The 144,179-nt window shown below is 30.9% G+C and overlaps 1 protein-coding gene across 1 annotated transcript; it reads right to left on the bottom strand.

The window, feature by feature from the left end:
• Window positions 1–26,463: 26,463 nt before the first annotated feature.
• Window positions 26,464–133,207, bottom strand: LOC132924311 (homeotic protein distal-less-like). The gene is made up of 5 exons (XM_060988540.1): window positions 132,135–133,207; window positions 112,922–113,109; window positions 51,875–52,067; window positions 47,710–48,067; window positions 26,464–27,151 (listed from the first exon to the last, which is right to left on the bottom strand). Exons 1-5 carry the CDS (start codon window positions 132,613–132,615, stop codon window positions 27,133–27,135), a joined length of 1,239 nt encoding a protein of 412 aa, XP_060844523.1. The 5' UTR covers window positions 132,616–133,207; the 3' UTR covers window positions 26,464–27,132.
• Between the last annotated feature and the right edge of the window lie 10,972 nt (window positions 133,208–144,179).

Here is a 144,179-nt window from a genome sequence, read left to right as displayed (position 1 = left end):
GTGACTACATATCGGCTAAGTAGCAAACCAATAATTAAATCAGCCATTGTTATCATAGAAAACAATATATTGCAAAAATGAATACAAACATTGATATAAACTTTAATTACCTGATCAAAATAAATCTTTCAAATGTTCAAAAATAGTTTAAACTATTATATTATGTATGAAAAATATTATATAGCTATACTTTTTCGTGTAAGATTTTTTTTGGTTTATAATTATAGATACGTATTTATATTGAATCAAAGAACGCAAAGAAATCCTCTACTCTATTCCAGTAGTACTCACTTTCAAGGCTTAAAATAGTCCTCAAGACCTCAGCTCACATACTTTCGTTACAACCTAACAACTCGTATTCTTAAAAAGTAGCCAATATCTATAAATAATATAATTAATAATATAATCGATCATTTTTGATTTTAAGCCCATTTCTGTACATTTTTTTATATTATATCATTATGCACTAGCCGTGGCTGACGAAAATGCATATTATTTAATAGAATTCGGTTTTATAATATTTTACTGTAGATGTATTAAATATATACATTTTTTTTGTACACCAAATGATTTGAACATTATTTAATAGCAAATGCTTTAAACCAGCGGTTCTCAACCCATGGGCCGCTGCCCACTTGTGGGCCGCGAGCCTTCCTAATAACTATATATACATGTATATATGTATATATTGTATATTATAATTTTATGAAAACGTATATGTATGCTATGGGTGGGCCTCAAATATTTTTTTACAAAATTAGTGGTCCGCGAAACTAAAAAGGTTGGGAACCGCTGCTTTAAACAATAATCGGCAAATATTTTTAAAAATTATTATAAATGTAATTTAATTAAACATTTATATATATTGAGCAATGAATATGACAAAGATTATAAAATGAATATTTATGTAAATGCTAAAAATGTTTTGTTGTTGGAACATTAATAATTTACACTTTTAGTACTATTATAAAATTATATTAAAGTAGATATAGTGGAAATATGAAATTTAACAACGAGCGAAGTAATTTCCTTTTTAAAAGGTATCTAATATTATAATGAAGTATTTAAGTTACGCAAAAATAGATGTATTTTTTTTATTATCTTCAAGTGTTAAAATACTTAGTTTTAGCCACGATCTTGTGGGATTTCATAATACTTTAATAAAAACAATGATGTGTAAACCTTGAAAAATAAATAAATTAGTTTTTTTTGTACATATTATAAAGACATTAGTTAATAATATTATGACGGTGGACCACTTTTATGGAATAAGTATTTTTTGGGCCTACACACATTAAAATTAGTTTATCTATGTAAAAAAAAAAAGCTATTTATTCAATGTACGATATTTACGAAAGTATTTTGATTATCAAATTTAAAAAAACGTATGACGAGATAATTAAGAACGTTTATCAAAAACCACTAATCACTGCGGTAAGTCTTATAATTTAAGATTATTTATTTTTTTTTATTCAATGTGTCAATGTGTCATTGTATAATGCTTTAAACCACATGAAAATATTTTTTTCTAAAAACTTTTCTCAATGAAGTGTAACACAATCATGTGAACGGTGTGAATGTATATACGCCCAGCGTATATGTAATAAGTTATAACATATATATATATATATATATACCTACATTTATGATGTCGAAAAACTGGTGAAAAAATAAAATCACATCTGCACGCGAGGTCCGATTCGCATGCACATAGAGATTGGTTATAATATATTGTGTACCTATATTATGTATTATGAATATAATATGATCCGAAATCCGGGTCGACGTCTCTAGAAAAAACTGCCACCGCGTCTTGTATTATATAATATATATAATAAATATACATACATATATATATATATATCGAAAGAGTATATAGAGTGGCATCATATAGAGCCAATGCTCCGTCGTGTATATATAATAATATTAATAATATATTAATATAGTATAATAATACCGATTCGATGTAGAGAAAAAAATCCTATTCCGCTTGCCGTGTATATACCTATTATAAGCGCGCTGCGGTATAAAAAAAATGGTTTCGATGGGATACGGTCGAGTGCGTATTTTACTGTTCCTGTACACACGCACGTACACTCACTTACACACGTATATAGTCCAAGTCAGGGACGGGCAAACTTTTTTCAATCGCGATCCCGGTACTATAGTTCTAAACAAAATAAATAACTTACGCAAAATGTTTAGCATCCATCATCTAGGCAAATATTTTTTCTTTTACGAAATAATAGTATATTATCTGTTATAAAGTTGTAATTTTTAATAAGAATCCTTTTGCATTTTTTTTCAACCTACCCATTTCATATTTTTTATATAGTATGGTTAATTTTAAATTTGCATTTGCAGATTTCCACCGATCCGATTCAACGAATAAAAGTAAACTCGCGTATAGTCTAAAAAATGTCTGGACAATATTTTTTAGTATTACGTTCAGTTAAGTCTCATCTAGATCCGTGGACCATAGTTTGCCCATCCCTGGTTTAAGTCGTCGTCGTAGGCACCATCGCCGAAGTCTCGTTCGTTCTTTTTGGCAAACAATTTTTCAACATGTGGTGCGGTTGTTATACAATTTGAAAACAATAAAATGAGAAAAAAATGACAATGCCACTCGCCCTACTGCCGCCACCGACTCGAGTGACAAGTGTATCCCCCTCGTCGCGCCATCGACGTACATAATATATATATATATACGGCGGCGACGCGTATACAATATCAGAATATTACTATTGTGTTAAAAGTCTGTCGCCTGCTCCGTCGTGTAATTGTAATATGTTACGTGCTTGAAATTAAAACGAAACGCGAAAAGAGAGGAAATAATAATAGTAATAAGCGTTTAATATACAAGAGTAGAGAAAAAATATGACATTTTCACCTAAATAATCGTTGTTCGTTTCGTAAATTAGTTGAAATCGACGACTCAAACCTACAGCTATCACGTCGATACAACACATTAATAGCTAACAGTAAAACGATTTATACCTTTCCTGAATCGGAAACACCGTCGCGCGTGAACGAACAAAATACAAATAACAGTGTTTTTAGTCGCCCACATAATATTCTATGTTTTTTGTTTATTCTCTAAATTGTTTTAAAACGTTATTGTTTAATTATTTTTAATATGTTAAATATTATTGTAATTATTATCATTTAATAGTAAATTTTCCAAGTTGGATAGGAAAAAAAATTATTTATAACTTTTGTGCGCAATGTTGTATACCTAATAATATATATTTGCAACAAATTAAAAATGATGGTTTTTACAAAAAACTTTGAAGTCCAATATTTTTACTAATTGTTTGTCTCAAATGTTACTATAAGTAATATTAGTCTTTATGATTTAGATTGCTGAAAAAAATAACATGCATTGAAGGGTTAAAAAATCATCAAGGCGTAATAATTAATATGCATGGTCGCATTTGTGGAGGCGATAGAAATTGAAATTAACACTGGTTAACATAATTTATTAGGAGACTTAATTTTATTTTTGGTGGTGGCAAAATCGAGTTTTTTTATCCATATAGATAATTATGTACGATATACATTACACCAGACATTATTAAAAAATACAGTGTATTTTATTACAATTATTAAGTATTCTATAATTAATAATATAGGTAATCAAAACAAAATATAAACATTGACTTAAAAGTTTATTCTGTTGTTTTAACTGAATTAATTTTGACGTAGGTATAATAACGACTATAACATAAATTATAGAATTGTCATAAATTGTCAAATAATAAAGATTATTTGTACAATAATACAAACACATTTATTATTAAGCATATATATATAAATCCAAAAACGCTGTTAGTATTGAACTAAATCAAAAGTTTGAATTTTGTATTAGATTAAGATAATATTTTACAATATTATCTATTATCTATGACTATTCTATAATTTGTATGCACCTATAATACACGACCATTAATATAAAATATATCTTTTAGTCACGTTCTGTGATCTATGCATTAACGGACATTTTTAGAATTCTATAGCATTTTTATAATAAGTATTATAATTTTGTTACCTTTTTGGAAGAGCGCTCAAATCGAGGTGAGTTTTTCGAAATGGCCATGTATGAGACCGAAAAACAATTTTTTCACAACGACGACCGAATAAAATCTATTTAAATAATAAATATACGCACCGTATGGCTACGTATGTATTTTTAATGAGCACGAACCGATTTCTCAGAAAAATAACTCACGCATCTCGTGCAGAAATCGTCATTATAATTATAAATAGTTTTCGGAATCGTTCAATTATGCATAAATGACTTAAAAAATACAAATAACCGATTGTCGGGGCTAAACAAATTGTTAATAACATTAAAATCAATGGGTATTTTAAATTCGCGTTTTATAATAATACAATAATATGTATGTAGAACGGCAACACGTTCACTATTATACAATTGTACTATATAGGTACCTAATAAAATATACATAATATACAATAAAACATTAATTAATAAACCTAAAAAACCACTAGGTTTTGTATTTAGAAATTTTTCATGGGCTAAGATTGAGATAATATAATATATAAGAAAAATGTCACTCAATGCGTATAGTAATAGTATTCTGGTTGGAGATTTGTACTTTAAATGTTTATAAAAAAAAAAAAACGTGCTTATGTATCATTATTATTTTTAAATACCTCTTACAACAAGTAAGACTCCGAAGGAACTTTGTACTTAATTTTTCACAAAAAAAAAAAGAAAACGTAAGACGAAATACCATTCAAAATTATTAATACAAGTACATCGGTTAAGACCATCATTCATAAACACGAATTTTCCACAATTTAAATAGTATAGGCATACTCGCGTACTTATTGAGTAGGTATTGGCGTATTGCATATAGGTAATATAGGCATACTCAATAGATATCGCCCGTCGATAAAAATAAATAATTCACATCGTAACAAAACCCGTCAGATTACCATAACAATGAGCCTACTGCAGATATAGTGATTTGTTGAAAATTCTAAATTGAACGATATATACACCGTATTGTAACGCACATTTTTGTAAGTATAAGTAAAATAGATATTATTTGTACTCAAATGATCGTGAAGAGAACGTCATGACCAGGGCTCGGATTGTATAGCATTTGCTAATTATTATAGGATACAGATAAAACTAGCAGAGTGAGCTATAAATTAGTTTTATGCATCAGGGACTCCAAATATGAAAGTTTATTATAAAGCTATTTTTTGCATATTTGAAGTATTTTAGGTTATTTTTCAAGTTTTAGTGTTTTTTTTTGTTGCTAATTTACATAATATAACGTTTTATTTTGTATTTTCATAAATCTAGTTTATATTATGTGGTATGAAAATTATAAAAATGTTGTCATTTATTTTTATTATTTTTTTTTTGAATGCATATGAAAAATACTCACATTTTCGTTCATAGTAAAGTCTATTTTTAAATAGTCCGGCGTATTGGCCTATCGAACAGTTAATATAACAATATAAGTGTTTTTTAATTATGAACAGAATACATTTTTATTATTTTTATTTTTCGTGTTTTTTGATCATATTATAGCGCATATTTCATTTATTTTTAGTGCTATAAAATCCGAGCCCTGGTCATGACGATGACAATACAATTATTATTGTATTTATAAGTACTCGGTTATTATATAACATTATGTCCACGCCAATCTTCGCTTAACACTTTTATTGAAAAGTAGATATTTAAAATTTACACATTAGTCATAATTAGGGCTGGGATTGTGATGCAAAGGCATCTTTTTTTCTGATGTTTTGAAACGTTGATCCGTAAGTATAAAATGTGTTTTGGGTGATACTGATTATTTTTAAGTATTTTTTATTTTGCATTTTTTTGCATTTTTTGACAAAATTAACCTTAAATGCATTTTTAGGACATTTTTTTACGTATTTTATACAGCGTTTGTTTCGGTCGAAGGTATACATTTTTTTTTGTTTTTTGTACTGCTTCAAAATAAAAATAATATCCCGCACTGAATCAAAAGTAATGAGCACGCACAATTAATAGGTGTCGCGAGACCAACAAGTAAAAAGTAAATTTTATACTGCACGTATTTAAAGGCTTAAAGCCGTGTGCAGTACCTCGGAATAAATATAATTACTGAATGAAAATTAAAAATGATGTTTTTAAAGAAAATACAAAAAAAAATAAATAGAGGTTATGTATAACCGAGTACTTACGAGTAATTAAATTTTTTGAGTAGACCATAATTGTAATTTATGTCATGACGAGGATTCCATCTGCATATTATACAATACATATCTCCGGTTCGACAATGGACTTGAGAGTTAAATTTTAGTAGGTATACGTAGTCACTATAGTCAGTCGTCATACATAAGTAATATGTATATTGTATAATATATAGGTATTGTGGAGAGGCCAGCTCGGCTTCCGTTTAATTTAACACCTACTCGCACTTAACTCGTTAGAATGTGTGTACGGAATACGTGCATATTATTATATTGTATAGCATGTTATAGGTGGGTACTTAGACGCGGTATAGGTATCCGAGTATTTATTATATGTATAATAATATGTATATGTGTCATGTGTAGAGGTTTTGGTCCTAAGAACTTTTTTTTAGCTACAGGTGTTCTCATCTTCGTCGATAATGCGTTTTATCATACAAAAGCGCAGTGAAACCGCCGCGCGTAATTGTCGTACTCATATAGGTTAGGATTTTAAGATTATAATCACTATATTGACTTGCAAGACTTGGAATTACGAGTTAAAAATAAACACTAAGTTAAAACGTTAATTTAATATTTACTAAGTTAATAAGTTAGTTAACTTATAGTAACTTGTAATTTTTTTATTCGGAACTATTTTTTTAAATGTATTTAGTTATATTTGTAACATAATATGTACCTACCTAATGTGTTAACTTCGAATTAATATTTTGTACAGAAATATTAAAATTAAGTTAAGGTTTTATATCGACCAATACATTTCTATTCGAGTTTTAGAAGTATATATATTAGATATTCAATTTTTTTTCGTGGTACCGCAAATATACGAAGAAACTACTTTCACATTACTGATTTCGGATATAAATTAGATTTTAGATATAATCATAGAAATGTCTAAGACTATACAGGAAATGATTAAAATAGAAAAATGTATAATCATTACCAGTTTGACTTAAACATAATTTGCATGTCAGTGGTTTTCGGTTTTTTTTTTTTTTATTAATAGTCGGTATAAAATTAAATATTATATAGTATAATATCTATATAATATTATGAATATAAGATTTTGTATAGGTAATAGGTTTAATATGTATGTAAGTATATACCTATTACCTAATGAGTTTCTTATGTCTAAATTATTGCTGACACCATAGAATACACAATATCTATATAAAAAAACAACAATTTAAATGATAATAAATAATTATTTTTAAGTGAATATTCACTTAAATTTTGTATGGCATTTTAAAGAAATTTCTTTAAAAATTCATCGAAAAATCTGTCAATAAACATGTTTAATATTAAATAAACGCTCGATTGGTGATAATTAATTATAAATATTATATAAACGTATGTGTTTAATGTTATATGTGATATCGATATGTCTATGGATAAGTTTATTATTTATATATATATAATAATTTATATAATATATATATATATATATATTTATTGTTTTATACAATTACCATATTATTATATAGTACAAGTAGTACAAAATTTTTATATAACTTACTCGTATTATAAAGTTAAAAATAAGTGGTCGCTTAACTCTAAAGAATCTTGATACACCTTCTTTGATGCATGAGGGTAAATTTTTCTAGATTCAGTTAACCCCTCCGCAAATAATAAATAATTTCTATATTGTCACATATCTCTGAACTTGAAAATTTGTTCTAATTTATCTATTTTTAAGGTATGCTACTTTTCTTGTCGATTAAGAAGTAAAAATTTTATTTTTTAATTAAGTTAATGTTTATATAGATTGATTTGTAACGTTACGAAGTTATAAAAAACGTATATTATATTAACATTTAACTTAACAACATACTTTTTATTATGGTAATAACCTAATTAAACAAATTCGTTAGTTTATCTAGCTTTGCTATTGACTATTAAATGATATACAAACAAATATATAATCACATAAATCATATAAATATAATTTATTATAATATAATATATTCTTGTACAATAAAATCTATAAAGGTATATAATATATTAAATCTTGATGCTTAATTTTGTTGTTTGAATTAAACACAAAAAAGTGAAAAAAAAATAAAGATTATTATTCAACACGACACATATAAAAATTAATCAATTGAAAATAATCTTTGTAGTTGGTAAAAAAAAATTAACTCATAAAGCTTAAATTCAAACGGTAATATACTATAGCCCTATAAGTATACTAAACTTGAAAATACTTTAAAGTTTATAATTTTATACATAATTAATTAAAATTAATGTAAATTTCGAGCTCGACAGTACCTACACAGTTTTTCAAAATAAGTTGAAAATAATTTTGAAAACGTTTATAAAATTGACTTGATATTGAAAAATAATTTATAGTTACGCTATCTTTATTTAAGCTTAATACAGCATTATAATTTTTTTTTACTTCTACTAAAATAACTATTGATTTATATTATATATAAGTAGATTAACTGGTCAGTTAGGGTACATAAATTGATAAAGCTATGCATAATGCATAAATAATCGAAATTATTGAGAAATTGAAAAAAATTATATTAATTAATACATATAAATATCTAATCAGTAATAATGATTAGTTCAAATAAGTTGAATCTTTTGTTCCTATAAGTAGTTATTTATTTTGGAAAAAATTAATTTTTTTAAAGTATTTATTATTTTGATAAATTTAAAATTCGTGCTATTCTGATATTTTATTCTTGAATTATTGCTTAAATATATAGTTTTTTCGATAATCTGGTAGTTAGTACCATAGTCCCACATGTGTTGGATTAACACGACTCTACTAGCTGTATACGTTATGCGTAATATTTTTTATTTTGGGTTAAATTTTATCCTGCGACCGTTAGTTGTAGTAATGCCGTTTTCATAATATAGTTCTTAACAGAGGATTATTTTTAATTATGTCGATTGAAAACGTATCTCACTCTCACACTTTACTTGGTAAGTATAGTAACCTTGATAAGACCTAGGAGAAAATAACAAAATGGTAAATGTCCGAAATATTTTGAATTGTTATCGTAAAATATAAAACATGTGTGTACCATAATAAATGGCTATTCCATCAATAGGGCTAAATCGTTAACGCGTCTGCAGTATAAAATGATTATTTGTACATAATACACTGTATTGCTATCATCACACACCGACTAGACACTTGATATTTTAACTGCAGTAAAATAATGACTGGATTCTTTTATTCGTTGACCAGATTGCTCGTAATGACTAAAAGGCTGCAACGAGTCACGAGATAATACTATAATAAACAAGACAATACTATAGAATATGATAAAAAAACCACAATAGTCTTTAATAGTCTATACGTCTGCATGTCTATACATTCAACTGATAAACTATTTAAATTATGAAAAAAACATTATTTTTTTATGTGTTTAAACGACAATTCAAATGTTAAATATGTAAACAGAGTAATTTAACAAGCATGTTTTTTCTCTTCGATGGAAATATAGTTATATTCAAAATCTGATTATTGATATTTAGAAAGTTCTATGCTATTACGAAATGTTCTGTGGAAATATAACTTCTATTTTTCAAACTACAATCCCTCCCCTTATTATACAGTAAATTATGTAGGTAGTGAATAATTTTCCTGAAAATGTTGATGTATTAAAATCAAAATTCTAATGAGTAGTTTTTGAGTTCTTTTAATTTTGTATATTTACTAATAATAATTTGTGTTCGGAAGATATGGTGGCTATGGTTATTTGAAAACTGTAATATTTAATATTTCTATATAAATCTACCAATATCTATAATTTATAAAAATAATCCAAGTATAATAATTTCTAGATCTTATAGCTGGTATATTCAGTCTAAATAAAAAAATCACTCAATCGAATTTTTAATTAAGTCCATCAAAATTTTTAAAAAAAATTATCCACTAAATAATTTACAGTAAAAAAGGGATTCATTTAAAAAACAAAAGCTATAAGTTGTTATAACAATTAATACATTTTTTTGGAAATTACATTAATTTATCCCTCTTATATTGTTTTTTTATTTCTAAAAAAAAATATTTAAGGATTTATTTGTGCCTCATCAGCTATATAGAGTATAGACACAATAAAAAAAAAAAAAAAGTAAAGCTCTGTTGTTCTGCCATAGACCTATATCATCTTGTACGAAATTAATTTTATCTTATAAATGTAAATTGTGTCAAATTTGTAGATATTCAACAAGCAATAATATATGACTATGTTTTAGATAAAGTGGGAAAAATAAATTTTGATTAATTTTTAAATTGTATAAATCGATTAAATATATATTTAATATTTATTCAATAAAAGTTTATCATAATTAAGCATGTTGACAAACTATTTTGCGTAATTATTCAATGAAAACAAAGACGGTTCATTTTTCTTTATAAGTAAGGCTACGAGGTAGGTAGGTAAAAGGTTACTATATAATAGTATTAAATTCCGTTGCTTTCTCAATTATAGAAATGATTATAAACTACACAAATGCACAGCACACCAGCTTATTAATAGTTGAATATACAGGATATTTGAATATTTAAATATATTTATAAACTAATATTTAAAGTAACTTACATGTGAACCCACGTCGATACCATTGTTGGTTGTTGTATAATAGTAAGTAGGTACAGCTATGACATTATTGTTTTGAAAAAATCATTTCGCCTAGGAAAAAACCAGAAAATGGTGCTGATACAGTTATTTTAAACAAGAAATGACGCATGTTCACTAGAATAACTTGACCGTGCAAAAGGATTTTTCTTTTTTCGATGTCAGTTAAACGAAAGAAGTTATTCAAGTTTGAAAAGCATAGCATTTATGGATTTTAAACAATAAAACCGTTTTCGTATATTTTGCCATTGCGAACAAACTAAAAACGATATGGCACGGTCAAAAGCCAACAAAACAGTTGTTATCGGTAATATTATAATTTTCTACTTACGTTGGATAATATAACGGTACTGTATTATTATATAAGGTACAAGTCGTGTAGGCGTCGTACGATGATTTTGCGGGTCGTGTATAATATATATTATTATTAGGTAGGTATAAACGAAACAAGCGCACTATACAGCTACGTCTTGTGACCGCGGCGCGTGTTACCTACACATCATTGTTATTATAAATTAATATTACGTGTACACTTGTCTTGTACGTTGTACAAATACGCGTACACACAAATGCGCGCGTTTTTAGATTAGGAAGTCCAATTGTGAACAATAAAAAACATAATTGATACTAAACACCACCGCCTACTCGTCGTGTTTTTCACGGTGTTTGCTAAATATTTACCGACGTCTACGTCTGCGTGGTTTCAAGCAATTAAATCGGATCGTCTTTCGCGTAACTATTCGAACACGTCCGCGCGATCAAATATACCGCAATAGTATTGCTACTTAATACGCGTAGGTGGCTATATGCGTATAATATGTTGCAAGTGGCGTGTGTGTATGTTCTATACAACACGGTCAGGCGCGTAATCGTTACTCTGCATGTATTGATGTAGCCAGTTAATAATAATGGACTTCAGGAGGTGTTAACTAAATAAATATAATGTCACCAAAAATCTGACTGTGCGATTGGGTTTATTAATTTTGTGACCTTCCGCCGAGTATAGTGAGTACGCTACTGCCGCAGAGGTCTGTAGTAGAATGTATTAATTGAGCTTTATTGACTCAAACATAGCGATAAGTCGAAAACATTGATAATTTTAAAAATATAATATTGTTAGGTATATATTGTTCTTTTATAGTTATGACTTTATTCAAAATTAAGAGGGCATATATATTTTTTTTTTTATTTGAAATAAACAATTTATACATAATAAATGCACAATAAGCTTAAACATAGGCACTAAACGTAGGTAAGATATTAGATGTGCAGGTTAAGGAGTCACCCATCGGCAACACTTATTTTAATTAATTATTTATATTATATAATATATGTGTATAAATAATTTTTTTTCCTAAATTTATTTTGTTAGGATTGAAATTATTATATTTGTAAGAGCTTATGAAACCACTTCTTTTTAAACCTTCGTCAAGGATTTGTCGGTAGTTTTAAGATTGAGAAATTCTCTATAAGAGGACTGCGTTGAATTTTAAGTCGCTTATAAAAGTGCGTCAAAGAAGCATGTCATTCCTTCATCAATAGTGTTCATATTGAAATCATTATGCGGAGTTAGGTTGGAGATATATGTATATGGTGGAGTATTGGAGAACCATCTAAATGTTACATAATTGTAGAACGCTTGAATTTTATTTATAATAATTTTTTTGATGTGACTCAAAGTTGTTGTAGTCTATAAATCGAAATAAGCTTAAAGAGAGTTTTAAAAATATATAATTCAGTTATTAATTATTAAGTATAGGTATATAAATTATTTTTATTATTAATACAAATTACATAAACAAAAATTATTATTTACGAATTTTATTTTATGAACAATATTTTACAAATTGTTTTTAACCAACTGTCCTAAATCCGTTTCGCATCATATAAGATCATGCATAGCTCATCTCTGCTACTGATTAAGTACTGCGGGTCACTGATGAATTTAATTGTCAAGTTATTTTGTCCATGGCCTACGTTTTATAGTTGTTAAACCGTATAACCGTATTGCCTATCTATAAACAAGAATTAGCTTTATGCCTCATAAAACAAATCGTTTTAGAAAAATAATTCGATAAAAATTGTATACTTATGAAGAAAAACAATTACTCTTTATTTTACGTGTTTATTATATTTTTGTATATTGTGTATACAGTTGTTGTAAACGCACGGTGTACCTGGTGTTCATTAGACAATTAAAATTAAAATAAATATTTTATTAACATATTATATGTTAATAATAAATGAGAAAAATAATATTTTAATGACTGACTATTTTATTATATTTTGATTTGTCAAATATATATTTAGAAATCAATAAAATCAAGCAGCTGTTTCTTATAAATTATAAGAAGTGAAATAAAATAATTTGAAAACTTTACTGAAAAATTCAACTTTATACTATATATAAATACCTACTTAATAATTTAGCGTTAACGAAAAAGAAAGTGCACTTTCCCATGGGACTGAAATTTTACTCAACTACTCACAACTGAGTTGAGAGAAGTTTAGAAAACTGAGTATACGGTATTATACATTTATATACGACTGTCGAAAATCTGCTTTATTCTTTTGATTTTTTTATCAACGCACCTAGAGGCTTGAATAAATAATTAATTAATTCAAATGTAACTATAATTTGTATATATATATATGTGTATTCTATTCGGACAAATGTGACGCAATATATATCTTAATTAATATTAACAAGGCTCTAAAAAATAATACATATATAATATATGCATATTGCATATATTATAGTTTTTTTATTTTTTACGCCTTCACGATCATAATAATTTGTGTGCCAATGATAAATTGAAAAAAAAAATCAAAAATCGATGAAAGAGAATTCGGTATATAGATGGAATCGAACCGAAGAAGATAATTACGACTATAAAATACGACTACTGATACAGTTGCATTGTTGTAACCAACTAATAAACTAGCTGATTGGCGATGAGTAAAATTTGAGGTTAATGTGCTATACAAATGTGTTAAAGTACATAAAATGATGCACTTAAAAAATATATATAAATTTACCATTAAAACCAAACAATATCACTTATTATTTTTAATCTACAATTTAAATTATTTTATTTTACATTGAAAATCATAGAAAGCTTATTTTTACTTATACATATTATTATATATGTATATGATTATTTACCCTTCACATGAAATAAATTATAAATACGCAGCATTATAAAATGAAAACGGAGAATGAATTATTAATTATTAAAAATATTGTTGGTCATAAACTAATTAACGATGACACGGTCACAAGATTAAAATGTAAAATGAATATCTTAATTTTTAATCGGCATACTACTATTATAAACATATAGTATATTATTGTAATTTTTTCTCCAAATATGTGTTATTTGTGTTATATGTGTATAATATGCACCTTGACCTCTATGTGTATAAGTTTCCTTGGCTTAAGCCACAGTATAATAAAACATGCTAAATTTTATATTATGTATATTAATGCATGTAGATGTAATTAATATACAGCTGTAAAAAATATTACAGCTTAATGAATATAATTTAAGCAGAAAATGTTATTAATGGAATTTTATAAATAAATAAATTTACTACTTTTTCTATTCTTGCATCTTTTTTTCAATGAACATGTAGTAGGTAATAGGTAGGTATATTAATAAATTATAAATTTTGTGATTTTGAGGTATTGTTAATCTTAAAAAAAATTGTATTAATCTTCTACGCGAACTAAAAAATTATTTTTCTACATTACCTATTTGGCTGCTATTTATAATAAAAAAACTGATTATATTAAGCAATTTAATATTTATTTATGTACTAATTTTAGGTATATACCTATTACCTATGCCATAAACCACCTACCTATGAAATTATATTTACTCATTTTACTAATTATAAAATATATCAGGGTAATCAGGTCATATATCTTCCAATGACTTTTTATTAAATATTTTTATTATTATGATATGTATACATCATTATAATATTATTTAAATTACTGCTGATAAACATTTTGAAATGTATTGACTGATTTGAGCAAATACGGTTTACTTAATTTATTTTGTGGGGTACACAAATATAATTAAAAATTTATTTATAAGTATAGACCACGTTACATTCGTATAAAAAGGCTGTACTTGTCATAGCCCAAAGGTAGGTCGGTCGGGGAAACAATGATATTATCATACCAATATGGATAAAAATGTCACTGTCGGATTACCGCCAGCTGGATTGTTATATTATTAATTATTATAATAATTAATAATATCACGACAGCGTACACAAACGAAAGACTATAGGCACGCCGTAAAACGAAAAAAACACAATTAATAGATATAATTAAAATAATATATAATTTAGTGATCACGTTAACTTGTCGCTTTCGAAGTTCCGCAGCATACATAATTATATAACCGCCTACACGTCATATGTTATGCCACACGCGGGCGCCAGCTATAAAATACGAATTATTATCATTCTGCGACGCTAAATACTTTCGCGGCGACTGAGTACAATATACGCACATATACCCATATAAGTCACGTATACCCACAGGGGTTGTGCAGCCACACCCACCAAACTCCATTTTGCAAGTAAAATTATATGCAAAAATGAAAAATTGTATACACATGTACGTGTAGGCGCACACACTGGAGATAAATCATGACTTTATCGAAAAGTGGTTCGACAGATTTATTCAAAGAGCAGGTGAAGGAGGTTTAATATAAAATAATATATTATACCTATTTGAATGGTATGTCTAGTTACATTATGAGGTCGAATAGGTAAGCGGTATTGGTATTCTTTTTTAAAAAAAAATAATAAATAAGGCACTCGTCGTTGTAGTTCCAAAGATAATTATAATATAACATTATCTGTTCGTTTACAGACTTACTTCAATATTATTCTATATATCATTTCTTGGATGATTTTTAAATTTCAATTTCAATAAATATTATGTCGTTGTAAGTTGTGATATTGTGTTCTCTTGAATATTTGTCGAAACATAATTCAAGTTGAAACGTATGATATTTTTATTCTATAACACACGGTTATTGTTATATTAAATTAATTGTCACGCTACAGTGTATACTCTGTACTTACAAAAGAGTCTAGGTAATAATACACATAAAACATGGATGATAGGTTAAAATTATTAATTTTAATGAATGCGCTACACCATTCAAAAAATAGGTATATTATTGTTATTCACTAATTTTAATAATTTTTTCTTTAGATCATTTTTTTGCCTGCATATTTTTGTACGTAGAAATTTATTCCGAAATATTTTTACTGACTTACGTACAATTTAAATATTACATTATAGGTACCTGCACATTGAATACAATTTACTCAACATAATAAAATTAACTAAAAATTCTGATAAAAGATCAGTTGAGTTCCACCTACCTATATCCTTAAACTACTATATTTTATCCATTTTATACTATTTTTTATGATTTAAAATTAATGTAATGAATAATACTAACGCACTAAGTCAGAAAAATTAAACACGCTTCACATAATTTAATGCATGTACGTGTATGACTATTAAACGTTTAAATTTATTAAAATGTTGATATTCGTAGATCATGAATCATAATAAAACTCTTTCGGCTTACATGATTCAAAATAATATTTTGGAAAATAAATTATTTTCCGAAAAACGACACATAACCACTTACGGTATACGATATTTATGTCGAAAAGGTTCAATTTAACTTAAGGTCTATACAAAGTTTTATATAATGGTCACTATAACACTCAAAATTATATATAAAATAAGATATCACTTGATAAAACTGTTTGAATAATAATTTTGAACCATTAACAAATTTACTAGGTTTTTTCGAAATGGTACATTTAATTTTTAATTAAAAAATCAACAAATATAATAATGGCATTTAATATTTTAGTTATTTTCGTATTATAAGATATTTAAATATAGGAACTTATAATTTGGAATACTGTAATTTTATCAAAGTTTATATATATATACTTAAGCATTATACATTGTATAATATACTACTTAATAAGAATGAGTGCAAAATGAAAAACCAAACTCAATCCAACAAAAAGTACAGCATTTCTTTTCACATTATATATAGATCCAAAAGTTATATCAACCTAAAACTTAACGGCAACAGTATTGCATGGTCTCCTCATCTAAAATATTATCTAATTGGATAAAATCTAACCTGTAATCTTCACATAGTTATTTTCAAAATTACAGCAAGGTTACTAAGGTTTGAAAATATTATATTATCCACTAATTAGTCGTCAAACTTCGCTGAGTTGGAAATGTGCATTATTATTACATCAACAAATGATTCGACTACAACCACTTTACGTTGCGGGCAGTCCCTGTCTGGAAGCAATGTATCTCAACTGACATAAACAAAATACAAATCGAAAGGCAAAAGTCCAACATGTGAATTAAAATGCCACCCGGTTTGTTTGAAACGTCGTTCATATATTTAAACACTTCAACAATTCAAAATTATATTAAAGAACTTTTGTTCAACTTCAGTCATCTGTCTACAAAACTATAGGTTGAATGTCTCCACAATTACATAGATTAACTCATTACTAATATTTTTTTATTTTAACCATTGTATAATTAAAGAAATAGAATATATTGCATATATTATATTATAATATAAATAATGTAAACATTTTAGTTTTTGAATCATTAGCTTTTTTGTAAATATAAAAATTTTAAATATCCAATAATCTAAATGCTCAACCATACCTATAACGCTCATATTTATAGACAACGTTAAAAATTGTAAATTTATATACTTAAGTTAAGCTGATTTTGTTATGAAAATGTAAAAAATAAATAATAACCACTTTTTATTCATAATAACAAATAAAAAAAACCCCAATATGGTCTAATAATAAGAAATTTAAAATGTCCAAGTAAATGGAGTTCTGTTTTGGCTAAAGAGAAAATGTAACGTCAATTTAAAAAAAAAAAACAAAAATCTATACTCGTTTTAACTTTTACCGTGGGATATATTATTTATACATATAATGATTAAATTTCTGTTTTAAGAAATATTTAGTTTTGCACAAAGCACAATCGACGGATAATGCCGTTATCCAACTGAAAACTGTGCTGTAATGTATATTATAATATATGATATTATATTGTGTGATATAGTGCATTGTACTATATACGGCTGTAATAATATTATTAAAGTATTATGCATGTTATATATTGTGTGTGTCCTACGGGCACAATATTTCATGAAAAAAAAACTGTAATACACTCCTACGTTAAAGCAATGTGTTGTCCTGTTGGCTGTTATATTATTATAGCAAAAAATATATACTACATAGGTATAGTTATAATTTAGTTGATTTAGTTTTTAGATATTTTCAATAAAAAATACACTCTAAAAGTATATAGATCCAAGCGTATAGGTACACTATATATGTACCTAACGGCTAACGTACCCCAATTTTAAACACACTAACATAGATAAGTTACAAATTTACAATAAGTGACAGGTTTTGAAAAATGTCAACAAATTCATCCTTTTGAAAATAATCTGTTCTATAATAACGGTCTACTGGCGATGAATGTTACAAAAAGTAAATATAATAAAAATCATATTTTAAAAAACAGAGTGAAATTTTGAAATATACTATTTCTATTTTACACTTTTTCTGGAAGTACGATTTTCTATTCTAAATTATATTAGAAAATAATAACAATATTTTAAATTTTAATCAAAATATTGTAACAATATATTTATCAAGAGAATAAAAAATTTAAAAACTTAATGTATAACTTTATAAATATCATGGCATTTAAACAATTTACTTATGTTTAATACAACTATATAAACACATATTATATTATGTAGTACCGAATTTAGCGGGTATACAGTAAGTGCAATGTACTGGGACCTGAATTGGTTTTACGGGTTTCACGTTGAAAATTTAAATCTTAGATTTTTCCAGTTGATATTATAAAGTGATAAATTACTAAGTATATTGAATAAAGGTCAAGAAAAAAGTAATTTAAAAAATGTACTCACAAACACCCGTTATTGTTATTACTAATAAGTACTCCTATATTTATGACTTGATTTAAAGGAACACATGAGTGACAAAGTACCTATACCTAATTGAAATGTTTTCTTTTTTAAATCTATATTATTGACTTTTATCAAGAACGTAAGAACTATATATAATTAATGCATCAAACTATTTATAATAATAGCAATTTTTAAGAGGCCTCCATATTAGTAGTTGTGCTCCGGTTTTCATTGACTTAGATCTGGTACTGCATTTATAATCTTAGATAATAAAAAGTTTTAGGTAATTATTGTTATGTGTTTGAATATAATTAAATGTGTTGAGTAACGATAGTATTGATAAATTGAAAAATACACAGGATTGATGGATAGAAGAAATAAAATAAAATATAATAACTGTCACTGCAAGCATACCTACATTATAATTACTATAATCCATTGATCTTTGTAATATATTATAGTTATAATCATTGAACAATGCTTAATATTTACTAGTATTTATAGTCAACAATTGCAAGTTTTTTTAAAAGTTTTAAGTAATAATCTTATTAATTACTTTGATTTTTTTAGATATTTATTATAAATTATAATAGAAGGGATTATACTATTGTAAACAATTTTTTTTTAAAATTAAAACCACCAAAATTTGAATTTTTTCCGTACTAAATAAAGTAATACATTTCCATTAAGAATAATGCAAATAGCAAAACTCCATGGCCATTATGTATTTAAAATTTATTGCTAGTGTTTGTCCAAAGAATTTTGAATTTTATAATTAAATTCTATTTCTAATCGATTTATTTAGTATTTTTAATAACAAATATGATATGATCACGTTTTTATAATTTTATTTAAATGTAAAGAACATTTGTGTATAAAACCTCGAGTATTAAATTCTATAGAGCTGAAAATAATTTTATTTCAGGGTATTTTTTAAGAAAATGAAACTGTGATTTAAAAATTGAGTTTCAGAATGTCCTACGAAATCAAATATTTATACAAAATTAAAGTATGATCATTCTAAGTAGAAATACGCCAGTATTATAGTAAAATATTTCATATATAATTTATTATCATTGTGTATTTATTATTATTTTTATTTACGACTGTTTTAACTGATTTATTTAAGTATGATTATTGTTTATTGTTATTGTATTACTTAATAAATAATAATTTATCTAAAGACATAAACAATAAAAAAAAAGTATTACCTTTAGTTTTTTTTTTTTAATTTTCAAATTGGTTAGATCAACAAACGATCAACACAGTATACAAACGATCATTTAATTACGTTAGTATTCATAGCACTGAAGAAGAACGTGACTACAAGTGTTATAGTAATTGCCTATCAAATACTCCTTAAAATACAAGCTATTTTCCAGATTATTATTACTAATTGTAAATGTCATTAGTACGTTACCTACGTATAAAAATCAAGTATTTTAATTTATAATTCGAAATAATTTCAAATATCAATGTATTAGTGTCTCAAGAATTTAAACATTGAATAATATTCTATGGTTTAGTAACCAATCTATTATTTTTTTCCCTTCTTTTTGATTATTTTTTTTAATAAATATATAACTGAAATCAATAAATTATCAACAATATTTTATTATTATTTGAATTTGATAGTTATGATAAGGGCTCGGAAGTTGTAGCACTGAAAATGTTACTTTTTAGCTATTAAATATGCTCTTAAGAACTTTAAAATATACGCTATAAATATAGCATGAAAAATAAAAGAATATTCATTTAACTCGAAAAATTTTAAATTTATTAGAAAAAAAATTAGAAAAATTTTACAAATGTTTGGGCTCATAGGTGTCAGGGACTATCTGGATTGGTTGAATTATAAACTGTTAACAAACATGTTAAATTACTTAAATACCTATATTTTTAAAAGTTTACTTAAAATTAAATTATTTTATATACTTGCCTTGGAAATTATTTGAATTATTAAATGTTTTCTTATATCTTCGAAAATATGTGAAAATATACTCAAAAATAGCACTATAAACCCTAAATTATCAAAATAGCAATAAAAATCATAAATATGCAAAAAATTGTAACATTAAATTTCGTATATGACATCGGACTCGTCGGAAAAGTGTGAAGCATATTTATATCTTACTTTGGATGTTCTAGGATGAACCAAGAAAAATATGCATTTGCTCGAACTTCCGAGCCCTAGTTATGATAAAGTTTCTGGACCTGATTAAGTTGGATTTCGATTACCTATTTTTAGAAACATTTCATATTTTTAAACTTCTCAATAGTTGCATACGTAGTAAAACTCCTAATTCTTTTTAGACTTTGGTGCCGTTTATAAGTAAAAATTGAATTATATTTTTAAGTAATTTTAACTAAAAAAAAATATGTTTTATTTCGATTCATTCAGGAGCATGCACTTATGTATGAGGTATCGAAGTAATACTTATCAAATCGTAAAATATTTTGCTTGTTTCATGAACCGGGTGATTTTTTTATTTAAGTATGAACTATGATGATATAATATATTATATTATCATTAACGTAGAAGCAATGTATAATATTGTAATAGCTAATGGCTAATGATTTATGTAATGTGGATATGATAATATTCAATAATATGACAATGTACGAGAAAGTGACAAATCCTATAGACATACAACTGGTTGAAATATTATAAATAACTCATATACGAGTTATACCTACCTCGTACAGCTGCAGCTAAAAAAGCACGTACCCGAGGAGACCAACTGTTGAGTAAATCCTTCGACAAATCCTATGACCATATAATATTACGCATTGAAAGTATTATTATATATGCTTCATTCCAATAGCTATGACCGCGATACGTCAAACGGACCGTCAAACAGACCTACTCGCGACCGTTTGGGACTTTGGTATGCATATATATACCATATATAAGATATATTATTATGACAAAGTAACGCGTTGATATCCGCATATACATAATAGATGATTATTAACTATATAAATAAATAAATTATTGATACGTGATCCATGTACGGATCAATATATTGTAATATTATTATTTATTATTAGCTAATTAATAACAAACAATAAATATGATAAAAGTATAGATCATTACGCATATATAGCCGTGGCAATAGCCATTATAGGTATAGTAACAGTAACATTTAAATAACTTTTGTTTGGGGAGTATTAATTAAGTATCTCGATAAAATAAAGTGAGAAACTAAGACATATTAAAAATAATAGTTATGTTTGTGAAAATTTTGTTTTTCATCTAGTTTTTCTTTATCAGTAACAGAAAGAGGAGATGATATTTTCTGCCAATCTTAGTACTTGTAATTTGTGCCACCAATAGGTAGGTACATTTAAGTGCGTATGTAATTTGTAATCTGATTTTTAACTTTAAGGACTAAGGGTGGTGTCTGATAGCAAATTAAATCTAGTTTGTACTTTAGAGGGGTAAAAATTAAAAAGTCTCTGTAATTTTTAAAATTAACAAGAAAAAAAACCAAGAAACGAAAATTGTTCGCAATAATAATAATTGATAAAATCAATTTAGTTTCCATTATGCGTTTAGATATCAATATAGTTATCAATTAAAATATATTTAATTAAAAGTTTAAAAAATTTATCACATGAGTTATACAATAGTGACCGTAAATCTCATTTTTTTTTTTTTTTTTAATGAATAATCATTTTGTTTAAGTCAGTGACGTAGATGCGATTTTTTCATGGTGGAGGAGGAGTTACCAATTTATATTTTGTATTTTCATATTAACTATAAAATTATTTAAGAATGTATTAAATGTGTGAACAAAGATCGCGATGTTTTATAATCTTTGTGAACTATGCTTTTAACTATTTTTATTTATTTATTTTGATGACATTAACTATAGCCATTGTCGAAACCGACGATTCTATATCATATTTAATCATTTAACATTGGATAATTTATGATTTAAATTAATTATTGATAATATTATAATACTAATATAGTAATATTCCTGAGACGTGTGTAGTATAGGTACTCATCATAAAGTTAACATTCTTTAAAATTTAAAATACAAAAACTTACAATTTATACAAAATATATTGTAATGTGCACAATACATACCCAAATGAGGAATTTATCTATTTTCGATGTAACCAACTACTAATGACTGACAAGTTACATTAAATCTGGTTCCAGAAATCTATTTTTTTAATTTATAGTCGTCAGCACACAGTAAAATGCTATTAATATACAATACTTCGAATACGAATAACATCAACAGTATTAATAACACTGCAAGCTTGTAATATAAAATATAATTATTTATAATAATTTAATTTGTAATTAATAATTTGATATATCTTTTCTCGTTAAAATTATAATATTATTGAATACCTCTATTTATATTTTTTAATTGGAACTTTTTTTTTTATGGCTAAGGTGGGTTAGACCTCTTAACCACCCACAGTATCAACGAAGCCGATTTAAATTATGATTTAAATATGTTCTCTACTATTCCTTTTATTGCACACAGTAGTGGTTAAAGCGTAAGAAAGTGGTCTGTGTCCGCAATTAATAATTAAATTAAAAAATATAACTTCTTTACTCTTATAGTTTAGTCATTGCCTACACTGCAGTACTCTACATAATGTAATCAATCAACAATTTATATATTATATTAATTTTAATTGAAGAAAAACTACATACAATGGACAACAATAAATCTAGCTGAGTTATTAAGAAAATACAAATTAATTAACTAGTTGTTGAAAAAATTAAAAAAAAATTTTTTTTTAACTTTTAATTAGTTATTGATGTCCTCCCTATCCTTTGTCTTTATGCATATTTATACTATTATTATTATGTTATTTTTAACACAGCAAAGCTGCAGTAAAAAAAAGTTCCAGGTAGATACACAAACAAAAACATTGTATTGTACAATAATATATACTTATCTACTATGCGCGGGATTCGGTATATTGTTATTCACAATAATTCTATTATTGTATTATTATAATATTATGCGCATAATGATTTGGTCGAAATATCACATTGTGTCACGGATTCGTCATTGTTTCATATACATTATAATAAACGATGACAATATGAGAAAAAATAAAGTGAACGAGTGAGGGACATATTATACACTACGTAACATAATATAACGTTGTATACCGAAAACAAAAACATACCTGTTCGGTTTGCAGTGTGTACATAATATTATACAAACGAAGATTTTAGTTTTAGTGTGGTAATGTTAATCGGGATTTCATTTATTGCGTGTTAACACACTTTCCGTTATACGCGTATATTATATTATTATATGGGTACCTATAGGTAATGAACTAATGAGTATATTATTTGTATTTTGTTGTATTTATCGGCGACCGGCCGAAACGGCTGCAGTCCAATGCATAATATGCATTTTAATGACGAATATATTTCAATGATTTGTCACAGATTTAAACTCCAGATATTGCAGCCTCGCGCATAAAAAGGTGGTCGCGACGATGCTGTTTTCGCGTATAAACAATATAGGTATAGGCGTCGGTTATGTTGATTTTTGAGTATGTTTAAAATCACTCAAGGCACAAAATCCTATTGGGGGGGGGGGGAGTATATCTGTCTTCCAAATGCGTAATATCTCTTTTAAATTACTATGTCGACCGGCGGCTGAATACTTGTTGTCAGTGTTTACAGTAAGATTTGGATATAAAAATGACAATTATAAAACCTCTAACTGTTTGTTTAAAAATTAAAATCCGTTCAACCCGTAATAATGTAGGTTTCCTACAGGTGGCTGAGCAATATATATATATATAGGTAATTTCAATATCACTTTGAGTGGCTTGAAAATAGTAATTGCATGTGTGCCTGAGCATACGAATGTGCCCCGGTTATAATGGCCTAGGTCATACTATTATGTGTTGATGAATTGTCGAATATGCAATCTTCCACGTTGATATACCATTTACTGCATCACTGTAACCACGCATAGCATGGCCACGGGGTCTGCTTTTGTATATTCAAACGCTGCAATAAAAATCTATAGTATGACCCAGGTCCCTGGCCAAAAAATAAATCATTCAATCGATTAAAATTTCCGATTAAGAATCGTACACACACACACACACACACACACACCAATGTTTATTTGCTTGATAAACTGTAATACGCATTGACAAGTTATAAGTTATAACTTATAACCAATAGCGTACATCTATTCGCCTATATATTTTTTATACTTAAAACACCACTCGCACGACCGATTGCAGTTTTAATAGTCACATTCTGCGTACTCAGTAGCTGTTTTACTGCTAGGCATTTGATATATGTGCACATCATATTACAGTAAAACTTCGATAAGACGGAATCGCTTGTGACCATGCAATTTTTCCGTGTTAACAGGGTTTCCGTTTTGACGGGGTTCAAAAAATGAAATTTGAAAAAAGACACCAAAGAATTTTCCGTATTACCAAGGATTCCGTTTTACCGAAGTTCCGTCTTATCGAGGTTTTACTGTATATTATTATAATATTATGTATGCTGCGTAGGGTACACCGCTTTACAAATTATAGAGCCATGAAATCATACCGGATCTATCTACGATTATATCGGTTAATAAACGTGTTTCCGATACTATGATTATTTTTAAACTATACCTTTTGAGAGTGCCATCATAATAATTATGCACTTGCACCCCTAAAAATAATTAAATATCTATAGTTTCGGCACTATGGCCACTATGTGAGTATGTACTCCATATACGTATTACCTTAAATCATACATATTTATTTTATATAATACACATATTAAACGGATGTTTACCAAACTCAAGCGTGAATGCTTGATGATGTGCTTTTAGATCAATCAACATGATATATGATTTCAAAAAAAATAATACTTCACACTGTAATACGCTATAATACCTCTTGTAACGTTTGTGTCGTATATTCCGTAATAATGATAATCTCAAAAATTGGTACTTTTAGTGTATAAATCTAATCTTTTAACCTTTGTTTTTAATTTATTTTAATAAATTACTAATATAACAATTATTAGTATATTATAGGAAGTCTTTTTTTTATTTCAATAAACTCAATTCGGTATTAAATAAGCTATGTCAGCAACTACAGATGTAACGAAAATACCAGTCGATGAAGGTATTACATAAAATCTTTTAAAATAATAATAATGATCATGGATTGAACATAACTTAAATTGTGATTCTAATGGGACTAAAGAAAATTATAAGTTCTATATTTTTATGACGGAATCCCGTGATTATGCCAATACGTTTGTGTAAAATTATAATATTGACACGAAAATCATAAAACGAATTTACCGCAAACATAGTTAAGCACCATAGACTAGAGTTAGATTAATACTTAGTACCAAATAAAAATTAAAGTTAATTTCGAAAAATCAATAAATATTTAGTGGAGCATATGACCCAGTTTACTCTCTATTATGGCCCTACGACACAGAAACACAATTATACGTTGTATATAAGGTATATTATATACGGTAAGGATAAGCAGTGGATTATTTCAGGATAAGAAAAGAGAGTTAGAGACGACTATGGGTACGATAAATAATAACACATTCAACAAAATAATTGTTTAAAAATTCTATTACCTATGATTTTTTCTAGTGTCTAAATATATGCTCAATATAACACTTTTTCCAATATATACAAGTTTAACTATATCATTTATAATTTTATGGAAGGTTCCAAAGTACATCATTATACAATGTGTAATTACATTTTTTTTCACAATGTTGTTCATTATTATATTGTTTGCATATTACATATATTCGGAAAAATAATAATAATAATGATAATAATAATAATAATAATAATAATAATACACAAATCCAATATATACAAAAAGAATATATCGATAATATAATAATAATAATAATAATAATAATAATAATAATAATAAAATAATAATAATTATATATGCAGTAGAAATAAAACTGTAAATAAAATAATTTGTTGTTAAATATAATTTTTGGGTTTTGCGAAGAAACACACGACGAGATTCGTCTTGCGTAGGTACATATATATTTATATATATATGTATATATTATATATACAAAATAATATTATAGTGTTTCGCACAAACCGGAGAGGAGAAAAAAAACTTAAAAACACTGAATATATAATATATATCACCAGTTAAATTATATTTGAGTTCAATATATATATATACATATATATATATAGAGGTACACAACAGTAAAATTTCTACGATTGTCGACTTATTTCCATTTTTTGTTAGACTGCCGGCCATACCCTGAAACAAAAAACAAAAAAAAATTCTGTTAGAGTTGTAATGCTTACACGATATTATGACATTGTATATAAATATATAATATATTGTTATTGGCAGTAATTTTCATGTCGACACAATTCAAATAGTGTTATACGAGGGTCGCCGCGGCGGCGCTTATGTGAATTTTCCTCCCATGTATGCGCTAGTCGAGGCCGTCACGGGCTCTGACAGTGTTTCCGCGCGAGACTGGAGTACCTAGTGCTTTTGTCGTTCAAATAACGACGTTTTGTACGCACCGCCATTTGGAAACAATAAAAACGAAAAGCGGTGGTTTTAAAATGCATATTCTAGAATCTAGAGGAAAAATTAAATAGCTGTTTTCCGTGGCCCGATAATACTCGATAATACTCGGCGGCAGTTAATCACATTTATACTGCATAATATTATAATATTTGTGCTATCTTCGCGGTTATACTCTGAGAAAGACAATTTATAAAATAATTTTTGGTTTATAGGTATGCCTGTCCATTTCTTTATTATCGATAATATGATATCAACCACCGGCGCGGCGTCGTAACTGTGTATTGTATAAAATATGTTTGTCGAGCAATTTAAATCGGTAATCCCTATTATAGTGTATTATATTAATGCTAGGCTTTCCGTTAACGCATAAGCAAAAATATTATATAGGATACATATATTATAATAAATTTCATAACATATTATAATGTGTTCACATTTTTTTTTTTTTTGTTTTACAGTTGAATATTCTTGTTTCTGCAATATTATATTATATAGGTACTGGTTAAGGCGCCTGCAGCAGATATTTACATATTGCGGCAGATCACGTATATTATGCAAATTCACAGAGCGCACGATCTCTATAGTGGCAGCGGGAAAATCTGAGGATATCGCAAAAAGAATTGTGCGTGGATCAAAGCGGTCAACGTGCGATTATTTAAAGAAACTTTTGTTGATGTTTATTATTTTTATTTTTTTGTTTAAACACGACGACAATAAGAGAATATTATTTTGTTAAATTGTGTTGTTTATTGCAATAATTATGTATAATATAATAATATAACCGCAAAAATCATTTCCGATAGCATTTATAAAAATGTTTAAATAAGTGTTTTTTAGAATACAAAAATATGTTTTAGGAATTTATATATATATATTTTAATTTTTAATATTGTAAATTTAAAACGAATTCGTCGTAAATTCGTTGTGATGTTTTGAAGCCGAGGACTTGTACGTTGTATATATAATATTATATTTTAGTCAGGTTAGATTAAGACTATAACGTACATATTCGATTTAAAATGTGGTTATTATAGGTACATGGAAACACATTCGTTTCTTGTTTTATTCCCCCCCCCCCTTACCCGGCGCTTAACGGTAAAACTATTTACAAAATAAACGTACAATCATGTTCATATACATCCTGCCAATTCGCGGTCAATAAAAAGTATCAGATTTTTATCCAAGTCGAGTTAACTTAAACATATAACTTTTGATTTCACTTTTTTCCATAAATATAATAATAATAATATATTATATTGACGGATTAATCAAGTCGAACAACCAAAAATCGGTCAGCTTAAACGTCACTAAATATAATTTAAGGTAGTAGCTATTAGGTTATATTGTAATCTATAGATATACATTTTTCAATAGTTAATTATAGCAGAATATATAAGTATATAAGTATATATTATATTAATAGTCAGTGGCGTACATAGAAATTAATTTCAGGGGGGGTTCATTCGTCCAATGATTTCTAAAGTCATAATTTTTATGTTTACCCATTTGAGTAAGATGCAAACTTACGCCACCAGCATTGAACGTTTAAAGCTGAACGATATGTTTTGCTCGAGTAATATTTGTCACATATTAATATAATATATAGAGATTTTTTACGATTCTCGATTTTACTTGTAATAAGTTGCGTAATCATATTATCGATTATTATTTATCAAAACGAATGTGTTTGTGCGACAGTGCAACGTACGATTCTATTCCGAGAACTCGTCGGTTCTCGATAAATTTAATATTATGCGAACTCTACGCCCACCAAACCGAACCACAATAATATTATTCGTTACCGATTTAATATTATTGTGTTCAATACTGATGAAGATACGACCGAAAACCGTAGTCCACATTAATTTTATGATTTTCTGGAAATCTGTTTCCATAAATTATTCGTTATCACCACCCCCCCCCCCCCCGCAATATACGACATATTCTTCGAAAAGCGTTATCTATTCCACAGTGCTCAATGAAAAAATATGATAATTTTATATTTTACCCGTGACATCATTGACATCTCGGAATCGACATGAATAATTATTAACTCGAGATTTCTAGATTACTCCAAAATAATATTATATATAATTCTTGGAATCCGATGGTGGTTCGAATAATAATAATAATAAAATCTTACATGATGTTGTTTAATATTCGTTTCAAACCTTGTTAAAATACCCATTTAGTTGTTGTGCGTTGAACTGTTGAAGTTACGTTATTATTATACCTACACATCGTTGTTATTAATTCGATTTTCGAAAGATTTCCATTGATCTGGACACGACGACGTAGAAGCCGATCGGGCGACAAACGGTGCGACGTGATATTGTAATTACAGTATATTATTATTACGTTCGTTTGAAGGCGGCGGCGACGCAAAATAAAAATTGTATTTATTGATCGCGTATACTCTTTATGGGGCGATTTCCAAAGGAATTTGTTCCTTTATAAGTAGTAACGATCGGGACCCAAACACGTTTCGAGAAGAAATCCCATTCGACTAACATCGTCGATATTGATTGTCATTGCATCGATGTCAACCGCCTTTTACCACATACTATATAACATTATATACTCGTAGTTTATTATAACACAGATTTATATAAAATTTAAACATTATTGTCTGCTCTGTACACGAGTCTGTGGCGGTTAACTCCAATCGATAATACACAATACATACCTACGTAGTTTAAAAAAATATCACGGCAGATGAACCACTCGGTTATCTGCAGTTTATCACGGTCCATACGATATAGTCGGGTCGTACAGAAAAAACGCGTTTGTCGCCCGTGTTAATATGATGGATCTTCGCACGATACACAGAGACACACCGTGCCGCGCGATGATCGTGTGACAATGATCGAGTATATTATTTTATGATGTGGACAAATACATTCGTATGAATAATAATATATACTTAATAGTTAATAATATTGTATAATATATACATAAATAAATATATATATATACGAGTATAGTGGTATGTATTATTTATACAAAGATAATGTTATTATTATAATGTGTTAAAGGCGTGATATAAAATAAAAAAATAAATAAAATAATATATTATATTATTATAATATTTACACGTAAACGCGACGGCAAAAAAAAAAAATCGCGCGCGTACCCGTGACGTTACTTACTGCACGATATAATATTATATTATTATTCCGTGATTAATAAAATAATAATAATAGAAAAACGGAACGAGCGTGTGTGTGTTGACATGTCGAGATTGCGCTTAGCCACGGTACGGTATATTATAATAATATGTATAATATATATTATTACTATTACATTATTATACGCGGACACCCGCGAGGCACACAACGTTGTCCCATTGGTTTTATCGCTGTCTCCGCGGCTTACCCGCAGCTATATTATAATATTATCATGTTCTGCGGACGTATATTATACCTACATGTTTACGACCACTAAAATCACACTGTTTATACATATGTATGTATATTATATCACCTATATATTATACGAATACAATTATGTTATCAACCGCGACGCATAATATAGGTATTCGGCCGAATGGAAATTATATGCAGTTTTCGATGAATTAAATATTCGTTATATTTTATATTATATTTCGAATAAACGACAAAAATATTCTAATTTAATGTAGATATATAGGTCTATGTGTATATATTTTTGGTTACGACGTTATTATTATTTTATAGTGTGCGAGTACAGAACGAGAACCGTTAAAATACCACCAAATATAAACGTATAATATATGCGGCCGCAATAATATATATGGATCGGTTTTATTGATTTTATACGGACTATATTATATAAGACCGCGATATTGTAACACAATATAATATTATTGCATAAACTTACATATTATAGTATATACGTCATGTGTATATTGTATACTTGCCTACTGCTTATACTCGCGGTGTAACTAATAGTTACGGGGATCGGAAGAAAAAAGTCGGACTTAAACAAAAATAATTGTGAAAATATAATACGAAAAAATATGTACATTTATATATGTACAGATTACAGATTAAAATATTAAATTATATAAAAATTATTCGATAAAGGAGACTTAGATGTGCAATTGGCACACATGCAACGATATGTACAACTAGAACTATATACTTATGTCCGCTGAAAGCTTTTCAGGGGGCGCAAAAATTGAAATACCTACTTTACCTACCTACATAATATAGTATACCTAACGTGTGCGCAACTGATCGACATAATATGTGACGTAGTACGTCGTATACATATATTATTCACCTATAGACTGCGTATATTATATTATATGGGTTAACATCCGTGTGCGGCCAAACATAATAGAGATAATCGTCTGCATCCATCGTCTGTTGTAGACGACGTATACGCTGCAGTAGCAGACAGGTACGCGGCGTGTATTGTCTCTGTCCCGTCGATTTTTAGCTGGGAACGCTCTGCAGGCACTACAGTATACAAAATCGGTTATACGGAACGATCGTTACGCTCACATTATATATACCTACGTGTAATGTATACCTGTATAGGTTCAGATTATTGTTATATTATTAATGTATTTACGAAACGAAAGAAAAACCCACCGTGTCCAATACACGACGGCGGCGGCGCGACCATAATATTATATACTTTTCGGCGTTTTAGGGGCGAGATTCCACGTCATTGATTTACGAAACGAAACACTGCACAGCGATACGACTAGGTGGGTATATAATATACGACTAGTTCCGGCTATGTTTTTTAAAATTAATATTCAATTATAATATATAGGTGCTGCGACAACGCACGGTTTTGATAAAATAGATAAATCGTTTTTTGTATAGCCGTAGCTAAGCTATATATTTTTGGTTCGGTTGATGTGTGTGCACATAATTTAATATCTATAATTTTAAGGAAATTATAACTTGACTTAACAGAATTTAATTTTTTTTCGTTCTTACTAATTTTCACGCCAGCATAAAAGCGTTTAATGCCAATTTAAAAAAGCGTATAGTTATCGTGCGATATCGTATGAGCAATACAATTTCATTACCGGAATAAACTCTATAGCTGGTATTGGTACAATATAGATAGGTGTACGCATAACGGAACTGCGCGTATTGTAGGCTTGTAGCGTACTTGCGAATGCAGATCGTCATTATTTAATAATAGTATATAATTTAAAAATATCGGATAAATGATTACTTCTATGACGGTCGTGTTATAATAACACATCGTACTACTTACAGAGGCGAACATTTTATTATTTTATGACATAAAACTTAGTGCGGCGTGAGCCAAATATTTTATTTAATATTTACTATCTATCGCGTATATTGTCCGCACGTTAATATTATAAATTTATAATGCGGTTAGCGTGGTCGATCCGGCCGAAAGTGTGGTACATTATTACAAAAAATGTGTTAATCCGTCTTCGGAGGCTTGAGGTTGTCGATTGTATTCGACTTGCTTTATCGTTTCTCATACCGCCTAATATAAACGGTGCCTGAGGATAAAGGAAAGTAAACAACACTATAACACTACGCAGTACGCATAGTGCCAAAAAGTCAACATGTATACATAATATGTATATTGTATATATCATATTATATTATTAATGCGGTCGATCTGTATGTGTGTAAACAGAATATTGTATAACAAATTTCGATTGATTTTACGGCATTCTTGGAAAAATCAAAAACCGTTAAAAGTAAATCCTTATTCTTAAAATAAGTTAATCGTCCTTTCTCCCGTTGTAAATAGTGTACGGGTGTCACAGAAATGTATTTTGTCACGATCCAGTCGAAATAAGGCAAAACACGCGGACGATTAACTTATAATATGTGAAAAAACGGTATAAATTCGTAGATAAATATAGCATATACATATAGAGAGACGTTAATAACTTTATAGTGTCTGAGTTGCCGAAAAAACATTTTAAAAATAATACGTGACGTTTTACGAACGGCCGCCGATCGAACGAATTGGATTTCTAAATAGACACAGGTTCACTGCACCGGTTAGTTGGAATTTACGAGACGCATATTATCAGCTTAGATCTAGTTCAACGATTAGAAAATAATACGTATTATATATGATTAGGTAAAAGAATCTATACAAAATAAATACACAACGATCGGAAAGAGTAATAATTTACTCAAGAAAATAAAATTAAAAATTAAAATAGCTGATGAAAATGATCCAAGGATTCAAGGATGATCCAGTCCTCGACTGAAATTTAATTTTAATTATGTAAGTGTATATATTACCATTATTACCTATGTAATAAATATATTTTTAAGGGGTGGGGTGATTACTTGTGCCTATGTTTCTTGACACTTCAAATAAAACTAATCCAATAAATGATCATAAATGGAGACAGTTTCAGAGCGTAAAGCGGTTAACGACGACGAGTGATGACGATAACATAAACGTTATACATTTATAATACAAAATGTATACCTGTATTTTAAATTTTAATGACGACAACTATTGCTTATGGCGCGCGGGTACTTCGGTCGTAGAACGACTCTATTAAGTACAAGAACAAACACACATACACACGCAAAATCATAATATTATAATATATTTTAGATACGGTCGCGTGCGACACGACACAATCTATAAACACAAATCGTCATTTATACAAACGACATTATAGCATTATATACACCGATGGACGATAATAAGATGTGACATAATATATGTGTAAAAACATAAATAATATACATAATACTACCCACGGGTATCTTTGAGTCATCTGCGACGGAAAACGGTGTCAGGATCGTGTCGAGGTGCTGAGTGAATTATGCAATCACACGCACACACCAAACTTTGTCACACGGAATTTTAAACACCCCGCGTTCACTTATACAGACATACAGTTATAATAATAATGTATAATACACGCGTGTAATCGTGGTGTGCCTTTATTCTATGTATTATGTTATGTCGTGTAGAATGCTGAAGACAGGAGAAACTCTATAATATGTGCAACCAATGATTTTGAGGTGTTTAAATAGAGAAAAACTGGCAGATTACAGGGTGGAGTTTTCCTTACTCACCCCATTTCACATTAACTATAGAATTAAAAACACAATATCGAACAAGAGGTATATGTTAGAAATAGTCCGTGGTCCATAGTAAAAATAAATAATAATCTATTATAAAACTATAGATTCTGAGATAACACCTATTTCTCTCTCTCTCTCTCTCTCTATATATATATATATATATATATATATATATATATATAAGCGAACTAATACTTTGCCGGCTATTGGTGCTGATAACGTGCTGGGTATCTTTTTTTTCAAATTTTATTGTTCGAGAAAAAGTATTCGCGTATCATGTGTGTTCATGAACAAGAATCATAAGTAGGTGTATTCTAGGCTCTATTATATAGCATTAGCGAAACAATATGTATAAAACAATTCACTGGCCTCCCCTGAACGATAGATAAATATGTAACGAAATACATAATATCAATATATTATTATTGTGAAGTATATATATATATTCGGTATTTACGACGGTTGCGGCCATGTTTAAAATGAACCGTATTGACGGAAAACCGTCTAGTCATCTTCTACTGTGCCGCTTGGATGCATAAATAATATTGATGATATATACATTGTTGAAGTGCACGGGTCGTCCAATGAATTCGATTGAAAAACTCCTCGTCACCGATCGATCTATAAACGCCCCATGATTTCGTGACAAAAAGGGCGGGGTAGAAATCTGATTTCAATATATAGGCGCGAATAAATTTAGGTAATATAATAGATATAAAAGTATCTGTATACACGAATACACCGATGACTCGTATATATAAATGGCAAACAATTCTAAATCAATTTTTATTTAAGTCTGGGCTGATTTAATCATAACTATTATGTAGAGACGATTTTTATGAGTTCAAATTACAATTAAAAATACAACCATGTATGATATAATATTTTATAAAATCGAATAATTAAAATAACAGTTTTTTTGTAAAAATTGGCGATAATTGTAATGTTTTCATAAAAATATATTGTAATGTTTCGTCTAAAAAATAACACGTAGGTACCTATAATATTCCGTAGTCGGAATTTTGGCGATTTTTATGATAACTTTAGCGCAATAACAGCATATTATAATATATTATACTTATATTACTCGTATAATATGATATTGTGTATATGATCGATTTCGGATCTACATCTGTTAATTTATTATGTTTCATAAAATTTTAATATTATTTACGAATTTTGTCGAGTGTCGCCAAAGGATTGAAGGACGGCTCGGGCCTAAACAACAACAATAATAATATAGGTACCTACTATAACAGATTACCACGATATTCACGTCATCGTGATATTATGCGGGACGTCGACGACGGTTATAGGAGGAGTAGAGTCGTCGTTAGCCCCACATTGTGTACTCGAAAGCGCGCGGCACTCGTGTCGGGACGGAACAACGTGGACGCGGGTGGTGCGCGACCGAGAAATGAAAAAGTTTCGGGGGGGTTCGTGCGAGCGAAAAGCGCGTGCTCTCCACGGCGGCGACGACTTCTGCTGCTAACCCTCTCCCCTCGTCGCCCCTATGCCCGTAATACGTTGTATTGTCGTCGCCGACGATCGTCTCCCTTCTCGCGCGCGGACGGTATTCGGCACATGTCGCGTTTAACGAATCGTAAAATCGGCCTTTGCAGGCGAACGACGCGGTTCGCCTGTGCCTAATAATATTATATTATGTGCACGCGAAAAATTGTCGTTTCGTGTTTTAATAATTATTAACCGTTTCCGCGCGTGCGCACGCACGTTTATAGCCTCGCCGTACAATACGACACGACGACGGTGGCGGCGTGCAGTCGGCACGCGTTTTCGTTATGTCGCATTGTCATCGCGTTGTAGAACGTATACCTAATACGCGCGGCGCTTGTGTGTTATGATAATACGAATTCGTTAGACGAGGGCGGGCGCCACCGCTGGAGTCTCACGCGTGTAGCGCAATACCATATTATACTATTAAAACACGATATTTTTACACATGTCGATTAACCGTGTTACGGGTAAATCGCGCAATTGATTTGTTTTTATTTTTAACTTTTTCGCGAGACGTTTTATCGAGTTTTATCCGTAGACAGAGAATAAATCAATGTAGTGTCTGCCTATGTACAATAATGATATACTCGACTATAAAACGAACATTTTTCAATACATCTTTTTTTCTGGTGGGTTTAAATGTTTAAAAGTCATTTGAGCCCCGCACACCTGTAGATCTTTGTCATAATAAGCACTGACTGTTTAATAATGATCTATAATATATACTTATATAGCTATATGTATTATAAGTGTATATGGTTATATTTTATATAATATATAATATTATGCATCCCAACTATAATAGCACTCAAACTATTTTCCCATGAATATGCTGCTATAAATAAAATTATAAATTCATATTCAGAGCATATTATACTTAGTGAGTGCCTATTTAAGCACAAATATGTGGGTAGTGCGTTTAGTGTGTGTTTGTGTGTGGTGGGTGGGGAGAATGAAACTTTTTTGGAACACATATTTTGCACGAATAGTATACCCTATAGGCTATAGTACCTAATATATATATATACAAATTAATCCTAATAGTAATATAGTATGTGAAGAATTTAAAAATCTATTGAAATACCATAATCGTGTAGTTACACGTCGTATCATGCGTATAATAAAACTATTAAGCTATAAAATTATATAATATGGATTAATTTATCTACGTGACAACTGCTGCAGTTAACGCGATTTACAGTTGCGTAAAAGTTAATTTTATGCATGCGAAATCGTCTTCTCGCTGTAGGAATATTTTTAAAATTAGAATAATAGTATAAGCGATATAATAGGCGGCGTTCTTTGAAAGAAAAATACATATTTGTAACTTTGTAAGTATTTATGAGCATGTATGTATGCGTGCGGAAATATCTGATACCTAATTGGTATTACCTATAATATTAGATATTTTTCACGCGTATAAGTACACAAGCTGACTTTGCACACCTCACGTCCACACGTATTATATATTATTTTATAATATATACCTATACAATCTACATGTCTATACATAATAAATCCAAAACGAAATCCGTTATCTATTTGCACGTAAAGAATTATTATTATTATTATTATTATTGCACGTCGCCATCGCTGGAGAAGGAAGAAGAAATAATACGATTTTTTTCGAATTTAAAAGCGGATTTGTGATGAGGAAGGTCTCGTCATTGCTCCCGTTGGGGTCTTCGGGCGGCATTGCGCGCCGCGGACGTGATACAATTTTCTATCATCGCTGCGGTACATACGCGTAGATATTAAATTGTTATACCACGGTATAAAATAATCTATATATGTATAGAACTAACTCATCTGAATCACGTAGATACCATATATATGTATAATGTATATATATATATATATGACATAAGTATATAATATTATATGTTTCATTTTGTCCGACTGTACTGGGTAGGCGTACTTATGTATACATATATAATGTATAATATTCATGTGCATGGTACATATACGATATATCTATATATATATGCATATAATAATATACGGACGTGACGACACGTTACCACCGCACAGAGGTCTGGCTAGTAAACACGTCCGCCATATTTATTTTATTTTTATTTTTTAAATATTGGTTTTTTTCACTCGTCGACATCATTAATGATATATTTTGTTATTTTGATTTTTCGTCGACGATGCACGCGCTCGAGTCTTGTACATCATTAAAATATTAGGTATTATTATTTATAAATTATAATATTATATAGATTTCATAAAGAACATACGTCTCGTTTGCGTGTCCATATTGCCTTGTCGACGTGCGTTTTTCATCAATAGTCGTATACTCGTATGATTTCCTGTGTATATATATATCTGCTAATACATGTATACTACACCTATAATAGTGGTATATAATTCACATCGCAATTATTATCGTATACGCGTGTAAACGAGTTGTAACTTATAAACTATATAGTCATATTATTGACAACGTAACTGCAGCGTTCATAGTATATTATCATATCCATATATATACCAATATTTATATTACATGAGGTGATGTGTGTGCCTTTTTATTTCTTAAGTGGTTGTATAATATATATCGAACAACTTATTAGCATTTAGACATATTGTAGTTATTGTAAATTCGTTATTTCAACGCAATGAAACTATCGTAAACGTGTAAGTCAATAGCAATATATAGGTACACTATTATACATTTATAAAACATATTATACGATAGAAGAAAGTTACAACTAATAACCATTAATATTATATTATTATAGGAATACGCTGGGAAACTATAGTTATGATTACAGCGTGGCGTAGCGCGATCATACTTTTTTTTTGATTTTTTGGTATACGAAATAATATGTAAATATTTCATCACGACTTTCAGTATAATATTTCGCCTAAATAATGTAGCTATAATATATTCTTCAATGCCGCGCGATTGCAAGTTTTTCGTTGTCCTTGCATTGTGAAAAGCGTTCGTGATTTATATACACAGTTATTATAGGTGGGCACTTAGTACCTTTCTCCGTGGATGACAAATTGACAAGATGTGCTCGGGCCCAAGACGTCACCACCTGCGCTTAGTGCACGTTCGCCCCTTGCATATTTCCCCAATTCCATAAACACACACCTCGTAGGCGGATCGGACGCGTATTGGTCAATATAATAATAGAATACTATGTCTTTATCAATGACAGTACCTATTTGTAAAGACTTTTAGTTCTGAAGTAAAATGTTTGAAAATAGAAATAGCAATAGCTCCTGTCGGCGAATGAAAAAAATGATAGTAATATATTATGTGCTACGTATATAATTTAAAAAAAATGTGTTTTAAAGTCTAATTCGAAACAATTTACTTTATACGATGAAATTATACATAGTCAATAATAATGTAAATAAAAAATAACATAATATTGATAAAGGTTTGTATAAAATACATTATTTTTTTAAATTATGTAGGTTTTAATATTTTTTTTATTTTAATTAAAAAAAAAATTAAATTAGCATATTTTTCGAATTTCTAATGCATAGTGCATATAGTACAGAATGCACTATTTAACAGTTTATTAGTACATACAGCTCCGATGATTTATATATGCATAAAAATAATAATATACCTACCCATGTATAATATTTATGTAGGACGTATGTATACTTAAAACCAGAGTGGTATAACGTTTATACTTTATAATATTATAATACATGTACTGTATACAAGTCGTTTAACCGCGTTCCGAGTGTCTACATTTATAGTAAATAATATTATAATATGCATATATGGGTGATGTGTAAATTTTTATAGTATATGCATACTATACTGTAAATGTAACGATAATAATTATAATAATAATAATATCATATACGGTATATGACCGTGGAAAAAAATACACGCGAACAGTGTACAACGCGTTATAATACAATACGAGTACCTATTTATAAAGTTGTAGACATATGTAATATTATTAATTATAAATTATTATAATATTGTAATACGCACCCACGGACGTGCAGCGTAAATATAACGGACTGCGAGACGGTGCGCGGCGACGGTGGAGTGAGTCGCGTGTGCAAGACCCTGTGAAGAGACTTTTATCATATTTTACTTATTTTTTAGCGCTGTGCGGCGACGGACTTTTGTCGTTAAAGAACTCCCCTCCCGCGACGGCAGGTTGATCGGTAGGTGCGTGGGTACCTCTACCCATATAACATACAACGTCCGGTCGTCGCCGTCTTCGTCGTCGTTGTCGCGGCTCCTATCGTCAGGGTCGAACAAGTGTCTCGGCATTAGTCAATGTCTACGGCGGTGGCGGCGTGACCAACTCACCGTGACCTTTGTGTGTCCGTGTGTAATTATTATTTTACGTTTTCTCGACGATATTATATTTTATTCATTATTGTACACGCGGGTTACGAGCGGTAAACGAACGCGCTACTGACCCGAATATAATATATTATATAAATATAGGTATATAGTGTAGGGTGTCTCGCGTCCGTTCCTGTCTACACGTCTTTCGCCAACAATATTGTCGGAATACTATTTTACTATTTGAATGTAAAGATTATAATTCCTAGTATTTTTTTTTCTGGTTCACGTCCAACGTCGTTGAAACGAAACGATTATACATTTTATTGTTTTTCAGTTTTCGTGCGAGACCCTATACGGCCTATACATGATATTATAATAATAAAAGTAGAGTGTATAAAATATATGTGACAATATGTGCGTGTGTGTGTGTAGGAGTAATATTTATATAACTTCATTGATATACTCTATGACGAAAAAACGTCGTCGTCGTCCGTGGGAAACCGCGCAAAGCTGATGATAAATTGATTTCTCGCGGCTTTTAAACGTCCGGCCATTGGATGTTGAATGTTGTAATAATTGTATACGATCGTTTTTCGACGGAAAACGAAGTAAAATAATGGTAATAAAAATCATAAAATACACGTATAATATATTATGTATATAATATATATTGTACGTTTCGCCGAGGCCGGAAACGACATACGGTGTTCGTTTTTTGTTTTGTCGTATACGTAACGATCCATGGTTGTTAATACACGCACACGATACTGTAGTACTTACGTTTGTGTAAGCCGGAATTTGATCAGAGATATTATAGCTGGGAGAGCTAGGTATATACAAAAAGTGACAGTGATTTTGAAACTCTCTATTTATACGCAACATATAATTCTGACATGTGGATGATAGAAAAGGGCGATGTCCTAAAGCAATAAGTTCCAATTTTTCAAACAGGAGTGCTGACTGCTGACTTTTAGAGACGAAAAATAAAATCGAGATTCTCGAATTGGAGTTTAAAAAAAAAGTCAAAATAATAATATAATCTGTTACTCGTGTTGTTTACGCGGAAATCAACCGTCGATGGCCGAACACAATAATTCAATGATTAAAAGGCTACAATATTGAGATTTGTTTATACTACACGCATAATAAGGTACGTGGTTTACAAACACGTGATTTTTATATACCAATTTCGTACTATCTATACTGTATTTTATACTATAATATGTATATATGCGCGCTAGTTGTACGTTTGACCGACCGATTTCGAGAGATAGGTATGCGTATACGCACCACCTATATAGGTACGCCGCCGCAGTCGCCGCCGACTGATGTATACAAACCGTGTGCGTATAATATGTACCTATACAGAAAAATAGCTATGCTGAAACAAAATGGATAAAAAAAAAAAGAAAAAAAGTCGTATTGTATTCAGTACCGTTTCTTCTGTGTAGGTATAGTGCGCGGAGAAGGTCACTGTACCCATATTGCGAAAAAAAACTGTCAAACATCTGTCTACCAGCATTAAAAATGTAAAAATGTTTTAAATACGAAAGAGTATAATATAATAATAATAAACACTATAAAATAATATACTACACACATATACACAACACTTATAGGTGCCGTTCCAGATCGCGTATAGTGTTTGTGCTCGGTGTATAATAATAATAATGATTGTAAAAAGAATAGTAATAATAAATAATGACAATGACGTTAAGCGCTTGTTCGAAAATCGATGGCATTTCATGTTTTATATTTGAGTTTGAAGCCCCAGGATTTAAGACGTCTCGCGTTATGATGATAAATGGTGCCCCTATATGATATATACTATTTTATATAGGTATACAAGTTGCTGTTCATATTATTATTGTAACTCATTTATCCAAGGCTGAGAAAATGATTTTTAAGTTTTGATTAAGTTTGTTTGATAAATAAATGCGGTGCAAATATATCAACCTCCCGACTTTTGTGAAAAATCGTTAAAACTCGACGGAATGTTAATGTAAATTTTAATTTTTATAACTGAAGAATCAGAACTAAATGACAATAAGATATATTATTCAACAAATTAAATTGGTTGTAGTGAAGTTGTAGAAAAATGAATTTTTTGGAATTCTATTCGATATTATATAGTATGGTAATAGCAAGTTATTTAGTTATTCTCAATGGAATGGTCATTTGTTAGTTGCAACACCTATAGAAATTAAGTGATTTGTATACAATTAATATTATGCGCGAGTAAAAAAAAAAAATATTGTAATAAACACGTGTATTAATGACATATCTTAAACAAATATAAAGCACACGAAATAGTGATGTAAATTAATTTAATTCGTTATACAATTGTATTATGATCAACGAAAAATTGACTTGAAAATCGTTTACTTTTTGTGGTTAACCTGGGAAAAATACGAGTAAAGCGTGTTCTATATACATTGATTTAAGTTCTAAAATATTCAAAGCCGTTAGCCCCCAAACACTTTTAGGCGTCTCGTTGGTGCGCTGTGTAATATACATTTCTCTCGGCCTACAGCTACAAGATTTGCACGAACGGGCGGGCTGCCGAATTTACAAAACATAATTATTATTATACGCACCCGAACGAAACCAAAACATATCTTTTTAACCATACCATTATCGTAAATATTTCGTAAATTATTATGTGTTTGGAGAAATATTACAAAATTGTGTATGAATAATATTGTGCACATTCATATCAACATATAGGGGAGTATCAGCGGGAAGATCTGACGATTTTACATTGCCGGTATCTCTCGTATATTATATAGGCGTGTGTAATATGTACTTGATCACTCGGCTCAATCGATTCAATGCTAACTTTTAAATATTGTGTTTTATACAGTGATGAGGAGACAGATTTGATTTAAATAATTTCCCCAAAAGATACTTTTGTCTAGATATGCTATTGGTTTTAAACATCTATATATACATGGACTATCGCATAATATTTGAATATGTGTAATCTTGATAAGTATAACCGATAAACCTATTTATATTTAATACATGAGAATAATATTATGTTATATAATTCCATTTCGACCGTGTTTATGATTTAAATCTACCACTACACAATAATAACGGTATATGTTCCGTGGCCTATGGCCCTATATATAAACGCTCACTATGATATATACTTTATATTATACTTCACTCAAACAGCAATCGCCACTGAATGAGTAAACGAAATACTCGTTTACGTATTGATAATTTTTGTGAAACGTGTTTTATCGCCATATCAACATACTAATTTAATTGCAAATGAAGTATTATTTACGTACTGCGATTAAATATAATATAATACCTAATTATTTGTTATTCATTTTGACTAAATCGCAATATTCAATTGCTTTAGAAAGTAAAAAAAAAAAATGTAATATTGTGCCTGTGAAAACATTAAAAAAATCAAAGGTCTCGCACGTGGTCCTTGAAAAACGTGCAATGAACGTACCTATACCCTAAAACGAAAAACGTCCAGCGACATGTGTGATAATGTAATATTTACATTTAAGTACTTTCACTTCGGTAGTCTTGACATAATCAGATTCTGGCCCAGGGCTACGGTTTTTGCATAAATTACAAATTTTTTTTAATCATGCAGGCTATCGCGAGATATTTCCACGAATATTTTCGTTCTGTGTAGTCTTTCATTATTATTTTTAGTTTTTTCGAGACCACGTCTCGCCCGAGTATAAAAATATTGTTTACCGTGGAAGATGACTTTATCAGGTTTTGGACGTTGTAAATACGACTGATTCACTACAAATATCTGTGTAGTGTATGTGTTCGGCACGCCATATTTCTACGGAACGATTTCTCTCTCAATTTTCTTCCAATTACCACCGTTTTACCCGTTATTTTCTCCAGGGGAAAAACCAAGAACCTATTTTTCTTGTTTATCGGACCATTATATTATATAGGTACTATGCGCGTACATATTATATAGACATTGGCTGCAGGCAATAATAATACTATACATACAACGCATAAAATGCGAGCAACAAGAAATCGAAGCACTATTCGCAGAACGTCTAAACGATAAATAATTATTATTATAAAGGAAAAAAACATTTGAAATAACAAATACACACATAAACACATAGGTAAGTAGGCAGATAACCATGTATGATAATAATATATTATGTATTTTAATATATTCGTATATAATTTAAAATAAAAACAATACGACGTGTACATGCATCCGTGGAATGTCATTTAAATATATAATTTACTAAGTAATAATTTAGTATTTTATACATTTACACAACTATTAATACAATTCTTAATATAATAAAATACATATTATATTCATTTACATATATACTCTTGGCATGGTCGATCCGATTGATTTTTTTAATAAAACGTTTTACATATTCTACATTAACTATTATATTGCATAGCATTAGCGAATAGAGACCACAGGGATTTAGACCATTTGTAATAAAAATAATAATATAGTATATAATATTTAACACCAGAAATGTATCAAAAACAAGGAAATCGACGAATTTATGATTCTGAGACGGAATAGCTTCAAAGAGTAAATTATGTGTATACGTTATCAAACTATAATATATGCACATCTAAAAAATGTTGAGTGTAGTTATAGTATATTAAGGTATTATTATGAAATATATTTTATATAATAGACTATAAATTTCTATATTAAACTGTATCATGAGCAAAATAAAAATATCAGTTACTAAACAATTAATAATTTTTGATCGCTGAATATCATTTGAAATTTAAAAATCTAATTTAAGTTTGTGGTTGCGCAAATTTTGAAATCAGAGAGAGAGAGAGAGAGCGAGCGGTAAAATCACCACCATTATTCCATATACTTAGTTGCACTAATTGTTCAATGAACGAACGAATTACCTATGCATCTATATATTCCGTCTTGTACGATGGTTACGCGTTTTTTTTCGAAACGAAAATCTTTAGTGCAAACCAGCAGCGTGGTCGGCGGGAATGAAGGGTAGAGGTGAGTGTTGATAGGTTTAGCCGGTAGGTATACAATACTAAAGGTTAATGCGCCTCTATCCAATTATTTAATTAATCGAATTAATACCGCCGCGGCAGCGGCGGCGGACGGGCGGCACAAACCACACTAAAAAAGTAAAAAGGCCCTGCCGTTGCCGCAGTATAATACAAAACAGCTGTTCTATACCTATATCACTTCGCCCACACTGTATATGCGCCGTATACAATATACATCGCGTTACACATAACATAATAAGGTAATAGGTGTGTACAAGAATATTATTATATTTTATCGTAATAAATAAAATGCGGCAAAAAAGAAACCTTTTCGAGGACGGTCGTCATCAATCACTCGCTCGTCCGCGGTGCGCAATACACGCACAGTTGCGGGAGGGAGCGCGCGAGCGCACCCACACACACAAACAATCGACATCCAACACTTGCCATCCCTCTTTTTTTTTTGTATCTTCTCTTCTTAAAATTTGTTTTAATCGAATTGTTTCTGCTTAGTTAAAGAAACCGCGGGACGTCCGCTGCCGGAGTAACGATCGGCAGAGCAGTAGCGGTACAACCGCGGTTATGGTATATTTATTGTATACGCGTGCATATGATATATATACATATCGTGTTATTATATATACCACGCATATTGAAGAATAACCGTGACGGATTTCATTATGAAAAAACATATATATATATATAGTATTCATGTATATACATAACAGACTTGTGAATAGACGTGATCTGTCCTGTGAACAAGACGGATGACGGAGAGGAAGCCAAAAGGTGAGACAGTAATATTCTTATATGTATCTAAGAATAAAATTGTTTTATATAGAATATCGTGTATGCATATAATATATTGCTGAGCTGCGTGTAACAACGACGATCGATAGATTGGATCCGTCGTAAATGTCAGTTGTACTGGTATAATTAATCCAGATTATATTGTTGTTAGTCTAAATATAAAGCCCGAATTATTAAAATAATATTATATTATATGCCATTAAAAAGTTAAAATATGCATACTTATACTAAAAAGTCAAGGATATAAAAGAAATATGTTTCTAAATAAATAACGCAAAGATAAAATACATTAAAAATAAAGTGGCTATATAAAAATACATATATGTATACTATATAGGAATATGAAAAGTTATATTGATTTCGAAGTACTTTTCTAGGAAATTAGAAACATTAAACTGCTGAAGTCTTAATTTATAAAATCGAAAAAATCTGAATAAAAACACGCGCACATAATAATATCTCCTATAACTAGTTAATTTTCTTCAGAATTTGTAGACCAAAATGTATGTTGAAGATATCAAAAAAACGTTTAAATGTTCAATAAAAACTCAACAATATTCTTAAAAACAGAAATGTCACACGCACTCAATAAATTTGTATTTTTGACTACAGAAGTAAAACTACAATCAATCACTATACATATACATATTATTATACTAAACAAAGCAGCGATCGCACTAGCAACAATTGAATCTTAAAATGATGATTTTAGCACCCGAATATCTAAAATACATAATAATATATTGTCTTTGATGAATATAATTCCCCTTATATTATTTTAATAGCTACGCTCTATTTTAAGGTCCTGTATCGTATTCCATGTGATTGGTTTGGTCGATGACATAGATTCGACCCATTATACCAAATATTGTTTTTCACGGTTCAGGCTTATATTTAATATGGGTAATGTTTACGATTTTATGGACTGAGGGACTGCACCGCCGATCGATCGCTCGAATGATTGCTAATTACGAGTTCAATTCGGCGGAAAATCAATGTACCGTTTTATTGTTATGCAATTATGTGGTATTTGAAGGGAAAAGTGCATTATTACATCGCAAATAAGATAGTCAGCGTCACAATAATTACGAATAGAAATAAAAGACCATTTAGCGGATGTAACACGACTGTACAAAATAAAATTGACAATATTATATCATTAAAACATACCGCCATACCGGTCACACGTCCAAACTCTATATATGACGTGTATGTGGGAAAAGTCAAATAAAAAATTCAATGTTTATAATTTAATATATAATATTATTTATTGTCTAAAATAATTTTATTAGAATATAATGGACAACGTTTTCGAGCAAAGAAATAGTGTTCGATTTATTAAAATTAATATATATTTCAATGACGCTAATCATAAAAAAATAAAACATACAATTTAAGGAAAGTAAGTTGACGCCGTTATTATTATGTTTTTTTAGTGTTTTGAAAAAAACGCATGTGAGTATTACACTAGAAATTAGTCAAACATTTTGCACAAAGAAAACGGATTATACGTTATAGTCGTTGTAGACTTACGATAGATATTTAGCCAATTTACTATATTAGGTATAAGTGGTATAACTATAACATGTATGACGTAAAAAACTATATTTTATATTATGGTTTGTACTCACGATAGAAGGCCCTGGTTCGGACCGTCGGCCTGGTACCAGCTGTACTGCGGCATGTACCCGGCGGTTGGATGATGCGAATGGTGATGAGGATTGCCGGCCAACGCCTGCAGGTTCGGCGGCTTCATGTCCCATGCGACGCCCGGTGGCGAACCGGAAACGCCAGACGACGAGTGGTGCACTGGCGGCACGGGCGACATGTCGCAGGACACCGGCGTCGAGCTGGGCGTCGGGCTGTTGCCGACGTGCTGGCCCATGCCGCCGGGGCCCACGTGACCGCCACCGCCGCTGCCGCCTCCGCCACCACCGCCGATGTATCCTCCGGTCGGACTCGGCTGACTGCCGGATGACGAACCGTTACCTGTATAGTCAGGGGAAAGAAAAATAAACAAACGGTAAAGCGCGTGCGCGAACATGATTTATAATATTTTATACAATAATAATAATAACATTATTATTACGTGATTTACCATTACAATTACTATTATTATGTTATCAAAACATATAGAATATATGTATATTTATTTTTGTAAAAATGTTATGTTTAGTACAGTATATTCACTGTTATGGGCTGCAGAGATCAAATCGAATTATTTTTGGGCGAAGAGATATGTGAATACTTGATTGTTTAACATAAAGCTTACATTCAAACACCATAATATATATATGATACTTGCATATTCTTTATATCGATGTTTAATTGATATTGTTTCCCCCTTCGTCATACTCATAACATACTTACTGAGCGACAGACAATAATAATATACACTTATAATTTATAAATATTATAAATTACCGTTTTGTAAATACAGAACTAAAGTAAAAAAGTATCTGCTGCGTTGTTTCTAACCAAATTGGAATTAGACGCGTGATGATGACGAGAATTTTCCATTCGCCAAATGTACATCACTAAACCTATAATATAATATTACCAATACACTGCAAGTAGTCTGATGTAAACGTTACTCGCGTGTAACTGTCGCGCGTGTGTACACGAGACACGCACTACACACATATTACTATTATAGAGTTACCTATTACATATCATTATATTGTTATTATATCGCACAACGTATATTATACTGACGTGGCGGTCACGAGATATGGAAAAATGGAGAATGTAAACGAGCGATAATACGTTTCGAACCGGAAGTAATCGATAAGTTTTATAGGCGTACATTAATATACAAGTTAGATATACACGCGCCGGCAGTCTTAAGATCGTCGTCGATCGGGACGATGCAATCGGTACCTACCTATATACGCTATATTATAATTCTAATTATGAATATGACGTGTACAACAATGAATAATAACTCAACAATTGTTATGATTATTTTTATTGAAACTTCAAAATAAGATAAAATAGTCAATTAGATTAATTACGTTTTTTTTTAATCTGCTCGCGAGATTCTCTCTATGATATTAGATATATTAACATTAACGTAAACGTCGTTTTATTAATATTTTCGTTTTACCGGTCGTACCTATATATCGTCATCGTCGACTCGTTATTGCAGTCATCGTCGTTACGCATGTTACGGCAAGCACACAGCGGAATAATAATAATAATAATATGTAACATATAATATTATTATGTTATATTGTGTCGTGTGCGAGATTTTCGGGTGAGGTGGAAAAACGTACACGCGCGTAACGCAGGAAATATATATATATATATATATATATATATGTACACCACACATGAAACAGTGATAGAATGAATGAAACGGACTTGGAAGAAAAATAGTACATAGCATATTTATACATATATATAGTTACAAAGCGTTGTCGAGAGAATCACACACATATTATATATATTATGTAGGTAGAACGGTAGACGTCCACCGTCGTACACGCACATACACACAGCACATTCAGTCGGTAGAACGACGTATAGTCAGTGAACCGAAACAGTTGCAATCTCCCACGGTCACTTGACAGACCCATCCTGTTCCAGCTATTGTTTTCGTATATACGTATATAAATATGTGTATGTATATAGTGTGTGTGTGTGTGTGTGTGTGTGTGTGTGTGTGTGTGTGTGTGTGTGTGTGTGTGTGTGTGTGTGTGTGCGCGCGCGCGTATACGTCGGACCGTATATTATAATATAATACACAACGAAGTAATTCTTCGCCACTCGTGTGTGCTCGACACCGCAGCGCCGTATAGGCCTCATATAATATATTATAATATGTATATCTCGGATATATAAGTGTAGAATTATAATAATAATATTGTTGCGTTATTTTTATTATTATTGTTATTTCACGCACGATATGGATTTCCGAGCTGAACGAGAAAATATTCAAAACGGTTTATGGTAATAATAGTAAAACCATATTTTATGTTATTACATATTGGTATAAAAATAATTAATAAAAATCGAGAAAATGTCACAAAGTCGTAAGGGGTTTGATATAGGCAATTTAAATGAAATATTAAGAAAAATATGTATAATATATTTTTAATTATTCAGAGTACCTACTATAATAATTAATAGGTACATACATTTTGCATAATAAAATTCATATAGTGATCCCACGTCGGCACTGTTGTTGGTTTTAACGTAATTATGAAATTATATACAGAAAAACGGTTTAGCGCGGGAAAGAACTGGACAGACAGTTATGCAGACAGAAAACCATAGTTATATTCACCATAAAAAGAAATAATCTTTGACCGTGCGCAATATCGTCTTTATTTTTTCGATATCGGCGTAAGACATTGGCATTCGTGCAATATGTGCAATAAATATCTACTATATAATATTAAATTTTACAAATCACATATTATTACATTTTAAATTGTGTGGTAGATCGCATATTGTACGAATGCCAAAACATCAGGATAATGGAATTTAAAATTATATTTTCTTTTGTACTATAGTGCTTACGGATATCGAAAAAATAAAGACTAAATCACACAGATTCAAAGTCAATTTCTTTATTTTTGGCAAAAATGTGGTTCCTTGTAACCCGGGTGAAACAAACACAATATATACGCGACACGGGCACTAGTTGTTGCCGGTCGGCGGCGGTTTGCGAGCAGTAATTTTCCCGCATAGAGGCGCATAAGTTTCCGGCGGACGTCTCTGCCTCTACTTTTATCACGCCAAACCATCATTATTAAAATGCGAATATACGCAACAACAGTAAAAATAATATTACCATAATATATTATTCTGTATGTTAAACTACCGTCGGTATTCTGTAGTCGTATAATATTATTACGTTTGCGTGTACACGATTTATCTTAAAGCCCATACTTACGACCACGAGTTGGTAAAAATGGATTCGGAGAGTGTGAAAAACGTCTACACTCACCCGCGACGATAAAAATGTTACGACAAAAATTCTACATTAAGTAATATCATTGATTATAAATATTAGTATTTATATACTTAATATTAATATTAATATTTTTCTATATTTAGGTACTCTAAAAATTACAGATATAGGTAAATTATGAAATCGAAAATATGGGATTGGTTTTACAATTTTCCTACATAACTTTGATGTATACGATCGATTATATTGATAACTGCGTTCGGGCAATACGAATGATGGGCACGATGGTCTTGATTAGGAATTATATTTAAATCGATTATCTCAGATGTTTAATCTGTAGTTGATATAAATTATGGGTAAAGGTGCTGCAGAGAAAAACAGAAAAAATCGTTAATATAAGCAATTCATAACGAAAATATAGATAATATTATATTTAAAAATTAGATACTCGTAACTATTTAAATCTATACATTTTGGGGACCTCTCTACGATTTAGACTCTACCCCTAATTAAATTGATGGCTATAATGATATATAGTATAATAAATAACATATTATGTTCTGCATTTATAGCACGTACATGCGTACAAAGTAGATATGTATATATATATAACTATATAAGACTCCGATGAACCTCAGCGCGATGGAATGTTTCGAAAACAAAAATTATGAATACTACTGGTCTTGAGGGCATTTTGACCCATACTTTGTTTTTTCTTCCGTACCGCGATTTTCAAATGTATAGTATTGTAAATTGTAATATCAACAGTTTGAACAATATTGTTGTTTAATAAAAATAATAATAGTAATTGTAATAATATAGTAGTAAGCATTAATAATACAGTTATAATAATGTAATAATGAAACAATGGCACTCACCACCCAGAAGGCCACCAGACGGCGGAGGACTGTTCGGTATGCTAGGCGTATTGGCCCCGCCGGGGCCCCCCAACATATGGCCAGGGCCGCCGCCGTTGTTGCTACTGTTGTTGGACGGGGTCGACACTTGTTGTTGCGCAGCTTTCATCATTTTTTTGTATTTACTTCTCCGGTTTTGAAACCATATTTTTACCTGGAACAAGCACAATAATTATAACGTTAGTATTATATAGTACGAGTCATAATTTTATAGACAATAATATTATATATCTATATGATAATGTAAAATGTGTTTTAAAAGCAATATTTAATATTATTAAAGGCAAGGGTATAATAATCTTTTGATAAAAACATTTTATCACATTGAATTAATTTACTAGTGTTGTATTATATAGTTAGCCTAAGAATAAAACCATAATATGCTGCAGACATAGATATAGGTATATATAGGTATATACTAAAATAAAGGTTGGAAATAGTATATTAAAAATTAAAATGATAAATATATTATTGTATAAAACATTATTTTTTAAGGGTTTGGTATTAGTAACTGTAAAAGAAATTTAAAAAAAATATTTTCAAAATACCATTAAGTATTTTATTTAAATTTTCATACAGTATTCAATGAAATTTTAGATTGAAAATTGCGTATTATTTTTTCTAGTCTTAATATCACCACAGCTACCACCACCTAATCCTCCAATCCTCCTCTAAAAATTAAACTCAATGTAAGAATGCATATATGCGTGTGTGTGTTAACGTTTAAAGATTTATACCAGTTTAAGGACGATTAAGTCGCGATATAATATTATAAATTCAATAAATTAAAATAAAACACTTCATTGTACAAACATTTCTTACATAAATTATGCATATAATATAAAATCAAAACATATTCGTAATTTATAATTGCATATATTATATATTATTATATACATCATTATTACCTATTTATCTATAGTATATTCATAATATAAACGGGTTGACTGGGCCTATGTAATTCAAGCATTAAACGTAAGTTATAGGTACTAATAATAATGTCTACAATTGCGACGATAAACGTCAACGCATATATTACATACATATACAAACTCACACATTATAACGCATACTTCGGTACAACTACAGGTCTTAGAGTTTATTTATCTCGGACTTATTATACACAGCGAATTTCGTGTATATTATAGACTACCTATAAAATATTATGTATAATAGGTATATCAATCGTAAATCACTATGCGTACATAGCTACTGCTGCACTTTCGCGTTAATAAGTCGTAATATTTTACACCTATCAAAGTTATCATCAACGTAAAAATTAATAGTAAAAAGATAATAATAGTGATAACAACATCAACATCAACAATAATAATAATAGAGCAATAGACTCCGCTGCGGGGCATTCGACGCGACGACTAAGTCATGCAAATTAATGCGTAGTTGTTATATATATATATATATATGATGATGCGTGTATTATATACCGCAGATATTATTACAATGTATATGCACACACTAAAACTGCAGAACAGATGTAGTTAATTGGTGTGTGTGTTGTTTCTCCTGCTCGTGCGTAGGTATATATTATATGCATGCGTATAGGTATAATACGCGAGCAATATCGCAGCGGTACGGTCCGTCACATATGTATAATACAATATTTTATGTTATACATCAGTGTAGTACTATATATACCCGTGTGTATGGCTCGTAGGCTGTAGAGATCGCGGCGTGTATTGTATTTAAATTTACGAGGTGTTAAAATGGCAAACAAAAACGGGACCCGATTAACGATTTCATTACAGGTGTATTGAAGGTATACGTGTAGCGTACGTACACCTCATGTATTTATATAATATTATTATGATATATTTTTGTTAATTTATTTTATACTCGTGATACAGAGTTTTTTCCCCGTCTCGGTCTGTCCAAATAAATAGTTCTCACGGTTTGCAATACTACAGGTAATACTATAGGTATACACACTATATACACGCGTGAAGACTCTATACTGTGTCTTTTGGATAACGAATAATAACTGTGGTGTATGACTGCTGATGTATTTTATAATTTACAGCGATAAACAATACTTTCTTTTAATGTATACTTTTTGGTTTTTTGTTTTATTATCCCCACTCTCCCCTGGAAAATTTCCTGAAGGCCTCCATGGTTTCCCATGAGATTAACACAAAAACAATAGTAAGATTATGGTTTCTCGTCCCGTATCCTAACCGTATATCTATGGCTGGAAATTTCGTTCGTATACAAATTAAAAATACATTCATCATCTCGATATATTCAGGTACATATATGCACCAACGTACCGTATACGTAAGCAAAAAATGTACCTATACGTTTGGTCGTCCGTGAAGGTTTAAAAATTTCGAATAATTCGTAATTTGATTGGAATCTAAAACGCGCGGAATTAAACGGTCTTTTGAAAGCAGAAAGAGAGAGAGAGAGCGATTTGTAAACGACAGTTTACACGACGTATTATTATTGTTATAATGTATTATTTTATATTATCATGTCACGCGGTCGCCACCGCTACCGCCGCCGCTGCGACAAATCCCACGGAGACGTGTCAATATAATATATACAACGCGCGTGTGCTTATATAATATTATATATTATACCAATGCCGGCTATACCATAGGTTCGTATACGAACAGTGCGTGACATATATATATGTATATAATAATAATACATTATAATATATTATTACAACGACTTGTGGGCCGACATCGGTTTCAGGTTTCGTGATTTATTCAACGGCGATATATATACATAACAACGATCCGGACCAATGGCAGCGGTGGAAACGGTATATATATATATATCATTATCTGACGTAGTATACTACTTATAATATAGTACGCTAATACATGTCATATTATATCATTATTACTGCAGATTCGTATACAATAGTCGTTGTAATACGCAAGCGATATTATTTTTACCGCGGCGGAAGTCGAACGATTATGCTTTTTTTGAAAAATCGAAGTATTAACGGAAACTGCGTGCTAAGTGGCAGGAAAAATTGACGTTTCGAACAGTGATATGTATTGATATTATACAATATTTTATTTTTTTTTTTTTTTTGGTAATTTAATATTAAAGTCACCAATCTAAAAATTCCCAACTTTAGCACTGAGCAGATTAAAGACACCTATTAATATATATATATATTATATAGGTCAGAACTCGTAGTGGAAGCTGCAGAGCGATATCCGACGACAGTTTGCGGCACGGAATCGGCGGCGGCATGTGGACAAAGGGACTTGGTATACACTTTGAAAAATAAATCCGACGGCGGTGATAGTCGTTTCGCTTTTCTTTTGCCGGCTGCACATTCTACCGCGGCGCATATAGGCAAACGCGCGTACGTATTATTATTATTATTATTATTATTATATATAATGTAATAATAAACAAACCGCATTTCTGCACAACTTTGCGGCGTTCATATATACAGAGTGGTAACGGCGACGAGTGCATTACAAAATATATATTCTCTATTGGTATTGATTTCGTGTATAAACCTGTAGCCACAACAATAAAACATAAATATGCTATGTTATATTGTAAGTAAATGACAATTTTAATTGATTAATAAGTTTCAGTTCGAGATCAAAAATTAGGGTTAGTAACATCGCCATATTGCACACAAAACACTGTCGATACAAGCAGTCCGTGGACCAGTGTACCTTTATTATTATTATGTAAAGTACGATAACGAATGGCAAACAATAATATTATTACCTAGGAAATGAAACATAATAATTAAATTTAGAAAGAAAATGAAAATAGAAAATTACAAAATACTTAAATTTTAAGTTTTAAAAATATCTATTAAAAATAGCAGATACATTGGAAATTTACAATGATTTTTACTATAGAAGCTGATTAGCGGCACATATACAGGTACAGACTACAGAAAAAGGATACGCCTAGAGTGAACCACACGAAGGATTCATACAGTTATAGAAATGCGGATAATCTACGCAACCTGACAGTCACTTTTATTATTAGTTATTTCTCAGATCACTCAAATTGGCTTGAAATATTCTGTCAGCCATAGCGAGGACAATGTTTTATAGAGATAAAAGAACGGGGGAATAATCAATCACAGAGCATTGGATTTATGATCTACAAAAAACTATAAACAATAATTATTATAATACATATAGTTTGTTAATCCCAAAATACTAGAAGATGCATACTCCAAAATAGAGCGCACATTATAATATTAATATTACATCATTTATTAGGTGTGTGATATGAGAAAATAATAATAATAATATAGAGAAGATAATATGTTATATATTTATTTTTTTTATTTTTAAGACATTTTCCCCTCTTCCCCTACCCTGGTCGCCGCAGCAAAAACCGAATAGCTGCCTGCAGGTCGCCGCCGCGCACGCGGTCGTTTTCTTATTTTTTTATGTTGGTTGGCCGCACAATGCCAAGAATTCTTGAACGCGCGCGTTGCGTTTTCTGGAGGCCGGCTGAATCGGCCGACATCAGAGACGAGCAAACGTGTACACACACACACACACACACACACACACGCAAACGCGTATATATCGTATGCGGTTTTGCCGCCGTATGACGGACGGACCTGAGTAAAAAACGGGAGAAAAAAAAGCATCGCGCGAATTCTTCGTTTACCTATATAGTGTATGTGTGTGTGCGGACAAGCTCCGCGACCGAGACGCGCAACGCCGGACGGAGAGAGAGAAATATTTATAGTTGAATAATAATATAGGTATCTGTAGTAGTAAAGTAATAAAAATAATAAAAATAATAATATATATAAGACGATTCCTGAGCTGCGTCACGATATCGCGCGAGTTTTTTTTTATCGTATAATTTCTCAATCGGTTTATCGATCTGCGCATATACCTACTATTGGTAATTTCTATGTGATATATTTATCTCTACAAAAATATACATAACATATTAATAGGCCGCAAAAAAAATATAAATTTTAAACCACCTAATCCGCTCAAACTTTAGCGCCGAACCGGTCCAAACGTTTTCCCGCGAAATCATCAACATATGATAATATGTAATATGTTATGGTCCAGCCATGATGCGCTTTATGATATAGACGTGTGTTTCGATTTCCGAAAGTGTCGTAATATAATATACATATATGATGAGGACGATGAGGTACCTATGTACCAGCCACCGTAGAATATTTAGCGTATAGTTATTATAATACGACCGTTTGTTTTGTTTTGTTCTGTTCAGGCCCCGACCGCGCCAAATCGACCTCGTCCTGAACGAAACCGGGGATGGGCTCGGCTGCAGTGCTGCAGCGAGTATACACAGCTATTACATAATAATATAATATATATTCTCGTCTCAGTGTTTATAACATAATATAATACGCATTGTGTCACGGGAATTCGATTAAAAGGCATAGATAAATGACACTATTTTTCTCTCCAAAATGTTGTTACCCACGAAATTGCTGCAGTATTCTGCACGTATAGATCATCGTAGGTATATTAGGTATGTCGAAGCGTGAACCTAGGTAAGTTTAGGATTTTAAATTGTTCGCTCTGCAGTTTCCTCCTAAAGAGTTTTAAAACGCAAAACCTTGGACCACGATGTACCTATAATTATTTCTAAAAAGTTGGCACAGAAACATACCATGTGAAGTTGTGAATAATATATATAACATGTAGTAGATTATATTTTTTCACGCATTACCGGTGGTAAACCGTAGAAACGTATGAAAAAATAAAAGAGCAAGGTAAGCCTCCGCAGCGGTCCTGCTGCAGCCGTCGTCCGCAATCAACGTCATATATAATATCGTCGTCGGACGTTAAATGCGAGAGTCGTGCCGCGAATATATATTATATACATATTATACCTATATTTTTTATTAATAAATTACACGTGTTATTTCAATAGGAATATTTATATAGCTAATAAATCAGCCTCTAGTGCAGTTCGGCAGAGGACACGGATAAAAAAAAATAATAGTAATAATAATACAATAATACCAATAATAATATAATGTAATAGAGTAAACTTAATAATATATATATATAGTCGCGTTACATACATATACACACACACACACATACACATCGCGCGCGCGCGGTATAATGTAATATATAATATATCGGCGCAATGATTCTAATCTGTCAGTAAGTACTAATCAATGTCAAATAATTTTTGATATACGACGAGTCGTAGCCGCCACCGCCCGATCGACCTTCCCACCCGAGCGAATACGCTAACGTAACGTGTGTAGTATATATAATACACTATAAAAATATAAACAGTGCAGCGAGTGAGAGGGAAACACCGCCGGCGCAGGGAGAGGGGAAGAAAAATTATACGTAGCTATATGTATGTGTGCGCATACGTGTTATTATTATTATGTTTTATATCGACGGACACGAATCAACCCTCTCACCCCGGTGACCGGTTCTCGGTGTTTTTTCCGTATTTTTTTTTCTTTATCAATATTATTATTTATACGTCTATTACTCGTGTCACTTTTTATTTTATTTTTTTTACTTTATTTCTCTCTCGGCCCTCTTTATATATAGGTTTATCTCAACCCGTACCATCGCCTCCGGGCCGTATCGTATATATATACGAAACACTGCAACATGCTACACCCCATCCGCGAGCAGGCGGTCTAAAAGTCACCGGGCCTAGCTGAAGCACCTTTTACAGCACGCAACACCATCGTGCCGGGTAAATCATAATTTACGAGATCTATAAAACGGTGTACACCATGGTATATATATTTTATACCCAAGACCCCGAGGCCCTCGAGGTTAGGACACAGACACTCGCGGTGTTACTGTCTTGTTTCTGTATAATGTATTTATAAATGCACCTATAAAAGACCAATAGTTTCACGTCATAGACGATAACTATCAAATGCCTAAAACTGTGATTAAATATCACATCCATGTGTTAAAATTAATAGTTTCTTTAGTTACCTACCCAAATTGTTATAATTTTAAATGCATACACTATAATATATGCAAGCTAATAGTAATATGGATTAATGATATTACACTATTTATTCTTATTTTTTTTTGTGTGTCTACTTTAATAAGCGGAAATTACAAGCATAAATACTAGGTATTTTAAAAAGAACTTGTAAGCACTCAAAGTTCATTTCTAACTCGGAAACCACAAAACAAACAACAATATTAGACGAACGGCTGAAAGATAAAATTCATTCTGCAGATCACCCGATTGATTATTATAATTTATAAGTTTTAGTCATTTATTGTTTATACAAAAAACAGGTTTGAAAAGAAAGTGATTAACGACTTTTTTCCTGTTGAACACAAGTAAAATTTGTCAAAGGTTTCATCTCGCTCATATTATTAATATTATAAGTTGACGTGGCGTATAAGTACCCGAGTATATGTAAAATTATCTTATAATATTATAATGTAATATTTATACGAATCGAAAAATAATCAAAACTGACAATCAAACCGCAACACATATATACAATTGGTGATTTTCCCATATAGTAATAATAATATATGTATAGTGTGTCTACAGTTTATACAACAACATTGCGTATAGAGTTGTGTATGTGTGAGTTTTATGTGCCTCGCGATATAAATGCACACACAAATACTACTCACTCATTCACTCACACATTGACTAGGCGGAACTATGGTACGCCTACCATGGTCATCTATAGTACAATGTTTTTGTAATGTATTTTATACATACACGTGAACGCGCGCTTGTGTGAGTGTACGAATAACAATAAAACTTCTATGTACGCTTGTTCCAGCAGTGAAATCACTTAACCAGAAACTTTTACTTCATTATGCGCATTTTTTTCATCTTCCTACTCCTACTTCTGTATATATATATTTTTATATATAACGCGTGTGTCACGACCACAAATACACACACACACATATACGCGCGTGCGTATTATTCCGACATCATCAAACAAAACCGGACATTGCTATTGTGTCGAAGAAAACTATTCAGACGATGCAATTATAATGTGTGCTGTGTTTGTATGTGTATGTGCACCAATGTTGGAATAGGTAAAAAATTGGATAAACCGAACAAATATAATATATATACCACCTAACCCATACGTATATTTTATTTTATTTTTTTATGTTTATATACGTATTTGTAACAGGATACACCTGTCGTGATGGATTACAAGGTGGAGGCCATCGGCTCATATATATATATATATAAATATATAAATATATATTATATATTTGTGTATGTATATATTATATACATTTTAGCTTCCGGCTTTTATTTTTACGGGACGACTCGGCCGATTCCGTGTCCTTATTAACATATATTATTCATTAAAAAAAGTTATTCTCTCTCTCTTTCTCTCTATATATATATATACATACTAATATGAATATTTAAAAAAAAAGAAGAAAAATGTCCACCCACCGCCACCACGAAACCTGCGCCGTACCACGGTGCTCGAGTACTTTTTTTGTTTTGATCGATAAAGACGGTATACATACGATCGTCGTAAGTGATAACAAAAACTTGTCGGAAAACGTGCGTCTTCGAAGAATGAAAAGAGAGGAGTAGGAAATTTGCTTGCACGCGTGCATTATCTATCCGTCAGGTTGAAACAATATATTATATATTTATATGTTATCTTTTGCTAACGATTTGGTGTGTATGGTATAATATATTATATTGTACTGTATTAAGGTCCTGTCGTACATGATCCACGTATATATTATATTTTAATGATTAACATATACGCACATAAAAATCGATACAGTTAAACAACGATCGTCGTCGGAAACTTCACGTCAATTCGGTCCTATATACCAATGGTTTTGGTATTATTATTTTAAGAAAATCACGAAAATTGGAAAAAAATCGTCCTGTGGTAACAGCATTAATTTTTTCGCGTTGCGGCCATATATCACACCTCTGCAGATGTCCACTAGGAATTCCTATTTGTGAAAAATTATCAAATAAACTCGAGAAAATACTCCCACTCAAAAGCTAAAAAATCAAAAATCAATAGGACATAACTTGTTTTGTACGGAAGAAGACGTCTTGCAGCAGCCTATTATTATATGGCGCCACATATCGCAAATATTAATAATAATATGTATAATATATTATACACTCGTTGCGTATTGTTATACGCATCGTCGTATGTGTAACGTTCAACATACAACTCTAAACTATATGAAAATAGAAATAAAATATTTTCAAAATCACATACATTTACCACGAAAATGAATATTTAGTGATGTTTGGAATCACCCTGTATATACTCGTAAAACGTCGGACGGATAGCTGTGGTGTGTGGGAACAATGGTAATCACGATAACGACACGCACGGGACCCTCCCTGTACTGCGCAAGAGGAAGTCGTTGTACACCGACGGAGAAGGTAGGTAGGTATATATACCTAGGTAAAATATTATACGCATATATTATGTGGATATATACGCAAGCCGCGGCGGTTTGAAAAATAAAAAAAAAAATAACGAAACGAAATACGCGCGCGCGCCCATTGCAAGGTCGACCGTTTTCCCGACAAATTCTCTTCTACAGCGGGGGAAACGAATAATATCATTGTTGTTATAATATTTATATTTCGTTTCGTGTATCAAGATTGGAGCATATCGCACGCGAATATTTAACGTCTTTCGGTGGTTGCGGTATAAAATATAAATATTATATTATATATATGTACGAATGTATGTTATATTAAGCGTGATACCGACAGTAGCATATTTGAGGAAAAACCGCGTCTCGAGAAAGCATTTTATTTAAACATATTTTCGGGTTTTTGAGTGCTGAAAATATTTTTAGAATACTTAATTTTTATTTTTTTTTTTTTATGTTGGAAATAATCAAATTAATTTTATTTTATTAAACAGTTCATTAGGTCTTAGTCTGATAATTTAGCTAAAATAAAATATATATTAAGAATATAATGTACGGATTATGTAATCTCCAATTGGTAAACCGTGGTTTAATATATTATAATATGCAATAACTGTTCCTCTTCTCCAAGATAATATCAACTTTCGAATTCACTCCTGGATAACGATATAATAATATTGTATAGACCAATATAGACGTCAAGACTGCGCGTTACCGAAAAAAAAAATCGAAGATCGTATTTGGGTGTATGTATTTGTCTTTCAAAATCAACACATACATTCGACCAATTACAGTGTACCTATATAGTCCTATATGTATATGTTTTAATATAACGCAATGCCACAATAATATGTATATAATGAACGTGAATACTTTGTGGACAAAATTTGCCTATTACTGCAGTGAACTTGTCAAGTAAAAAGTAATTGCGTACACACAGTACAGTGCAGCGTGTGACTCGATCGAAAACGGACTCGACTTTTAAGCCAGTCGCATATAATGATATCACGCCCGGCCTTGAATAATAACACATTTGTTTTACGCGTACACACGTAGTATAGTAATAATAATAATAATAATAATATATACACGGTCGATGACGTAGAACACTAGAACATATTATTATTGTTTTAGCGATGTTTATATTATGCGCAGCATATTTTACAATAATACTCTGACACAGTGTTTCAGATTTACACATACTGTATATCGAGCATGCAGTGGTATGTCGATAAAAAGCACACGTCGTGGACATTTATTCCTAAAAAAATCTCAATGAGGTAAAAAAAGGCATCTGAAAGTCATTTTTTCTTGTTAATAGACTATGATTTTTAAAGTACATATACCCGTAGCATATTAGCTACAATATATTTTTTACTATACGGCATCTATACGTAAGTAAACAGAATATATATATATATATTATAATTTATAATATATACACTATTACAGTATAATACATAAAATCGTAATGACTAATGACTATGTATAATATAATATTATTCTCTCTCTTTTATGCACACTGTAATATTTAGCAGCAAGGCCGATTGACGGGCACACGAGGTGAAACGTTTGTTTTTTTCAATACGTACGCTCAAGTAAGTATGTTAGTGTGTGCACGCGCGTGTGTGTATATGTATGTGTGTACGAACGATGTTATTACGTCAAGTTTCGAAATGAACAAAATAGTTAAAACATTATTTTTACATTCGCCGAAAAACTCGACTCAAAAATATGTAATCGAATATAATCGCGTATAAATACGGGGCGGTACAATATGCATATTATCGGGTATTACAGAATATTACACACACGTATAGGTATAATCAAATAACGTAATATAAAAATATAGAGCATATACGCAGCATCCGCAGCACAATAAGATGATCATTGCACGAATCTGGTATGATATTATTATGCAGTGATTTATAAAAGAGTTCGGTTAATGGAGATATTCTCTTTCTGATCATATCAATAAGACAAACTGTTAGATAAAATGTTAAGTGATGTAATCGATTAAAGCTATCGTATACATATTTTGTAAGTACCTACGTTATGAATATATAATATATTACGGTAATGTGCAATATACGAAGGTAGGTGTACGCCGATACGACTAATGTGTATACATACATAGTCGCGGCTAATATAATATATTATCATAAAATCAAATTAAAACATTAATATAAACATAAATATTATTAGACCTCACACTCGCGATGTCCCCGTGAGTTGTGACCGATATTCGACGACGAAAGTTCAGAAGACCAGATGGGTATATATATATATATATATATATATATATATACTTGTTTAATATATATTATAATTTATGTCTACATTATAATATATACTCAAAATATCGAGGTAAGAATTTTTAATTAGAGTCGTTACGATCGGTTTTTAATTTTTCGATTAAACGATTCGTAATTTAAATTCAATAATTAGCACGTCGACGGTTTTTTTTTTTTTAATATTATGGCCGCAACCGGTTAGGCATTACGATATTATACATATATATATATATATAATATATAATATGTCTATATTATATACACGGCACACGCGTATATCGCAGATAACTATCACAGTATGAATCGTCGTTCAAAGGTCTTGTCTGTGTAAACACTAAACGTCGTCGCGATGTGTAGCGAATTTTATCCGCATAATATATTTTGTACGATAAGCCTATATTATAATAATTATTATGTATAACCATACGCTGAAAATTAACAAATTTAAAATCGATTATAGATAACGCGTTTATAACCACAAATCGTGATGCGTTACAAGTATTACAACCGTTTAGTTTATTACCTATATTAATACCAAAAATCGTAAAATATAGTGTTATTGAAAAACAATATATATATATATACATATAAGTACTATTAATGGCTACTGTAACGGCAATTATCAGAAACCTTTTCTGCAATAAAAAAATAATCTTATAATAACTCTACTAATATTATTGAATTATTATATCTGCAGTATAGTATACGCAATTGAAAATATCTACATCGCTTACACCCTCATTACAGTGACCCATATGGAAACAATAGACGAATCTATCATGTATAAGCATTATAATTTTTAAAAATGTATAAAAATCCTTTATTTTGATGCAATGTATATCACACTTATGCTATAAATTGAAAAATCATATAATCCTTATAAATATTAAAATAAATTTAAAATGACAAACATAACACTTCTATGTTCCATAATATGTTATTTATTACAATGCATTCTAACTGTTGACTTAAAGTAATATATGTATTTATTTAATTAATTTCAATCATAAATGCACGAATAAAAAAGTATTTTTTTTAACACGAAATTGATACTAAGCATTGTACTAGTGTAGCAAATAAATAAATAAAAAATCCAGTATTTCACAATCTTAAACTTCTATCATAACAAATTCTTTTTATAGACGCAGACTCGCAGATTTCTCAATAAATCGACGTAGATACGCGTAAATAATAATCGTATCTATACTATCTATCGTCTGTTATTATTATGTTGTACACTATATGCTACGATTGCGCTAACGGACACAGGTACGTATATAATAATATGTAATGTGTATTATACGAGTGTGATATTATTAAAGCGCGAGCCCGTGTTACTATGTCCACGATACATATGGTACAGTGCAACGGTATAATATTATTATATTATGTGTATAGTGTGTCCCAAAGGTCCGGTCCTTCCTAATTATATTTCCGAAGCTTAAAGCTCGTTTTAAAGTAAAACATAATATTGTTTACTTGAATCACAATTTTTAATGGGTACTCATCATTCTTTAATACCATTCATCTAAGTATTAAATGTTTAAAAATAAAAACTATTCTTTCAATATTGGATAAATGATATGCAACATTTCTTAGAAAAATATTTTGTTTATGATTATGAAATTAAAAATATAAGTAGTTTTTCAACTATCGCGCATATTAAAAAACAAACACCTTTATATGTATTGGTAGGTACACAATATATAGGGAAAAATAACATTTCTAGTAAAAATGTAATATTAAAAATATCCTGTAATATAAACTAAAAAATACGGTAAAATATTTTGTGTTGTAGGTATATGTGTGGTTTCCGAGATTGCGTAAGTCCAGACGTCGAAAGCAACATTTTAAAATTTCAAAAAAAACATAATGACCCATTTCATAGAGAATCGCGGTCGTACGCGAATGGGTCAGAGACTGATGTTCACCGCACTTAACGCATATATTATTATTATTATTATATATACTATTTTTCGCGGTTTCGCTTCGAGTTATAACATAGTAGGTATATACTATGTATATATTATTATTATAGTGTCGTCGAGTGTAACATCTGTTTTCACCCGGTAACATTTTTTGGAGTTTTTATTTTTATTATTATTATTATTATTGTTGTAGTTATTAGTTATATATTGTATATATTAAATTATTATGTGTGTATATATACAATAATAATATTATACACACTAAAATTCACGTCGCTTTGTTCGGTCTATGGGTTCTCGCGGAACAATAGGAATGCGCACGCCATAGTCAGCTTATAATATACGCGTACCTATTTGACATGATTTTTTTTCATCCGTTGCGAACGTAGTTGCGTTTGTATATACATACAGTATACAATGTTATATTATCAATGTAAATAGAAACCAAACAAACGTTTACTGTTTAGCGTAGCTTACATCGCGAAAATTCTATCATGTTCATAAAAATATATAATATATATATTATTGTATATTCACACAATTTTTTTCATATAAGTACTGAACCAAAAGAGTGTGTGACTATGGATATTTTATACTTTACTATCGATTATATGGAATGGACGGAGTGCCTGTTGGGGGAAACAAGACCGAACTTTCTCCTCATTGGACTTTTAAAAAACAATTTATCACGGTTTTCAATAGAACAACAACGTCGAGCACTTCAAATTTTATTTAATAACGAGTATAATATCTACAAATCCGATTTCTAACGGATTTTAAATAACACAAAAATAGATAAACTTTTTTTAAGGTATACTTTTTCGTGTTGGATCTTATTTTACTTGAACCACTTATTGTCAGCTTCCTGATAATTTACCTGTGGGCGCAGGCATATACGTTTAAACGGAAATATTTATCACGTTCATGTTATGATAGCAAAATATTTATTATTATGTCACCTCGTAGATGATATTCTTTTTTTAATCAACGATACATATAATTATTATATAATAATATCATTGACTAATCGTTACAGACCCCCGACCGGCATTTTCAATATGGTCACCCGTCGTTCGTGGAGACGACACGCGCACCTATTTATACGATAAATACTTTATTGTATATTATGATATATACATTTATAATATGTAACAGCTGGACTGGCTGGATCGGATTACCCCTCGCGCTGTATACGCGGTACCCCCCGCGGACCGTAAATCCTTATAATTTTATCATCGCTAATTCGCCGCGTATTACTACGTTTATAATAGTATATTATTATTGTACATCGTTACATTGTCGTCGTGGTCGTCATACGATTTCGGATCGAGACGATTTGTGCCCGTCACCACCGTATTCTCGCCAATATCCAATTAATCCTAACACGACGATCGTGACGACTAAAATCTTGACCGTCAACAGGCGTCGTTCGCGCACATCAATGTGCGGCGTCGAATCGAACATAATAACGTTTATGATTTTTGCCGACGTGTAAATCCGCGCAACATTTCAAATGATCGCTTAATATCGCGAAACTTCTAAGGTCAAATGGATTCGATTTTTTTTTAGTCGCTCATCGTCTGATCAAAAAGTCACTTTCGATTCGAACACATACCTATAAATTATGATAATATTATTATGTGCAATGTGAGTGTGTACCTCGGTAGCACGTCAATAACCTGAAACACAAAATATTATATAATCGCTAAATCGACGACCTGTAATAATGTGTAATAATAATCAATATACCCACATAATCTCGCGATTATCTCCGAACTTCTTTGATAGCTGTGCTATAAAAACCGATATTGCAGCAACTGAGCGTATAACACTTATTATTTTGGTTTTCAAACTTGGGACTGTAAATCAACATTTCCACAGAGTGCTTCGAACGGGTTATTATACGATTCTCGACGACGCTAGTATATGTTTATAATTATATAAGTATTATAATATGTGTGAACTATTGACAGAGTCCATTTTAAATAATATAAACCTGGGAAAATCTATTCACGTTTATCGATTACTCTAATATTCTCCAATTCAATTTTTGTGTTATTTAAAATATTTAATTTTTATCAAAGTATATTTTTTAACAAATATTATTGTATACAGATATTATAGAACATAATTATACAGTTTTTATAATATGTAACATGCCCACGTAAGTTCAACTTTCGTCACTACATATGATCGTAATTCTATGATATTATGTAATACACTCCAATGGGCGTGTGATAATATAAACGCATTAAACGTATATATTATATATTATAATGGATATGTGATTTTATTTTTTATTTTTCAAACAGGAGTCGTCGTTATAATGGAGTATAATGACGATAATAATGATATATATTACGTTCTCTAATCGACAGCATTATAAGTTGCAACGCCAAACGGGTCCGTTTATCTCGCACATTGCACGGTTTGTTTGCAGCACCGCACGCGTACTTACACATAACAATATTACAGCTATTAGCCATCAATCATCACATAATAATAATAATAATATAAATAGATGATGGGTGCGGTAGGTACATGATATACCTACGTTGATGTGATATTTCCGTATTCGTATACAATATTCAATTATACATAAACTTATTGACGTACCTATATATTATTTATACGAGAAACTATTTGATCGATTGCGATGTTGCGCATTGATCTATATAATATGATGTAAGTATACATCTTTAATAGATAATTATACAGTCTCTCAAAGGTCACACTAAATACTCAACGTTTACTATAATGTAATGGTTAGGTCAGTAGGGCACAGAGTCATGATAATAATGTACCACGAATCATATTTTTTTCTACCCATCCAACCACCAAAACGATTTAAAATCTATTTATTTAGGTATATATATATATATGTGCATACAAAAATACTTTAAATTTATAAAATACTATAGATAAGTAATATATTATATATTATAGCATTACGCATAACACCACAGCTGCGACATATGTATATTATATATAATGTGCGCCCTTGATGGTTGATTATATTCGTTTGATTAACGATCGGTATACGATATAATATATTAATTTGTGTATAAAATATACGATATAGGTACACATAAGTACCTAATGTATAGATGAGAACAGAAAATAGATGACGTTTCGTATATAATCTCATCGGTTCGCATTTGCTGTTTTCGGAGGGTAATTCGCATATATATTATATTATTAGCCCGGGTGGTGGCAGTTATATAAAGTACCGCGCACACGACACTCGACAATAGGTATAGGAGGTAACGACATAATAATAATAATAATAATAATAATAATAATCCTTTTTTTCTACAGTACGAGTGTGCTTGTGTGTACCGGTGCAGGGGTCTTGTGGGTGTGTCAGCCACGGCGCACGAGGGTTATTAAATGAGAGAGAAAACGGAGACGATTCTGAAATTCGATAACCGCGTTATTTCGCTAAAATACAAGTCTACGAGTATATACTATACATACAAACGTAATATATATATGCACAAAATATAGGTAACATAGGTACACCGTACACCGTACAAAACATCATTATCGCGCGCCCGGAGACATGCTATAGGGCAAATGACGTGCGCGTCGCCGCGCAGTTCGTATATATTATTATTATTATTTATTATATACATGCGCGCATTCGAGTTTTCGACGAAATTTGACCGCAACATAAAAATATACAAGACACTCGTTTTTCTTTCGGTCGGTTTTAATTATAGTTTATAAATATATTTTTGCGGTGAGAACTTTCCGGTCTAATGTGCCTACGTATATTTACGTGCATCATTTAAAGTTTGTTTAGAGATATACACCACGCTGTATATCACTGTGCTCCACTTCAATTCAAATACCATTTACGTATGACGAGTAAGCGAATTGGTTCCATTTAGTGAATATTTTTCCATACATAAAATGATTGTGCGCGCGACACGAATAAATATAATATAATATTATTATCGCTGTACGAGTATTGTGTATAAGTATAGGCCATCGAACGATATAAAATAACATCAATAATATAACAAGCGCTGCAAAGCCGACGGAAAAGAACTGAAACTCTGAGGGAAAAAAACCGTCGGCTTTATTATTACTACGTTACGTGTGCGCGTTTTTTGTTTTCCGAATCGGAATGTTTTTTTTCTTTTAAAAAATGAGTTGTGTGGCGGCGGCGGTGGCGGCGAGAGAGAAACAACTATGCATTTCAATACACCGCCGCCGTCGAAGAGGATGGAGGCGTTTCTTTAACGTACTATTACATCCTGCTGCAAATCTGTCGACCGACACAAAAGGTTCGAAACAGCGGTTCTCGTTCGTCCGGTGGGCGCACAATGGTAAAAAATAATAAAATAATAATAATAATAATTAAAAAAAAAAAAATCATATTTCAGTCAAAGGACTTCCCGATTTTGATACACTCGCTGTTATGTATACATGTAAACGTATAATGAGCACAAAGGCACGAACAAACGCGTACGCGTGCGCTTTTTTTACTACAAACGAGAAGTATTTTTTTTTTCTAATCGCGTTTTTTAAGGCGGCAACGGCGGCCGCGGCACGGGCCACACGAGGTAAACAAAAACGACAAGACGGGCGTGTTATGCGCGCACACCTATACATAATATATTATATACATTTACGTAGCGTATAACAAAACACTATATGACGAGTTTATGATGTATACATGCGGTCGTAGGTATTTATACCGTTAAATGTCAAAACGAGTCGAAAAAAAATCAAAATCGAAATCAACGATGTAAATCTGAACGTATAAGAAAAGGCCGTCTCCACATATATATAAGACGCCAAAGACGTTAATACATAGGAAATAATCATACTAGTCAAAAATATAAAAATCTACCTAAACGTTGGAAAAATGTTCAAATCATATTTGTGATAATATATTGTCCGATCATTAGACAATCGCCAGTTGAGTTGGTTATTGATGTAAATATATCTACCCAAACAATTATTGGGCCATTTATCAATCAATGATTGATGTTGCTTACGCATAAAGAAAGGGAGAAACAATGAAATGTGCGTTTCGTTTAATAGACCATATGAACATTTAAAATTTAGAATTTTACTTTTTTACCAACATCTTCCGTCAATAATCAATCCATGGTCATAAAACTGGACAAAATAGTGGACTTCAGTCTCGATTTCTCATCGAAATTGCGTTTCTAAATTAACAAAGAAATATTTTTGTCATGTTTGACGCTTCGATCTTAGTAATTGATGTTATTACTCATCACTCATCAGTCACTAGCTTGTATAAAATTAAAAATTCTGGTCGAAGAATTGACACGATTGGGAATTTTGCAAGTTTAATGATATATTATATACACGTAGGTACAACGATTATAACTGTCACGGTCGCAACCCGCAGATAAATGTCATAATATTATTATTGCAGATCATCGTTTCAAACATTTAAACGCAGCGACGGATTTCGGACAAGCGGTTCTTTCCAAAAAAATAAAAAACGATTTAATTGCCCTATATTTTGTCGGATGTCCCATTCCCCTATACTATCGGTCAAATTTTATCGATTTATTGATTTAACGAAAAATAAGTGCGTCTTATGACGAGGATGCTGATATATATATATATATATTGTATAAGTATATTGAACAAGCTGTGTATACCTCATATAACGACGGTATAAAGTTATAGAAAATACAAAAGTTCAATTAAAAATAAAGACAAATAACTACAAACGATATTGTGCATAATCGGCGAGTAAGCGGGTGATGGTGGCTTCACGGGTAACACACACACACACACACACACACACACACACACCCATTACAGCGGGGGCGGTGCGGCATTGTTATTTCATATAATAATAATAATATTATTCGTGTGTTTATAATATTATGTGTACGCGCGAACGATTGTGTTTATATTTAAAATAGTTAATATCCCTAGCTATACAAAACGTGTACATAATAAATAATATTTGCAATCATATTATATTATATGTATATATTAAGCGCGCGCGTGTCGTGACTGAAATTTTATCATATACAACGCTGCAGAGGTTAATTAATTAATTACCGACCGCCATCGTATAATGACCATATCGAATTTTCATCCATTACCTGTAAATACCTACACACACACACACACATAGGGCATGGGTTTGAGCGTGTGTGTATATTTATATACATATATAGTTGTTAATAAGACCAATACCGGATAGTTCTCCGCGTCCTCCAGAGATTTAGTGCTGAACATATCCATAATAATACGAGAAAAAAATTTAATTAACAACAGCGGTTGTAATATTTTTAATCGTACAGGCCTCGACGTCGGGCGACGTGTTGGGTTTTTAGGAAGTGCCTCCTACATTCATATTCTTTTCGTATATGCAAATTTTTTCCACCGAAAACCGAGTATCTAAAATATTATTATAGGTGCATTATAATATTCATAAATATCGTCGTTGTTCAAAACATTATAACGGACTACTCCATATTAATATGTTATTATATATAGGTAAACACCTACTCCGATCGCGAGATGTCTCACGGCAGACATAGGCAATTAAAATTTTTTCTCGACAGCGCTTGTGAATAAAAACATAAAATAAAAAACGAGTTAATGAAATGTGTAATATGTTACTAATAACATAACATTATTATACTACGGTGTATTGTGATGACTGGAACAATATTAAAATTATATTATAATATACAAAGTACCTACATACAGACTACCGCTCAAGTCGTGGGGTGGCAGGGGACGGCAACTCTCATCGCAAATGGTCACATAATTCGTATACATAATTATAAAACTATATGTAATATACATCAAACAACATCATGTTTTATACGCTCTCGTGTTTTTTGTACACAGTACACAGATCAGAACGTGACACATATTATAATGTTATTATATATATATCTGTGCATAATAAGTTTAACGTTAGTTGCCGGTATACGAGTACACGAGTATACGACTTAGTCGAAACTAGTTTGCCACAAAAACTCCCATACATAATATTACGGTTCTTACACTTGTATAATGACGCATATCAAGATCGAGGTTCGAGTTTTCATATTTTTGTTATTTATTGTGTAACGTAAGTATATAACAGCAGCGCTATAGTGTTCAAGAAATAAATCCGTTCTGTAAATCTTTTTACATATGACACTGAATATGACATTTTATAACATTATGTATATTTTTATCAAGTGCCTATATTTTCAATGGTTTTAAGACAAAAGTGTTGGTCTCGGGTTCATGGATTTTTTTCAATGTTATTTTATTTAAGTTTATATTATTTATATAATATAAAACGAAATTATCCATTAAATTAAACTTATAATATACGAGTTATTTATTAATAGTAATAAGTAGCTTCGCATTATTTGATCATTATTTTTAAATTTAAAATGAAAGTTTGGTCTGATTTCTTCTTAAAAAACTTTTGAATCAATTTTTTATCCTAGTAAAAGAAAAAATATATGATTTTTGCGCTGTTTGTTTAATTTACGCTATAACATATTCGAGTATTCTATTATACGTTGTGTATTATGATATTAATTATTTATATTTTATGGAGACACTAAAGCTTGTACCTAATTAATATTATAGTTATCAAATTTGTAAATTCAACAGTGGCCGTCACGGTCGTAAACTGTGTACCTATTACATATACATTATACGTATATTGTTTTGTACACGTATATAATTAATATCGTCTACACAAACACATTTATTATAGATATTATATTATTATTATGCGATGTAAAAACGAAACTAAAATTTCAATTAGTAATCGAAACGACGCGCGTGCGGTCCTCCCACCCCAGTACTATAATTGTTATTAGTAGTATAACCTACACCTACATCTCTATTCACACACACACCCAAGATTCGATCCGCGGTGCGGTGTGTTTATATTAAATTGTAATAAATAAGCGTGTACAATAATTTTGGTGTACGAATGCTGCACCGAAAACGTTTTATTTGTAATTTGTGTAACTGTGCTACGACGGGCGGTCGTCTGTGAGCGGCAGACTTGAAAAATAAAATTGTCCAATCAATACCAACTGATTATGGTATTCGATCCACCGACACCCTCCCTCTTTCGATATCGAAATTGCCATAAATTGGATTTGCGAAGTTTTACAAAATCTAACTCTACACGACAAGACCCAATAATGGTTCAGGATGAGCGGGGGAGGAAAAAATTTGGCTACGTGCGCGTACTAGGTATACTTGGGTGGGCCACTGTCCGGGCGGGTGTGTACAGTATCTTTGCCGTTTCGAAACCGATGCGGTCCAGTGTACCCAAACAACATTAGTATGACGATTATAAATCATATTATGCGGTTGCGGCGCGTTGGAAAACGACCGACGATAAAATAGGTGTGTTGTTAAAAAAACCATTAAATCTCTCTATAGATACACATTTGTTATTAATATATTTATATATATATGCACAGATACAAGAAAGTAAATATAGGGAGTTTGACAACGTCGTCGACGTACACACTCATTTGCAGATTTTTGCCAAGCTATGCTAGTTTGCGAAAAAATCGTAAAAATTATTCTAGTCATAGATCACCCATATATATATATAAACATCAATCATACGAAAAATGTGTAATATATATATACAATTACATACAAATTAGTAATAATTTATTGCAGGTTATATGTGTCAAATCATTATTCATTAAGATTCTCATTTATCGACAGAGATGGATTATTGTATTAAATGTGCCGAAGTGACAAATATATTTTGATAAATAAAATATGGTAATGGAGTGTACATTTTTGTAGAAAATAAGCGATACAAGACAAGTCTAAACGAGAATGTCGGCGTTGGGTACATTAAGCGATAAAAGGCGAAACTGTTTATCTCAATCCATCAAGTGCATACCAAATTCAATAATATTGTTTGCGATTTATTCTTTCGGTTTAACAGTGTATATATTATTTTTTTGTATTAAATTGAAATATTTTATTATAATAATAATGATATAACGGAATATTACAACGATCGGAAACGACAACGACGTAGGCCGCTGTGCTTTGGTGGTCCACGTACGGCAAGTGGGTGATTTTTGATTAATTTATTTTATATATAAATAATAATTATCAGTTTCTATGGTCGCGATAACTTCACGGTCACGTTGTAGGTATAGACTTGTCGTCGAAAAGATGTGTTGCTTTGTATAGATAAAACGAGTTAAAGCGTACCTTAATATGTTTTGCAATAATATATACTTAATATGTTAAACGAACGTTGTATTAATTATCGCAGCACACACACGCGCCAGAATACAAGTATTACGTATACGGACGATCGATTCGATAACGATATAATAATCATGTTATCAAGGGCCACATTTAAATTTGTTTATTTTTAAAATCATGCCGAATTTAAGATAGGTGAATTAAAAATGTTTTTCTCTCTGCCGCGGCGATAACGTTTCGCAATGCCAAATAACGAGACGGCGTGTTATTATTATAAACACACAGTCTTCACGAACAGCTACAACTGAACCACGATGTTATCTGCATAACTTTAATCGTCTTTGAAATTAACATTAATCTTTGTTCCAGGCAAACGCACATTCCGTCACCTTCCAACACTCACCGGAGCGTCGTGTATAATGCCCGACGAGGGGTTGGCGAGAATTTTTTGGACACGGTCCGTGAGTGATAATCGATCGTAACGCAACGCGCCGGAGTATGGAGTATAATGTGTTATACACCGATATAGCATATACCCATACTCATATTATATTATAATAAGTGATGGACGGACGATGCGTATAATACGAACACAATAATGGAAACGTATTATTGTATTGTAATAAATTAATGCGGCCGTTTGGCAACCCCTGGTAAAATATGGCTTATTATATTAGGTGCAATACATCTATATAAATTGAAAACCGTATCACATAATATGATATTATATTATTATTCATAGATAGTATACTATGTACTTATCGATTCGCTGACATACGAACAAGTTGTAACTGTTTATAGGTATAGCACGAATAAATTATAATATTATTATTATTATATATATACACGCTGTGAGTTTTACACGCGCTAATTAGTGTTGGTAATTTTTCCACGCTATTAACCTGTCATGGAACGCGAACAGCGCATATACAGGCGGGCAGGTAGGTGTCGGTGGCCCACATATTATATATAATATAATCCAAATCTGTATTTAGAACGTCGCTAACCTAATATAATATTATACAGTCATGATAATTATTATTATGTAGTAGGCACTAAGCGGTAAGCTGCCAGGCAGGAGGTAGGTAGGCAGCTCGAGTCCTGACCTATGGGTTAATTCGTCGCTCCGCCGATGTTGCGCCGCACGCATTATTTTTTAATAGTATTATATCGTATTCATTAAAACCGTCGCCGTTTTCGCTGGTTAAATACATTAAATTATTATTATAACGGACGATCCGCACGGAATCATCGCAAGACAATGAAATGTACCTACTAATATAGTACAAGATGTTTATGGCAGCTCGTGAGTGCAGTTTTCGGTTAAATTCAAATTTTCATCGACGTCTTGACCGAGTAATCCGTAAAATACTATAATATAATATGTTATATAACCAAACTTAATATTGTACATTATAATATTTATAAATGCGTCCAGAATGATCGATTTATCGAGTTTATAATATCTTATACTACTGCCAGAATACCTACCTACGGGAATTCTATAAACGGCGTAGTTATACTTTCGTTCTCGTTATTCGATCCGGTGCAGTTATTACGTACAACGACTGTGCTACTGTCATATTATTATAGAAAACGATTTAATTGACGGGCCTGTGTGCGGAAGAGTTTCGTTTCGCTTAAAACAGGTCCCGATCGACACTGTTATATTAAAATTATTAACAGTGGTTAACTGTTTTTTAAAAGAATTATTAACCGCGGTACCTGTCTGTAAATATATTATTGGCTATAACATAATATTATATCATAGAAACACAGACAAATTCGCATATTTAAAGCACCCCGCCGAATTTTCTTTAAACAACAAATATCATCGACGAATACAATTTAATGAGATTAATATAACATAATAATCAGTACTCAGTGATAATATTTTTTTTTTTCGGTACATGATAACATATTGTATATTGTATATAAAAAATATATATATATTTTTTAGTAAATCACACATTAAATATTGCTCACAGTTTAAGCTCGACAAAAATCAATAATATAAGGAGGACTATCGTATTTCCGGTTTTCTAAACAGCTGGTTCAAATTTTTCCAACAGTAAGTAAGGATTGCTTGAGAACTTTAAGTACGGTTTTCGACATGAAATATCTATAAATATTATTATTTATTCGTACACCGAGTTAAGACTAACGTTGCGTTCAAGCACACACACACACATATATATATATATATATATCCACATAGAGGGCAGAGGAAGTATTTAGGCGCCCTCGAGGCTATTTAGTAGATCATTAGTAGGTCATTAATGTGTATATATATATATATATATACACATATATATACACACGTGCACACTGCACACACACATTAAATATAGCCAAGGATTCTCAAGACACGTATTTTTAAATGTTGTATAGGAGGTATGGGCACGTACCGATTGCTCCGCGATGTTATGATATTTTTAATATCGTATGTGTATAATATTACAGAGGGCGGTCCCAATTAAGACGCATTTGTTTTTTGGGTAAAATTAAATTTTTCTTTAAAACGTTCTCATTACTCCCCTGACGATGATTATAAAAGCGATCATCTCGCTGGATCCAAGATTATCCACCCACATTATATATTTTATTATTATTATCTTTATATCACGAACACACGTACCTAGTACATTACCTAGTACGAATAATATCTCGGAAATTTATGTAACTGTCATGGTTAAAAAATTGAAAAATCAGATAGTATAGTATATGTAGATCTAAATGTAAGCCTTAGGCCCTATATTTTTTCGGATTTATCATCATTTATCAAATTCGATTGAAAACATCTAATGTATATTAAAACTGAATTTGACCACAATGAACCATTTGGAACTTTCAGAGCTTTTTTTTACTATATCATCCAAAAAAATGTAATTTAGTTTAGCTTACATATACGCGTAAATTCCGCAACTTTTCTGACGGGGACGTAAACAAACCTACGAAAAAGTGTAGTGGATTGGCAAAAAATTGGTCAAAAATCTGATCGTTTCAAGAAAAAGCGATGGATTGGAGGATCGTATACAACTATATAGAGACGCAAACACGAATTGTCGACAACGAATACTCGAATTGTTATTGTATTATATGAGCATTACGTTTAAATTTTAAATGTGAATAATAATATTGTAATAACGTCATAAACTTATAACACACATGTGCGTGTACGGAAAAATAATAATAACGAATCGCGTTTTTTTACAATATTATATATATCGAGTAGCAGAAGAAGAGAGAGGGGAGAACGAACTCGCGTCTATGTATTTCCATAGTCTATTGGGCAAACGTTTTAATAGCCGTAACCAATAATGCGATACAAATATTATACTATACAGTATTGTACCGCTATTGGCGTAACATTGATAATTGACAAGTATGACTGAGTTTCTTTTTTTATAGGTAGTGAAACCATTTCGGTGTCCTTTTTTCTTTTTCTGCGCGCAGGTTACTCATATATATATATATATATATATATATTATATATAGAGAGAAAGAGAGCTCGATACATGTACTGATATATATAGTACTTCACTCTTCTCCCGTTCTATTATTATTATATTATACACGCGGCTTCGTATCAAAGCACGTCGTCGATTATTACAATATACCATGGAAATTCACGTAGACGGAAAGATAAAAAAAAAAAAAATATCCAAAGAGAATGAGAAGGGAAAAAATGTACGAAAATGTAAATACGGCATGATGGCGTGATGGCTGTGTATATTATTATTGTTATTATTATACGCTGCACAGCATACCGAATGCGTGACGGTCTGGTCCGATTCGACGTTCCGTATATTATTATTATTATATGTAGCTAAAAAAAATAGTGCGGTCCAAAATATTATCGATCCGGAGAAAAAAAATGTAAAAATATTTTCACGTCAGGTTTAACGGTCAAGTCATATGCTGAAAAATCGTGAACGCACTAACACGCATAATACTACGAGAAGCCACTCGCCCATATTATTAGTAAGTCTTTCTTATTGTCGCGAAGACAATATTGCAATATATTACTAATATATATGAATGTAGACGCATGTAATACTTTATGTTTCATAATACGACATCAAGCTGAATTTTGGGCTTTTTGAGATTATCCCTTCTTTAAAAATAACAAAATAAGTGTCGGAACGAAATGTATTTCTCAATAATTTTGAATACTTAGCTAAATTAAGAATATACCTACCATTTATACGTGAACTACCTATATATAATGTGATATTTTAGGCTTCAAAAAAATTTTGGATAGATATTTTTTAAATTATACTGTAGGTTCCTATATTTACCAATAAACAAATGATTATATTGTGCGAAATCTCGAGGCCTAAATTGGATTACGTATATAATTACGTATTATATTTTTGCAGTTTCCCCCTCCCCTACACACAGGATATTTTTAGCGAACATAATATATCAAAAAAAAATCTGTAAATATAGTTGATTGTGGGATATTATACAAATAAACAATTTCTATATAAACACATATGCAAATATATACATGAGAGGATTGTTTAAGCGTATCTTGTAACATATATACCTACCAATATTATTTGTTTTATATTATTATATTTAAATCGTATATTGTACGAGTTTTTCTACTGAATAATATCGTTAAATAAATAATGTAATATTATTGTTTACGATATGTCGTATTGGTCATTGTCGTAGGTAGGTATACACGATTTTGTACTAGCCACTGCGAGTCCAGAACGGCCAGGCCCATGGGAAAAACGTGTACTGATTATTCGAATGAATTTCACGGTCTCTTCCATTGAGCAAGTTTTCTGCGTTATAATACGCTATACGTGTCTATACCAACTAATGTATATTGTATATACATACACAAGTATTATATTATTATACGTGTGTGGCGACGCGTGTATTGTTCGGATCGTTCAGCGCGATATAGTACATAATTTGTGCACGTGTATATAGGGTGTAATAGTTGACAAGTGTAATTGACTATATTCGTAATATATGTTGTTCTAATCCATATAACATTTTTAAATATAATGTGATTAATATTATTAATAATTTAATTAAAAAAAAAAAAAGTATTAAAATACCTATATATATGAATAAGTTAAGTATTTTAAAGTTTAGTGAATTATATATGTCACATCTTATTGTCACATCCTGTATAAAATATATATATTTACTATAAGATAACATATATGCACACGGTTTTACTCAGCTCATCTTTGTATGCACGTTTATGCAGTGTATGCTGCACATACACATCACCATTGATTTATCGTGGGCGCGCGCAATTTCGAATTTTCTATTATACGCATTGTACCTATATTATCACACGCCACTATAATATATTCAATGGTACGACACATTTGGCGTGCAGTACACTCGCAAAGGGTTAATGTCACATTTTATGATTCCAATGGGGTAGCTAAGTGGAGCATTATATTTATATAATTTTTTATCTTTAGAATTTTAGGGCATAAGTATTAACTAAATGTTGGAACGTGTTACGCATGAGTGTAAATAGTGTAAGTATAGGTATATCATTTTTTTAAACAAAAAAGATAACAATATTTTTAGAAGGATATGGTAAAACTTTCTTATAATGCATACGTGATTAGATCATATATTATAATGTATTGTTTATGATTTGAGCACATAGGTATTTCTTTTTAACTATTTTATTGGTTTTTGGCCACCTATGAATGAAAATAGATCGAATGAATAAGCTTTAACTAAAAAAAAAAAGGAATAAGAATAAAAAAGAAGATATTAATAAAAATGAAATAATATTTGGTACTTTCTTTTGCTCAAAATTATTCTAGTTGAGCTATTATAAATCATTTATTAATACATTTTCTCAAAGCTATTTTTTTTTTTAATGTATAATATATTGATGCGAAAAATATTTTTTTTAAATTTGTAAAGGAGAGCTAACTCAATAAAAAAAAAAAAAATCATGAAAGATCGGAAAAGTTCACGAGAGAAAAAATACACCGTTACTTCAGAATTGGATTTAATATACTTGGGTAAAAAATGATTTTAAAGTTAAATAAAAAAAATAAATATTCGCGACTATAGTTTGGCGAAATTAACGTTATTATTAGTGATCATTCGATATAGCGTGGATCGTTTTTCGATGATCGATACTTGGATGGTGAAATAGATTGTAATAATATCTTAAAATATATACAATAAATAATGTTTAAATGAACGAATGTATAATATAGGTACCTATACAAATCCACTTCGTTTGTGTCTACGAATCGCATGATATGACAACTTGCATAATTAATATTATTATGCCCATTTGTTGTTAGACGCGAGTTACTACTGTCTACGCACGTACAAGTACAACACGCACTCAACGGAACATCAAACGAAAATCGAAATCAATTATACTTTTTTTTTTTTTATTTACTCGCCGATCGTAAAACGTTTATAAACATCATATATGTATAAAAGCGTGTGCATACTACCTACATAATATTATATACCTATCTATGTGTTTATATTATTATTACAACTGTTAATATTATATAGTTATGTGTGTATATATGTGTAGAGGTACAAATCGATAAACACAACGTACGAGTCAATTAACGGTGATAAATCGTTTTCTCGCGCCGCCGCCGCCGTCGTAACCTGAGACCACTCGTATATTACGGCGCGTGTGTGAGTGCGTGTCAGCGTGTATTTGTGTTCACAACACGACGCGGTATTACACGACGTATTATTGTGTGCCCCCACGAACATTCAATTTATTATAAATATATATTTAATTTATTAAAACAGTTAACGCCAATTGATTACGAACACTATTACTGTTAGCAATTATTTTAAAACTAATAATTAGTAGTATAATTTGGCAGAAGTAGACACTAGACGTACGTATAAATTAAATTGAGTGGTTGTAACATTAAATATAAACATGAAACAATATAATAATAATATAATTGAATAAGACATCTGATAAGTATGGTTTTATAATCTAACAACTCAGCACCGGTTTACGTGTATATATTATAAATTATAATAAATATCAATGAATTGTAAAAATAACTAGTATAACATTATACAATATGTCGTATAAAACACTATTATACAATAGTCGAAAGTCGAACCTATAGTATCAGAATAGGGAATTGTTGACTTTTTATGTCTAAATCACAGTCCTATTTAATACAAATCCTAGCTAGATGGGTAAACATAATAATATTTTACAGCAATTAAATCGTGGATAAAATAGTTGACAAAAACTTGATCAGCTACATAATTACCCGAAAAACATTTGCTCTTTTCACAGACATAACAGTAATCCTAATATTATAATGGTTTTCGTTACTATACGAGAGTCATGTAATATAATATTATATAATTTGAAAAAGTAAAAATACATTGAATAAAGCTACAGCAGGGCGGTGAAAGGGCTACGGGTTTCACGATTGGAAAATTCAAAATACTACTAAAATATATAGTATATGATATTATTATACTATGTTATAGTTTTGGAAAAAAAATCACAGCGAAATTGTCGGAAAGCCGTACATATAATAAACAACGGACGGATTTAAAAAATCGCGATTGCGCTCACGCCACAAACGCGACGGGTCGCCGAAACGACAATAATAAATATTATTTTTATCGAACCGTCACTCTATTATTATAGTTATTAAATTATTGGGCCGGGGATATAATACGTGTGTCGCCGATCTCGAAGTGCGTGACGATTTTTTAACACAATATATATTATTATTTTAATAATAATCGTTCGTTCGTTTTATTATTATTATTGGTCCATCGGACGACATTATTTCGCATAATATTAATAATATTATATATTATTATTATATTGCGTAGCGTGTTCGTCATTCTCGAGTATAACGCTGCAGTTTACGTTATATACGGTCATTTTCGCAAAAAAAGGCGTAACACGTGACGAGAATGTGTCACCGTTCATCGTGATGGGGTTAAATTGTCCGTATACCTGAATACGTATGTATAGAATAGTAGAAAATGTTAACGTATATTTCGTAAAAAGAAAAAATTGTAAAATGGGTTTTGTTTAGAAAACTGCATCCGTAGACGTCGAATAAATTGTCATCTCGCAGTCTCGTACGCGTTTTTCTGACGAACGCAAAACACGGTATGGTAATTTTAAGTATTTTACGTGTCGTGCACCGGGAGACGGTCGATTTAATAATAATATAATAATATTGCGTACGAATTGTTTTACAGCTGGTAAAGTTGTAAAGATAAGTTGAAATCATCATAAAATGATACCAATGAAATCGTTTTGTGTTTAAACGGCTTACGAAGTGTGTTTTGAAAGTCAGAAAAAACAACAAAACGCACAGTTGTTATTAAAAGTCAAACGGGACACGATTATTGTGTGAAAATAAAACTGCACTATAAAAGTTTTAATAAAAGTTTGAAAAACTATAAAATTATAACCTATATACATACAAAATCAAGTATAATATTATTGTTGTGTAAATTTATTCATAATTTATAATTTGTAAATAATGTATGACGCATACTATAACATAGCAAAACCAATTTTGTGTTACTATGGATTTAATATTAGAATAAATATTTACTTAAAAAACTTAAAGGTAAGAATATTAAATGCGTTTTTACGACGCTTAAATGGTTTAAATGTTTAAGTGATTTATGATTATTGTAAACGCTCATAACTCTCCCTGATAGGTTCCATAGAATGTAAATTTACTTTTTTTTAAAGCTTTAAAAAACTTAACGAAATTCGCTTTATTTTTAATTATAAATTCAAATATAGTAAAATTAATCGTATTATTTTATACATTTAATTTAAAATGAATGCGATGGTTAACTGGTATATTGCTAATTCTAAATTAGTCATCTCGCGGTTGAAATAATTAGTTAAGCAAATGCAGTTTTATGCCAACAGTGAGTGTGTTTCTGCTTTTCTTGCCGCCTTTGCTGAGTGAACGGAGAGCCGTGGACCACCCTGTATACCCGCTGACGTGCCGGGGGCGGCTGTGAATATACTAAGTCCTTTCACGAGGGGGGTATGACGAGGCACGGGTTTCGTCGATTGCAGTCTCGAATGATAATAACAATACATTTTACCGCAGAGGGCGAAAAACAGTTAAAACGAAAACGAAACGAGCCGACAAAACAATAATTTTAGTCGCGTCCGCCCACGAGTGAAAAGACGGCAAAACGAAACGAACGGGTCGTATACCGAAAAGAAATACTATATTAATATACCTCGCGCGGTATTAATTACCTATAAATATCGTGTGTCTGGCCGTGTAGAAAACGGTACTGCTTCTACTACTAAACTATATAATAGTATTACTATTATAGTTATTACTTATTAGTTATTATAATATATACTACTTTATACCTATAAACTGCTACTTATACTAGTTATATACTACTGTCCGCTGTAAATATTATCTTCTGTCTCCGTCCGTTTCGCGAGTGCACATAAAACGATTTTAATTAAACCACTCACGGCCGTAAAGTCCACTTATGTTTTAACCATTTTTTTTCTTTCTCGACGATTTATGATTGTAAACGCGTGTCGTCTTCGCTGTCATAAGACGAGTGTATGTATATAAATGTAAATAGCCGTCGAGATAAGTCCCCATTCGGGGCAGGAATGAATGCCGGCGAACTAAACTTTGGGCTAATGTTGAGTGCTTCGCAAAATGTGTGTAGATCTCGAAGGTTTTTGCGGATATGGTATAATATATTATATAATGTATAGGTTAAAATCATACTTGTGGTTTGGTAGGTATCTATAATATTATAATATAATAATAGAGTATATGAATCGCCATCTAAACCAACCACGTAATGGGACCGAGATAAACAAGAAAAAGTGGTCGTACGATTTTCATTTTCCTATTATTATATACTTTATTGTTTTCCATTGGGCTTGCGATAAGAGTCCATGAAAGTAACACGGTGATGGGTAGTATAACGTCTTGATCCGTGGACGCGCTGCAATTTCTACGAAACAATAAAAATCAATATCTACGTCGAATTTACGTCAAAATTGAGGTTTTTTTTTGTACAATCGCGTCAGATCTTATTGTAATATATTATATATATATATACATCGCGCGCAATCGTCCGCGTCACCGCGTTTATAATATTATAATGATTTCAAAAAAACTGTCGGTGGCCCACGGTATATTACGGTTTTTTTCCTTTTTGCCGCTGAGAGCGAGACAAAACTACACGTTTTATGTAGAGTGAGATTCTCACCGACTGAGAGATATATAACAACGCCGCCACCGCCGAATTTCCCGTTTGATTTCGTCGATTTGCGTTTCGTTTCGGGTATCGGTAGTGTGTATGCACGCTGCAGAATATCGAAGCATATCGAGCCGATGATACGCGCAACTGGCTGCGCTTTTTTTTAAAAAAAATTTTTTGTCGCTCTTCTTCACCACGCCGGAAATCAAACTCACTCGCAATGGCCCCTCCCCAAATGGTTTATTATATATATATACATTATTATTGTACAAACCTAAGCGTACATACTTCGGTAGATTTCTATGTCTCCTCCGTCGCACTGAAATTTCTAGAAGAAACCGCAGACACGCGTATTTGCTGGTGGACACGCCTTTTCGCGGTCCACGGAATAAATAAATCTAACTCGTACAGCTACATATTATACACATTACCATGGTACCTATGGTGTAGACAAAAAACTGAAATGTAAACGTTTTACTTGAAAGAAAATGCAAAAAGGAAAACCACATTAGCGCCGGTCATCGAGTGACGAGAGAGCCGTGGATTGGACGTGATTTTTTGAAGCTATTCCCGGTACCCATCAGCTTCCATTCCCAATTTTTTTTTTTTTTAATTATCAATTTTCATGTTTTACTTTTTTAACTTTTACATTTTAAATTTCATATTTCAAAACGGAATGTTTTCCGGAGATGAAAATTATTAAAAAAAAGTATAGGAGCTCCATTTCTCTGCGTCTTCTTGTCAATTTAAACACTGTATTTGTATATATTATATTATAATACATATAAGTAAGTAACGATAATATTTTATTAAAACATACTAGCGTATTATGTATAAGTATTATAGGTAGCTGTACCTATATTACATATACTATATAGAACGGGGGCCGGCGAAGTCATCGTCCGCAACGCCTGCACCGTGTGAAACGTTGACCGTCGTTGTCGTCGTCATCATCGAGTCCATCGCACCTGGTATTTACCGGGTTAGGTATTAGACGGGTATTGCATAACCGCACGAGAACGGAGAGTTTATAATATCCTGATGTGGAGATATACATATGGCGGTGGCGTTCAAAACATATCTATATATAATATATAACGTACAACTATATATTATATATCATATATGTAGTTAATAAATGTGTTACTATATAGCTGCACACGGTATATGCTATTCCAAAACGACGGCGGTTGTAGACATTCTTAGTGTATACATTAACTCGAGACATTTAAATCGGATTTTGTTTTTACGACTATACATCTTACGTATTGGTGACCGATTAACGAAAACAATTTAACCTGTATCTATTATATACATATGCAATATGTATTTCATACGAGTAGGTATATTAACGTAGTAAATCTGTTTGTATAGGTATTGGATAAATTGTATTTTAATCGAGGATCGTATAATTCCCAAATCCTCCGCCAATCATTATAGTAGTATCTAATGGTACACAGACTATTGAACTCGTGATATGAGTATACATCAGTCGTTAAAAACAAAAACAATAAAATACGCGTCATCGATATTATATCGGATTTAACCATACGATTATTAATCACGATAATCTTATATGATGCGCTCACGGACGAATGGAAGGATATCAAAATAGTATTGTACAAACAATTGTTGATATAAATATGCCCACGTATTGGATACGCCTATTCGATACACAATTTACAATACTCATATACATTGTACTGGCTATTGTAACGCTGTAACATATGCAATTTTATTGAAAAAATTTCCAGAACACGTGTGTTGACGACGAGACATTTTCTTGTATAAAAAAAAATATAATGTCCATGTAGCTCAGTCATCGGTTTCAGGAATCACGAGTATCTATTCATTTCAACTCCTTTAGATATATTGGTAAATATAATGTAATGCACGTTCATTTAAGTAATATATTTTATAGCGAATCCGTGAAAAACTGTTAATAGCGTCAGGCGTGTATAGAGCGCGCATACGTCTATTACAAACTATTATACATTTATACGTGCCTTGTATAGTTGTATATATAGTATACACCAATACGCCTACGAGTGTTTACGAGTAACTACGCGACTATTATAGGTACGTTTGCTGAGCCTAACACATTGTAAAATTATAAAACGATTGCTCAAGAATTCTACGCGGGTCAGGATTTTATCGTTTATACCTACATAGGTACCCGAATTACGAGAGCGGAAATAAGACAAACTCGCAGGTCTCCGATCTCTCCGCATTTCCATACTCGTATATGTGTATAATCGGACTAGTTTGTCAATACACACACACGCGTATTTATAATTTTTACTCTTATTCGACCGTGTTATTCTTTTCACACACGTGTGTACACACACTCAAGATATTATAATATTTTAAAACGTCGGGGAAGGGTATTATATATTATGTAGATGCAGGGATAATATAATAATAATGATATGGACCATATACGAGTAGCCGCCAGTAGCCAGCTTGAAGAAATATTGTGGATTTTTTTTCAGTTTTTTTATCCGTATCTCTGTTTCTGTCTCTCGCATATACTTGTGTTCACGTCTATATAGACGTACACACATACACACACGTCATATATAACATAAATATATACCAACGATTTCATGACTGAGCAATATTATAATGCACTCCAAGTACCTGCCGCCACACAGTGTGCCTCTGGGCTGTCATTCTAAGCATCTAGTCACTGCATCATCACACTATATATATATATATATATATAATATTATACACGTACATAGGTACAGACTTACAGACATCACGCACGCACACGGGAAACGCGCTATATGTATACATACACACGTTATACCCAGGAGGCTGTGTATGTATATGTATGAAAAACGGTCCCGTCGCCGCCGCCGTAATAACCCTCCGGAACTTCTTTGTGAGAGAGACTACACGCACACACATACACGAAACGTCATTGCCGGCAACACGCCTTGGCGCCTTCGTGTCCAAACCCTCGCCACTCGACACACCTCCTCAGACCTTTCGGAGTCATCAAACAACAGAAACACACCACTATATTATTACAATTACTATTACTATCATTATTATTATTATTTCGCTCGACTCGACAATATTATATTATATATTATGACGAAAAAAACCCCGAGGAAACGTCGAGGTGCGGCGATGTCTCCGCGAAAAGAAATAAAGTAGAAATCCGTCTGCGGTTTTTTTTTGTGTTGTTTGTTATAACCCGTCTCGGATCGGCAATTTTTTTCACCGCTTTTATAATATATAGGTACGCGTAGGTTCCATCAAAGTGTATACGAGCACATTACACTGTGGTCGTATTCTGTTGGAGAGGACGGATGACGTTGTCGAACAGCTCTTGTTCGACGACAAAAATTAAACTGCAGCGTAAAAACCACTGACGATTTAAAAATATGTCATTGTATTCTTTTTATGAAATCCAATAACGAATGATTATACAAAAAAATATATTCCTAGACTTTTCAAATTGTTTCGTGATAATTAATGGTATAAAAATATCACGTATACGATGATCGTGTATAAACCGATATCCGGCGATGTGCATGACACGAACGGTTGGCACTATAGTAATAAGATTAGTTATTATACTTTTAATATTTAATAGGTATATAATATTATCTTGAAATCGAACGCCATCGCTGTTGAACTAACCTCATTTTTATATTTTCGTTATAATTATTATAAAAGTGCATTATACGAGCCTGGTCAGCTCCTCCTTTGTGAACCTATAATATATATATAGCTCATATATAAGCCCATAAAGCGAGTATAAGAGGTGGTGGTATTGCTGGTGCGTCGTCCGTGTAATTTTGTCTTTTTGGGCGTCGTCGAAAACGACTCGGCGTGCTGCACCTTTTGTGCTTTGGACAGAGACGATAATAATAATAAGCGGTAATGAGACGTTTTTCGGCGCCGTCTCGGACCCGATAGGTATACTATTCGTGTACCTGTACCTACGTTATAGGTATATTTGTCAGTTGGAGACGTATAATAATAATGACGACAACAGCGACGACTATATAATATGGATGTATATACGACGTAATAATAACCATTAGACATCGAGCGGAGAGGTGATTTCGGAAACGTCGTTTTACCGTGGAAAAAACCCACGTCCAAAGTCCTTATATATACTGTATTGCGATGATAGGGTCTCGCGAGGAAGGCATATTAAACTATACTCAAGTATAAACCGCCGCCGACGACATACATTACAATAATATACCTACGGCGATAATAATATTATTATTACGAGTTTCTTAACGTCCGTAAAAAACGAGTGCATAAAACGTATTCATTCGGCAATTGGTAATAACACCAGTAAGTACTTATACATTATATACGTTATACATATATTAGTTAGGTAGGTGGAAACCACTAAATTGTATAGTGTAGTGTATCTAATGTTATATTTTATTATTATGTCATTGGTGAAATGATTTAAATGTTCAAATAAATACAATAAAATATATTGGCTGTTAATTTTGACTTATCGTCCTGCAAAAACGTCACCAGTCAATAATAAAATTAATAATATTAATATATATAATAATAATAATACCGTCGTTATATCAATCGACAACACAGTGCGGCGATATCCGTGTATCGCATTTATAATGATACATCTACGGATGATTTAGCCATTATCGTCGCTGTTTGTATAATTACTGTCACTTATATTTAATTAATTTATAAATAAATACCGAATAAAAAAAAAAATGTTCGAAACGATAGAACAAAAAAATTAAATATACGCACTACAATATATATATATATATACAGGAATTTGTCGCAAGTCAGTTTTAGGTATACCTAATCATGTCGTTGGCGGATCGGCTGACAAGCGATCGATTTTTATTTCATCTGAACGGATTACGGAACGCCAAAACAGTAAAAAAGTACACACCGCAGACAACGATTCTATCTGCAGGGAACGCGGAAACTGGAAAGCCTCGTCCGCGAAGAGGCGATCGACGTTACTAACTAGAAAGTATAGTATAGTACTATAGTGATGACACGCTTTTTTCCCCGTTTACTACACGTTACAGCCGCCAACAATCATCGAATTTAATTGGTCGGCGGCGGCAGGTCCCACGGTCGTTGTTGTCGCTGCTGCCGTAGTCAGGAGTTCTCGGCCAGTCTTGATTCGTACCGGAAATTTCGAGCGCATTTTTTGCCAAATCATCCGCGGGTTAAGACCCGTCCATCTAAAACTATACAAACGTGATGACCACGTGGTAAATGAACCACGGTTGTGGTTGAATCGAGCGTGTGGAGGACGATGCTTCACGATGCGGACGGTCGAAAGATCTTTCTCATCATAGGCGCCGCTGTGGATAGGGTTTTGTCGGGGGCGGACGGTTGATTATTGACGCGAAGCTGTAATTGTAGCTATCATCGGCCGGAACGAAACGGCAACGAGACGGAATCGTTCGATAATGAAAACAATTTGATTCTGTTACTCATATATATAGTTTACGTAAACCGTATGTGTTTTGTAGGATACCAAAATAATAATATTTGATCACCAGAACTAGATTTTTTTTCTTATTAACTGTTCTATAATAAAATATAAATTAATGGCACCTCCTATTATACTTTGCAAATTAAATATCAAAAGTGGTTGTACCTACTACCAATACATTTTATAACTGATAAAAATTTTAATAATTTAATATAAGAATATGAATGAAATTTCGTAAATTAATTAATTGAATGCAAAACTGAAAACAATTTTTAATATTTTATACAATTTAAAATATATAATATATACATAGATACCTATATTTAGAATAAACTAACTGTAACAATAAATTCAAGTTCAAAAATAATAAAAAGTCTATTTAGTTTTTAATTACATATTTCTAATTTGTGTGTGTTTTTTCGTATATTTTTAGAGCCCTGTTAATAACGCCTGTATCTCTAGATATTTCGAAAGGCAATTCACGCGCGCACTATATTATTATTTAGGCTACATAATATAATGTTCTGTTTTACACAACAATATCACATTTTATTATTATTATAGTCGAATATTAATGAACTAGAATAATAATAACTCACTATAATATTATATATATATATATATTCATAAACGCCGGAGTCTGTTTTATTGCGTGTATAATAATGTTTGATTTTTTTTTCCATCTATACACATATAGGTTTGCTGCAGCAGCACGGTGTATGTATACACGTTTAAAAAATAAAATATGTGTTGTTGTTTTACTAAATCAATGTTTCGCTACTGTACCCGCATACGCGTGGAATAATAAAACGGTTGTAAATTATAATTAAAAGAACGAGAGAGATATTGTGAGCAAGAAGAAATCGCTCGTCTTGTACATATAACATAATATAATATACCTTTTATTATTTAAGATAATTAATAGTTCGATACTACGTATAATTTTATTATAATATAAAAACGATAACGATCTATGTAGAGGAAAAAATGATTAAAAATACCGCATATCGTCAACGGATTTACCTATATTCGTTTCGAGTCGAATGCATGTTTAGAGTAGGTGAAGCGAGTATGGGAAACTTGGCAAAAAATATATTATAATACTAGAACGAAACTTCTTCGAACGGCTGTCGTTTTCGTGATTAATATAAAATACAAATCGTAACGTAAGTACAGAACAATATTATAGATAATAATAATCGACGTTGACAAATAATACGAAGGTATTTTGTCCAGATCGAGCAATAAAAAATAAAAATGTAGACAATTAAGTGCTTTGACTTATGGTTTTCCACCGATATCCATAATTTTTCATCATTCGTCAAATTTTCAGTGAGGCTAGTTATGATATTATTTTGATCTTTACACAAATAAAACTTGTATACCTTGAATCGTATGCAAGAGCTTGTACGTTTTACCAGATAATATAATAAATAACAATATATTATAAATGTTTACTCAGTATTTTCTTATAGATATAATATTTTACCGCGGGTCCATTTGGAGACGCCGATGTAATAATATAAAAAAAAAAAAATCCAATGTCGAAAAGTATGGTCATTCGTTCTGAAAACTTGATTTCATCGAATACTTGCAAAAGAGTGCGGCCGCGGATTGAATATTCCGAGAATGCATTAAAAATTTATAGCATTGAGTTTTTTCGTTATAAGATCGTCCGTATCGCAGTTCTTAGAAAATTAACTATTATTATTTGAAACGATGTACTATCATTAGCATATAGTTTTACAGTATATACATATATTATGAATATATTATACTCGATAGAACTATATTATTATATTGTATATATCAATATATCATACCAGAGGTGTCCAACGTATACGTACTTATATACATGAACTGGGTTTGAAATAAAAAATTTAAATTTTGGCGAGATGATAATAATAATAATATTGTCGGGATAGTGTAATATACTAATATACGCATGAATCGATGATAAAATATCATATGGTCATCGATATTGGTCTCGAATCGTTTACAGTGCCGCAAAAGTGTAAATAACCTACGGGCGTCTCATGACGACCGCGACCGGTTACTGGTTAGCAGTGTGGTTTAACTGTATAAGCACATACTGCCGTTAATTATTAACATGGCTTTGAATACGATAGACTAAAAAAATCATGAAATATTCATGAAAAATTACAAAAATATGCGAAATTATGCAAAATAAACATAATATAATTAATTTATAATATTATTAATTATTATCTTAGTCTTTTGTAAGGTATCAATAAATAATGTGTTATGTGTACTATGATAAGGTCTTCAATACGAAAATTAAATTTTATAATATTTAGTATTTATTAGAGTAGTTTGTTACCGAAAAACTAGAAGGCTACGGGGTAATATACGTCTTAAAATAGTTATACAACATGTAATTTTACTACTGAACAAATTTTATTTTCAGTCAAAGAAATTAGGTACCTATGCAATATTTTTACTGTTTATAATAATAAAAACAAAACTTACTAGGCTCATGACTCCGAACATCTAACTAATTATTATTGTATGTCACGTTTACTTATTGAATATATGAGTTATACGAATAAGTTAAAATAGATAAAAAAAAATATTCTATTTCGATAAAAAAATATTGGCTAGATAGATATGAGGTCGCTGCTTTGTAACAACGATCGATAGAACAAGAATAATAGTCGACGATTCACGTAGCGGTCTCGCGGGTATTATGCACAGGCGCGCGCTTACAATATTATAACATAATATAATTTAATATTAATATTAATATGGTTGCGTCGGCCGGGGGCCACCGGCGGCGGTCGATCGTCGATGTCGATATGCCTCGACGATAAAGGGTCGTAGATAGAAGAAGGAATATTATGCATTTTAATATTATATTATGCACGTGATTAAAACCTCGCCTGAGGAGTTTAATATTATAGCGACCAGTCTAATTAATTACTATCCGATGGACTTTTGACGTATTATAAACACGCCTCGATTGGCTAGCTGGACTTTGCGGGATCGGAAAAATACAAATAATTTGGAAGTTTTGGCTATGTAAGTTGCATACTACAATGAACTAAGTATTTGGCTTAGAATAAAATTTTTTTTATTTATAGTTAATAATTTAAATTAGTTTTATTACCGCTGTTACACACTGAACTTATTGCTTATGAAAACTCACTAATAACTTAACACTAATACCTTTTATACGACGATAACGTTCATTGCGGGAAGGTTATTAAAATATAATATTATTATGTCTTTTATTTCACTTATATAGAAATACATATCTCTACGTATTTATATCCGCGAACGATCGTGATCATATCGTAGGCACATGCCGTTGGTTATAGATATACGCGGCAACATAGTAATAATAATAATATATGAATGACTGCAGAATCTAGTCACGGGTTCGAAAATCGTTCAATCCACATTCCCCTCCCCCGCCAAGCTGATGAGCACGCGCTCGCACGTCATTATTATGTACATATCCATGTGCAATATATACCTATATATATATATAGTATATGCCTATATAATTGCACTGCAGGCAGCACACGACTGCGTAATAAATATATATATATTAAATATATCTTATGGTGTGTGTATTATATATTATTTATGTGTAATGTATGAAGTTATCTCGTTAACCAATTAACTACTATACATGTACATACTGTATGTATATTGTATATATACCTATATTTATATGTAATATAATTTTATATGCTCTTATACATACATGATTGAGACGTCGTCGCGGCGCAGACACACGAGCACGGCAATCACAATAATAATATTGTTGCCTATTTACGATTCCGCGGCGATGTCCGTGTCGATTACGGTCAGTCTCGATCATTTCGCGTGTATCTCTCAACATAGGTACACGACGTGTGGTATAAAATGGCTATAATGTAATGTAACGTAATGCGCGCATGATCATCCAAGGAACGCGGCGAACGATTTGTAACAATTATTATTACCTATCGCATTAGCCACCGGACGATTTTACCATTTACGTACGACACACCACACGCACACTCCGTAAGTGGATTATTATAGGCAAGCCAACGTCATAGGTATACCTAAATTGTCGCTGAATTGTAGTCATCGGTTCGAGTCGAGCCGTATACAGCACCGAATCATATAAATACTTTTATACCACTCGTTTATTATATTGTTATTTATTATACGCGCGATTATGTCTAGAGCGAATGGCATCATACGAGTACACGTTTATTAAAAAAAAAAACATATGTTGACGGGACCCATTGCAGCTCCGGCAACGTTAAAACGTAAATTAATTAGTAAATTAACACAACTTAACGTGCCGATATCGTACTCACCCCTCGAATTCTACTGAAATGTTTTTAGATACGATTAAGTCGAATAATATTTATTCACATGCAAAAATATCAAATTTTTGTGATGTACAGCCATGTACCTACGTTATGTCGTTACATAATGGTATATTAATTAATCGGACGAGTTTAATATTATTTTATTATAATAATTATATGTAAAATAAAGTATTATGACCAACCAGTAAGTGCCGGGAGGAAAAAAACGATTGATATATTTTTTTCTTTATCCATTAGATATTCCATATTTGTAGATACAACTTGTGGCGTTTTAGCCGACGAGAACACCGGTTTCGGTTAGTCAATATTTACGTCCAGTAATAATCGTGTTGTTTGATCTAGCCGTCTGCGCATTGAACTCGTGTGAAATACTTCGTGAAAGTCGACGAGTAAATGATGGGATATCGCGCGTTATTTCATAGCAAAAATCGAAAGTCTTAGCGACGGCGAGAACCCACTGCAAGTACCCAGTATCTACTATTATGCTCTATATAAGCTGTCATATGTATATACGCACATACTCACGTCTTACATGTATATTGTCGCGTGGTACAAAATATATTATAATATTGTACGAAACGAAACGACCACTTCGGGTTTGGCTGACCGATGGACACTTACTGTTTCGCAGTAAATTTTAATCGATTACGATACGTTTACATAATACAATATTACGATGACATTAAAATGCTTTTAAATAAACAGATTATTTTATTTATATATTCTGATTATAATGAAATAATTCAAACCTGCGCCTATAAGAAATCGTGTATCGATGGAATTATAAACTTTTCAACATAACTATAAATCTAAACATTCTAAATGTAGTATCATTAATATCTCGAAATTTAATGCTCCAAAGCGCATAAATTATAATATTATTTAACTATGCAGCGAGTATCTACTGTATAGTGTTTTATACACTTCAAATAAATCTAAAATATACTATTAATGAAAAACAAAAATAATGAACTTATTATTGGATTTGTAAGTATTTTATAAAATTGAAAATTGTAGAAAGATTTTAAAAATATTTATACTTTCATATTTACAAAAATTTAATTTATAGTGGATACGTACACGATAAACCTATACTGTATTAGGTACCTATACTAATACTATTATAAAACATTTACAGGCATCATGTTTAAAGAATAAATATTGTTGGTATTGAACTAATAAGCCACAAATCACAAAAGATTTAAATCTCAAATCAAAAACTTTATTTATATTTTAATGTTATGCACTAAAAAAATCGTAAGGTCTTTAGGAAACACTGCAATAACCATACAATCAAAAATCTTTAAATCTTTTTTTGTGACGAATTTAAAGCTTAAAATTGGTTGCATACTCGTAATATCAAATGAAAAAAAATCATTGAAACTCAACAAAGTTACTCGAGCCAAAGTCATCGCAATATAATTTAACAAGATATAATATATGTATTATAAAATAATGTGTGGATAAACTTTTTACGCGGGATTGGACATCGTCATTCGAACACTGCGCGCGAATATACGATTCACCAGTTCGACTGGCTGACTAATTTTTAAATAACATTATCATTTGACGGCAATATTTTTATTGTTTTTATTATTATTATTATCACACCTGGGGCGTGAAAACGTCGTCGGAGAAGTATGTGAGTGGGACCGGCGTGTCGAGGCTACCGCAACAACTAGTAATAATAATACTACTACACACACGCTCATACACTCGACAGGCCGTCTTATATAGTTACTATGTATATACACTATTGTTGTGTATCAGACGCGTCGTCTACCGCGCATTACAGCGACTCCGACTATAATATTATAATTTTTAATGTCACTTTCGATTAAACATGTCTAAATCAAAATGTTCAATGTAGGTACCTGTATATAATATATACGAAATGCGGCGCGTAGGTACACATAATAGTACATAATATAATTGTATGTACAAGAGAACTGTTTAATAATATTATTATTATGTTTAAGAAGACGTGATAGTGTGATACTTCTATAAACTCTAACGAACAGTACACAAGTTATCTCTAAAGCGAAATAAAAATTGTTACGTTTAGTTTATTATTAGAGACTTAGCAAATACCTACTTTAAACAATTAACGAGTATTAACAAACTTGAAGAAGAGAATATTTTCAAAATAAGTTCGACCTTATTGTAAAATATTTTTATACGGGTTCCCAAGTATATACGACATTATTGGGTATTAAATTTAGTGGGAAGAAAATAGAAGATATTTACGTTATGTAATAATGCATTTTTTTCCGAGTTCAAACGAATAGTTTTCACCTACACGAATCGTAAACAATTATGATTTATGCAATCGAAAGGAACCTAACAGAATGGCACAATCGATATAAAAAAACAAACAACCAAACAGCGTTTGCAGGAAACATAGTTTAAACGACCAGAATTACAAAGGTATTACGTACACTACAATCTTGTCCTGTATTTCCATGTGTATCATTCTATTAAATATTATGTACGCATTCAAAAGTTTTATCGTCCGTCAATAATTATTAAATATTGTATTGGTACAGGGTGGTCCACCGCGATTTCTATTAATTTTTAAACTCGATTACACATTGATATATATATATATATTTCATATCTTATATATTGATTTACGACGGTCGACTCACATATTATATATTTATACATTATACACGAGACCAGCTTAGAAGAGGGATTTCGCGGTGACGGACCGATAACGTTTGAACGTAAATGTTATATATATACTACAGGGCGTGTTCGGGTGTATAACGTGATGCACGTATATATCGACTAAAAAATAATAATAATTACGTTCTTATTTTTTAGTGCGTTCTCCCTCGGTCGGTCGTATAGGTTAGGTTAGGTATCTATAAGACTATATTCTATCCATATACCTAGGCAGACACCTTTTATGATGAACATCATCCTCGTCAACGACGCATACTGAGCCAACTGGCCGGCCGGGTTCGAGATAACGGCGGCGGCGCGCGAACCCTAGTTGGTTATCCGGCGGCAAGTTTGGTATTATATATTATTATTTATTAATATTATTATATTATACTATACTCTTTGGATTATTCAGGGTTGTTTCCATTAAACATTTTGAATTATTACATTACGATGTATGAGTATATGACGCGCCGTCGCAGTGGTGGTACACGGTATACCCCGCCACCCACAGGTCGAAGCCGTCACGATTGTTTTAGTGCATTCCCGTTGTTGTTGGAGCACCGGCGGTCAAACGGTGTTTTATAAACAAATTAAAAACACGTTTAAATTGTTTTGTCGCGACTAACGCATAATAATATAATAATATTACAATAATAACATGTATAATACAGTATAATATTATACAACATGCGTCTCGAAGGCCTCGAAGCAAATCTGCAAGACCCGTAATACGACGGTTTCCGACAATTTGGTATTTTGTAACAACGCATAGTAGTCCAATAAAAAAAATAATTATATAATAATAAAGGCAATTGAGGTCTGCATTTTTACGCAGTAGACACATTTTTCTGACGTTTTTTCTGCGGATATACACAAAAGTTTACGTTAATATGTAATACGCGCAAATACCTAAATCGAAACTTTACGTCTAAAAATAATGTAGATAGTTGCATAGACCATTGTTTAATTGCACTATATAATTACATCGTATATACCTACATTTAAATATAAAGTACACGATTGGGGAAAACAAACGAGTAGATGATTGTCCCGAAAAGGTATATAAAACCGTGCATATACGTAGTACGTCGACGATTATACTTAGATACTCCTCCTTATTATTATTATTATTAACGAAGATATTATGTAGGTTCGTTCGAAATCGCGCGTGGACGACAACATCGCTTGATATTACGATAAGATAAAATTTCCAAGACACGAGTGTTACAAATCATTATTCCGCGCTATTATATTTGCATACACGCCTGTTGAATGTAAAAACGTGAACGAGTTATGTTAATTACATTCGGGTTTTAATTATTAAAACTGTGCCGTTTATAACCGTCTCGCGCCGCCCGGTCTGAAGAGTTGAAAACAAAATAATACTAATATAATAAAGTTAATATAGTTACGTTATATTATATAGTGTTATTTCTACTATAATCTATAAAAACGGTACACTTGATAGGCAGTAGAATAGATCGTATATGTTTATATACATCTCCACAATCGATTACGTTATTGTTTATTAGTTATTAGTTTATTACTAATAATTATTACACGTACACGTTATGATTCACGTGCGCACATGTTAATAATATAATACAATGATTGAATCGTGCACAAGATTAATCTGCACTCGGACTTTTGTTTTCATCCTTTCAAAATGAATGAATGCCAGTTTTCGATGTTTTATGTTCAGATTTATGTTTTAATTTTACCTATCGATTTGAGATAATCTGATAGAAGTGTTTATATACAGCAATAAGTATGACTTCTTGAAGAAAGCTGTTTTAAAACGCAACTATGAAGTATTTTTTAACTATATACACATACACTAAATTCTAAAATATTGTTACTATATAAACATCTGAAATCAATCGGTTACTATCTAAAGAACTGAATCAGAACTTATCATAATAATATTATATTATATACCTAATATCTCTCAATGAGATTATATTTGATAATTATTTAAGCTATTTAACGCATGTACAATATGCAGATCGTGGGTTATGACTTATTATTGGAACGGCAGGTTTTGGCCGGACTTGCGTTAATAATAAAATATGACAATATTGTATATATCAGTATAGAGTAAAAATTGTTTACCGCGCCTAGGTCTAATAATATTATTTTGTTATAATATAACACCGTACTCGCGCGGTCGTTACATAGATCCTATATATACCATACGTAATATTACATATATATATATTCACGAAACTCGCGATGCATAATGGGCATATCGTTTAAAACCAAAAAAACACAATATTTTAATGTCACAATTATACGAACACATATACACACGAAATTGTATTAAATATATTAAATTATTGTATATATATATAGTTAACGAAACACCGGTAATTATCGACGAGTTATGGTCGGCGCAGCACTGCACACAAGCACACACGAGCGCGCGTTTACTTCCATTATATTATTATAATAGGTTAGGCTCGCTTTTTTAAGGTCGACATGCGCTCGCGGCACATGGCGCCGTAGGTATCGTACGTATATCTAGGTAGTAAGTACCTATATCATTTTCGTGATAATATATTTCGCCGCACATGATAGTAATTATTATAGTGATATAGACGAATATCTTGTCATTGTTGCATGTTGCAAAGAGTGTTTGGGGGATTGAAAATTCATGCAAAATGTGCGTGTGTTATAGTATACTTATTATATCGTCTAGTCCGTTAATAAGAGCATCCGCTGCGGCGGGCAGCTGTGAAATTAATTCGTATTCTTACGTATTATGTTCGAAACAGTCGAGAGTTTCAATGTTCTGTGTATAATAATATTATTATTGCTTTCGACGATACTACTATAATGATGGCATTGGAATTTTTTTTTAATTTCAAAATTTTTGACAAATTCAAATGATAATTAATAAAATATTAACGTATATTAACGTATAATCTAAACGATTTAACTAAATGATAAGAACAAGACATTTTTTTTTTTTTTGAGAAATTTTGATAAAAAATGTAATGATTTTACCAACGATGTTCTTAAATTGATGGCCCAGAAAAATTGTCTACAATCTTTACCTGCCGGACGCGTGGAGCCATAAATAAGAGCTCAAACGTATAAGTTCGTATAATGGACTTTAGTCCGCTATTAAAACAGAGATTTTGCTAACTTGGTGTAATATATATATATATAATAAAAGACCCAATGTTTTCAAGCAACGATTTAATTTAAACAAATTAAACATACAATATGTGCCTATATTATCATATTATTACACTTTCGTTTCCGAAACGTCTTTTGTTGTTAAATTATTTTTAAGCTGATGCGGTTCTCGTGAAATGACGAGTATATTTATTTTAATGATTTTTTTTCTCTCCCAAAATCGAGATCACGAACCGCAGGTAATACCACGCCGTATATAATATGATGTATATACGTCACATTTTGATTTGATGGATTCTGAAAACCGAATATACGTTGTCGTTCACACACACACACACCCGCTCACTCTCGTGTATATAATATGTATATAAGTGTACGGCCTTGCATGTGGATAACCTGTATCTATATGGGCAGGCGGTGTGTTGTATATACTCGTAATGATCGTTGCTGGAACGCATGTTCGAAGGGGGAGGGACGGGTTGTATGCATATACATATATATATATATATATATTTATACATACTTTTACACACACACATGCGTACGGGCGCATACACGTACACACCGACGTGGTTTGAACATCGACGTTTTACTAATTATAAAAATCCTAATTAGGACATCCCACAACGTATATTATACGGTCGGCGAAATGTGTGCTGTGTACACCTATATAATATATACATATATGTTATATATATATGTACGCTCAATGAAATGGAATATACTTATTATAAACACGCGCGGTAGACGATGTATATGAATTCGCTTGCTTCGATCACATTTGAAGGTGTAGTAAAGTTTTCACAGATTCGGACGACCGGAACGATGATCGCACACACACTCGGTATGATAATGTATTTTGCGATGATGCGATATTATCATTGGGTACGAAAAATATCGAATGATGTCGATCGCGGCAATTCGACGTGAATACAAGACCGAACTCGTCCGTGAAAGTCGTGGTGTATAATATAATATATAGTTTGGTTACGACAGCAGCACGGGTATTATAATATACAAGGGTATCTGATGTTTTTGAACATGAGCGGTAACCTAGGCGGTACTATTATTATTTTTTATATTTACCAAGAAGACGGTTCAGGCGAAGAAAAAAAAACGCACGGATACAAGGCAAGGTTATAGTATATATATGTGTGTGTGTGTGTGTGTGTATTATATCTATACGGTCATTGCTGCAGCACAGGGGACTTGAGAGTATAATAATAATAATATTATAAGCCGCAGCGCAATGGTACTGGAGGCGGTTCTCTCCCGCGCACTTGTTGAAGTAAAATATTATATGTTCGTGCGTTACGCCCCCTTTGGCCTAGAGTAAAAATTGTTTCAGTGACGCCTATAACACGCTGCAGCGACGTCGCCGTCGTCGTCATCGTCGTCTTCGTCTTCGTCGCGGTCGCGGTCGTCGTGGTCGTATTATAGTCGTCGTAGTCGTCGTCGTTGAAGTCGTCTTTCCTCTGCCGCACGGCGCGTACCTATATATACTATTATTATATAGGTACACACGGCCGCCACGGCAAGGTTGCCAGATTTTTTTTATTTTTTTTCCTCTCCAAGCACGTTATGTGGTTTCCGACGAAATAATAATAATAATAATGATAAAAAAAAGTTGTACTATGTATGCTCACGCACGCACACGTACGCACAAACACATACACACCTACACACACAAACGCAGACACTCACGCGCACATCTGTACATTAGACACACACACACACACACACGTTTCAATAACATTTGTACACGCCGTTTTTATCCAGTTTTTCACGTTTCGAACACATTGCGTTTTCAAGAATATAGGTAGTTACTGCCGCAAATGTACGCGAACGCAGTGCACGCAAACGCGTGTATATATACATCACCACGTGCGGCTTTGAGTCCGAGAAATCGAGTGTTTCTAAAAAAAAAATTATTGGAAAAAAATTTGAACGATTTTTTTTTATCATTTTTTTTTTTTTTTTTTTTTTACAATTTCAATACTATTGATCGGACCGAAAGCTTCGGAATGTTGTTTGAAAATATTTAACGGCGAAACGCCCGCGGCCGTAGCGAATAGTCGGTTTTTTCTTTTGAGGAATTCGTCTCTGAAAACGCAGGCATTACATAGAGGCTGCAGGTAGTACTCGGTGTACATAATGTATAATTTAACGTATTATTAAACGCGCGTTAAATGATATACATCGTGTTTACTACTGGGGCTATACTACCTGTACATAATATCTAATATATGTACAGGTAATAATAACACGACGCGCAGCTTCGGGAGACCGCATTATAATATATTATAAAATATAAATTGTATTCGATCATATTTTTTTACATGACGCGGTAAACACGGGTAGCTGCAATTTAGCCAAAAGAGTCGCAGAGTTTTTTTTTATAGAAAGTTATTTTTTCTTTGTTATCCACTGTACTTACACATATACACAATATATATGATAGGTACATGCGCGCGACGATGACGACGACGACGATGTTCAGCCTCCGAACAAACGTGTTTCGCATAAACCGACTGTAATACCTAATACAAATCTGAATAATGATAATCTGTATATTATAGATATACACTCGCGCACATGATGTACATCATATACGTGTAGGTACTGCACGGGTATAGACAGGTACCTACGCGCCAACGCCATCGCATGTATGTATATATGTATATAGCCACTGATGTATATAGTATCAGTTTGGATGTATATATTATATACTTACAAATACATCATATATATAGGAATATTATTAACGCGCGTATGGGGCGTGTATTATATTATGTAGTCCGTTCGATTCTTTGGAACAAAAAAAAAAAAAAAAAAATATACATACACTATATACGATCGTGAGTACCTAACTGTTTATGTAGGTACCTCGTCTGCAGTACACCTAACCTGACGACGAAAAATTCAAGTCGTTACTATATATAATAATATATTTACTATACGTTCTGCGCCACACGCAAAGCAATTTGGTCGTTTTCTAGCGTAGTTATATGAATATATATATATATATATTAATAATAATATAACATAAATCCGTATATTTTATATATACGTGATAATAATATGTATATTATACATAAATTATAGCGATCGGTCGCATGATCGCGTGCGATAAATCTCCATTGCCACGCGAGATGATACGGCGGCAGCGCATATACATATATATGTTACAGCTGTGTACACCAATTCGGATCGAAAGAAGTTATATTATGTATATGTACTCTGCCTCCGCAGCTTGGCAGTCGAGCCGATAATAACAGACCACGTCAAACTCGCCCCCCTCAACTCTATACAGGAAAAAAAATCCGGCCTATCCGATGCCATGCCCTCGGGGTCTTATGCGAACGCATGATAACATATATATACATAGGTATATAATGTCTAATAAATCTCGAATTTTTTTCCCCCCTCAAAATTCGCTACAACCTATATTATATAATTCCAAAATGTCTTTATAATTTATATAGTATATTATGGTTCGCATAGAGGCAGTACCTATCATAATATATTTTTATTTTTCTATACCGAAGTGAGTGTATAATATATGTATTATAATATCGATGGATGTATATTATAATTACGTGTATAGATCATGTCGTATTTCGTCCGTCGCGTATCGGGACTGTATTATTAAAGTGTGCAATAATAATAATATATCATATTATATTTTGTAAGTACATAATATTACATTATATATTGTTTTTTTTTTCGTGCGAACGACGATCAACTATCCGTTTATGATGGAAGTGATGTAATGTATATAACGATAGCTCCGATGTATTCATTTTGTCGCAGCAGCGAGGGGGTCGTCGTATTCTGTCGTATAAAATATTTCCATCACTACGACTTGACGTCGAGAAAATGTGTGCAGAAAAAAAACGGCGTTCTCCTGCATCAGGAAAGGCAGACCATTAAATTGACGAACAAATAAAAAAAAAACGAATCCATCCTCCCTTGTCGCAGCGAGAAAATCAAAAGTTTCAACACGTCACTGCAGCGCTGTCACGTTAACCGATTCGTATATAATATATACACATACATATACATATAGAACTATATACCGATATTATATATGTTCAAACATGCGCAAGAGGCGGGTTACACACACAGAAGTATCGGTTATAAGGTATACCTTATTAAATGTACATTATATACAAACGAGTTAAATGCAATTTGTACAAACGCTAAGCCAACCGACCACTACGACCGAGCAGTGATATATATACGTCATGTTAAACTGTTTTATATACCTGACCTATACCTATTACTATAACTGCTTACTACATATACCCTATATATATATATATATACATGTTTGTGTATAATATACACACAAGAGGTTCAGACTGAATGGCCACAAAAGTACTACAGTAGATATATATATATATAATATGCACTCGGATGACGATACGCAATACACACTGCAAGCGCGCTATTATATTAATATCATCATTGTCGTCGTTATTACTTACTACTACGCGATAGAATAATATATATATATATATATATATATATATATAAGTTATAACAATAATATAATAACACCACGAGCATGGTACACGATTCACAGCCGTTGCATGTATCGATATAATATTATTATATATCTCGATTGCGATCTATATAATAATATGGTTATATCGATACTGATGTCTGAAGGGATTCAGTAGATTCAGATCCAAATAGTCTTTCTCCATTATACTGTTATATAGGTACATAGTTTGAACAATGGAAAATTCCGGAACAACTTGTTTATTTACTACAATAATAGCGTATAATACAGATGATATTATATCATGACGGTGGTGATGCGCGCCACGAAATATTTTATAGGTATATTTCATAGGCATAGCTATAATACTATAATATGATGTATGGTCCATCGATTCGCGTAAAACGATCAATTTCACACGAACGAATTATGTACAATAAATAATGATGCTATTATATTATTCGGTACCTACCGAATAATAAATAAAAAAGGATTCGATTTTGCAAAAAAAATTATAACGCAAGTAAAGTTAGTATAGCTAGGTACTGACGGTATACTGTTGTACTCAACGTCGTTATTACACAATAAAAGTCGTTTGTAAATAAATAAAATTAATGAACTGCGTGTCTGTTAAAGAAAAAAAAACATTATAAGAGTATAGGTATAACTATTATCGTTATTATTTATAAATTATAATATACTATCTTTTACAGAGAATTTTGTGTGTGTATGAATCTGTGTGCGCCGAGTGGAATACATCAGGTTTATGATGAGGAGCGTTTTCAATCATCTGAAATCGTGTATGATAACGTAATAGTAATACCTGTAGTATGTGCCTACTTATCAAAAAAAAAAAAAAAGTATTATTAATTTATCTCTATAACGCAATCAAGACATTTACCGCCGTACGTGTTACACATCATCACGTCATTAATATTAAATTAAAAATATCGTACGTCGTCGTATATACATAAAGGTACTGCAATATACGTATAGATAATGTTAGATTATAATATAATTAATAGGTATCGGAGTTAAAAGTTATATTGAGTTTTTTTTTATGACAATAGGTTCACGAGTGTAATAATTATTAAATTAACGGTTTTAAATAATTGAGTGTTTAAATATTAATTACGCCACTATAATAATATATACCTACCTTTAAACGTCAGCCAAAACTTAAGTATAACATGACGCGTATATTATTATACCAAGGTACTTAAAAATAATTAAGCTATAAACGATATGGAAAAAATTACGTTTTGTAAATAGTTATATACAAAAAAAAACAAAACAAAAAATCTATTACCTATTATTTATTACCCAACAATTACCCGCCGTAATTAAAAATAATAATAATAAGACTGTTTAGTTTTCAGTCCGTCAAAGGAAAACGGCAATTAGCACCCCCGCGCCGCCGTCGCCATAGCCGCTGAAAGGGCACACACGACATAACCGTACAACAATATATTATAATAACCGTGCGCATATTTCGATTGTACTATTATACAATTCACGTCGTCGTATGTCGTAAAATATTGAAAGAAAAAAACCGTAAAATAATAATAATATATGCGAACGCGCCCAATCGATTAATGTGTTTTCGTTTCGTATTTTAACATTATTATAATATTATTCCGTAAACGTACAACAACGGCAATCGGGCCGCCGCCATTATATTATTCGGATTTCGTGCGGTATCGTTGTGTCGTTGTCTGTCAGTGGCGGCCCTATTTTTATTTTATCGTACCTATAGTATTTACAATCGGTTCGCATCGTGCGCTTACTCATATAAACAATATTATATTATATGCATACACACGTACACGCGTCCGATTGGCGTTAAATATTTTAACAGTAAATCGGTAAACACGCACGGCGATGTGATGGGGTTGAGAACCGGTATAGGGTAGGTGGAGAAGGGGAGGAACGAGTAAGTTTTTCGATATACGGTAGGAGGTACCTACCAATACGTAAAAAACTATAATATATATTATTTTCACGACGGCTCACGTGAGCACGTCCGTGTGAATGAACTGGACGCTGAAATCGCGACCAGCAACGATGTTGTTATAATTACCGCAACAGTTTGCGGATAGCGGATGTCATCATTGCGCGCGCTTAACAATAATTTACCAAAAATATAGTATATAATAGTAGTACATTGTATTATACTTTCCTCGTTTGTTTGATATAATAAATGGTTATCACTTGTACATGCTCGTTAGTAATCAAAACGTCGTGTATTTTTACTTTCGTTTCAGAATGTATAATAATAAAACAATTGATTTATACTCCTTCCTACGCACACACACAAAAAAAAAACCGTATAATTTGTAAGAAAACGTTCGTTCTTGCTTGTTGTTCGAATTAGTCGAAAACACAAAACGTATATTAGGTAAAAACGTGCTTTTTAAATTTGCCATGCGTAGACTAAGGAAATGTAAAATAAAAATAAGTAAATATGATGATACATCATAATAAACCCTCGGTACAAAAGAATGAAACTCAAACAACATAATATATTATTATGATATCACAAAAATATGCCACACTACAACGACGACCGACCTAACCTACTAAGTTTTATTTTATACATTTAATATCACATAACGATTCGCAATATGCCGAGATACAAAAATGTTATCATCATAGGTGTAAATAATATTTAGGAGAGTATAGTGCCTATTCATAAGTAGTTTCATCGTCGTCTACAAGGAAAATGAACGCGCATTTATAAATATATATTACTATAATACAAAAATAGGTACCTACGCAGTAATATTGCTTTTATTATTATTATTTTTTTTTGGGCGAAAACACAGGCTTGTATTTATATGTACAGACGTATGCCGCGCACGCGCCATCAACGGGCGAATCGGTAGGGTTGATAGGTGGCGGGCGTGGCACTTGTATACTTCTACATATGTAGTATCACAGGGTTAAAAATCGAACTTTCAACCCTCACTCCATACCCTCCAGTCCGTGCGGCACGACTTCCGCGAGCGGTGGTTACGCCTCTCACGCAATGCCGCGTGTACGACTCTCTCTCACACACACATACATTCACAAAATATTGTGATTATTATTATTTATAATAATAATATCGACTTCTTCTGCATATACGTACGTAGTACGTATACGAAGAAACTTACATAATTTACACCTCCACCATCGACATTACGGTGGCACGCGAACACCTCCTATATATATATATATATATATATATATATTGTAATATACCTAATGGCATCCCATATATCGTGTATTATTGTTATTATAATAATTATTGTTGTTTTACCTATATAACAATTGAAATAAAGCTGAAGTATCGATAGTCAAAAAATGAAAACGTCTTGTCGAACTCTTTACCGCTATACCACCAGTACATTATTATAGTCTATATATAGACAACGCCGGTTGAGTTATTATATGACACTATAGTTTTCTACTAAATTGTTTTTTAATACAGTATTTATATTACATAGTATAAGTATACGGCATATACACGCATTCGAAAATACTTAAAAAAAAAAAATCTTATAAACGAGAATGAATATTGAAATTACGATCCCGTATTATACGCTGCAGTACCTACCTATATACCGTCTACTTACTATATGAAGTATTTGTATATAATATATGTCAAAACGCGTAAAAATTATACAGACTATACAAACGAATAAATTACAATATTTTATACCCGCACTGGGTCGGTCGGTGATGGTTAATAATTTTTATAATTTTCATTTTTGGAAGACGCGGAAACATAATATTATACCTGATATAAGCATCACGATATTCGAAGAGAGAAAGCCGAGCGCGCGTTGTGTGTTTTGCTGTGGCGATGAATCGCTTTCCAAGTTTTTGGTGGCGCATGTGTACCTATACACACGAATAATGCCACAACTATATATAGGTACAAACACAGGTAGATATCGTCATCGTCGTCATCCGTTCTCTCGTCTCCGACGCGGATTCGCGTGAAAGAGAGATTTTTTTCGTCATTATATACATATATATATATTATTTTTCATCTGTCGATCGTTAACGACCGTCGTCGTCGTACACTGCACGGTTGAATGAGCACGATGGACCCACCGAACTTGTGGCTGAGTGGAAGACTCGCGGGCGCGAGGGAGGGAGACCTTTCGTGGGACAATGGGCGGAGGCATTTTTTTCAATCCCACCCGTCTACATCTCGGACGTTTATCGGCAAGATATCAAAGGAATAATTCGACACGTCTCTATTGTATCGGAACGGATCGGAAGGAAATTCCGATTTTTCCGTGCACACATTGTATCGTATATTTGAACGAGGTATACCGTTTCAAATCCCTACCCTTATGTATATATATATATATTTATAATACGTTCGTTTCTTCGTTCTCTCGTCGCTGTCGCCGACGAGCCATCATTCTCGAACCTGCTTAAATATATATGCATCTTACCTATGTAGGTATATATATATGAGTATACTCAGGTTGGTATATACCAAGTATATATTTACGCTCTCGTTTCTTGCGTCACAAATATCGGCATATCGAATTCGTATCCTTGAAATTCTCGTAGTCACGTAAGCGCGACGGAGCGCTGCAATATCATATATATACATACACAATAAAACATAATCGTGCCGTCGTCTAGAAATACGTTTTTTATTTATTTTTTTTTTTTGTCAGCGGCGGCACCACGAACCACGACGAACCATGCCGCGCTGCGCCTACGCCTCCTCCGCCACCACAGCCCAACCATGTTTCGACTTGCCTCGGGGAAAACGCTCGCGTTCCGTGTAGCTGCTCTATACCTCTACATAATGATGGGACCGAAAAAAAATCGTTCTCTTTTCCACCGACGATTTCCCAGCAACGAATTCCCTATATGTATTCAACGCTTTTATTTTTCGATATTAAATACGCGCGATGTATACATCCATGGAACCACCCCTTAACAAATATATATGCAAGACGGATATACTATATGGCCATCTTTTTTGAAGAGTAAGCAACGAAATTTTAACTCTGAAACTTGAACCTCTCCCCCAGATTTTACGTGACTCCGTTTTCTCGTACATCCGATTGTGCACGAACGTATATTTTATACCTAGACGAACGATAATCAATACGCTAATACTCATACGCGAATACGTCGAAATAGTCATTTCACTGCGAATAAAAAGGCATCAGCCGTATGGCAAAAAAAAACCCGCAATAATTATTTAAAAAAATATTTGTTTTTGACTTTGGTTGACTGTTATATTTGTATTATATAAGTTTTTATACATTGTTATTATTATATACCTACTTAATTACCATTACTAATTGTATTGGAAAATTTCGGAATTATGTAAAAGATGATGCATTAAACAAATAAAATTACAAAATTCATTTTTTATTTTAACCGAAGGATTATTTTTAAATTAATAGGAAAAATGATAGTGATTTAGAAGCTTTATTGACTAGTTTAACAGTTAAAACAATTATAAATAGGTAGGTCATATTTCTTTTTTATTTATATCACATCAAATCTACTAGTTTTAACTAAACGCTAGTGTTAACAAAACGCGTTGGAATCGATCAGATGAATTTCGAAAAGCTATGCCAATTATCGCACTTCTACAATGTGGCAACAGTAACGATTTAATTTCCATATACTTACACACAATAATTAATAATATAAACGTTAAAATAAAGATGTTTATACATTATGTGGGCTTGTATATCTTCTTCAACATTATCTGTTATAGTATGTTATACATCACCTCCGACGCCAACTTCGGCGAGACAATAAATTTATTATATTTTATAGTTTTACTCACGCACACACACACGCACACACACAGACATGACACTTAACCACCGGACGCAACGTTTGCTGTACATAGGTATATGGAAAACATAAACACGGAATAATAATATAATAATAGTGCGTATACGGTTTATCTAGGTCTTACATAATAATTTATCATTAACCCGCAACTACCCACACACGACTGCGATCGCGACAGCCGAAGTGGTATTTTTCCCTTTTTATTCTCCTACAGCTGCAGCGTGTGCGGAGATGGTCTGCGTGATAGCTCCGCGTACCGTTTTATCTCATTCCAAAAGAATTTTAAAACCTATATAGGCAGAAATATCCGTAATGGGCGTGTTTGATTTCAATATTATATGTATATACTCAGGAGACACAGCTTTGTAATCTAATATTACAATCGGACTATACACCCAATTCTGCCGCTTGAAACATATTATTAATCTACGCCGTATTTTACGTACAGGCGTATATAGTATACATAATATACCACATACCTATTGCAGACCGATTGTTGACTTAAAACTAATACAATGTGTATCATTTCAAAAAAGTAGAACAACAACACAGTAGTCGTCGCTAAAATGCACGCTTATGTATATACCATTATTATTAATAATAATAATAATTATAGTAAAACATAATGTATCGACTTGGATATATCTCTGGTTTTGAATTAATGATGGAATATTAAAAGTCCATGTTTAATAATATCTACAATCTACATAATATACTGTTATTAAAATGGTATGTTTTGGAAACTTATATTTCCAATTATTCAACACATCCATTTATTTAAAATTACTAATTGGTAATTAATATACAGACTATAGAAGGTATGTTATTATTTCAAAATAACATTTTTTACAATTTATTAATTTAACTCTCTTTGATTAATCGTAAATTGCATGTAAAAGGTCCTTGGTGTAGTTCGGATAGAGTATAGCCGTATAAGTTATTGGTATATAGTAAACACTTCTATATAGTCTAAAAAAAAGAATGTAAATTTATGAATAAAAAAAACTATTTGTATAATAACAGTAGGATTAAGAAATTACTTTTTAATTAATATTATTAATTTTTTTACAAATTTATTATATAAACATTAAACTTATTAAATAATATAATACACCCTATCTTACATCGCTATATGCCTTAATATGTATAAACAAATATTAGACTATAGTGATTATAATAAATTATATTCCTAATTTAATACGATCAAATATCGTAATAATTAATAAAATATATATTTAATATAACTACAGTAAAATTAATTAATAATATATATAATTTAAAAATATACCTATAAATATGTAATACATAATATGTGTTTAAGACTTAAACAGTGCAAAAACTATATTATTATGTATATCATTAATTATGTATTTGAATTTAAATAATGGTATTATTATTATGTATTTAAACACTAAAATTTAAAAAAAAATTATATACTAAATGTATATTATTATATTATGATATCACAATATGTACATTTATTTTATTCTACTAGATTATTTGTGCTCTATACATTAAAATGTGTATTTACTATCACTGTACGTGTATTATGTTTAAAATTATTATGAATTTTTATTAAGTACCTATAAACTAGACGTATGAATATTAATATGTAATATTTACGACTAATTTATACAGGGTGATGGGAAGGGCAATGAAAATAATATTCTCCTCCGGCAAACCCTTAAGTACGTTTAGAAATAAATGTGTTTAAACGGTAAACACTATACGATATACGTTTAATTAAAATCATAATGATTTTTAAAAATGTTAATCGATTAATTATACCTATGTTCTAAAGTTAATACATGTTTTTTTTTTAAATATAGTTAAATTATGTATACACCTACTGTTATTTGATTTATAAAATAAAATAATATTAATAATAATTTATTATATATGTTCATAATTAATTTTAAATTAAACTATATACGGCTATACCAAGGTTCGAAATAATAATAATAAAAAGAAATAGAAAAATATTAATAACAAAGACTTACTTGAGTTTGAGTAAGTCCTAAGGATGCGGCAAGTTCAGCTCGTTCGGGTAGTGCTAGGTATTGAGTCCTCTGGAAACGTCTATTGAGCTGTTGCAATTGTAAGCTTGAATAAATAGTTCTAGGCTTCCTCATTTTCTTTCCTTTCCCGTTTACCCTGAGACTGCCATCTTCTGCGATACCACATTTTTCTGAAATGCACATTACAAATTAATACTTAATAAGTTATTCACTATGTATGTGTAATTGCATTTTATACATATATTTGGGAAATAAACAGAAATGTAAAAAGCTTTGCATCTCGATAAATATAAAATACGAAGCCCTAATCATAGTTATATTATAATATTATATAGTATTACACTGATTATTATAGGTTTAATTAGCTTGTAAATTAAACGTGAGTTTATTGACGAACTTATATAGTTTTTTATGTTTAAAAATATGTAGATATAATAATTGGTTATATTCCACATGCAATTATAATGATTCACATATTATTTTCTGAAACCGTTAAAATGGTAATTCCGTAACAAAACGCGTTATGGGTCGTTTTTGTTTAGTTTTAACTTCCGTTTACAGTTTTCTTGTGCGTCTTATAATATATGAGCATATTGTACACACAAGCTATTAAAAACAATAAACACTACCATGTACACAATATGTCAATAAGTGTGAGTGTGACACAGGGTCTGTGACGAGTTACCTAACACATATAGGAATAAACCAGGAACCATTTTAATTTGAAATTATCATGTAGTAATTGGAAATTCGGACGAAACTGTTTTAGGGTACCTCAGCATAATAATGTAATTATTTTCGCAACTATTATTGTTTTTTACCCTTTTACTTCGTTTGGCCGCACCTTTTATATGCATGTATGAATAGGACCAATGACTGTCGCAGGAAAATGAAAAACATATTCGCCGTTTGCTCACCTGCAGCAGGTCACCACCTCATCTACACCGTAATATTCACCCCTAGCGTTTTCAGCCCTAAGTTCTACTTTTTTATTTGTCTGCATGAAAACTGTATGCTCCCCTTCAAACTGTTTATAAATATATTATATGTATGGGAAATTGTAGTCTCGTGTTATATGTTATATTGACGGCCATCCATATATTCACTACTTTTGAAAAGTAACTATTTACACTATACGAATGCGAAAATAACGAAAATACGGAACGTAAAAATAAACAATACAATTCTATATACCTAAGTATTTTGTTATAATCGTTAAAATTGAATCTGTATAATGTATAGCTATATAGCCATATAGGTGTTGTATGCGCATATTAAAAATTATATAGAGAATTGTGGTTTTTTTTTATTTTGATCTCGCAACTTTTAATTTAAATTAAAAATAATATTATATATTTATATACTATATTATATTGTTTAGTTGATATATTACAATGTAGACACGAAAATCTGTAAAAATCCCACAGATAATATTTTTAACACGAAGTCGTTTTGATAATTGAATTTGATCTCGGTTGGCTTTTACAATCGTATCGTTAAATGATATCACAACGTTATAATGCCCTGAGGCAATAAAAAATAATATAAATATAAACTATAATGTACATATCTAATATTATATTACCTATATTATATATAATATATGTCATTATTATAAGTTTATATTTTCAATAGAGAAAAAAAATATAATATAATATCGTATTGTATCCTAATCAGCAGGCAATAATAGAGCATATATTATACGTGATAATAATTAACATGTTACAAGTAATAAAAAAATAACCAAACTCAATCGTGATAGAAAAATAATCTTTTAATTTGTGCGTATGTGTGTGACAAAGGCTATAGATTATTATTATCGTATATAATATAATAAAAATTTAAACGACTTGTCGAAAATAAAAATTAAATTACTGTCACGATACCATGTTGACCTCAACAATCGCGACTGCAGCGGCAGTATCCATAAGGTTTTCTAGGATTTTTATTATCAACACACTTGAATACGGTCAAAAGACCGACGTATACTCGAACGTATAATGTGCTATCACGTGTGTGACCTGCGATTCAAGCACATCGGTGATCTTATACGATTTATCATCGTATACATGTTTTTACGACCACGTAATATGATATATACGTATATATTATTATCGGACGTTATATGTAAACTATACACGCGGACGACAATAACAATTACATTTTTGTTATCGAAAGGGTAGAGAGAATTAAACAGAAGTCAAGGCTCGGTTGAATGTTGCGTATTTACTATGAGTTATAATGATATATCGTATATAACACGCGAATAGAGAATAATGCAATCATATTATATATCTATGTTTAATATTAAATATTATGCTATAGAAAAATTCAACTACACAACTCGTCTCATATTTGATTTTTATAGATTATTACGATTTATTTTTGTCGGTTCTTGATGTACCTATATGAATTAATATTTAATACTCATATGTTGGTATCTACTTATTTACTTATTTTATACAAAATATTGATCCTGTATAGGTAATGTAGATCGTATATTATGGGGTGGGTAGGCTATGACCTAGAGCTATCTGACAGTATCTGGAGGATTTGACAATTTTACACTGAAATTGCATTTAAATTAGAAATTATATCATCATGTAACTCCTATTTTGTATATAACTTAATATATATGTATAACAATTATGAGGGGTAGGTGGTATATTTGTATACTAAGTAAATATCACATATATACTTATATAATATAATTATATACCAGGGGAGGCCAAACTTTTTTTGGTCATACTAAAAATGTACTTCACCTTTGAGAATCGACTTCCATAGAAAATTGTTCAATAAAACTTATCGACAATTTATTCGCTACAACCTCGATTAATTGTAGTGCGCGTGGCCCTAAATATAAATTCTAACATGATCGACTTTAAAATTGTCCGCGTTCGACCGTTTATGGCCGCCCCTGTTATATACCTTATACTGCCTACAAAATACTTAACGTTATTATCGCTACTTATTGTCGATCAATTCGTATCTTTTTGATCATATCTTGACACATTTTTAAAATTATTTCCAATCTTATTCCTTCGCCGAAAAAATCGTCTGGTTCCCTATACGACACTGCACGCTGTCAATAACAAATGCATATAACCCTGGTTTAAACGCGTGTACAATGCACAGTACTTGTACTCTGTTATAGTAATAATAATTTATTACGACTGAATACAAAAAAATCAAATCTCTGTGAGGAAAAATTGCATCATCATTACCTACCCATAGTTAAAAAAAAAGCACGACAAGACGTTTTAAAGACATATTTAAATAACACATGCCATAATATATGACATCAGATACACCATAAAGATGGTATGCATTGTGATGTGTGTATATGTGGACTATTTGGACGACGTTGACGGGTTGAAATGTTTAAGTTTGTTGATTTTAATTAAGTTACAATATAGATACATATCATATTATTATTCCATTACGATGCGCTTACATCCTAACCTGTATTTCAATAATAGTAGTAATAGTAGGTGTAATGAATGCAATAAATAAAGGTGGTATGAATACAGTAAGTATATATACACCCAAAACGACTTTAACGAGTTACTTTGCTGTCGACATTCAATAAGTATAGTTATGGTTATAACTATACAAATTTTGATTATGTTTTTCTCTGGTATGATGTTTTGGCACTGGAGTAACGTATGATCTATACCGATGTATCAATTTGTTTTACAAGACTCTATCGACAACTACAATTTTAAGACTACATTATACGCCTATTAGTTTAAGTAAAAGTCTTATAACTTATAAGATATAGTATTATAAATATTATTACGAGATATTAAGTTATACTATATATACCAGAGAATTTTACTTCAGTTAATTTCGAATATATTTTTGTGGTTAGATGGTTAGAATTACGTTGAGATTAGATGATTAATTATATTTTTTGATTTAATTTTAATTTTTAAATTTATTAAAATTATTAAACTTTACAGGACGTACTTATAAACCAGTGATGTAGGTATATATTATTTGTATTGAACTTAATTAGAAATTTATTTTTATTTTTTAGTTATTTGTAATGATCGTGTCACTCGACCGGGACGTCTGCAATGATGTCGTGACTATACCTATAGGCTACAGTGAATTTTGTCTTACGATACACAATGTAAAAACTTTACACGCTGTTTTGAAGGCGTTGTAACAAAAAAAAGAAATACAAAAAATATTATTACATTGCGTTCTATCAAAAAAAAAAAAATAATAATCACAGTAATATTGTCATTGTCTCATTGAAAGAATGAACAAATTATAAATAGTCTCACGGACAAATTAATAATTAAATAGGTATATACCTACATTATAGACGTTTTTCATAATATATATTCTCCTGAGTGTTAACTTTCAGTTACACTCTGTGAAAATTAATCGTATATCACTAACCTATAAAATATGTGTAGAAAATAATTAATTTTTTTTTTAAATCTCACATACATTTCTAGGCTGTTGAGTTGGAGGGGCTGCAGCCCTCAAAACTGCCAGCAGTATAATAGTCGTCTTTTTTCTGTATTTTATCATCATTCAATTTTAATTTTAATTATGTAATAACGTTGTGTATTATATATAGTTATAATACTCTAGTCGGAAAACACATATATTATTATATCATAACTGAAATACATAATAGTTTAACCAATCGTCCTGCAATATATTAAATCGTTTTAATTTCAAATTAAATCAAATCGTCCGTTCGTGTTAATTATCACTATTACGACATACCTAGTGCATACTATTTTAAATTTACGACCTATTGGGTATTAAACAGTGTCATTACGGTAATTAGTGATCGTCTATATGAAATGCACGCGACGTGCATTTAACTGCTTATAAAATATGTATATATTCGTTATAAAAAATTAGGGCTGAAAACTTGTACATATTATTGTACTATATATAAATGCATATTTTTTGCTTATTATTAGTAATTTTAAATATATATTTTTTAAAAGGTTTATGTATTATTTACACACGTACATATATTTAAAAAAACTTAAGTTAGTTTTAAAAAACAATTTTTATTTATAATTTGATAGTTTTTAACATTGATACTGTTGTTTCCATACTATACGCATAGCAATCATAATATATAATATGTAGCACAATACGACGGTAGGTTTATTTGGCTAGTTAATTTTTTTATAACTTTAATTGACTTTATATATTATTATTTTATCTATTTACAATCTATTATGTATATCATTTTATATTTTTGAACTAGTATGTTTAATAATTATAAGCTATATGTATGTATTTTATATAACCCTTGAATGTTTATAATATGCCAAATTATTTTATTATATTTGGAAAATTTTTAAAAAGGTTTTTTAAATAAAAATTATTATTATTATTATTATTATTATAACAGTTCTATTAAAACCACGATGAAAACTAACTACATATAATAATATAAATAATTTTTCTTTTTTTCGCAAATTTTTATTGAATATGTGTATATCAGTTATTGGCTAATAATTAATATCGCTTCATCATTATTCTATAAAGTTCATCTAGAATCAATCGACGGCCGAGTTAATCGTTGTCTGCAGTCGAATTATAAGAAAAACTGATAAAAACATAATTATATTCAAATTTCAAACAAATATACATCTAAACGAAGATAAAAGTATTTATGGATGAGTATAAGAAACTTTTTCATTCGGTTACTACTTCATTGCAACGTCTCAGCGCTACCTTGTTAAATTATAATTAGTTGGTGCGATTTTTGATGTGTAAAATCGGTATATAATAGGTAAATGGAAAAATAATTTCAAACTTCATAGCATTTGAACTCACTAATGGAAGTAAGTAAATCCCGGCCTTAGTATATTTATTATATACACACGTGTATATTGATGAATAATGAATTTAAATATTAAAAAAGACTACATAGTTTTGTACAAAAGCGAAAATACGTCGTCTATACATATACCAATACGTACATATAAAAGTGGCGACGGAGCAGCCATTTGTGTTTCAAAAATCAATATAGGTTTTGACGGTTTATGTGTGTGTGTGTGAACCCACAAGAAAATATTATTATGTATATATAGGAACCTTTTTTTTGGCTGCACGAAAGCAAAACGTCCGTATATTATATATTATATATGTACTCTGCCGGCGGCGGAACGACGTGCGAACCGACAAAATAGTCAGATTTTTTTTTCTTCGTTTATTTATTTATTATTATTATTATTATTATTACATTTTTTTTATAAAGCCACCACAACCGCCGTCGCCGCCGTTGCGGTTTGACGGACGCGCCTTCGACTTCACATCGCCGTCGTCGTCGTCGGCTTCGTCTTCGTAGTCTTCGGAGTAGGAGGGCCAATCGTCACGTACGTGGAGTGTGAAAAAAAATATACACACTTGCGCACATGCACACGAATATAATAATAATGCGTGAAAATGTGACAAGGTCTAACACGAAACAACATTGTTCCGTATGTGCACACAATGACTATACATGAAATTCCATCGGTTACATTATATTTTCTGTATACAATATACGCAAGCGCGCGCGGATTTTATACACGTAATATTATTAAATTCGTTAGGTATACGTTTATAAAACACAATACAGAGATATCTGATACATATTTTAAAGAAAATCGAAAGAAAAATTGTCGAATCTTCACTCGATAGGTACCTACATACCGTTTGGCCTTGTTTTTCATTAATAATATTCTTCTTCTTCTATATACATGCTTCGTAGTCTCACAGTATTATAAGGATGATTTTCCCCTAAATGTGCCCTAAAGTTATTTATGTAAGTATATAGGATATTGATGCATATGATGATACTACGAAGATTGTGAAAAGAACAGTGTATATAAAACCACTAAAGATAATTATTGAATTCGAACGTTGTTCATAATATAATTTTTGATATTATATATACTGCACAAAACGGAATTATGAAAATAATTTTGGTTCAAAAAACTATGCACGTTTGATATTATTTACACAATATTACCTATATATGATTATTGTGCCTACATAATCACTTCACTTTTGGTATTTTTTTACTGTCTATTATTTGGACTCTATTACAAATAAAGCTTGACAATTTTATTCTACATGGCTATTTAACATTTCAGAAATCAATCATTAATCATTTGATATACTATATGATTACGATATAATATATACATACAGTATGATGTGTGTTTTAATTTTAAATGTATATTAATCTATATATTATTATGTATAAACTTTTATTTTTTTAATAAAACAATCATATTTTCCCATATTATAACATAATACGAACTTCACACACTCCATTAGAAACACACGCGCGCACTAGCACACTTATTGTATACTGCAGTTGAGTGGAACCGGAGAACAATAGGTCCGTCATATACGAGATCGGAAAGTCGAGGTGTAAATATTCGAATGCAAAAAAGAGAAAAACAATTATCCAACGAGTATATTATACGATATATTATATACATATTCGTATGCATATATGGGTTTACATATATACAAGTACGTAACTATACATAAATAAAAGAATGGAGAGCTGCAAATGTTACATTATATACATATATATATATATATATGCGTATGGTGTGTGTGTGTGTGTGTGCATGGCAGCTGGGCCGAACCAAAGTTTTTGGATGGTAAAAAAAAAATCTCCCAAGTGTTTTACTTCCCTAATGGATATTACGAATATAATACGATTTTACGCTTTACAATAAATATACCCCTCCATGGTTTTTATCATATACTCGTATATAATAATATGTTACCGTCAATGTCTTAAATTCATATATTGTTTAATATAGTTAGTCAAATAATATGTCAAGATACGTCAGTTCTATTGAGCATATTAAAATATATATATATATATACATTTAACCAATTACCTGTGTTTCATTAAATAATGTTTTCTTTGATATGAATTCGCTAATAATTTTAATTTTTAATATTTGTCGTGCAAACAATGTTATCTGTTAATGATTATCAAGTTTCAATTTTAGAAAAACAACGTGTGCAGTCAATTTACCGCTAGAAACTACAGTATTATGCTATCTTAATAAGAATAGTAAAATTTAAAAAAAAAATGTTTTTATACTAGTTTATAGTTAAGAGAATTTGTACATCAAATTACAATAACGATCTTCCGCAAAAATAATAATGATGTCCAAATAAATTATAATAAAATATTAATTATTGTGTAATACAAATTCTTCTAAAATTACAGCAATATTCAATTCTAATATACGGTCAATATACTTAATTAGTTATTACAGCCTCGTTGGTTTTTGTCTTCGAGTCTTATAATCAATAATAATAATAACGACTGGATCATCACAAATATTATTATTTTTATGCACATTTTTGTGATATTGTCTACCTTAAAGTTAAGTTAGTCAGTCACTAATAATATAATAATAATCAATAATATATCAGTAAATGCAAAAAAATATGATATAAGAACTACGCGTGTGGCATGTCCCTCGACGTATATTATTAGTACCTATATATGTGAACAATATTATTATTACATATAACATATGGAAACACACTGGAACAAATTACCGTGAGGTTTGCAAGGCTACAGTGCCAAATATTATTTTCTTCGAAACTAGTTTGAACCATTAGGACATTATAACTGTAGGGTTATAGTTGAAAAATAAAATCGACTACTATATAGCTCTGTACGTTGATTTTGGATGCTTTTGCCTACGGACAAAAATTGTAGTATATTGTATGTAGTCATCATCGTCGTCGTCGTGTGAGATATTTTTAGGAAAATAAAATAATAACTATGTTTATAATAATTTGTTAACACCATGACATTTTATTAACGTTATCTCACTCGCAGTATAAAATAAAGATACGAGACTTCTATTTTTTATACAAATGCAAATTATAAGTCTAGGGTTTATCAACAAATTACTTTCATGACCATGGAGCCAAATATTTTTACCACAATTAAATATCAATAAAAAAAAAACAGATAAATAGATTATAACAATAATTATACTATTATTGATCGCAATTCATACGCATATACAACATTGGGACGCGTCTTTGACTATTAGCTTTGTTATGTACTTATATACGAATGAGTAATTGTTTTGGAATTTTAACATTAAATTTTGTAGAGGTTATATTAATAACAATTACAGTTTGTGCATAAATATCCGTATGATACTTGGTTGACCGAATTTTTGATTTAAGTTATAGACTTATGCGTAAATAATACACAAATAGCTATGCGCAAAATAGAAAACCAGAAATAGTACATATAATATTACACGTATATAGTAATCATAGCTTTGTGTATATAATATTATAGTGCGTGTCTTATATATTCTATAATCGGCATTTGAAGGCTATTTAAATATATAAAATTGAATTAAAATAACATTTTGGATGATACCTTTCGGAAACACGCAAACACGTATCATATTCATCATCAAAATGTATTCGAAAAACAAAATCATTTTATATGTATTATATTCGGGTTATTAACTTTTTGAGTACCTATAATAATATAATATGGTTATTCTTGTATTTTTATTTTTTACTTTATCTAAACATCGCTAACAAAACAATATGGTTATTAGCTATTTACAATATTGCTTGCATTATTTTTGATTATATTTTTGCGGAAACGAATATAATTTTAAATATATTATATATATTATTTTATCAATTATATATGAAAGGTTGTATAACCATATATCGCGATCATAACTTACTGGCAATATAACAATAAGCGAACGCCACCGATCGTTTAGATGATCATCGAGGTAGCTTAAACCTATATAGCTAACCCGTCACAGGATTAAAAGAATAATATAATAAGAATAGTACAAAATATTATAGCTGAGCGTTTCTACAAGATAACGAGCGAAGCCCTCGGGGCACGTGTGCGGTTTAATGTAATAATAAAATACTCATCGAGATGTACATCATATATCTACCAATACACCTACCTAAATATATGATATTATACTGCATGTGCGTATATATTACAAGTTAATCCACGGCTGGCCGGTGTATAGGTAAAAATTTACGAAATTGTTTTCGACTGTAAACACGACGCTGTCGATTAAGTAATTAAAGCTCATTATTATCGTTGTACTCCCCCGAAAATAGGTAACGTATTATATTTAATAATAAGTATAATAACGACAGACAACGATTATACTATAATATGACAGCCCGTTTACGCGGTTTTGAGTAGGTACATCTAAATATTGTTATTATGTAATAGCGATATTTATGATGTGGATAATTTTCCCGGCAATTAAGGTCATTATATAATTATACATATAATGTGCGTCATTGTGTTAAATCATATCGATTTTCCATAATGTATTCAAACAATAATGAAATAATAATCGACGCCTAATATGTATGTTTTGTTTGAAAACGAAGTTCAACAACGATTTACCAAAGCTTCTACAATTAAATTTAATCGATAATCGTTTTTTTAAATGTCATATATAAATAATGTTTAAATTAATATATTATAATCTATACAGTTTAAATAATTATTGTGAAACAGTGTGTTTTATAGATACATATAAATAAGTCGGTTTTATATAGATTATTTAGTCGATGCGATTTTATTGAGAAGGGTTTCTCGGAACGGACAGAACAACGATATTGAACTAAATTGAAATCAATACATAATATGTTTGATGAGAGGATTTCGGTTAACATAGATTTGTCATAAAACATTTGAATTATATTCGTTTTTTATACATTTAAAAATTACCAATAGAAGTGTGAACACATGCGCATTATCTGCAGTTATAATAAAGTGAATAATATTACATAATATAGCTATAATATTTATAGCCTATTTCTTAAACTTTAATAATAATGACAGTCTTCTGTAGGTACAACAACATATATAGACTATTATATTATACTTATATAGTAGTTGCAGTGTACCTAAAATAATTTTACATTTTTTTCTCTCCCTATCGACGAAATACACCCATTATTACTATAGAACTGCACGTAATACGAAGCTATCCAGTATATATATATAGAGAGACTATTATTTATAGGTGCCTATATAACGTTCGGAAAAAATATACAGAAACGTTATCTTTGACTGCAATCGAATAACACGTATTTCAGTTAAATTGTGTATAAGACAGTATAGAATATACAGGAAATTGCTATTTTGCCGGCCTACTTTTTATGGTTTTCGCGTTATAGCAAATTAATGTAATTGCTGCAGTAACCAAACTGCAGCGGTGCCTTTATATAAGACGACGACGACAACGGCGATGATGATAATAACAACAATAATAATGTTAAATACAGACGCTATATTTATAAGGATTCGTTCTGATTTAAAATTTAAAAAAATAAGCGTATTGCGAAGTTCTTATATTATATTTTCGCTGTGACCCACGGTAAGAGAAATCTGTTAAAGCATAATAATATCATATTTTATTTCAAATCTATATCTATATAACATAATATTGTTATGAGCAAGCAGAGCGCTATAAATTTACTATTTATTTTAATATAGGCGTGTGCCAATATTACCCTATATAAAATGACACTCGACGTGTCTAATTTATATATTAACACGCCTTTTTTTCTTATTATAACTCAGTTTATAATAAACGTAGGTATAACCTATATATTAGTATTTAAGTTATAAACAAAAAACTTTACACGAAAAGCCAATGAACTTAAAAACTTACTTTTATCGAATTTGATTTCTTGTTTGAAAAAAAAACATCTGATCGATAATCCGAGTTTGTTAATATAATAATATTATATATAAAATATGATGAGTAAATAGTATTCGTAATAGAGAGAACATTTTTAATTCGAAATATAATATTGGTTTTTTTATTTCTTATATATTATACATAACACAGTTCAATATAATGTATACCGAAATCCAAGTACGCATGATTAGAACCATTAATATAATATAATTATATTTTATATACATTCTGCATGTTACATATTAAATTTATGTGACTATGACATTTTAATAATTGTTAACCTTTAAATGGTACTTCTTCTGAAGATAAGTTAATCTTTTTATTTACACTCGTTATAAATTCCCCGTCGTTAATCGACTGATAATGCGTTTTAAATTAAAATTATGACTTATAATTATATGTACAAACATCATGGACATCGTTAAATCTCGCGATAGGTTTTTTATTATCATATAAGTCGAATAACGGTTGGTTATATTGTGGATATATTTTTAGTGTACTACTATATTTTTGCTCTTGCGTCGACTGAGTGATGAATACTCTAACACGATTGCTTATTAATAATCTGATGCAATAAGAACAAGAAAATCAAATAATAAAATATCGCGAATAATATTATTTCTTGTCGTATATATAGGATAAGTTAAGTTTGACTGAAATAATATATTTATTTCGTAATAGACTCTTTTGTTTCGTACATATTTACGCAATAATATTCAATACGAATTTTCAACAATCAGAAAAACACAACGTAAATATACATAATATTACAATGCTGTTTTTAATCGAAATGCCTATCATATTATAATATGCTACTTTTACACGTAAACCTACCTATATACATGTGATGGCGTACACTAAACAAGTTTAATGTGTTTCACGCGGTTTTCACATATATGAGCGCTATGAGCCTTATATACATATACAATAAATATTATACAGGTAGGTACATGCGGGGGTGTTTATATATGTTATATAGATATGATGGTGGTTATGCGAGGTAGTTGCCCACTGCTACCCCCAACACAAAACGCGCGGACCTCGCACGGCCGACATGGTATATATTATTATTATTTTTTTTTTTGCCAACAGTCACCAATAGCAACATTTTCGTAACCATGTACAATACACACGGTCGAAAACGAAAACTATATAGCAGATATTTTTGTGGAGTGTGCCGAACTCTGCAGCGCCTGTCTATGTTCATATTCTATTATATATATATATATATATATATGCGCCAATAATACGTGCGCACAGTGTATATACATATGACACACGCATGTAAATTTTATAGCGGGCCACGGTCACACACCAAAAATGTATAATCATTTTTTTACGTATGGGCACAGGCATATACGTATAATATAATATGTATGATATATTATTATTATATATATATATATGCGCACGTAAATCGGACGGAATAGCCGTGCAAGCGACGCGCATCATAATATAATATAACACAATAATGTTATGTGAACGGTATATTGTGTATGTGCGCTTAAAGAGACGACGTGCATATTGTTTCGTTTCCCGATAAATATATATATATATACATAGGTACCTACACATTATATTCTATGTACAATAATGCTACTGAAAAAATAAGTCCACATCATATTATATTATATTCACATGTATTTATTACGCGCGACAATATTGTCATCGCTTAAACACATACACACATACCTATGTAGATGCGGTTCAGATTTAAAGAATTAGAATATTATATATGTATATAAAAACATATAGATAATAATAGATGATGTTTATACATTTAATATTATAATGCTATATAACGTAGCAATGTATATAAAGATCAAAATATAATATAGGTATTTACCTAGCAATTACGCGCGAGTATATATATCGATAGGTCTAATTAATTCGTTTTATTTATTTACAAACCACATAGATTAGGTACTAAAGTATTATACGGAATACAACATATGTATATGTATTATATATTTGTTAAAATATTATAAAGTTCTTTAGTGGATATTTTTAAGCGCGATTCACAACGACTTCGTACAACTAACAAAATTTATCTAATAGTTCCTATATATACAATATACATATACTAATATATATATATATATATATACATATTACGCTGCAGTGAAGGGCACAAAAATAGTTTAAAAGTCGAATAGCGTTTTTCATTATTTTTTATTATACTATTAAAGTTTGCTATACTATACTTAACTAATCAACTAGCTGTTATATCGAATCGCTTTTTACCCATATAATGCAACGTATGAGCTAAACGAGTATTACAGTTACGAGTTATAAAGATAATTTTATTATGTCCAATATAAATTCTTTTCTTTTGTCTGTATATCTTGTTAGCTTACAAATTGTGTAGTAAAAGCGTTCAATTTTAAACATAGATAAACATAATATATGTAAAAGGAATTAATAATTATGTACCTATACCTACTTATACTAATTTGTAAAAATGAAACATTTTTCGAACAAGTTTAAATATAAATACATAATACACTATGTACCTAACTGATCATTTATTAAAAATTACTAACTGTTTTAACCACAAAGGAAATATCTGCAATATTAAGGAGTAGATTTTAACTTGGCTAATATTTTAAGCGACTATACGTTAAAAACATATTAGCAAAATGGAAAGCGACTAAAATTACATTTGAGCTCTACAACCTTGAATAATGTATTCGCTATATTATATTATATTATATTACTATATACTTAATATATTATATTATTTAATGTGATAATTTCTCATGAAAAAATGTGTATTTATTTGAGATAATATTTTTTTCTACGTGTTAACAGAAAGCTCAGAAGCTGTCTATACGGGGAATCGATGTAATCTTTTTACATAAAGTATCGATTTTAATCACTAACGACGACGACGTGATGGAACATGCCGTCTGATTTTATGAATAAAAAACGATGTATTATTAAAATCTGTGCTGCTGGCAATCTGTCATCATGACGTCTTGGCGGCGTGTAATGAAAATATGAAATTTGAAAACCGCAGCCACCGTGGTTTCGATTAATCGACCGTTACAATATAAATAATAATATAACACTATGTGAATGTATATACATATTATATACGCCTATAGCTGTTTAGTATTAAATTCGATATAATTTATTATGTTACGCACCCACACACATGCGTATAATTTGTATACAATGAAAAGAAAACGATATTTAATTATTGCGATTGACACCTTATACGTATCCTATATAGATAGGATGGAGCAGTATGGAGGTACCGATATCATGTCTGGACTAGGGTTGAAACATATCATATAATAATATTTGTCTTTATGTTGAAAATGGAAATACTAGATAAGCATAGGCATATATATATATATATATATATATATATAGTCTCTATAGCAATTAGTATATTATAAACTAATGTGTTATAAACTTATAATCCGCATGTAGTTCTGAACAAAGGTCATTCAATTGAAGTATAATTTATCGTTATACATTGCACTTTGAAACAGTCTAGAGAATTATATAAAAAAATTTGGAACGTTTATCAAATATTATATACCTATGATATTTGTATACAAAACGAAAAGATGAAAACGCATTAAATGCATTCAGCTGCAGTTATACTTATAATATATACCTACCTACATTATGCTCAAGTGCCAAGATGTAATTATATTATTCATATACATATAATGAACAAGTATCATATATACCGACCTAAAACCAAATAAAAAACACTGTGGACATTATTAACTCTGTATTAACAAAAATATCGACGATTAAATGTGCAATATGTTGTAGGTAATCGTTTTGTTAGGCGAAATTCGGGGGATAGGGCGATAACAGTGAATAGGTATATACATAATAGGGATGACTGGACGAAGAGTGAAAGGGGAACGATGGGTGCTGCTGCGGCATATATATTATATATATACTTAGGACCCTCACACCACAGCCTATACAGTATAATACGCGTATATTAATATACACCTATATATAGTATACATTTATACGTCATATACACACGCGTGCGTATAAATGTATTAAAAACGGTAATAAAAATTAGCTTGGGGTTGAGTTATACGATAGAGTGGCCCACCCGAGTGGCGTTTGTGATCTCATTGTTATCGTCTCGCATTATAATAATATACAATATCGGTAAAATATGATTGAATGGGATCTTTCCTTATCATCGGTGAATTTTTATGGGATCTTTTCATACTAAATAATACGATTGAGCTCGGTCATATTTAAGAACTTTACGCAATAATGCCAAATATTAACTTATTACTATAGCCTCGTAGGCTCGAACATATCATAAGATTTTTTCCCATCTTATAACAGTAGTAGGGATTAATGAAAATACAAATAAAAACCTCTTAGCTACAACTAAAAAAAGTTATGTTTACTATACACAGCTTTGCATTAACGTGAACGCTTTATTGTAATTGTAAGTGATTAGCAACTCTCAAAATTCAAAATAAATCTCAGGAAATTATTTAAATTAAGTATTTTTTTATATTTATTATATATACATTTTTTTTCCTGTTTTAACCGACGACGCCGCGGGATTTGCTTTCGCATTGCTTCCGTCATTTATTATATAATATACATATACAATATACATATTACTGAAATCAATTTCTAAATTAAAATTATTTATTAGGTACCCAAATGTTTTACAATTAATATTCGTTTTAATTATACTATAAGAATTGTTTTCCTATACTTAGAACGTTTACATATCGCATAAACGATTGAAAAGATATCGCAATAGAAAATATTTCGGCGTTTTTAATATAAAAATGTTCAGAAATAACAATAATCTCGGAGCCGTATAATATTCAATTCTATCATACCAATAATATATACGTGGTTAAACGCTCTCTTTTTGGACAGACTATAATATAATAATGCCAATATTGCATTCCTATACAGATATATATGTGCTTCTACAATTCTCTCTGCCAATATGAACCTATACACATGTACTAAATTTAGCAACTCATCATCGACGCATAAACGAACGAATCGAGGGAAAATAATACTCCAATAAGTGTTTCAATATAATGTGACATCAGACATGCATATATACATTATTTTACTCTTGGCTGTACTTCATATATAGTTGATATTTGTGTTTGCGTCTATTCGAAAAACACTTGTCATCTGCGGACACGTTCATACTCGTGTTGCAATGTGTGTACGCGAGTTAAAACTTTTGTCTTTGCGACGGTATAATATAATAGTATAATATATATATATATAGGTATAAATGTATTATATTAAACAAATTATAACAGCGATATAAAAAAATGAAACGAAATAACAGCGTGGAAATATGAAAATTATATTGTCAATTGCACTGTTGTATAATACATATATTAATGTATATTATAGTATAATATAGGAAAACTTACAATATTATGTAGATCTAGTATATTAGTATATTGTGCGAAATTAACGAGAAAAAGTTACTATCAACTTATAAAAGTAGGTAGGTATATTGCATTAATATCACATTCTATACAGATAATATTAATTTATATAAAATATGTATCAAGAAGGTTGGACTTATTTAATCTATAAGAACAGCGTATATATAGGTACACATATTTAATCGTGAACACAGTATGCTATTATTATATGTTTAACCAATCTTTTTTCTGTATAATATTATATGCTAGATACTTATTTATTATACTGCTGCTATGTTTGTGAATCCAGAAAAAATTATTGTAATATATTGTTTTTACATTTGTTATCACCTTTAAATTCGTTTTTAGGTTTTAAAAAAAAAAATTTAAAACAATTATTCGAACAGCATATACCTATAACACCATATTATTAATTATTATATCAAGGAAACAATAGACTCGGACGTTTCATAAGTTTTGAGTTATTAATTTTTATTTTGTTTAAATTTGTTCTTTCTATGAGTATAATATCTATATAATATGGGTATAGATAGTTTTATTTTCACTCCGGAAAAATTGTTAATGTTAATTGCCGTGAAGAAAGTCATTTACATTTTTACAATTGCCGTAATAAGAACTCTACGCGTCAACATGTAAAATTTCAATCCTATAATCGCCTATATTTTTTTTCTAATCGCAGAACTCTAAAAATGCCTATATTTCAAAAATACCACTATAGGTACGACAAGATATATTATGCTACCGAGACTTATTATTAATATGCGATAATATACCATAATATGTTTATATACACGATAATATGCGGAATCGTGCGTCGATCGTGCAGTATCTATATGGACACATAGTATAATATAATCTATTATTATATAGGTATCTAAAAGTACTCTCGTAAATGGGAAAACGTATATATCTATTGTATGCGGCCTGTGTGGTCTAATCGGCGTGCTTTATACGGACGACGGGCTGAATAAATCGATTATCGCGCATTGTTTTAGGAGAGGCAATATAATATATTATCCCACATCATCTTCGGCAAAATACTATATTATTTCTATTTTATACATATTAAAAAGTTTTGGAAGTATATATTTGCCATAAATAAACTTTTCTATATGCATTTTTATTTAATAAAATTATATTTCAGTAAAAAAACATAGGTATATTATATGCTGTTCTGCATTATATATATACAGTAAGATATTATAATTCTTTTTTCATAAACATGAAAAATTGATGTGAAAAATTTTTAGGAAATATTTTTTTGAAAACATTATTTTTTTATGATGTGCAAACGTTTGTAGAAGGATTACATCATTATCGTTTTCCAAATGTCGCATTGTTGGTTAAACACAAGGTACCAATAGTTTTGTTATCTATATAACTGATATACAAGTCAACCCAAAATAAATGCTGTGCACTAGAGAAAGACAGTTTGAAAAAAACCAACTGCGAAGTTTAAGTACATACATATAAAGCTACATAAACTTTTATATTAGTATTGTACGTATATATATATTGTGGTAAACCTCACTATAAGAAGGTCTACAGAAAACGAAAATGCGATGTTGCCTATACAGCTTAGCGAATTCCGAGGCAAATAAAGTAAATAAGCATATTTGAAACGATATATTTTTAATCATAATAAGATCAACAGCTTTATGAGTAAATCGAAAAATCCTATAAAAAACACATAGAATAACGGATTACGGCAGAAAAGCTGCAGGACCTCAACGCATCAGCGGTAAGTAAAGCTGTATATATATATATATATTATTACACTATCCACAAATATAGAAGTGAGTGTCCAAAATCAAAATCGAAATCAGTCCCCCCCCCTACCAAATCTCATCAGAGGCGGTTAAACCCTAACCATCCCATAACCCATCACCTATATAATACATATACTGAACGATTCGGCGCAGGTTCTACGACGGACTTGGGTAAATAATCCTAAACGTGGTGCGGACGTGGTGTTTAATTTTGAAAATGACGCGAATATATATTATATACGCCGCGACTTACCTTCTTTGGTTGGCGACGGACACTGCGGCGTGTACGATCCGATGTGATAGCTCGAGTACGAGTTCTGGTGCATTGTCGGGAACGGGTACGCGGACATGGCGCCCCTGGGGCTGCCGAACCCGCCGGCACCGTCGTGGTGATGGGGCTGCAGCGACGCTGCGTTGCCGTGGTGCTGCGTGGGGCTGTTGTGGTGCTGGTTGACCGCGGCCGCGGCGGCCGCCGCGAAGTGTGGATGGGCGTGCGGGTGCGGGTGGTAAACGCCGCGCACGTTGTACGGGTTCTGCTGGAGCTCGATGAACGCCGACTTGGACGTGGGCACTGGCGTTATGCTGCCGCCGCCTCCGCCGCGCGAGTCTTGGCCACCGACGGCCGCGTTGTTGCCGCCCGGGCCGTTGGCGCCACCGGCACCGCCGCCGCCACCGCCGGAACCCGGTCCGCCTGTGCTCAGAGCCGTTGCGTCCATAGCGTCGCCACCGGCCATCGACGACGGCGTGCCCGTGGACCTCTGTTGCTGTTGCTGGTTAGCGCCTCCACCGCCGCCCCCTCCGAACGGGCTCCCGATCTCCCCGTAATTCAGCGTGATGGCTGTCGGGTACAACGGCCGGGTGGAGAAATCAATTTCGACCGGCGGCGGACGTGTTTCCGGAGCGGCCGCGCGCGCGTCTCCGGTGCAGCGGTGTGTAGGTACAACGATATGACGATGTACCCACTATACGCGAAAAGCGAGTGGTTTGTTTTCCACTCGCGCGCGCGCCGAAAAGATTCAACGGAAAAACCGCGGAACGGATATACGAACGCACTGGCGCACACACGACGGACGCGTTCCGAATAACAATGTATATATACGTAAACGTATGCGTTTCGTACGCCGGTCGGGCGCGTGTGATGTCGGTGAAAAAAACGACCGCGATAAAAAAAAAAAAATTCAAAACAATGATTAATTAAAAATATTAAAATAAAAAAACCGCGATGTGACGGCGAACGACGACGCGACGGCGAGACGGACCACGGTAACGTGCGCACGGACGACGCGATACGTTCGACGGACGACCTCGCAATGAACCGGCCGAGAGATGTCGCACGGCGCGTCGGGGTGCAACCAGTCGGACCGGTCCGGTAAAGGAGGCGGTTACGGCGCGCGCGGACCCCGCCGCGTCCCCCGCCCATTGGTCGTCCGCCATCGTCGCGGCGCGCCGCCGGCGGTGGGGAGCGTTGCCGCGGACCCAGCCCCGGACGCCGTCACCCCCCCCACCGGCCGTCCGCCGCCTACGCTCGGTCTCCCACTCGCGGCCGGCTCGGTCGACGCTGCCGCCGCCGCGTGCACTCACGCACGCACGCCGCGCTCCACGCCCCACCACGCCGTCAGCTAGCGCCCCAGCGACGTGGGTCTGGTGCGCTCGATTGTGGGTGCGTGCGCGCGAAGAGACGGCGAGCGTGCGCGCCGCGCTGCGGCGGCGGTCGATTCTTTTCGTGCCACCACCCGCCCGCCGGCCGGCGGCCGACACCGTCGCACCGACGCTCGCCGCGCGCACCGCCACACCGTCACGGAAAAACCGATCCCCCTCCCTTGCGCGCGCCGCGGCCGGAGCCTCGGCACCGTCGCCGCCGCGCCCACCCCCGCCTCGTCCAGTGTCGGACGACGGCTCGACGCCTCTCGACCCTCACCCGCCCACCCGCCGTCACCGACGCCGACGCCATTTGTCCGCCGTACGCGTGTACGTAACATGCGCGTGTTATACGCGCGCATACGTATTTCGTAATAATACACGCGCGTACGACGATAACAATATTTTTCGACGCGAATCGGCTTTTCTGAACCGCCACAACGATTTTCACGCGAAACATAATATATTATAAGCATTACACGATATATTGAAGGATGTGCATATATTTCGCGTATCTGCAGTGCGCCTGCGTCCATTTCCGACTTTCGTGGTTTTGTTTCTGTATTCACATCACCCCGTTCGTATTAATATATATATATACCTATCATATCTATATACAATGTATAATAATATGTGCATTTGTTCATTTTCACGAAGGACACGATATTAATGTATATAATATGTATGTGCTTCAGTCGTCACATATGCCTTTATAATAATATTATGTACTTGGGTACTGCTGCAAAACGATCGTTTTGTTGAAACGTATTCTTCTATATCTAATTATTGTTGTGATATTAGTAAAGCGTTCCCATAATAATAAGTACCTATATAAAGATTCTTATATACCTATGTATATATATATATATATATATATATATATATATATATATATATATAATAATGTTATCTCCTTTCGAGATTCAGTACTAAATCGTTTCCAATAGCTACCAAATATGTGTTTCAAGTGTGAATAACATTAAACTTTATGTATAATAATATATAATATATTATACTGTCCAAACGATTTATCGTCGAGGTTTTTGAGATTTTAGCGATTTTTTCCTAGCTACTCCATTATACTGCAGCGAGTATGATATGACATGAAATTTGTTTTTTAATTATATATTATATATATATAATAAAAATAAGTCCACTTGCGTTCCACTATATATAGTTATATATAAATAAACAGTTAGCATATAGTTACGCGTTAGTGTATACGCTGCGAGTATAATAATAAAGACCAAGTGATACATTTTAAATTAATTTTCACGGTATCTGTAAATTTAAACTATTACATGATGGATTACAATTGACAATATTGTATGTATATACACGCATATGCCTAGCTGTTTATTTATATATAATGTACATGTAATATTTGCGTTAACAAATATAACATATATATAATGATACCTATATATTAATAATATTCCTATATTTTATTTATTTTTTATTTTCCGCAAAAACAAGTTGATTAATATATACTAAACATAAATTTATTATAATTTGTCTTTATCATCATTTATTTATAATTTAGTAATAACTAAACATATTATACTACATGAATATGTATTGAGAAAAGATTACTTTTATAAACAGCTTGGCAACGTTAATTTTATATTATATAGTTATTATAATATAATAATGATATTTATAGATGTAATTATTTTACACTTATATATAGGAACGTGTATTGCTTTTCAAGGGATGTTATAATTAAAACATATCTTAAGACATAATTACGGAGTAAAAAACATCCTCAATAGTTGAGCTATTATTCATTCATACGTGTATATAAAGCTAATAAATAGTATATAAATATATATATATATATATTTGACGTTTTTCTGCAAAACTATGCAATTTCCATATTGGTGATGATGGCACAATAATTATTGTACAGAAGGATACACGCAGACTTCATAAATATTTAATTTTTCATGGGATAATATAATTATATCCTAATGTTATACACTAAATAATCTTCATTAAATTATAATATCCATATCAATAATCCATTATAAAATATGTTGTATACCGCTACTACGTATTATATAAAGATTAAGCATGAATTTAGTGTTATTTAATCTATGATATATATCTAATATGTTTTCAAATTATTATAATATATATATTTACGTGCATATAAAGCCATAGGTACATATAAATATGAATATTTACACATGTTATCAAATTCTCTACACATATTGCATATTATAATAGTATCAGTGGCGTATCATACTATTGTTGTAAATAAGGTATACTTCACTGTATTTGTTAGTGCTTATTTATTTTTAGATAATGTATAAAGGGATATTTGTATGTGGAAATTGCAAACATGTAGTATATATTATGATAATTGTTCTCAAGTCTCAGCAGTCTGTAAAGGCACAAATATATTATATATATTATATATTATAGCTGTATTTTGGAAAAGACACAATACGAGTAATGAGCTCTGCAGGGTAAGGTTATGGAAGAAATCACACGCGTTTAAATTATGTTTAAATTCCACGTGTTTCTTGTTTTTACATGATATCATTCCTAATTATAATTATTATTATATACCGCTTGAAGAAGAAAAAAACCTTCAAATCTAAAAACTAGGACGGAAAATTCTCAAGGACAATACAGATGTACGTTTTCCTAATTTTTATAAAAGTACATATAATGTATACCTGTATATACATTATACATAGTATATGTGCATACCTATATTTTTTCACTGTAGAAAACAACGTAATATTTAATGAATATACAGTCAAACGTAATTGTGTGTATTTTATCTTGAAGGTACACACAAAAAATCTTCACGCACATGGCCAGTTGATAAATTAATACTATATATAAGAAGGTATAATAATAATAATAATATATATATATATTATACATAGTATATATATATATATTATATACTCTATATATAACTGTACATATTTCAATCATTTTAAAATAATATAAACTGCATAGTTTTTCTTATAGATAATAATTCACTTATCAACTCCACAAGTGTATATTATATGAATATAATTATATTATATAGAAAAGAAAAAAATTGAGTATTATTTTTAAATGTATTTAATTGCACCTCCTGTAAGTTTTAAGTACAACTATACATATGTTTTAATCACTATAATAACGCATTGATTTTAAATTATAACTTTAGATATTCTTTCTATATTATAAAGTGCGAGTAAATGAAAAGTGAAAACCTAGGTATATAGATTTTTTTATACACTTATTATTAATTGATCTAACTATAATATAGACATAGGTAATAATATATATAGGTGTATAATTTATTTTTATTTCTTAATTTTTTCTCTTACACTGATCATTTGATAATAAATATATTAAAGTATGTTATATCATTTGAACTCATTGTAATATATATATGTGTGTCTGTGTTTATTATATTATAATTTATAGTTATTTATACCTATATAAATACCTAATATATGTTATTTTATTATAGATACCTATAATTCCTAATCAGTAATCGATAGTTATATATGTTTATTACAAAAGTTCAAGGAGGATGACTATACAATTGTGTACTACACACTAATATATTAATAAACCTTGCAGTATATTAAAATTTAACATTGTTATTATAATTTAAATTTGATGTATAAATGCAATGCATTTTATAGCATTTTATAAAAATAAGTTGATTAACCTATATAGATAGTATATATAGGTAATCAACGTAAATAATCTATGCATTTTATGAGTTAGTATGAATTATTATACTAACCCATAAAATGCATGGATTATTTACTTATTAGGTATGTGACGTATTTAGGTATATATGGATCTGATATTATACTTTTATAACGTACCACACGATGTGTTCACTGAGGGAGGAAAATTCATAAGGCATATGTCATTCAAAAAAGTGAAATACTTAAAAATTACAACGATAAAAAAATAGTTTTTTCAAAAAAATTGATGTTCTGCTATATAATGACGCCACCACTTTGGCACTAATAAAAATATATATACTAAATTCCCACTCCCCCAATCACAACTGAAAATTCTAGAGGAGAACCTTCTCCTAGCTGTAGATAGAATATATTTCTTTTATACTAAAACGTATATATTGCCCATATATGTATATACAATAATATAATAAAATAATTATATTTTTGTAATTTTGAGTGCTGTGCGTCACATTCACTGCATACAAATGTATAGATTTTTTTGGAATAATATGTACTCAAATATTATAATACGACTTCTATATTATACAATAGTATACAATATATATAATATGTATTTATATTGCCATATTGGCTTGTATCGTTTTAAAATTATAACGTCTATACATAGCTATATAAGGTATATAACCTATATATTATGCACCAGAGCGCTTAAAATCAATAATATATAATCATCTAAATCAAACGAATGTTATATAGAGTATATATAGACGTATATAGACCTATATACAAGAGGTGTAACAAGACTATTTAACAAACTTCCATTACAAATGTTACTATATTTGTTAAATAGTCCTGTTACACTCTGTATAGGTATCCAATATAATTCCCGTATAGATGGACGATGGATTTATTTAAAAACGGTTGTCCATTAAGGGGTATTGCAACAGCTATGCATAATCGTAATGTATATATATATATATATATATATATGTATATACCTACATATTATATAGTCACATATTTCGGTAACACGAGAGATGAGACCATCCCACACCGCCTTACGTCTAACGCGTTGAAATACGCCTTACGAACACTAATTATTTTTATTAAAACTAATTTAATGGGCATACATATATAGAGGTTTACCCTATATATTGTAATCTACACAAATAGATATATTAAGTTTCAAATAAATAACGGGTGAAGGAAATTAATTCATCTGCTGCTTAGTAAGTTTAGTTTTTATGGTGAAATTGCTTTAATTTCAAACATTTAACAAATTATAAATTTTAATTACAATAACTATATGAATTTTCAATCGATTATAAAATAAAAGAAATACAATTGTTTAACGCTGCGGTATATGAAAATTATGTTTCAAAAACATTTCAATCTTTACATGTCTATAGCTATAATATATATTTATACGTTATTAATACGTTATAAATTACTTATTTCAACACGATGCTGTGTATTTCCTTGCATGGATACTGCAGGACATACCTAATGTATAGGTATAATTTTAATTACCTATATATACATAATTAGGTAGCTATTGCGGTTTTATAGTTATATTTAACATGAAATTATAAAAATTGTCATGTAAATTTGTGTTACTAAAGTTTTACAATTTATTTGTAAACAATAATAAATTATAGTGTCTATATATCTATATATTCTAGTTGTACAATGTACATATGACAAATTAATAATATTTCTATATATAATATGTAATACTACAATTATATATACACAATATTCAATTAAAAAATTGTTTAATCAGTTTAATAGTACCTAAAAAAAAAAAACACTGCCTTATAGGATATATAACGATGTCGACTATCGAGTGCAGGTACGACGAAATTAGGTAACTAATGGATATGTTAAATAATTTATACTCATTGTATATCTACTACGATTGAAAACGATTCTATGATATTTTTAACAATATAATATTATTAACTTTTTCACAAATTATTTTTTTTCCATCGTATATTTTTAAAAATACGGAAAATTTTCGATCGGCCTCCCATCACACTTTTGTGCCTAACTGTAATAAATTTATACTAGACTAAATTTTCTAACAGAAATCTTTATCGTAAGAAGATCGCAATACATTGATCACTCCGTTCAGAATCTAAAATAATAGACTATCTAGTGAAAACGTAACTATTTATGTAGGTACAAATGTGTGAATTACAAAAATTGAGCTGATATGTATCACACATCACAACGCTTTGACATAAAAAAAAACTATACATATATATACCTATTAGTAGTAAAACAAATAAAAACAAGACGTTATCTTCTGTAGAAATTTAAATTTAATATTTATATTGTAATTCCCAGCTATATATATATATACATATATAATATATATATAAAAGTGAGTATATATAATTCTATTTTTTCGTCTTTACATGGGTACCACACCTACATTATGATGATTACAACAAAAAAAAGTCATTGTTGCTATATGTACTTTACCTTCGGTCGAGTGTTATTACGTTGACAATATATAAACAATAAACACATATATATATATTTATAAAATAACAAATGTACTGGCATATAAAATCCAATTTCACACGCCTGTGCGTTTGAATGTGAGAAAAAAACTAGTTACCTACCTTTACACATATTATAATAAATACTAAAAAATTGTAAATCTGTCGATTCAATTAAGTTATGATAATATATATATTGTATTGGATCGTTGTATATGACTTAAAGCGTTGTCTAGTTTATTTTGGTATTATATTGAAAATCACTATGTACATGTGCACTACATATATAAGTATATTGAAATAGTACTAAAACAACTTACTGAGGTCTTAATCTGTTCATAATTTTAATTAGTGCACATAATTTAGTCGGTATATATAATATAAATAGTAGTATAGTAATAGTACGATATAGTAGGTATTATTATATTATAGTATACCTATATGTAATATGTTATCGTTTCGACGTTATAAATTGTTAAAAATGACCAAAGTCAAATAACATAACTGGAATTGTATACGACTATCAATAATATGATGACCGGACATAAACTATAGTGATTATATATATCATTAAGAACATCCGCATACAACAATATAATATTTATAACTTTGACTTGATAAGTCAAACAAGAGCGTTGTACGAGTACTTTGATCCATAGGTCATAAAGTCGTATGGACAGTTCCGGTTGTCGTGTAGACAAAGTTATCTGTTATTGCAGAGTACGCTTCGAGTACCTATTACAATATTTCAGCAAGACAACAATGAGTGTTCATATTTCACTGCTGGGGACAATAGCAACTGAAGTGCAATGGTATCTCAAGGAACCCAACGGTGCGGCACTGCAAAACGAAATGCAAATATAATATAACAATTAATATAAAACGTGTTTATTATAGATATCATATGGGTATAAAGGTTTTGTGGAAGTCACCATCATCGACCGTCGTGTACAATTATTTAAATATAACCATTATTGTATTATATATACAACACGATAAGTACCTATATATATTATAATATATGATATAGACGTGTTATAGTTTGGCACTGCGGCCAAAATTCAAAGTATAATACTTAATTTGTTTGAAATGTTATCCATACAAATAATAAACACCGCGCGTAGTAATATCGTTTTAAAAGTTTTAAGTGACTTAACTATATAGATGGTTAATATGTGCATTATATTATTATGTATTCCGTTAAAGCTCATTAATTTGTATAACTGTTGTGTGGTATATTATTTCAAGTTTTTGGTATTTTCAACTCGTTTAAAGACCTGCAATTAGTTCTAATCAATAGAATTATTAAAAAAATATGATCATTTCCAGAATCTTATACTTAATAGAAATATTATGCTACATTTACAATACAATATGCATAATTAAATATTACTCATATTATTTATAATATACACAATCAAATCACGAACATTAGGAGAGTTAGTCATAATACTATTCTATAAAATTATCTTATTTCTTTTAACTTTTACCGCGATTTTATCGTCGTACTGTGTATACAAACTATTATCAACATAATCAACATAACATAATGAAATTAATTATGACGACAACAATACTCAAAAGTCAATAGCATTTATAATCATTATAAGATATAACGATAGAAATGAATACAAAATAAATATGAAAGAGCCGCGAGCGATGTCAACGGAAACAACAGTTTTATAAAATAATATTCGAGAACTTTACACTCGTATATCTTTTAGTATGAGCGCATAGTACAGTAGAATCTCGATCAACAGTCGATCAACGGGACCAGAGCCTTGACAGATAATCGAAAAGACGGTTCAAAAAAAAATTAGAAACGAACATTTTTTTAAACATCCAAACATACAATATATACACATTTTTTGTTATTTTTTCAATAATTATATGACATGCATATATTTATAATATAACAATTAATAACTATTAATATTTATTGATACATCATTTATTATTTCTTTTAAATTTACTATATATTAAAAAAATACTCGTTATGTTTATTCACAAAATCGATCAACTAATTCTTATTTCTCTTTTTCTCCGATATAGTATGTATACAGACAAAAACAATATGATCAATACATATTTATGGTGGGTAAAACGTTAGAAAATATAATTAGGACTTAAAAAATGTAAACATACACATTTTTTTTTTAATGTTCCTAAAAATAGTTTATCATTATACCTCTATCAAGATTACAGTTATTTTTCTCATTCTATGTTACACTAATGAATATATATTATTCAGTGAATTATTCAAAATTAATAATTCAAACCCGAAGTCGAAATATCTTCCTTGTCGATATTTTTATGTCCTCTGATAAACATTATAAATTGACAAAAACAACAGTCTATAATGCAGGGTTGCATGAAAAATGAATAATTTAATTGTTCAATAAAATGTGTTGTACCAATCACGGTCCATTAAATTATGTTTAAATTAGCTCAATATTTATTTATTAAAATTTGAGTACCTAATTGGAATAAAAATATTAAATAATATACTCGAAAACTTTCAAAATGTGTTTTTTTACATTTACTCATACACTTAAAAACTATTTGGATTCTGATGGATATTTTGACTTTGGTTATAGATGCAACTCATTTAAGTTTCTTTATTTAATACGAAGAAACAAAAAAAAACATATTGTGATGAATGCATAAAATTCACAACCTTGCCAATTATAATTATATATGTATAATATGTTTAAGTATCTACAGAGTGTATGTTATAGAAGTATGGGAAAAGAAAAAATTTTTTTAATTTTTTTAATAATATGACATTGTCTCGGATTCTTTGCAGCGTTATAGAAAATATAAAACATATTTAATAATAATATAATGTAGGTACATTTATCGAGAAGTCAAACGCATTCGGCGTTCCATAGCCATTTAATATATATGTATATACATTTATTATAGGTTGACCATGATGCAGCAGCAGTCGACCGGTGCATTAAAAAAAAAAAACTAAAAGGTCGAGATGTTGCGTATAAAAAAAAAAAAAAATAAAAAAATGTTGTGCAGGGAATAAAATGAATTCGTCGCATTGACCGTGGGTAATGAGATGTGCCACCACCGCGTTTCCTTGGAAACGGAATAGGTACGCGCGAGTTCGCTTCAAATATATACGAATTATTTCATTCCACATTTTCTATCATCATATAATATAATATAAAATATTATTGAATTAATAGTCTATCGATGTATATAATTTAGAAAAAAAAAGCACCGATTTAGATTGTGTACTAATAATGTTTAATAATAAGTGATAGACTAATATTAAATTGGCTGCGGTTAAACTTTGTGCAGGAAAAAATTGTAGCAACATAACTAAAAAAAATTATAAACCTATAGATATACTATAATATATTTATATCAACATTCAACACATAATATTTTTGCATTGTTTATAATATAAACTTTATTTTCATTGAAAATACGTTATTTGTGTATTTATATTATTAAGTATAATACCTATAATGAGTATAATGACTCGTGTTAAAAGAATATTAATTAATTTTGATGATGCACATAGGTACGATATAATGATACATATATATATATTAATAATTTTTATCTTTTTCTTACACTTTAATAACATTTACTATTATGCTTTGAAAACGTGTTTTTGAAACATTTTTTACTGTAAATTAATAAATTGTAATATTAATCAATAATCATTATTAATTACTAAAAACTTGTTTTTATTATATTGTATTTTAATATATTAATTTACCATATATTTTTGGTATATGCGCGATGTATCATAATATTGGTATTTGTAGCTATACCTATGATTATTTAAAAATCAGTACTTTATAAAAACTTTTAGAAAATTACAACAATAATAAAAAGCAACTTAAATTTTATTGAAATAAATTTAACACTTTTCAGAAAAACTTAATAGCTAATAATGGTCTAATAATATGCTATCAATTATTAGTTATTACACCGTTTATACATAGAATTAATTTAATTCAGGAGTTTAACAGATTAACATCTGGGACGTATTTTTAATGCACACCTATCTATATTTAATATACGGTTTGTCAATCGAATTAGCTTTCATGTAGACTTTAAATATCATAGTTAGTATATTATATATGTTATTTAAGTATATAGGAGAAAGATAATAATATCTGTATATTATCATCATTTCACCGTCAAAATGAATATTCATTTAACACATAAGTCTTAACTCATTAGTTATCATATACTTAATAATAAAGACACATAGGTATAACAATAAAATGTTATATGTTATAAAAGGTTATGGTAATAAGGTTCGTTACATATCTTATACCTATACGTTTATATCTTTATAAGTTATCCGACCCATTAAAAAAAGGGGTAATAATGTGTTATCTTTTTTTTCAAACATAAACCCTAAAACGATTCGCATGACTGTTATTTCTTCTTATTTTCTGTTTGGAAAACATATTTCAGCCACACAGTATATAATAATCAGTATTTAAT

The sequence above is a fragment of the Rhopalosiphum padi genome, chromosome 3 (genome assembly GCF_020882245.1).
Source record: "Rhopalosiphum padi isolate XX-2018 chromosome 3, ASM2088224v1, whole genome shotgun sequence".
Taxonomy (NCBI): Eukaryota; Metazoa; Arthropoda; class Insecta; order Hemiptera; family Aphididae; genus Rhopalosiphum; species Rhopalosiphum padi.
This window is presented reverse-complemented; position numbering and strand designations above follow the sequence as displayed.

What these genes read in the sequence shown, in the direction of transcription:
- LOC132924311 (XM_060988540.1), bottom strand. Translation starts at nt 132,615, where the DNA reads ATGGCCGGTGGCGACGCTATGGACGCAACGGCTCTGAGCACAGGCGGA. An exon ending in TAGGACTTACTCAAACTCAA is followed by an intron (nt 52,068 to 112,921) that starts GTAAGTCTTTGT and finishes TGCTTGTTCCAG; the next exon opens with GTAAAAATATGGTTTCAAAA. An exon ending in GTCTGGTGGCCTTCTGGGTG is followed by an intron (nt 48,068 to 51,874) that starts GTGAGTGCCATT and finishes CTGACTATACAG; the next exon opens with GTAACGGTTCGTCATCCGGC.